Consider the following 121896-nt stretch of genomic DNA (forward strand, 5'->3'; position numbering starts at 1 on the left):
GTGTAGAAGCTTGTGATGATGTATCCCAGTCTAAGTTTTCCTTCTTAGCATCTGATCATGCCAACGTGCCCAGGAAATCTCTGCTGCTGAATTCTTTACATTTAGCAGTTCTACTGAATGCTCACCTCACCCACTGAGTTCTCAGAAGTCCATTTCTGCCAGAAATGTCAGCTGAGGACCCTCAGCTTGGAGCAAGGAGCAATACAGAGGGAAATCATTCAAATGAGGAAATTACAGAGAAGGTGGAAATTTTCTGGAATATAGCTTGATTGAGACCAAAAATGTTTTACCTTTTTACAACTCTATGCATGCAGCAAATGGCTGCCTTAGCAATTGGAAATGGAAAGCCTTAGCATCTTGAAGTATCTAGCAATCTCCATATCAGATCAAGTCGGGTTGAATGCTTATAAAAAATCAGCCCTGCACATACATGCTGATATCTACAGATCTGTCTTGCAAATAGATTTGTATATATCATTTTCTTCTTTACCTCAAGACTGTCTCACTGAGTTGGAGCCTGTGATGTTGCTACTGCACAGGAACACAGCACAGGGTTCCTTTTCTCTGTTCCATTCTTGAGGAGATAGATAAACAGATCTATCTAAAGTATGGAAAAGGAGGTGAAGTATCTCACTCATGTAGAATAGAGGCACAGCCAAAACTCTTAACTCTGTCCCATTGTCTGCTTAAGGACAACCAGGTAGAAAAAAAAAACCAAACAAACCAGGCATCAGTGTCATAGTCTGGGGCTAAACATGCACAGAAGGCTGGATCTCAGCTCTCTGCTCCATGAGTGTATGGCTTCAAGTGCCAATTCCTCCACTGCATCTCTATCAGGTCACAATTTCTCCCCATAGCCCAGCTCTGGCACTTTCACACCCCAGCAGCTCTTTCCTTATGGTCTGGGACTCAAAAATAACCTCTACTTTGTGCACTGGGACACACAGCCTTCTAGGCTGACTTTGTGGCAGCGGCACAGTGTGGCTGCAAGGGACAATTTTCCATCTCTAAAATGAGTGACCTGCAATGCACAATAGGTAAAAGGGACACAGGAGAAACCCATCCTCAGCACCTCCAGAGCGACTTGAACTTCCACCCCTGTCTTCAAACCACCAGAGGCAAGAGAGGGGAAGCCTGTCAACACAGATTAAAATTAATCCAGCCACTCTGGGGGTGCTGTAGCTTCGTGTTTACACACTCCTCCCTGTCTTTCATGTACTGCAAGCGAGCCTTTGCTTCTTCTTGATGGGAAGAAGAAGCTGCATCCCTTGGATGGAAGAAACAACACTGAGTGGAAGGGCATCATGATGTTTCACTTCTGGCTTTATGTGACTTGGAAATACCTAATTTTTGCAGGACAAATACTCAGCATCAGCCAGCTAACCTGATCCCACCAGTGGCCACTAAAAACGCCCTTTTCTTATTAGCATCTTCCAGGTTTCTGCATAGCCTAGATATCAACCTTTGAAACTGTGTTCTAGAGGGTGTTTGAGTAAGCTAACTGCTCCCTGAAAATACGTGGTTGGGGTCCTGCAGAGAAGTAGGCTGGTGGGACTTCCCTCCCAGCACAGACATAAGCATGCCATCTAGAGGAAATCCCTTTCACTGCCAGGATTGGCAGCTGAAAATTATCCAATAAAGCATAATTAACCTCTGGCTCCAGAGAAAATCCTCCATCCGTGCCCTGCTGCTCCGGGCTGCTGCACAGCGTGTCGCAGTGGGCTGGCGATGCGCCAAGGCATTGGGTGGCTCAGGAAGGTCCTGAGCACTGGAAGATCCAGCCTGTGCTTGCACATGCTGGCCTGTCCTATCCCTATAGGCAATGTTAGTTGCCAGACCTCCCTGCTATGGGCTTTTGAATGTAAAGGAGGAGAAGGTCATGTGCTTGTTTTCACAGCACATGCTCTGTAGCTCAAGGCTAAGGAGGCTGCACATATGGCAGGATAAGTGGCTATGTATAATGCCCTCCAGTGGCTGCTAGCAGCGGTCCTGGACCTATGGGTGCCAATGTCTGAGCTGCAGGTGAAGGCCCAGGTATATTAACGGGAGCAGTGGCAGGGTTACCTCCTCCAGCAGCGCTCACCCTTGTGGGACACAACCCTGCAGAGCCTTGTACTTGTATGGAGTACAAGCTAGCACTGGGGATGGGGGTCTGGCCTCCCATGGGATAGATCCACATGTCCAGTCACTTTTTCCTAAGGAAAAATTTCCTTCACTACTAACTTCCCAGGCTGGACTGTTCTCACGTACTGATTCTGCAATCCTCATCCAAACATTCAGGCCTAGGACATGAGATGCAGAAGCACATGGGACAAGCAAATACCATAGGTGTCCTGTGGGCAAAGTCAGCCCACCAAAGCCCACAGCATCCATACCCCACACATTTCACTTTTTCTCTTCCTAGCACTCCAACAGCAGATAGCACATCTGCAGTTACTGGCACAAGGCTCTTGTCCCACTAGTGAAAACAAATCCTTCCAGCCCTAAAGATAAACAAACCCCAGTGACCTAGGTCCAAGCAGAGAGACAAGTGCTACTGCCCAGCAGGTCGTTGCCTTGTAAAAATGGAAAGTCTTGCAAAAAACCACACTCAGATTGAGAGATGTGGAAAAGGTAGGAGGGATCTCACACAAGAAAACCCTTTATTCTGCAGGAAAAGCACGTGCATGTTTAGACAGAGAGCAGCTGGAGAAGAGCTGTCATTGCTTTGCTCGTATTCTGCAGGAAGGTTTTTTTTTTTTCATTTTCACTTGTTAAAAAGTGAGACTATTGACAATTTTGCCACCATCTCAGAAGCTCCCCAAAACACTGTTCTCTGCTCTTCCCAGGCAAAGCCAAACCCCAACAATGTCTGCAGCACCTTTTTGCTACTGATGGCAGTCCTGTTTCCATTCTGCACCCCGCTCACCTTCTTCTTCCTCATGCTGGTGGGCTCTCAGGCTCAGCTCCTAACCCATGTCTTGCAGACCACAAACAAGAATTCACTCATGGTGCCCTCACCGCCTGCACAGCTGTTGCTCCCCATGCACCATGGCAGGGAGAGAAGGCAGGGATGTCCCCATGGCTCATTGAAGGCACTTGTCATTCGCAAGGAGTGAAGGGCTTTGTGGCACTGCCTTAGGAGCTTGTGTGCTTTATAGCTCTCTTATTTCCTGTCATTATCGAGAAGAGCCTAGTTGTAGTAAAAATCTGGGCTGGGATCCTACAAACACTTATGCCTGAGCTTAACTCTAAGCACGTGAGCCGTCAAAGGGGACTATTCATGTGCTTAAAATTTAAGCATGTGCTTATCGTCTGTAGGCCTGGAGTTTGTCAGTGCAGAGATTTGTGCCTTAAGCCCATATTCTGGGTCATTATCCTTTTCACGTCTTCTCTGGCATCTCAGAAGATGCTTCAAAGAGGAATTTTCAAGTTCTTCAATAAACTTTGCTTTCCCGAGCAGCCTGGATTCTTGCCTATTCTATGGGGCAATTCTCCTCCATTGCCTCCCCTCCCCCTGTCAGCGATAATCCTGTGCTATTTCATGCTTGGCCAGACAATTAAGCCCTCTTGCTGCTTGGCTCTGTCTTTGTTATGTATAATTGTTCCAAATAATTAGCCACTATTGCACGCTATTCTGAAACTACTTTGTATTGCAATTACACTTAGAGGAGGGTGAGCAGCAGCTCAGAGAGAATCCAAGCAGCAGACAGCCTGGAAAGAAAGAGCTTCGAGCTGGGGGGAGATGCTTAAACCAGCACTGCAGAAAATCTAACAATAAATAACCAGCAAGGAGTAAATGTGGCTTAGAGAGGGTCTGTGCCTGGTGGGGTCCAGGCAGGAGATCTGAGGGTGGGCTGCAGGGTCTTACCCAGTGTGTCACCTGGCTGCCACCTCGTGGGTACCGGTAATGATACAGAAGGCAAAAAACTGTATTTCACTTCCATCAATTCTGTGGTGGCTCTAAGGAAGAATCTTGGCCAAGGGACCTGTCGTGCCATCATCATGCAAAGTAAGGAGAGCATAGATTGTGCTGGGATACATTTGGGGCCTGTCAGACAAAAAGTTCCCTAACTGTATCTTTGGGATGTCAAAACCTGTGATTCTGTGAGGGCAAAGACTCCAGATGATGGAACCAGCTCCAACAGACTCCTGTTTTCAGACCAGCAAATGCCTCTGTCTTGCGCGTGGGTGCCAATTGTGATGCTGTGGAGTTACAGCTCCATGTGAAGCATCTTTTTGAAAGTGATCTGATGCAGTAGAGTCTGCTTAACGTTACTCAGCCTCTTGTCTTTCAAGCAAGAAAATTCTGAAAAAAATATGACCAAGGATCTGGGCTGGTAAATTAATTCCTCCACTGAAACCTATGGCCTGGTCTAAGCCAAGAGCCAGGGTAGCCAGCATCAGTGTGCTTGGACAATTTTGTGCTTTTTGAGATCAATTTTCCTCAGCCAGGCTCAGCTACTTGAAGCCTCCTGAAAATTAATCTACAGGTTCACAGAATATCAGGGGTTGGAAGGGACCAAAGAGACCATCAAGTCCACCCCCCCTGCCACAGCAGAGCCATACAATCTAGCTTAGGTCACACAGGAACACATCCAGACAGGCCTTGAAAGTCTCCACAGAAGGAGACTCCACAACCTCTCTAGGGAGCCTGTTCCAGTGCTCTGCGACCCTTACAGTACAGAAGTTCCCCCTTGTGTTGAGGTGGAACCTCCTATGTTGCAGCTTACATCCACTGCTTCTTGTCCTATCCCAGGGAGCAAGTGAGCAGAGCCTGTCCTCCCCACCCTGACCCTCAGCCCTCAGATATTTATAAACATTTATTAAATCCCCTCTCACTCTTCTCTCTTCCAGACTAAAAAGCCCCAGGTCCCTCAGCCTCTCCTCATCAGGCAGTGCTCCAATCTCCTAATAATCCTTGTAGCTCTCTGTTGGACCTTCTCCAGCAAATCCCTATCCTTCTTAAATTGGGCTGGCTAGGTTTGGTTTCTAATATCCAGTTAGCTGAAGGAGTTCTAAAACCCAGTAGAGATATCTGTAGTGCTGATAGAAAGCTCTCAAAATACCTGAGGCAGTTTGGTCCATTCTCTGCAGACATCATAAGCTGCCTCCTTTGGCTCAGCATGGCCAGTAAATGGAAAATGAACATTTTCCACACGTGTGCAGAACTAGCCCAGGTAGTCATGCAGCACCCGAGGTGTCACGAGCCAGGGATGCTTGTTGGTGATGATTCGATACATGCATAAACCCAACCACCGCAGTGCAACCACTTCAGCAATCCCACTACAAAGGCTGTGAAATGAGTGGACTTTGGATTCTCTCCCAAGACCTTGTAGCTGTTATGCTATCCACACTAAGGCTCTACTACTTTGCTGCCTAACTGCAGCCCTGCTCCTTGGGTGCTGTAAGAGTCAGGCCATCCCCAGCTCTGCCACTTGCATACACCACGTAGCACATTTGAAACTCAGAACCAGGCTACCAGTGAGGCTGGCTGCTGCAGACAAGTGCTCCTTCATTGCTGACCCCTTACCCTCAGCCAAGGGCCCAGGTTCTCACTGGGCTTCCACTGTTTCCCTACTTTTCTCTCTAGGGAGAAGAGCTGCAGGGTGGCAGCCGATGCTATCCAGCCTGGTGTCCTGTCCCCAGCAGTGTCCTGCTGTGGATGCTTAGGAAAAGAGTGAAACAGGTTCTAGCCAGAGAAATCCTTCCTCTCTGAAACCTTCTCAGCCAGTAACTGGTATGTTAGGGATTTCCCAGCCTGAAGGTTGTATCCAGACCACTGTGTTTAATAATAACCCTCTCTGAATGAGCCTCATCTCGTTCTCATCCCGATCCTACCCCAAAACGTCCACGACGTCCTGCCCTAACCCACGCAGCCACGAATAGGACAGAACCCAGAGCCGGGATGCTGACCGTATATGCCAACCCTCCTCGGGTCCCTGGGTCCAGGGAGCGGCTTCCCAGGGCTTTCCACTGGAGGTCAGTGTTGGCCTGAGCACGGCTGCAGGCACCCCGGGCCACCTCGCCCCTGTCGCCCCCCCCACGCCGGGCCGTTACACACGTGGGGTAAAGCAGCGAAGGGAGGGCAGCGTCTCCCTGGTCTTGTTCAAACACAGCAGCTGCAGCACCTGCTTCTGCCTAAGAAGGACCAAAATACAAAGGACCCAAATATAGTGCAGAAGAGGCAGGGATGGACACCCAGTACTCGGAGACATAGCTCAGGCAGTGCTGACTCCCAGACACTAATTTGTTAAAAACTCTTAATCAGGTGGCAGAGCTGATCTCAGCTGGTCCCACTGTACCCACTGCCTATTACCCCATCACCAGCTGACTTTCTCCACTCAGCCATGACTTCAGAGAGACACTGTTGTCTTCAAGCTGCGTATTTGCAAAGGGCAAAGCATTGCACAGAATAAAAGGTAGTTATAGTTAAAACTGACAACACTGCGACTGACAGTGAACAACTCTCAGCATCCAGACAAAATCCAACCCCCCTGGAGGGACTGACAAGTTCTCAAGGAAACACTCTTTGAATAAAACTCCATCTAATCTTTGCTTCTTTGAAGCATGGCAGAAACCTCGTTAATGTAAGAGGTGAGTGCCAGGAGGGTGGCGCCAGGCTCTGCTCAGTGATGCCCAGTGACAAGACAAGGGGCAATGGGTAGAAGCTGAGGCATGGGAGAGATTCTGTGTGAACCTGAGGAAGAATTGTTTCACTGTCAGGGTGACAGAGCACTGGAACAGGCTGCCCAGGGGAGCCTGTGGAGTCTCCCTCTCTGGAGATATATAAGAACCATCTGGATGTGTTCCAGTGTGATCTGCTCTAGGTGATCCTGCTCTGGCAGGGAGGCTGGACCAGATGATCTTCTGAGGTCCCTTCTAGCCCCTGACATTCTATGATTCTGTGATTCTATGAAATCACTGTTTATAACTCATGAATACCATCTGCAAAGACTATTTCTTACTGCCTGTTTTAACCTATGGGGAAGCTGTAGGAAGAGTGTACAAGCATGGAATATGGAGAAGGCTGTTACACATTGACAGGCATGGCAGCTCAGCTGTTTCTCCCTGGCAGGCACTATTTCCCAGAGTAAAACAAGCATCTTCTTCTAAGTGGAAGCTCATTTTGCTTATTTGTTTCTTGAGAGGTTTGAATTCAGCCTCATTTGCAAGTGAGAAGCCCTGAGAAGTCAGACTGTTAGACAATAGCCCACAACTCCACACAAATCTCTTTGGCACTCATCATCAACTTCAGCTTCTCTGCATCTCAAGGGCTCAGGACAGTGCTCTTCCTGTCATGGGATGTCCAGAAGACTGCTTGTCATCGCCCTGAAAGATGACATTCATTCTGCAATCTCAGAGAGCAAAGAAAGTTCTGCCTCTGGCTTTTGCACGAGCAAGATGAAGAGAGTTAGGACTGCCATTATCTGATATTTGGTGAACTCTCTAAGGAAAGAGAGGAGGATTTCACAGAATCACAGAATCAAGCGGGTTGGAAAAGACCTCTAGGATAATCCAGTCCAACCTATCACCTAACCCTTCTAATTAACTAAACTATGGCACTAAGTGCCTCAACCAGCCTCCTCTTAAACACCTTCAGGTATGGTGACTCAATCCCCCTCCCAGGCAACCCATTCTAATGCTAATCACTCTTTCCATGAAGAACTTCTTCCTAACATCCAGCCTAAACCTGCCCTGGTGCAGTTTGAGACTGTGTCCTCTTGTTCTGCCACTGGGTGCCTGGGAGAAGAGACCAACCCCACCTGGCTACAACCTCCTTTCAGGTAGTTGTAGACAGCAATCAGGTCTCCCCTGAGACTCCTCTTCTCCAGGATGAACACCCCCAGCTCCCTCAGCTACAACTAGTAGGGCTGTGCTCCAGCCCCCTCACCAGCCTTGGTGCCCTTCTCTGGACACGTTCGGCACCTAAAAAACATCTTTCTTAAATTGAGTGGCCCAGAACTGGACACAGTACTCAAGGTGTTGCCTGACCAGTGCTGAGTATGGGGCAGAAGGTCTTCCCTGTTCCTGCTGGCTATTCTATTCCTGATACAGGCCAGGATGCCATTGGCCTTCTTGGGCCACTGGGCACACTGCTGGCTCAAGTTCAGTCATCTGTCAAACAGTACCCCCAGGTCCCTCTCTGCCTGGCTGCTCTCCAGCCATTGTGTTCCCATCCTGTAGTGCTGCATGGGGTTGTTGTGGCCAAAGTGCAGAACCAGCACTTGGCCTTGTTTAAAACTCATGGTGTTGGACTGTGCCTGTCAGCCTGTCCAGGTCCCTCTGCAGAGCCCTCCTACCCTCTAACAGATCGACACATGCTCCCAACTTGGTGTCATCTGCAAAGGAGACTTGGTTTTGTAGTTGAAATCTGATTGATAATTAATCCTGTTTCATTCAAACTCTCCTTATTCACTCAACAGGGACGTTGGGAAGGCAATAAAATAGATGAAGGGCACACATATAAACTTCACAAATCTTAAAACTACTCTGTCCTAGCAAGGCTCATGCTTTACATGACACTTTAATCCTACTCATTTGCTGGATTCACCCTAACTGTAAACAGAGCTTTGACACAAAAGCTTAAAAGCCTGGCTGGGATACATTAAGTTAATCAAGAAGACACTTTTAAGGCATTAGTTTAATGACAATCCCAATATAACTTGCCAGAGGTTTGTGCACGTAAGCATAAATATCTACATGAAAAAAGGAGTCTGTTACCTGTGCTTTCCAGAATTTTTGGCAGCATAAAGTCCATGGTGGGGCTGGTTTATTGTCACTTGCAAGGGGCTCTGGGCTGAGCCTGTCTGGCAGACAGGGAGGCACAGGGCCCTGGAAAGATGTGCAACCTAATGCTGCAGAGTGGGATTTGTACTGCCACATTGAGGTAGAGTCAGCTGCTCTCTCTAAGTTTTCAGGGATGCAGTTCATTGTAGTGACTCTCTTTCCATGCCAGAATCTCCTTGAATAAAGAGACCCCACCTTGCACAGACATGGATAAGAAAGACATTGAAGTTCTGGAGTGTGTCCAGAGAAGAGCAATGAGGCTGGTGAGGGGTTTGGATGGTCACATGAGGAATAGCTGAAGGAGTTAGGGTTGTTTATTCTGGAGATGAAAAGGCTAAGGGGAGATGTTATTGCTCTCTACATCTACCTGAAAGGAAGTTATAGTGAGGCTGGTGTTGGTCTCTTCTTTCAAGTAATTAGTGACTGGATGAGAGGAAATGGGTTTAAGTTGTGTCAGGGGAGGTTTAGGCAGGACATTAGGAAAAGCTTTGCTGAGAGAGTGGTGAGACCTTAGAACAGGCTGCCCACAGAGGTGGTGGAGTCACCATCCCTGGAGGTGTTCAAGAAGCATATACGTGATGCTTTAGGACGTGGTTTAGTGGTCATGGTAGCTGGGTTATGGTTGGACTTGATGATCTTAAAGGTCTTTCTCTGCCTTAGTGATTGTGTGACTCAGCTGACCTCTCCAGACCTGCAGCTGGATGCTGCACTCCAGAGTGCCCCATGGCAGGAGAGCACAGGCAGGTGGAGGACAGGAGCAAGCCACAGACCAGCTCTTCAGGCACCCCAAATCTCTCTGGGTCCACCACCACTTACCACTCAGAAACACCAGGAACATGGAAAGCCCTTTCAGCAGTGGGGTGCGGAGAGATTTTTGCTAACAGGACATGAAATGATAAACTTGAGCAACCCATGTTGGGAAGTGTCCTTGAAAGTGGGAAACTAGACAGTAAATAATAGCACCCCACATGCAGCTGCAGGAGGTGGAGTGCCAGCTGCAAGGGGGCAGGGTCAGACAGCCGTAGGGGGCTGATCCTGTGGGATTGTGACCTCTCTGTACCATGCCTGTAACCCTGGACCAATGTGTGCTTTCCACATGTACCAAACCATGACTAAGTTAGCTGTGCATGCCTCTTCTAAGTAAGCATATCACTCACTGTAACACGGAAATAAAGCAGAGAAAGACCATCTAACCAAACTGGTGACCCAAGAGTCATTTTATCCCAGGTGCACTGCCGGCAGTGGGGGCTCTTGCAGGTTTCAAAAGCAATGGGGGAGAGCAGGCTCAGCCTGATCTGAGATGGCCTGACTCAACTGCCTCTTCCCAGTGCGTCCCTCCATCCAAAAGAAAACACTGTACTTGGTTTTCCCCTAGAGCAGAGACTCTCCTGCTCAAGATGCAAACCCAGAAGAAACCCAGCCCAACCCACGGCAACACTGGAGGGAAACCAACAGGCCCAGTACTTCAGGCACGTGTCTGGCTCCGACTCCCTAGGTTCTTAGGCAAGACTTCGAAAGTACTTTCCATTTACAAAACAATGCAGGATCAGGCCCTGGGAAAGAATGTGAGTTGTGAGAAGTGTCCTTTCTACTGCCTGTCCTTGTAAGCAATTGCTTCAGCATCCTCTCCATTCTGTCTGTACAAACACTACACTACAGACAGGAACAGCATTTTGCAAACTTTCATTAGATAGAATATTCCTGCCCGTAGAAAACATCTGAAGAGAGATGAGGTATTTTAAGAGATACGTTTATTTTCACAACACTTTTTCCAAGCAGGACTATCACTAAGGGAAAAGCAGAGAAACTGCTGCTGGAACTTAAGAGAAAGCTGGAAAGGTGAAGCTGGAGGGACCAGGGAGGAGATCCAAAGCCCAGCAACTCAGCTGAAGGCAGCAGATCAGAACTAGCCCAGTTTTTTAGAAAGAGACAAGACCCCACTTTAAAGAGGCAAAGACAAAACAAAAGCATTTTCTTTGATCTCATACAAACCTACTCTCAGTTTCAGCAGATGGGATAAAGGAATAAAAACCCCACAAGCTCCCATACTGTGGGCAAAAGCCAGCTCCTTAGGTACCTGCCTGTACAGCCAGTTTTTGCTCACAGTTACCAGCCAGAGAATGAAGTGTTCAGTTTTGCACCAAAGCTTAACTGATATCCTGGTCCACCTTAAGGAGGAGGAAGGTACAATAGGGACTACAAGAAACTGCTCTGCTTTGGGAGATACACCTTTGAAAAACAGGAGAGAAATTCTAGCTTGTTCCATGTACCTGGAAGATGTTTAAATAAATAATAATCATTTTAAAAAGCTAAATCAGGGGTTGGGGAATTCTGCCTTCAAACCTGGTGAGACGGTCTGGCTGTCAGTCCTGAAAATAAAGAGCAGCAGCCTGGCCAGCGAGCATGTTGGAACTGGAATTGATTTTGTTGCCAGTATATAACCTGCAACAGATTCCTCAGAGAGAAAATGGGTTCCCTGTTATGCAAATAGAAACCATTGAGCCCAGTAAGAGCTGCGTGGGCAAACCTTAAAGGTGACAGAGAGCTTATTGCAGCCTCCACGTGGCTTGACAGCAGTTGGCTACCGTTTGCTTTCTAGGAAATTACAATAGACAGCTTTAGGATCACAGAATCATACAATGTCAGGGTCTGGAAGGGACTTCAGAAGATCATCTGGTCCAGCCCCCCTGCCAGAGCAGAATCACCTAGAGCAGATAACACTGGAGCACATCCAGACAGTTCTTGAATATCTCCAGAGAAGGAGACTCCACAACACCCCTGGGCAGCCTGTTCCAGTGCTCTGTCACCCTCACAGGAAAGAAAATCTTCCTCAGGTTCACACGGGAACCTATGCCTCAACTTCCACCCATTGCCCCTTGTCCTGTCACTGGGCATCACTGAGTAGAGCCTGGCACTCCCCCCTTACATATTTATAAACAACAATGAGGTTCCCCCTTAGTCTCCTCCTCTTCAAGCTAAAAAGCCTCAGCTCCCTCAGGCCCTCCTCATATGGAAGATGTTCAACTTCCTTAATCAGTTTTGTGGCTCTAGAAGGTGTCACTAAAAGTGTAAGATGTGGCAGTGTCACAATAGCAGCACAAGTCTGTCTCCCACCAGTTACAAGACTGACAATTTCCCTCACCAAAGCCCAGTTGGAGCCAGAGGAATAGCAGCACTGGGCTTGTTGGAAGAAGAAGCTTTATTATATAAAAGTCCTTTTCTAACAATAAAAGTTATTTTTAAAAACAGTAAAAAGAAGTATTCAGGGTGCTGGAGGTTTTCCTACAGAGAAAGGAAATTATAAACATCTTAAATATTCATTCAAAATCCAGTGAACTGGTTTAGTGAGGGGTTTTGGATTGCTTGCTTTCCAGTTACACAGGAGGCACTCAAGGAAGAGAGGAGAAAGCCCATTTGTGAGAGAGTTCCTGCACGTTACACCATGCACCCACCTTCTGGGTGTGCTTCTCCTCATCCCAGGGTTACCCTCGGATGCCCCAGGGTGCCCTGCTGGGTCATACTGTGCAGAAGGGGCACCTCTGAGCATGGGGAGCCCAGCCTAGCAGCTGCAGTCAGAGAGCACCTTTTCCAGGAGAGGATGGGGCAGAATGATAGGTCGCCTTGCCTCCAGACAAAAATAAGCTGAGAAAGAGAGAAGTTAGGTTCCCCTGCAGGTGTGCGTCCACACATGACCAGAGGCCACAGACTCCTGAGCCCACCCCAGATGATTCCCCCAGTGAGAAGTCCACGTGCCCAGAGATTCTTGTAGCAGCCTAGGGATGTCCACTCAAGCTTCCAGTCATCACATGTACCGTTCCAGGCCGGTGGGGAAATTGGGCTGCCTCATGTAGGTGTTGTTGGAGCCAAACTGGCTGAGGGGTGATGCAGAGAGCCCCAGGAGCTGCTCGCTGTGCTCAGTGCAGGCTGGGGGCCTCATGGCTGGCAGCGTCAGTCTGTTAGGAGCCCCGTAGAGCTGTGGGCTGCTGGGTGAGTAGCTGCCCTGTGCCACAGGCAGGTGAGGGGGCGAGGCGGTATAGGGATAAGGCAGGGTGTTGGGTCCAGCTCGGCCCAACAAGCCGGGGCTGACAGGCTGCGCCTGGAAGTACGGAGGCTCAGAGCTGCTGGCAGAGCAGGCAGGAGCCAGTTCGGCCCCAGATAAACCCAGCGATGGGTGGCTCAGCTCGGCTGGTGGTGAGGGCTGCAGGGCCTGCTGCCCGCTGATGAGGCTGTCGATGCTGAACATCCTGGAATGCTGCGCTGGTGGTGCTGCCCCAGCCGCATAGGGGTGGAAGACAGCGCTGGAGATCTGCGGGCCGTAGCCGGGTGAGCAGAGGGTGTTGGAGTAGGGTGCCGTTGGTGCCGTGGGGCGGCCAGCGGGCGGAGGTGTGAAGGCACTGGAGTTCTGCATGTAGCCAGGATAGGTGGTGATGTCGGTGCGCTTGAAGCGCTTCCTCCTGCGCAGGAAGCTCCCGTTGTCAAACATGTCCTCTGCGGCTGGGTCCAGCGTCCAGTAGTTGCCCTTGCCGGGATGGCCGGGTTCCCGGGGGATTTTGACGAAGCAGTCGTTGAGGGTGAGGTTGTGGCGGATGCTGTTCTGCCATTTCTTGGGGTTCTCCCGGTAGAAAGGGAAGCGCTCAGTGATGAACTTATAGATGCCTCCCAAGGTGAGCTTCCTTTCGGCGGCGTTGGCGATGGCCATGGCAATGAGGGCGATGTAGGAGTAAGGGGGTTTGCCCCGCTGCACTGGCCGCTTCCTCCGGCGACCCCCGGTCGGCGGCGGCGGCTCCTCGGGGGGCGGCGGGGGAGGAGGGCTGGTCCTAGAGCCCTGAGGTTCCGGCTTCACGGGAGGCGCCTGGCCGGCAGCAGGAGATCCCCGAGGCGGCCCCGGAGAGCCGGGACTGGCCGCGGCGGCAGGGCTGGGCGCCGGCAGCGTACACATACCTCGCAGGCAAGGGAATCCGGCCGCGTTCATATACGGCCCTCGCCTTCCTCCTCCTCCTCCTCTTCGGAGGATGAGGGGCGGGGAGGGGGGCGATGGGAGAAAGATCTCCCCCGAAGGGAGGGGAAGGGGGGAGTAGAAGGGGAAGGGGAGGGGGACAGGCGCCGCGGTAGCTCCCGGCGATAGGGAGACCGGTCCCGAGCAGGTTTGCAATATATAGGGCGGCAGCCCCTCCGGAGGGGCGTGTGGTGCCCGGCCCGCCCCGACCCCTTTCCCCCCGCAGGAGGAGGAGGAAGCCCCTGGGAGGGGTCCTGCCTCCCGCCGCTAAATCCCACAGTCTCTCCCCAGGGTTTTATTTCGCAGCCATGCCCCGGAGCGGTCCCTCCCCCGGGGGTCTCGGGTGCCAGCGCGGCGCCCGGCTCGGATCCCGGGCTGCTCTCTGGGGCGCTTCGATCTCTTTTTTACTCGTGATTCCTCCCAAGAGAAAAAAAATAACTAAACTAAACGAGTGCCGACTGCCAGAGCGGGGCGAAGTCGGTGGCGTACCCAGCCCCAGGCAGCAGAGCAGGTAACCTCCCGCTGGGACTTCCTCACCGCTTGGTTTTCGTTGTCTTTTTATCCGTCGGAAAAGCACTCAGGCGGCAACAGTCCGGAGTTTACCTCTCAAACGAAGCTCCTCTGTTTAGTTACTTTTCAAGCTGGTGTAGACCAACTGGGTAAGAAAATCCCGGGAAAAAAAGTTTTGTCTTTTCCCCTGGGAGGAAGGAAAACCAAGCATAGAGTTCAGGGCTCACCGCAGGTAGCTCCCGCGGGGTGGGGAAGAGATGCAGGACAGGGATGGTGTTTCAGAAGTGACCCGTTGAAGCAGATATTTCTCTATCATGACAGGTAACTTTGTCACATTTTTTATCATAGCTGGAGGAAGATGGCAGTCCTACTGGAGTTTTTTGGGAGACCTCTTCAAATCTCATCCCACACTCCAAAGATGGATGGATGGAAGCACAGGCCCTCATCCACAATATATCTGGATATGCAGGCAGAGCAAGGGGCTGCTGCCTGCTTCATCAGTGCCAAAAAAGCCATGGGCTTTCACGGTGAGCTTTTATCTATTGCTGCTGAACACCACCTCTAAGCCAGATACCCTCCCATGGAGAACCTGGTCTGGAGCAGGTAAGGAAGCCACTGCATATGGGTGGGTTGGAGAAGCTGGGGGATTTTTTATAGCCAGATCACAGCATTACATGTAGCTACATATCCATGTCCTGACCAGAAAGGTGGAAATGTCCACAACAGTAATGCAATAGCAGCTCCCTTTACGTGTCCTGCACAAAGTAAAAATTGCAGCCTTCAACTTCATAACTTGCTTCAAACTATTTACAAGGGCAGAAAAGGATGAAATGCTTTCTCCATGGAGAAAAGCAGGTGATCTTGACCTATCCTGTTCCCTTCCTTTTTAAACCAAACATCCATCTAGCCTTTTGGAAAAGATTCTTCAGCTTCCAGATTTCATTTAAGCTTTTCCTAGTGGTTTTAACTTCCCTAACTAGGCTATTTTCCACCATTGCTTGTTTCTCTGTGTGGTTTTGTTCTTGCTTTATTAGTCCTGCAGATCTCTGTGGTTGTCCTTTGCTCTCCAGGGCACAGACAGGGAATTGTGAGTCTAAAAGGGCCATTTCAGTTCCAGTCCTGGTCTGCCAGAGACCAGCATCTCTTCTGCCATACAAGAATAACAACAGGAGTGTAGGTGTTGGCTGAAGGGCAGAGAACAGGTGAGAAAGAGTGAAACACAGCCCTAGATAAAGCTGCCTTTCTTCACAGAAGACATAAATCTTTAGTGAGGAAGACAAATCAAGGACACAGCAGAGAGTATTCATTCCTTTAAAGAGAGATGAGAGAGAAAGTGTACAAGATTCCTGTTTCTTTCAGAGTGTGCATTTAAATCGAGCAAGTACCAGAATATGATCAGTTAATTTCAGTCAGAGGATCTGACTTTTCCAGTCACTGGAGTGGGCACAGCAGAACAGACACCCAAGGAGGGAGTTACTAAAGACTACTCTGAGATGCACGAAAGAAAATTACCTCCTGGTGTGAGATGGAAACCTTCAGCTCTGCAGACATGAACAAATGAGACTTTCATGTTAATACAAGAATTTCAGAGTAGTCTGAACTAGCAAGAGTTGGTTCGGAAGAGAAAAGGATTATGGGGTGTAAAGGTGGGTCAGTTTTTCTCATTCCATCACATTAAACACATCTTGATTATCACTTATTTCCTCCTTTTTTATTCGTCTAAACATCAGAAATTGGGATGGAAAGAGAAACCCAACAGCGTGGTTGGGTCTGCAGCTGCCTGCACCTGAGGCCATATCTCACCTGAGGAAGAAACATCTCACCTGGACAATGGGCTAGGAAGACCCAGCTGCATGGAGTGTTTGTAGTTCCTGATCTCATGTCATCTTACATGAGTTGGGAGAAGCTCTGGCCCTGTCTTGGGATGTGGGCTGGCTGAGACTCTAGCTGGTGAGTAGTTACTTTAGAGCTAGTGGGATCATCCGTATTGCTCTCAGCTTCACTGAGTAAGGACCCAGATGTCAAACTGGTTTTGACAGATGCATAAAACAGCAGGACAGAGGCAGACAGGAGCACACAGGCAGGAAACAAACTCTGTTTTACCATCGAATAAGGAAAGCTAAACCAGACAGACTGTGATCCCCACATGTGCTTTATTACTCAGGGTGCTTTTCCTGGCCCAGATCTTGTATCAAAAGGTGGGAAATGATAATAAAGATGGCTACCAAACAAATGTGATCTGGATCTCTCTTTAAAATGAGATGTTGAGGAGGAAATAAATCATGTTTACTAAGCAAGTGTATGTTTTGCCAGCACCTGCTGCCTTCTGCATCAGTTCATCCTGAGTACCCAGAGCGATTTCAATTGCTCTTTTGCTTCTAGACCACAAACTGTTTTTGCACTGGAGCTGCAGTTTCCTTTAGAAATGTGACCTACACAAGGTGCTTTGCAGTTTGTGTGGAGTGGCTTCGCTGCAGAGGAACAGGGATATGCACCCTCAGACAGCTGCTGTTGCAACCACTTTGTGTCTCTGGAAGGTATAGCATCAGTGGTACCCAGCCCACATTTCTGAGCTACTCCTTGCAACCACCCAGGTTAGAAAAACATGCATTTGCTTGCCTCAAGACAAAGTAATCTTCTACTAAAGAAGTATCATCCATGTTTGGAGCATCTTTGTTTACAGAGCACTCCCTTTAATCATTGAATAGAATCATAGAATAAGTTAGGATTGGAAGGGACCATAAGGGCACCTACTCCCAACCCCCCTGCCATGGACAGAGACACCTCACACTACACCAGGCTGTCTAGAGCCTCATTCAGCCTGGCCTTAAACACTTCCAGGGATGGGGCTTCCACCACTTCCCTGGGCAACCCCTTCCAGGCTCTCACCACCCTCATGCTGAAGAACTTCTTCCTAACATCCAATCTGAATCTACCCATTTCTAACTTTGTTCCATTCCCCCCAGTCCTATCACTACCTGACATCCTCAAAAGTCCCTCCTTAGCTTTCTTGTAGGCCCCCTTAAGATACTGAAAGGCCACAATAAGGTCACCTCAGAGCCTTCTCATTTCAGCTACCCCTGGGACATGCAAAGAGGGGGTGGTGGGAGCACTGTGAGGACTTCTCTGGTTCCTCTCCCAAGGACTGTTGCAGTAAGAACTCCAAAGCATCCTTCAGCCTCAGAGCCAACAGTGGTCTCTGGGATACGTTTTGATGATACTTGACCATCTGATGGTGTTGTTAGCATGGCTTTGAAATACCCAGTCACTTACTAACAATCCAACATTCAGAGGCTACCGTAGCTGGAAGCTGCTTGAACACCACTGCCTTCAAATAACAGTTGGGCCATTTCTACCCTCAGCGCATCGCTGAATCCATCCACGCTTCAAAATCCCAGTTGCAGACCTTCAGAAGAAGACTGAGAGATGCTCCCAACACAGCCATTCTGTGCAATAGGAAGGCTGCATCACCAGAACGTGACTCACATCACTTCTGTAAGCGAGTGAGATAGCTACAGCTGGGAGAGTTGGGGGGGGAAACACTTTCCTCCCGGGAGATTTCCCACATGGAATGCCACCTCTCAGAGGAGGAACATGTGATGGCAAAATAGGAGACCTAGAGCCAAAGCTTGTGAACATAATTAGCACATGTGAAGGAGTTGAGGCATGCAAGAGGCATTTCTGCTGCACATACTCTCTACACCACAGCTCCACCTAGCCCCTCAAACCTGCTGAGCTTTGCATTTTTCAATGAAATCCAGCAACTGATGTCACAGGCCCCCAGATGTTGCATATCAGGGCTCCAAGACAAGGATTTCATTACATTTTTCCCCTTTTCCTTGTTAATTTGCTACTATCTTACAACTACCAGTAGAATTAGCTGCAAGCTCAGGCACATGGTTAAGCTCCTGCCTCCTCACTCCTCCTCCTCTGTTTGATGCTCCTGCCAGCAGTGATTTCATTCACCCTGACCATAATGGCCTTTTTCCTCTCCTTAGGCCAGGAGCACACCTCTGTCATGGAAAATTTCCTTTCCATTAATACCTTCAGCCCAGTCTGCCTGCAGCCAGGCTGGCAGGTTGTGGTTCTTTTCCCACTACTTAAAATGCTTCTGAAATAAAATCTCTTTAATCCACACAGCCTAGTCAGGCACCTCTGGCAACCCTTTCCTGGTGGTGGGAGCAGGAATCTCAGCAGAAGGTGTGGGTCACCCCATGAACTGGTGGGACCAGGTGAATGGAGCTTGGGTAAAACATAGGGTCTCCTAGGGTGGTAGGGAGGGAGCAGGGCTGGTAAGAAGTGCATCCCAGCCAAGGTACAGAGATGAAGTTACAAACTGCTGACAGTGATCTGAGGAGAAGAAGAGCAGAGATCCTACCACATAGCTCACATGCTTGCTTACTAATCTGGAGAGAGATCTCCAAGGTTCAAAGAGCCAATGGGGGAGCCAGAGGTTGCCAAACAATCACAATGCCTCTGCTAGGCACCCAAAAGCCTGGAAAGAGAAGAAACAAGTCTAGATTTGAGATGGCTACCTTCATATTCCCCAGACATAGAAGGAAAGGCCTAGTCACTTCCCAGCCCTTTTTCCCCAAATGGGGGTGTCTCACCATGTCTGTGTTGCTGAAGAATCTAGTGTCTGGTGGGCTGAAAGCTCCATCTGCCTTTGAGAGCACTCCACAAATTACCAATGACTACCATTTTGTGCATTGTATGTGCTGAGGGACAAGGGTCTCCAGCCATGACAGGTCCATGGGTGGGCAGAGGCCAATGGGATGAGATTGAACAAGGCCAAGTGCAGGGTTCTACACTTTGGCCACAACAACCCCAAGCAGCACTACAGGCTGGGGAACTGAGTGGCTGGAAAGCAGCCAGGCAGAATGGGACCTGGGGGTGCTGGTAGATAGTAGCTGAAGATGAACCAGCAGTGTGCCCAGGTAGCCAAGAGAGCCAATGGCATCCTGGCCTGGATCAGGAGCAGTGTGGCCAGTAGGACAAGGGAGGTTATTCTTCCCCTGTACTCAGCACTGGTCAGGCCACACCTTGAGTGCTGTGTCCAGTTCTGGGCCCCTCAATTCAAGAGAGATGTTGAGGTACTGGAATGTGTCCAGAGAAGGGTGACGAAGCTGGTGAGGGGCCTGGAACACAAACCCTATGAGGAGAGGCTGAGGGAGCTGGGGGTGTGCAGCCTGGAGAAGAGGAGGCTCAGGGGTGACCTTATTGCTGTCTACAACTACCTGAAGGGAGGCTGTAGCCAGGTGGGGTTGGTCTCTTCTCCCAGGCAAGCAGCAACAGAACAAGGGGACACAGTCTCAAGCTGTGCCAGGGGAAGTATAGGCTGGATGTTAGGAGGAAGTTCTTCCCAGAGAGAGTGATTGGCATTGGAATGGGCTGCCCAGGGAGGTGGTGGAGTCACCGTCCCTGGAGGTGCTCAAGAAAAGCCTGGATGAGGCACTTAGTGCTGTGATTTAGTTGACTGGCTAGGGCTGGGTGATAGGTTGGACTGGATGGTCTTGGAGGTCTCTTCCAACCTGGTTGATTCTATGTTCATGACATCATTTCCTTAAGATAAGGTGAAAGAGATGATTCTGACTCAAATCAGACTATGTAAATATGAATCACAATCCCACATTCCTCCTAGCCAGTCCCATCCATGCCTGGTGCTACCTGGGGTTGGAGAATCACCCCAGACATTTCTTTATTTGGGGGATTTACAAACACCCAGTTAATTGATTTCTATCTGCCACTTCTGAAGTGGTGTGGACACTAGGGTCCTCCAACTGGGATAAGGTTGTCCAAGTTTCAGCAGTGGTACCTGGCACCAGCATCCAGGTCCCAGGCACTTTCTGTCGGAGTGCCTGAGGACAGCATTTGTCATTCATCCACAGTCATTTTGTCTAGAGTAACTGTTTTGAAGGACCACACCACATCACTTCTGTTTCTGCATCACAGTACCCCAGTAGCATCCTGGCCTTTGGTGAATTACTTCTGTTTGGATGATGAACAGTTGATGCCAGTCAGCAGCATATTTGGGCCAGCTCTATAACCTAGGGAGGCTGGCTGTCCCAAAAGCAGTACTTCTGCCTCTCCATCCCCTCCAAAGCATGTAAGCTATGACCTCTCAAATGGTGCTCCAAGCCTCTCTTGCACCCCCTTCCCTTGACTTTTTGTTTTCATGTTTGTAGTTCAGAGTGCTGTCCTGTAACTCACTTTCTCTGCTCACAGTCCTCACCCTAGCACTATCACAAAGGTCTCTGATTTGTCCATCTTGTGGCAGATAAACCCCATGCAGAGGTGGACTTGGGAGAGGTCCAAAGCACTCCTAATCCTGCCTCTGTTCATGTTGTCAGCTTGAAGCCACATTGTAGGGTAGACCAGAAAAGGTCAATTCAACCTTGAGAGGAACTGCAGCATTTGGTAACATAGCAGGCTGAAGAGGGCTCAAAGTTCATGTAAAAGATTGATGATAAGGCCAACTCCATCTGTTAGTGCAATAAACAAGGAGGGAGGGAGATGGATTTGCACATGAAACCTGGCTTGGGTCCTGGTTACCCAACAGGATTAACCTTTCTTACCTGCTAAGCATGGAAGACAGCTCAGCCTGCACTGTATCTCAGCCTCAAGGAAGGATCAAGAACATGGACTGGAGATCAGAGGATGTCAACTCTAAACACCCTTCTTTAAAAACATCCAATAGTGCTCATCCCTAGGGGAAGGTCAGAAATGATTTTGTCCATTCCTAAATGAGGATAGCAAGTAAAGCATAAAGGACTGACTCACCCAGGGTAAAGCCACAAGCCAGTGGCATAACCAGGACCACAACCCAAATACTCTCTGGTGAAACCAAGGATCTTGCTCATGCTGACATTGTGGATGCATCTAATTAGCATCCCTGGAAGCTTTTCCCACATCACTGTGATGTTTGAATTACACTGCATATATTGCATGGATTTAGCTTTCATTTGCATTTTTGGCACATCTTTGGAGGATCACAGGGTGTCAGGGGTCGTAAGAGACCCAAAATGATAATTGATTCCAACCCCCTGCCACAGCAGGACCAGACAATCTAGCTCAGGTCACGCAGGAATGCATCCAGACAGGCCTTGAAAGTCTCCAGAGAAGGAGACTCCATAACCTCCCTGGGGAGCCTGTGCCAGTGCTCTGGGACCCTTACAGTAAAGAAGTTCCCCCTTGTGTTGAGGTGAAACTCCTGTGCTGCAGCTTCCATCCATTGCTCCTTGTCCTATCTCAGGGAGCAAGCAAGTAAAGACTGTCCCCCCCCACACCTCCTGTCACCCATCCCTCAGATACTTATAAACATTTACTAAGTCCCCTCTCAGTCTTCTCTTTTCCAGACTAAACAGCCCCAGGTCCCTCAGCCTCTCCTCATCAGGCAGTGCTCCAGTTCCCTAATCATCCTTTTAGCCCTCTTCTGGACCTTCTCCAGCAGATCCCTGTCCCTCTTAAACTGGGGAGCCCAAAACTGAATGCAGTACTCAGGATGAGGTCTCACCAGGGCAGAGTAGAGAGGGAGAAGAATCTCCCTTGATCTGTTGGACACACTCTTAATACACCCCAGGATCCCAAGATGGAACTGATGGCTTAAACATACAGGTTAAGCTTCCTGAGAACCTTCATTGTTTAGCTTTTTAGTGAGACTGGCTGAGTAACAGTCTCTGTGGTAGTTTCCTAAAAATGAAAAACCCATGGTAAAAAAAGCACAAGATCCTTATTTTCCCACTGGAGACGGAATGTCAGTATCTGTATCACCTTCTCCTCCATCTGGTTGGCTTGAGAAGAGAAGGATCAGGACAGGCAGACCCTCTGCAAAGCATAGGAAGAAGTTCTTCACAGAAAGAGTGATTGGCTTTGGAATGGGCTGTCCGGGGAGGTGGTGGAGTCACCATCCCTGGAGGTGCTTAAGAGGAGGTTGGATGAGGCACTTAGTGCCATGGTTTAGTTAATTAGAAGGGTTAGGTGATAGGTTGGACTCAACGATCTCAAAGGTCTTTTCCAACCTGGTTAATTCTGTGATAGCAGGCATGCTGAGACCTGAGATGCCAGGGGAAGGGGAAGATTTCTCTCCCAGGAGCAACCAACAGGATGCTTTGCTGTTGCAGAAGAAACACTGAATGAAATGCTGGGAGGGAGGTGGCATTCTTTAGCCCTATGAGAAGAAAACCCCTTCAAAACTGAATGAGATCATCAACCAGAAAATAATAGCTGAAGGTCTCCAGGACATAATGGGACAGGCCTGATACAGATTTCTGCAAGCCCAGAAGTCAAGAAATAAAACTGGGGATTGGCTGCTTCCTTCCCCTTTCTTGATCAGTTTTCTGTACTACATACTCTTCTGTAAGAGATGCTGAGATGATTATGCATTATCCATTTTCCTCTCAAATTTGGAGTGCACAGACTTTGCACAGGCTTTCCTCTCTCACCATAGGCATGGCACACCTTCAAAGACCTAAAATAATTGTCAAAGAGGGGCAGCTGGTTTCCACAGACTTCTCAGAGTGGGAAGGATTTACTCTTATTTAATCATTTGCATTGTGCTTTGTTGTTAATTTTGGTGGTTGTTGCTGGAGGTTTTGTGTCTGTGTTGTTTGGACTTGTTGGAGCATGTTCAGAGAAGGGCCACGAGGATGCTCAGAGGGCTGGAGCACCTTTGCTATGAGGACAGACTGAAAGAGTTGGGGCTGTTCAGTTTGGAGAAGAGGAGGCTCCCAGGTGACCTTATTGTGGCCTTCCAGCATCTGAAGGGGGCCTACAAAAAAGCTAGGGAGGGACTTTTTAGGCTATCAGATAGTGACAGGGGGGAATGGAGCGAAGTTGGAGGTAGATAGGTTCAGGCTGGATGTGAGAAGGAAGTTGTTCAGCATGAGAGTGGTGAGAGCCTGGAATGGGTTGCCCAGGCAGGTGGTTGAGGCCCCATCCCTGGAAGTGTTTAAGAGCAGGCTGAATAAGGCTCTGGCCAGCCTGATCTAGGGTAGGGTGTCCCTGCCCAAGGCAAGGGGGTTGGAACTAGATGATCCTTGTGATCCCTTCCAACCCTGACTGATTCTATGTTTGTTGCTTTCATTGTAGTTGTTTTGTTTTTCTGAGGAGTCCCAATTGCAAAGGACAATGTGAAAACTCTGATCCTTCATGCACACACATCCTTAAAGGGCAAAGAAAGATCCAGTATTGCTGCTGGTGGTGAAAGCTGCCAGAAAAAGAGCATTTTCCCCCATATGTCAGTCTCAGGTGTTTGGCTGACCTAAGCACCAAGCCTGAGATGCTTTGAGTTCCCCATTATCAGCTGCCAGCAACACATCCTAGAGCTGAGGAAAAGAACCAGTTAGGATATGTTAGCACCAGTTAGGCAATGGTCTTTGGCCACTGGAAGTAAGAAGTCCCTTTTTTGTCAAAGCCAATGCTGACTGAGAGTCTCCTCAGGGAACAAATCACAGCACACACTCTCCATCAGCAGGAGCCATTGCCAGCTGCTCTCATGGGGGCCACCAGCCAAGAGCTAGGCTGGGCTAACTCTATCAAAGTGCATTAACCTAATGCTTTCTTGTGTTTTCAGATAGTTGGGGAGAGACTTTGCAAGCAGACTAAGTGTGCCACAATAGCAGGTGCTACCTCCACACAGCCAGTACCAGGACTTGCAAGGAGGTTCTGCCTCTTTCTTTGCTATTTTCTCTATGTACACTCAAATCACAAATTCAGCAATCCTGTGCTCAGCAAGTGTCTCATTCTGCAGTCAGAGAATCCTATGCCCAGAGAAACTCACAGGCCTTCTTCAGGCTAATAGTTATGAAGACATTCTCCCACTCCTACCCATTCGAGGGAAAAAACAGTGGCAATAGTGGTCCCAGGCTGCCTTGGGATGCTCTACACAGGATTGAGATCAGAGCTCTGCACACCATGTATGCTGTACAGGCAGAAGCAGAACATCCCTGTGCAATGTGATGTCCTTGGCCACCTTCAGAGCATCACTGCACAAAAGTCCCCAGAAAGGACAAGCTGATGGCAACTTCTCTCCTCTCGCATCTGCCTTTGCTGGATGTCCCCACAGTCCATGCTGTGGATGTTGCAGCCAGGGTGATTCCCATGAGCATGGTGAGATAAGACTACATCTCACTTCTCATCTGATTGAGACCAAATGTTCTCCAGATCCCACATGGAGCAACCAAGATCTCAAACAAGAAGAACAGGTTGGAAAGGCCCTAGACAGTTTACCCACCTGCAGCAAGGGTGGAACAGACTAGTGTTACCTTTCTGGTTGGGGTGATGGAGGTTTCAGGTGGATTTAACCACTCTTGGCAGGGATTTGATCTATTGACTTGGGTAGGAACAGAATTGGACTAGTACTGAGCATGTCCAACAGCCTTCTTCCCAGGGTAAGATCCAACCACAACAGCAAGTCATCATTTCTCTTACCTATCTGGGGACCTCCTGCAGAGATACTGTGGGGAGCAGGACCAAAAAAAAAAATCCTTGGAATAAAGCCAGCCAAATGGAGGGGAATTTCTCAGGTAGAACATCTTTGCTCAGCTACACAGAAGAAACACACATTACCAGCTTTGATAATGAGTTGATAGCTGCTGACCATTGGTCAGCAAAATTACTTGGAGATAAAGATTCAGAAACAGAAGGTAGTGGAATTGATGCCCAGAACTCATGGGGTTTAGTAATGTGCCTGCTCTCACCATCCTACTGTAGTCACCCCAGACTGAAAACAGAGATAGCATCCATCACCTACCTCAGAGGTGTGTCACAAAGGTTAATTCACTAACTTGCCCACCTAAAGTGGCACACGGAGCGCAAAGAATACCTGTGCCTGATGCCAGCACTATTTACTGAATCACACCCAAACTGCTGGACCAAGACTCTGGAAAGCAACAGAAAGACAGTGAGGTACTGCTGCCAACCTACAGCAGCTGCAGGAGACCAGAGAGCACCAGCCACATCACCCCTGGACTGGGCTTTACGTGTCACTGATTGACTCAAGTTTTAATTACGTCCCAGTATCTCCACGTCTCCCAAAACACAAAGCTTTCAGCCAGGCAGTTCCTGCCAGCCCAAGTTTCATAAAGACAAGCTGGTGACTAAGGCAGTCCAACCTTCAAGTCAGATGCTAACAGCTTTGGACAAGTGTGGGATTTTTACACCCCTATCTGCAGGAAAATCTGATGTTTGGTGCCCTGACTGTGAGCAGGTCACTCTTAAACCCTCTGAACATCCCAGGGGAAAGAAAAAAAAAGAGAGAGGGAGAGAAAAAATAGGGGAAAAAAAAAAACCACTAGTGCCGGAGGGGAATTGTACTGGCTCTAATCCCTTCTGCCATTCTGCATATTCATGGAACATTGTCATAACACACCAGCGGGACAAAAGGTCTGTCGGCACCTCCTCCTCATTCCTTTGATAAACCACGAGACAAATGCTGAGTAAACACTTGGAATCCATTCACTGCACTATTCTCATCGGGATGAGAAAGGGCTCCTCTTTCTTGCAGGCACAGAGCTGCTCAGCCTAATAAAGTACGGCCCACGGCCCGTGAAAAGAGAGGCTATGGATGATGAAAACATGGATTATCTCATTTCACCCCTCCTTCTATCAGACCCTGCTCACATTCTGAGTGCACTTGGTCTGACACGCAATTGCACACACACACACACAAATAATCACGGTAATACAATCCAAAAAAATGAAATTAAAAGGCAAGCCATGGGAAGGAGGTGTTCAGCAAATGGAGGGGTCTGGACTGCCCCGGAAATTTCACTTTCCCCCCAGAGGGAAAGCAATTTGGTCCTGCCGTAGCCATTGCCAGCGCTTCTTTCTTTGGTGTCAGTATCCTAGGCTGCGCTCCATGATCCTAGAGGTCTCTTCCAGCCTGGTTAATTCTGTGATTCAGTATTCCTCCCAAATATTGCCAGCTGCTGGGAGAAGAGAGAACTCCTAAGACAAAAGAGTGGTGGTGAGACCCCACCTGGAGTACTGTGTCCAGTTCTGGAGTCTCTGTTACAAGAGGGATATGGATGTGCTGGAAGGTGTCCAGAGAAGGGCCATGAGGATGATCAGAGGGATGGAGCACCTCTCTATGAGGGGAGACTGAAAAGAGTTGGGGCTGTTCAGTCTGGAGAGGAGAAGGCTCCCGGGTGACCTTATTGTGGCCTTTCAGTATCTGAAGGGGGCCTGAAGCTGGGGAGGGACTTTTGAGGATGTCAGGTAGTGATAGGTCTGGGAGGAATTGAACAGTATAAATCTACTGGATGTTAGGAAGAAGTTCTTCAGCATGAGGGTGGTGAGACCCCAAAAGGAGTTGCCCAGGGAGGTGGTGGAAGCCCCATCCCTGGAGGTGTTTAAGGCCATGCTGAATGAGGCTCTAGACAGCCTGATGTGGTGTGACATGTCCCTGCCCATGGCACTGGGGTTGGAACTAGATGATCCTTGTGGTGCCTTCCAACCCTGGCTGATTCTATGATTTTAAAGCTTTGCAATCACTTTAATAGCCTGATACAAGCTGGTGCTGAGCCCTTGAGAATTCAAGCAGATACCACTGAGCACCCTATAAACCGAGTCCCAGCCATGATGCTGTCTCACCTCTAACCTGTTTGGTGGTGGGTGTAGGCAAAGTCTCATTCTCCTTGCATCCACGTGGCCTTAAAGCAAGAGTCCTGGGGTCAGTTAAGTGCCTGCAGAAGGAGGAGTGACTTCTGCACCCGTGAAGGGATGCAAGCACCTTGGTGGTTTGGGATCTCCAAGTGAAAAGGACAGGGTGATGCCAGCAGGTCAGGTTATGAAAGCTTCTGCCCTGGAGCTCAGTGAGCTCCAGTATGGAGGTGAAACCAACCAGTCTCTTTGATCAAGCTTGAAGTTCACCAGAGCACAGAGCAGGCTGGTGCAGCTGGAAGCAACACAGCTTCTTCAGCCTTTTTTCACACCCCACAGATCAGGAGAGAGACCATAGAGCTGTCATCTGATACCTAACAACCCCCAAAAGGGCATCCTTATCATCAGGCTTTCAGTGGCCTGACCAAGGTTACACAGGACATTGACCACAAAAGTCACCTCCAAGTCCTTTCCAGAGCCCACAACATCCTCCTCCATTGTCCAGCTTTCTGAAGGCTGAGCTGAAAATGACTGCAATAAAAACCAAACCAACTTTAATAACCCAAACCAGAGCAAGGAACTGTTTTGTTGTGTTTTGTTTTTAAAAACAACCATCTGAAAGAAATATTTTCCATGTAAATATGATCCTTTATTTGGAAGAATGTGAGCCATTTTCTAAGTGAAAATTAATTTCAGCAACAGTACATGGGGAACGAGCACACTTCATGCAATTGTGCCCATAATAGAAACCAAGACAGAGTCATGAATTGCTGTCAAATAATTAAGAAACAATGAACTGCTGATTAACTAGGGTCTCTTCTAACTGAATGGCTCCATAAACCTGCCCACTCTCTGAGGGATGAGTGCAGTCAGTGTTGGGTTGGGTTGGTTTTTTTTTTTGCCTCCAGAAAGCCTAAAAGTTTTGAACAACTTGCAAAAATGGTGAGCAGTTGTTCCTTGGCCTGGCACATCACTTGCAAGCATTGCTATTCAAATATTTGCATTTTACAAGGTGTTTGTTAGAAAGCCTCCCAGAGGACCCAGCCTCACAGCAGCTCTAGTTGCTCGCTGGGCTCAAGTACAGTCTCTGCAAGCCCCCAGCCAAGCAGGCAATGCCAACTGTTTGTTTCCCTTGAGCAAAGACTCCTCTCCCTAAGCAACCAAGATGCAAAAGCAAGTGTGAAACTTGCAGGGCTTCCAAGAGGCTGTTTGTTTTGCTGCCCCAAAACAATTCTGACGGTAAACTGTATTTGCAAGTGTGACAGTCATATTCCCTTGCCTCGGGAAGGGTGAACGAGAAGCTCAATAATGAGCCAAAGGTGTGTTCTTGCAGCCCAGACAGCCAACCAGAGCCTGGGCTGCAGCAAGAGAAGTGTGGCCAGCAGGGTGTGGGAAGTCATCCTCCCCCTCTACTCCACACTGGTGAGACCCTGCCTGGAGTATTGCACCCACCTCTGCATACAAGAGGATATGGATGTGCTGGAAGCTGTCCAGAGAAGGGCCACGAGGATGATCAGAGGGCTGGAGCTGCTCTGCTATGAGGAGACACTGAGAGACTTGGGGCTGCTCAGTCTGGAGAGGAGAAGGCTCCAAGGTGACCTTCTTGTGGCCTTTCAGTATCTTAATGGGGCCTACAAGAAAGCTAAGGAGGGACTTTTGAGGATGTCAGGTAGTGACTGAGGGGAATGGAACAAAGCCAGAAATGGGTAGATTCATACTGGATGTTAGGAAGAAGTTCTTCAGCATGAGGGTGGTGAGACCCTGGAAGGGGTTGCCCAGGGAGGTGGTGGAAGCCCCATCCCTGGAGGTGTTTAAGGGCAGAGAGCCTGATGTAGCATGAGGTGTCCCTGACCACAGCAGCAGAGCTGGAACTAGATGGTCCCTTCCTACCCTGAGTGATTCTATGATTCTGAGAAGGCTGCTGCCTGCCACCTACAAACACCTACACTTGACCCACACAGCAACAGAGCACAGCACTGTTAGAGCAGGAGCCTGATGCAGTGATTTCCTTAGATGATGCAGAAACTCAGAAGTGAAGGCATTATCAAAAATGAACAAACAAAAAGTAAAATCAAAATTCAACACTGCTGTTAAATGCAGTCCCTCCGAGATTACTGAGGCACATAGCTCCCATTCATGCCCAAATTATTTCAGCTCTCTTTGGGCTGTGAGCCTCAGAGAGCTCATCACTCAATATTTCTTGCAGACAAGTCTCAGAGTGGTTTCTTTGCTTGCCCAGCAGCAGCACCAGCCTGCAGGGCTCTGGAGCTCTGAATTCAAGCCCATGGGATAAGCACTAGTTTTGAGCACGCAAAGACAGAGTAATTTCCCTTCTGTCCTGGCAGCCACCACCAGCAGCCACTGGTACCCGACACCCTCGGTTCCCCCCTCCACCAGCCAGGACTCAGCTGGGGAACAGACAGATTCTGAAGGGAAGTAGGAGCAGTCCTCAGCCTGCACTAGGGAGTTTTCCAGGGTTCTCCTATGCTTTACACCAGATTCCACAGCTGCTGCACCGTTGCCTATCTTCAGCATGAAGACAGCTACCCTGCAAATCAGGGCTACCTGGGCCTCAAACCCAACACAGGGCTGCTTTACAGGATAGGAGGCTTCTTAAATTGTATTCCAACCCATTGCTCTCCAGGGCTGACTCTGACACTCTTGAGAGCTACTGGGCCCTGGGGAAGGGTCAGAATTTGACTCTGAAGATCGATGGGGAATTTTTCCATCAACTCCTGGCAGAAGCAGCTTTGATACCTGTTGCATCCTGTCAGTAGCACTCAGGTTAGAGCATCCAGCCTTAAATCGACAACTTTCCTCTCAAAACCCGATAAGTAATTGGGGGATCTGCTAATAGGGCTTGTCAAAATCAATTGGGGTTAAACACCTTTAGCTACAATAACAGTCATCTGACCCTGGGCTCCAGAAACCGCCGGGCTCAGAGGAACCCCCGGGGGAGTTATTCCTGGCTTCCCATTGCTTTGAGACAGATAAAAGAGCAGACGATGCAGAGCTGGGTAATCCGTTCAGCCCATCCCAGCCATGCACTGAAGTGACAGCTCCCAGAGTTTCTGCAGAGCTGGCTCCTCCTGGGAATTGTGTGCAGTGGGGGCCAATTTGTTCAACAAAACCTGGGCAACCAGAGTTTTCTTAAATTCAATTGCCTGAAGGAGAAGGCAAATAGCATTTAAGTGGAGGAAAGTGCATTAAACCCACATCTTTGATACAATGGCCGATACAGCCCACGCTGCCAACGCCTGAAATCATAATATTGTGTTTCTTAAATAAATAGCTCAGCGGCAGGATCCCAACTCCCCAGGCACAGGGAGCCTTCACACTGCAGCATCTGCATTTCCAGCCCTCCAGGCCAAACTGCTTCAACACTTCCCCTCCTTGCTGGGCTCATTACAGAGGGAGGACGAGCTCGGGAGGGACCAACAGCACTGCCAACACTGTGATGAGAATCCATGTATCCAGAGGGCATTTTCAGCTTACATTTCCTACCAGCTTTTAGAAGGAAGGTGTAGGAACAGCAGTTACCATGGGCATCCTTCCTTGGTTGGTATGAAAGGATTTTGCTGCCCTTGGGAACTTATTGCCTTTAGAGACCTGCCAGTGTGTGACACAGAGAAAGACAAAGCAAAATGAATCAGGAAAAGAATGAAATACTCAGGATCTGAGGCATAACCCAATGAGCCTCTTGCTGTTTCTCCAGTTGTGGGATTCACCACCATCTCATCTTTCCTCGCAGTTTTTCATCTGTGCCTTCCTCCCTTCTCCATCTGGGCAGCATCTGTGACCATGGAGGCACTGGGGTCATAGAATAAGTCAGGGTTGGAAGGGACCACAAGGATCATCCAGTTCCAACCTCCCTGCCATGGGCAGGGACACCTCACAAACAATCCTCAGCAAACAATCCTTCAGTATCCCAGGGAAGGTTCCACAAGGACCTGAGACCCTGGGCTAGGCAGAGCCAACACAGGAGAAAGGGACATGGCTCTTGTGCTGTGCCCCAGGCAGGATGCTAAGTGTCTGGGTGCTGGTTGTCCCTTTGCAGAGGAGCAGCTAATTCAGACATCACACATTGTTTAAGGGTGAAGTTAAGTCAAGTTTGTAGTGAAGGATTTCATATTGTCCTGTCTGGGTCCTGAAAGTTCTGTGAAAGTATGAGACAGCCAAAGAAAAACATTTCTTTGCCATGCCTCCATGAACTCCAGAGAAAGCTGCTTTCAGGCTTCTCTTCCTGGGTATTTCAGTTTGTCCTCTTCTGTGAGGATCCTAACAAGGTTGCTTTTCCCAGACTAGCCAGGCATTTTAACTTCTCACCTTGGATGGAGCCCAAGAATCCAGTGCCAAGGTGAAAGCAAGCAGTACAGAGATCAAACAATTACACCAACATTGCCAAACAGGCATGTGTGAGGGGAGAGGGAGGGCAGCAGTGAAGCCTGAGCAGAAAAGGACACACAAGGGGCAACACCAAGGAAAATGGTAGGAATTAACTAAATAAAACCTTTCCTTCAACAATAGAGAAGAGCTTTTACCTGTGAGGGGTTTCACACTATGGACATCTGTGTTGTCTCCAAGAATCTGTTTCAGATTTCCTGGAAGCCATTCTCTGCCTCTTACCCATGATTCCAACAAGTGAAATATTCACTCCTGAAACATTATTATGGTCCTAGTGTAGGAAAAGAAGCTCTTGAGAGGAATGAGAAAAGGGAGTGACTAGTAGTGATGCAACACAAAAAGTGGCTAAGGAAATCCTGCAGAAGACCAGCAGCAAAGGTTCCTAACTCCCAAGAACAGAAGTATTTGGTCCTCCCTGGGGATGGAACTTGTGCAGGACCACCCATGCAGTCACACAGCCTTTGAAAACTCTTAGATATCTGCAAGCCCAAAGAAGCAATTAAAATAAAGTCCCAAAGTCTCCCCACATCCAGAATCATCTCCCCTGGAGCCCAGAGATGCTACAGAAGGGCTGTACCACCTGCCCAGAGCATGTGTATGCTGGTGTGAATCAAAGGCTGCAACCACCTGCACAGATGAAGTAATTCTGAGGTGGCTTTTAGTACCCTGGATGACATTGGAGCAGATCAGCCTTCAGGCAGCATCGCTTGGATGCTGCCAGCTGTGTAGACAAGGGCAAACAGGGCAGGTATTGCTTGCTGGGTACCCCTTTTTGCTCATCCTCAGGGTGCAGGAGGATGGCAGTTCTGGGTCTATATCCTCTTGTTCTAGATCCACACAAGGAAAAAGGAAGAGCTGCTGGTCCTCAGCCCTCCACTAAGTTGCTGCAGTGTGGAAAGTGTGTCCTGTCCCTCTGCTCAGGAAGAAAAGGCTCATTGGGTGTCAGGTAAAGGGGACATCAGGAGCACTGCTGCTTGGACAGATGTCAGCTCACATGTGTCACATTTTATGACAGCAGATCATATAATCATATAATCAACCAGGTTGGAAGAGACCTCCAAGATCAGCCAGTCCAGCCTATCACCCAGCCCTATCCAGTCAACTAGACCATGGCACTAAGTGCCTCATCCAGGCTTTTCTTGAAGACCCCCAGGGACGGTGCCTCCACCACCTCTCTGGGCAGCCCATTCCAATGCCAATCACTCTCTCTGCCAACAACTTCCTCCTAACATCCAGTCTACACCTACCCTGGCACAACTTGAGACTGTGTCCCCTTGTTCTATTGGTGGCTGCCTGGGAGAAGAGGCCACCCCCCACCTGGCTACAATGTCCCTTCAGGTAGTTGTAGACAGTAATAAGATCACCCCTGAGCCTCCTCTTCTCCAGGCTAAACAGGCCCAGCTCCCTCAGCCTCTCAATCCATCGGGTCCAACCCCTTCAGCTGACGCCTCTGCAGGAAGACTCAAGCACACCTCCACCAGGGCTCTTTTACCAAAACCACTAAAATATTAAATGTGAAGGGAAATTCTGAGGGAGTTGAAGGACTCTGCATGGCGCCACTCAAAGGAGACTCCCATTTCTAAAGAAACTCTATATCAACTGTCATCGGCCGAGGGGTGCATTGTCCCTTGGAGCAGTGACTGGTGCCACATAGGAGGTATTCAGTTTAAATTAACTCTCCCTCTAATACCTGAGCAAACATTTTCAGCTTGAGACTTAATATCCCTGGACATGTCTCCTGTCTCCCAGGTGAATCCCCAGATAAACAAGGTCAGCTCAGCTCCAATGCGGCTGTAAAAAGCTGTCAGTCAGCCCAGGAGGTCTGGTTGCAAGGTCAAACCAGTTCTGAAGGTTGCTGGGGCCAAGCCTGGCCTGCCACTCATTCTAAGTGCAGAAAGGTTTGTTTTCTCATTGCAATGTCAGGTATCCCAAATTTAGGATTAGCTGTTGGCCGCCACAACATTGTTCTTCCATAAAAAGATAAACACATGTACACACACATTCCAGCTCCCAAAAAAATCTGTGTGCTGAGCCTGCCTGCAGCTGAAAGCCAAAAAGAAACCTGTCCTTCAAGAGAAAAGAGATATTCTCACACTTTGTGTGACAGTTTCTGGCACACACACAAAATAAAGCCCAAAACAACAACAATCCCAAAACCAAAACCACACCAAATAAGCAAACAAAAGAAAACAAACCCCACCAAACAAAACAACCTCAAAACACAGAACCACAAAATTAAGCAGGCTGGAAAAGACCTTCGAGATCACTGAGTCCAACCTATCACCTAACCCTAACTAAACCATGGCACTAAGTGCCTCATCCAGTCTCCTCTTAAACACCTTCAGGGATGGTGGCTTCACCAACTCCCCAGACAGCCCATTCACAGTATCACAGTATCACCAAGTTTGGAAGAGTCCTCACAGATCATCAAGTCCAACCCTTTACCACAGAGCTCAAGTCTAGACCATGGCACCAAGTGCCACGTCCAACCTTGCCTTGAACTGCCCCAGGGACGGCGACTCCACCACCTCCCCGGGCAGCCCATTCCAGTGTCCAATGACTCTCAGTGAAGAACTTTCTCACCTCGAGCCTTAATTTCCCCTGGCGCAGCCTGAGGCTGTGTCCTCTCATTCCCAGCCCTGCCCAACCAACCACACCATGGCACTAAGTGCCCCAGCCAGCCTCGGCTTCAACACCTCCAGCCACAAAGACTCCACCACCTCCCTGGGCAGCCCATTCCAATGCCAATCACTCTTTCTGTGAAGAACTTATTCCTAGCATCCAGCCTAAACCTGCCCTGGCACAGCCTGAGATTGTGTCCTCTTGTTCTGTCACTGGGTGACTGGGAGAAGAGACCAACCCCTGACTGGCTACAACCTCCTTTCAGGTAGTTGCAGAGAGCATTAAGGTCTCCCCTGAGCCTCCTCTTCTCCAGGCTTAACACCCCCAGCTCCCTTAGCTACAGCTAGCAGGGCTGTGCTCCAGCCCCCTCATCAGCCTTGGTGCCCTTCTCTGGGCATGTTCATGCACCTCAACATTTTCCTGAGATACCTGAATTATAGCTCCACCAGAATAATCCACTACTGGTAAGTCTTTTTGGCCAATGGACAGAGAGCAAGGCAGTCCATCCTCCATCTTCAGGGACACATGTGGAAGTTGTGCCAGGCCAGCTGTTAAAAAGCTTGGCACAGGATGAATCCTTGGTGCCACATGGGAAATGACTGCATCATCTTCCCCAAGTCCCACCAGTTATTTCAGCTCAGGGACTGGTGTGCCACTCTGCATCATCTCTTCTCTCAGCTACACATCACTTGTGACTAGATTATGGTCTGGGAATAAGGACCCAATCAAAACAAATCACTGATATCCAGGCCAGCCTAGGCTTGATGCTCCTACTACCCTTGTGATATCAGCAACGCATCACAGGGACAGTAACCACACTCTGGGGCATAAAAAAAGGATGAAAAGACATGGTCCTCAATAAAAGGCCTCCATGGTGCTCCTCTAACCACAGCACTATTTTAAAGGGGAGAAGGGGAGGTTGTCTGTCTGGAATGAATACTGTGAAAATAAGCCCACAAGGAGAGAAATGAATCAGTCTCCATCATCAAACTCACTTGAGCTTTTGCTTCCCATCAGCTGTTGTGGAGGGCCTGTAGGCCTGAAAATAGGCTTATATATGCCTATGCTTGTCTGGACATGTTTTTCTGCCAGGACCCCTGGTTGTAAACAGGTTGTGTAAGCCTCACACACCCAGCTTGTGTCTCCCTGGGGTAAGCCCATGTGATCCCCACATTTGGGAAAGCCCAGGCAAGTAGCATTTGCCTATTATGGTAAGGTTTGGCTGACTGCCAACCTGATTGGTCATTCTAGTGGCTAATGGGTCCATTAATCTCAGCCCACATCCAATAAATAGGGGTGCACAGGTAAACAATGTGCTCAGCCACTCTGACCCTCACTTGCAGCTCAGCCACTCAAATGCTACCTTGATAGCTCAGCCGCTCAGACTCTATTGCATAGCTCCGATGCTCAGACCCTCATGCTCTGACCTGTTCACAGCTCACCTGCCTGCGTATCTTAGATGCAGAGCTCATTCAAGCCTGCCTATATATATATACATAAGGAGCCTATAGTCTCCAGCCAGCTGTGCACAACTGCACACCACTGTGTTATCAGGACCAGATCCTGCATTGCCTTTACCTATGGAGCACAGTCTCCCAGCAGCCACGCACATCCTGCATGCCTGCTGCCTGTTATTGCCTGGTAAGCGCCACTGCCGCTGAGATAACCAGGGAGCAGACTCTGGATTGTCTGCACACACACACACACGGCCTGCTAGCCGTGACAACCGTGCCAGAGACAGCATGATATTCTCCTACTACACCTGAGATCCTGCCTGCAAGAGCCCCTGGGCAACGCATCCAGAAGGAGCCAGCAGCACCCAGGAAGAGACTGCATCCCTCGCCAGGAGAACAAGGTTAGAGACCACTATTTCCCCAGAAGCTGGGAAGATTCATCCTTTCCCCTCAAGCTGGGAGGATTCCAGCCTCAAAGTCTACGGGCAGAGATCCCCTGAAGTCTGGACACTTACAATAGGCTGTGACGCAGCCCTGGAGGGTGATTACTGATTAATAAGAGTTGTGAGTAAAAGCTTTAATACCTCTGTAAATATCTGCTACCTCTGCCACAGAGCAGAATCAGCCTCAGCCCCCTGCTGGGCAAATAGTGTACAGACCCCAAATGGCATTAAGCCGCGAGGAAAACTCCTCTCTGTTTATAGTTTGAACCATTTGCTAGTTAATTAATAAGTTCCTGTACATAATTTATCCTAGAATGTTTTCATAACCGTGTGAAGAACAATTTGATATTAATATACAGTGGTTGGGGGTGGCAAGAGTTCAGAATATTGAGATTAATAAATAAATATTTTTATATAATATTATCTCGCCCCAATTAATTTCTCCCCTCTGGCAAATAGGTGTAGGTGCTGAGAATCCCCCTCCATGACATCAGCTCCAATGTTAACAGGCTTCAGCACTCTACAAGTTGGTCTGCAGTCAGTTTATGCCTTTTTTGGAAGAATCAACATTACTCCTAAACAGCCCTCTCTCTGCTCTCCCTTGGTGTTCAGATGCAGTGCTGCTGCTGTCAGTGCTTGGATGTGGTGTTTCTGCTGGGGCAGTTGCCTGGCTGGGCAGACACCACGCAGGCCAGCCCAGAGCACATGGAAAGAGCCCTGCTTGCAGCTAAAGATGTGTGTGTGTGTGTGTGTGTGTGTGTAAATTTCAGTCTGTCTCTTAGGAGGGGTGGAAAGGGAGCAGGGAGCTGGCCCCTCACCAACAAAAAGAGAAGACAAATAAGCTTCTCCTTGAAGGAATTATCAGACTGTGAACAAAAAGGCGAACCTGAAGAGACTTGTGCCAGGAATGCCTGGAGTGAGACAGGCTGACGACTGACAGCGGCACCCTCCCCTGGTTCCAGACGCTGCAGGGATCCCGTGGCAAAGAGCAGGAGAGAGATGTTTATCGCAGCCACTGCTGTCTCCACACACCGGTGGAAGCTCAGTGTCCCAGTCCTCAGTTTGTGTCATCATCCTCCAGCCACCTATGGAGGCTAAAGGACCAGGTGGACTTCACTGTGAGACCTCTGAGCAATACAGCAGCCTTCACCTGGACAGACTGGACAGATGGGCACAGACCAATGCCAAGAGTTTTAACAAGGCCAAGTGCCAGGTTCTGCACTTTGGCCACAACAACCCCATGCAGCACTACAGGCTGGGGACAGAGTGGCTGAAGAGCAACCAGGCAGAGAGGGACCTGGGGGTACTGTTTGACAGCCGACTGAACATGAGCCAGCAGTGTGCCCAGCTGGCCAAGAAGGCCAATGGCATCCTGGCCTGTATCAGGAATAGTGTGGCCAGCAGGAACAGGGGAGTCCTGCCCTGTACTCAGCACTGATTAGGCCACACCTTGAGTACTGTGTCCAGTTCTGGGCTCCTCAATTTAAGAAAGATGTTGAGGTGCTGAACATGTCCAGAAAAGAGCACCAAAGTGGTGAGGGGGCTGGAGCACAGCCCTGTGAGGAGAGGCTGAGGGAGCTGGGGGTGTTTAGCCTGGAGAAGGGGAGGCTCAGGGCAGAGCTTATTGCTCTCTACAAGTACCTGAAAGGAGGTTGTAGCCAGTTGGGGTTGGTCTCTTCTCCCAGGCACTCCATGGCATAACAAGAGGACAGTTTCAAACTGCACCAGGCAGGTTTAGGCTGGATGTTAGGAAAGAGTTCTTCACAGAAAGGGGCACAGAGTGTCTGCTCAGCAAGTTTGCTGATGACACCAAGCTGGGAGGCTGGGCTGATACAGCCGAAGGCTGGGCAGCCATCCAGAGAGACCTGGGCAGACTGGAGAGCTGGGCACAGAGGAACCAGATGAAGTTCAACAAGGACAAGTGCAGAGTCCTGCATCTGGGAAGGAATAATAAACTGCACCAGTACAGGCTGGGAGGTGATCTGCTGGAGAGCAGCCCTGTGGAGAGGGACCTGGGGGTCCTGGTGCATAACAAGTTAACCATGGCACAGCAATGTACCCTTGTGGCTAAGAAGGCCAATGGAATCCTGGGGTGTATTAGGAAGAGTGTGTCCAGCAGATAAAGGGAGGTTCCAGATCAAGGGAGATCTCCTCCCCCTCTACTCTGCACTGGTGAGACCCCATCTTGAACACTGTGTTCAGTTTTGGGCTCCCCAGTTTAAGAGGGACAGGGATCTGCTAGAGAAGGTCCCACAGAGGGCTACAAGGACGATCAGGGGACTGGAGGACATGGCTTATGAGGAGAGGCTGAGAGACTTGAGACTTCTTAGTCTGGAAAAGAGAAGACTTAGAGGGGATTTGATAAATGTTTATAAGTATCTGAAGGCTGCCCAGGAAGTGTGGGGGGGGCAGGCACTGCTCACTTGCTCCCTGTGATAGAACAAGGAGCAACGGGTGTAAATTACAGCAAAAGAGGTTCCACCTCAACACAAGGGCAAACTTCTTTACTGGAAGGGTCACAGAGCACTGGAATAGGCTTCCCAGAGAAGCTGTGGGGTCTCCTTCTATGGAGATTTTCAAGGCCTGTCTGAATGTGTTCCTGTGTGACCTGAGCTAGATTGTATTGTCCTGCTCTGGCAGGAGGGTTGGACTCTATGATCTCCTTGGGTCTCTTCCAACCCCTAACATCCTGTGAAGAAGTTCTTCACAGAGAGAGTGATTGGCATTGGAATGGGCTGTCCAGGGAAGCGATGGAGTCACCATCCCTGGAGGTGTTCAAGAGGAGGCTGGATGAGGCACTTAGTGCCATGGTTTAGTTAATTAGAAGTTAGGTGATAGGTTGGACTCGATGATCTTGAAGGTCTTTTCCAACCTGGTGAATTCTGTGACTCTGTGACTCATGCCCTTCACTAAGCAGACTCAGCAGAGGAGCTGCAAACGGCACCAGGAACTTTGCCAGTGTTCCCAGAGCAGCAGAGAGTGCAGGCCCCTTTGATGCAAAGGTGTGTGCATCTGTGCTCTTCAAGGTTGTCACAGTATCACCAAGGTTGGAAGAGACCTCACAGATCATCAAGTCCAACCCTTTACCACAGAGCTCAAGGCTAGACCATGGCACCAAGTGCCACGTCCAATCCTGCCTTGAACAGCTCCAGGGACGGCGACTCCACCACCTCCCCAGGCAGCCCATTCCAGTAGCCAATGCCTCTCTCAGTGAAGAACTTTCTCCTCACCTCAAGCCTAAAGGACCCTTCTCACCTGAAGTGCACCTCTAGTTTTGCTAATAAGGTGCTGTTTCAGTGCATATGTGACTGAGGAAAGCATCTCAGCCACCACAAAGATTTATGGGGACGCATCACCTGTATGGCTGAATACTTATGTATGACCATTTAAGCCTTGTCTCTCAAGGGAAAACAAAACTAAGAGATTGTCATCTTTGATGCCTGCTGCTCAAAAAAAACCCTAAGATTAGTTTTTAACTATGACCATTTGGTTACCCAGCTAACTGCTCAGCCTTGTAAAACTTCTACAACTGCACAGCATAAGGGATGCGGAACTGTGGCATAGCTGCAAGAGTGCTTGGGCCAGGAAAACCTTGTTTTCAGCCAAAGGAAGTGAATCATCTATGACTTAAATGAAATTGAGATGACACCATCTGCTGCCCATCCTGGAGCAAACTTCCAAAGTGATATCTCATAGTTAAAGAAATCACCAGAAAGCAAACAGACAAGAACAACTCTGCATAATGCCAAGGGTAACCACTCATCACTTGCAGGGCTAGAGTGTTCCCCAGGAAAGTTTCTCCTCCATGCTGTCTACCACAGGGACATCCTGCAGCCAGCTAACAACATCCCAAGTGATCATTTTATTCTTCCAATTTTCAAGGTACTTTAATAACTTCAAGATGAAGAAACAAGACACTGTCCTTAAACATATTTGGAATTCGAGTTTGTTTCAACACAACCCAGAACTGTGTTTTTTCAACAATTGAACTACTACTCTTTTTCAGATCCATTCAGGACCTTGTATCTAGTTACAACACTTATCCTCCTGATCTCAAAGTGGAGGATAAAATAGGCATTTCATCCTTCTGCTCCTACAGGACAGTACTGTCACAACATCAGCCACTGCTTCTAACCTGGGCTATCAATGTGTTCATATATTAGGCTTTTCTGACATTGCAACTCAGCCTAAAATATCTGATCCTCAAATTTCATCCCATTATGTCATGACCTCAACGTCCTAAAAACAAAATCAGCCAGCCACTTCACCAATTAGTCACTTCTTGCTGAGGGCTGTGAGAAACACTTTCTCCCAGACTGCTCCAGAAAGGTCTCAGGAGCTGTTGTCAGCAGCTGCTTGCTCTGTTGGAGATGGCTGCATCCACTGCAGAAGGGGAATGATTCACACAGCCACACCTTATGCATCACCACTTGACCCTCAGAGCCTTCATTCATTCCTACAGCAGCTTATGTGTAGGTGCCAGTCCATCATCTTCTCACCTCTCCACTCTTCATGAGTTTCAGCTGAATCAAGATCCACTCTCCAGCAAAAGCACCAGAGGGAGTCCTGAAAGCAGTGGTAGGGAAGCTTTGGTCAGCTCTCTTCCTCTCCCCAAAAGCTGTAACTCCACAAACCCTATGAGGAGAGGCTGAGGGAGCTGGGGTTGTTTAGCCTGGAGAAGAGGAGGCTCAGGGGTGATCTTATTACTGTCTACAACTACCTGAAAGGGCATTGTAGCCAGGTGGGGGGTGGCCTCTTCTCCCAGGCAGTCACCAATAGAACAAGGGGACAGAGTCTCAAGTTGTGCCGGGGAAAGTATAGGCTGGATGTTAGGAGGAAGTTGTTGGCAGAGAGAGTGATTGGCATTGGAATGGGCTGCCCAGGGAGGTGGTGGAGGCACCGTCCCTGGAGGTCTTCAAGAAAAGACTGGATGAGGCACTTAGTGCCATGGTCTAGTTGACTGGATAGGCCTGGGTGCTAGGTTGGACTGGATGATCTTGGAGGTCTCTTCCAACCTGGTTGATTCTATGATTCTGGAGCACAGCCTGATGGATGCTGTCACCAGTATCAACAAATGCAACACATGACTCCACACAAACTTTCTCAGAGTTTACAAAGCATCTTCCCCACCCCTCTCTCTCAACTGCTTGAGTTCAGAGATGGCCAACAACTATTAAACACATCAATGTAAATGTTAGGAGATTGCTTCTAATAGGAAACAAAAATGTTTTGAGCAAAGCTAATTGCCGGGAAATAAGGTTGTGCCAATATTTCAGTGGGGGGTTATAAATCTCTTGGTTCCTGCCTCCTTCCAGCATTAAAGTTTTACAGATGTTGCTGTCAGAAGGAGAAGAATGATTTCAGATGCTTGTTTCCACTTTACACTTAAAAAAAAAAGACATAAATATACACAACAAAATGCCAGGCAGATTTTCTTCTTGCAAGGAGACAGAAAAAAAACCCCCACACAAATCTTAACAAACAAAACAGAGGAAATCTGCACTGGGACTCCTAAAATCTTATAGCAGTACAAAATACTCAACACACTTGACAAATGCCAAACTTGAACACAAATTCAACTCAGTCAGTTGCACTGACTGCTGAAATGCTACTTCCAGTCCTCTGCTTCTTTTCACCAAACGCTCACTGTACATGGAGAGACTCTCTTGCTGAGAGCAAGACCTACTGTAAAAGAAGAAGGGGGGGGGGGGGGGGGGAAGCACTCAGCTGCACAAAGAATTTTCTCCCTGGGAAAACAGAAGCAGCATGGAGAGGACTGAAGGCAGACCCCTGCAGACCAGAGGTTAGCCCCCAGCAGAAGGTGCCTGTTGAGTTTCTCACTGCTGTATCATTTAGGATAAAGTAGGCATTAAACAGGATGGTTATGCTATGGCTCCTTCTTAGTACCACCACAAGACCTGTAGTGCCCGAGATCAGCATCCAAGCCAGGCACCACGAGTCAAGTGAGGACTTCGGTGGATTTTGGTGCCCCTGTCCAAAACTGGCACCACAAAAGACAGCTCAAATAGAGATGAGAGGATGCATTCAAAAGCACACTGATTTGCCCAGCTTTAACTCAATGAGTCGGTTTAAGATTCTCAGGTGCTACTGTTGCACAATGCAGTACCTTAATGTGACCTCTTTTTCCAGCGAAGCACAACCTGTTCCTCCTCCTTCATTTACCTTTAACTCCTTGAAGCCATCCAAAAGAGTGAAGAAGAGTGAAGGGCTCTGCTTTTCCCGTGCCCACTATCTCCAGCAATCTCCTTGAGGCTCAGTGGCATCCCTCCCACTAGCACTAGGCTTGCTTCAAACAGGCCTGACACAACCCAGGAGGCCAGAGTCTCTCCTGAAAGGCATTTAGGCTGCTTTATTTTTCCAGTCCAGCAGAAGCTGTTCCTCTCCTGCTGAGAAGCCTGGAGCTGGCTCTGAAGAAGACAGGTCTGTTCCAGATTTACATTATTTTTCCTTAAGCTCAGAGATCGTCACAGAGCTGTCTCTCATCCTGCTTTTGGCACCTTCTTGCATTTTAAACTGCTGTCATACACAAAAAAACAATCCCCTCCCAACGTTCAGACACAAGAGCATCCAGTTCAGCTCCTCTTACGTTCCCTGGACAGCAGTATGGCTTCTACAATCATGGCAGGGCTACATTTTGGACCTTTGTGGAACCCCTAGAAAATAAGCCAAGCTAGAAATAACCCACTGAGACAGAAGAGAAAGTCAAACATCACTCTTATTCAAAGAGAGGCACTCATGTCTCTGGCAGAAACCAGACAACCACCAGGTATGAAGCAGGGACACATCCATCTTAAATCTCCTGATGTATGGGTGGACCTCAGTAAAGATGGGACTGGACCACATCCATGTGACCCATGTGACCATGCTTCTTGTTTTCCTTTATGTGGGGTGAATGTCCAGCAACTGGGTGTTATACTTAGGCCCATTGCACCTGGACAAGGCAACAAACCTATCCTGAAGTGGGCCACCCTGGCACCTCTAAACTGCAGAAGCTAACATGGCATCCCCATGCATCCCTGTGCGGCAGCTCAGCACCTCCCAAGCCCTGGGCTCAGGAAGCCCACCAAGAAAGACAAGCCCTGTCACCGCCAAGCAGGGGGTCACGCCAGCTCCTTGCTGGAGTGCTGGCATGGCTGCCAGGTGTGCACCCCAGGGTGCCCATTTTGGGAGGGCTTCTCCACCCCAGCTATAAATACCAGGCCTGACTGCACGTTCCCCAGTGGCTTGCTGTGTTCTTCCACCAGATGTGCCAAGACAAGCTGATGCAAGGCTCTGTGATCGGCAGTTTGTTGGTCCCCCAGGGCCAGTGAAAGCCCCGATTAGACTTTATGGCCAACTTGAATGCACAAGGACCCAGGCTCTGTCAGGGCCACAAGCAACTGAGGAATGATTTAAGAGATGGGTCCTTAAAATTGCCAATTATTTATCTAGCTGATGACTCAGACAAGCAGTTTTACTGTCCAAACCAAGAGGGAAAACATGTGGAATTAATCAGACTGACCCTGCCTTCCCTAGCCCCCCCCCCCCCCCAAAAAAACCCAAACCAAACAATTCAAATTAACATAAAATAAATTGAAGGACACACATGATACCAAATCTGATTCATTTTCCCTTCCAGGTAGGCACTCTACATAAGTGAGATGCTTTTTGTTTCTTATTTATTACTCTTTTGGCTTTTAAAGGACAATGCACAGCAGCAGAAGTTATTTCTACAAGCGCAACAAAACATCATCTCTTCACAAAGAAAGGCAGTGGATTCAACAGGCCCCTTCTAGTCATGACATTGCCACCTGAAAATAGGAATGCAATTGAAAATCATAATACACTAATGCACATTTGTTATTGCCCCAGAAATACAGCAGTTTTGGTGTCAAAAATGATCAAGGTTTTATGCCAATAGGTACCTCATAGGTGTTGTGCATTAGGAGAGACTAAAGAGAGATATGAGACACTTTGGTAGCTTGACATTGGCTGGGAGACTTGGGGCCCTCTGTCTTTTGACCTCCAGAACCTTTAGGAAAGTCACTTCAGCTCAGCTCCTCAGGAGCTGGATGCCTAATTACCATAGAGATGCGCATTTGGGGATCCTGTTGGATTTGGGAACACCTCAGAGTGATGTTACCAGCCTCCACACCCCCTTGGCCAGGATCCACGTTGTGTTAATCTCTAGTTTCAGAGGTGTCCATATGGTTAAAAGGTGCAATTTTCATTCAGAATTACAGATTCTGATGATATCTCAGCAAGTTTGCTGACGATACCAAGCTGGGTGGAGTGGCTGACACACCAGGGTTGTGCTGCCACTCAGGAAGTCTTGGACAGCATGGAGACCTGGGCAGGGAGAAACTTAAGTTCAGCAGGGGCAAGTGTAGAGATGTGCACCTGGAAAAGAACAACCCCAGGGATCAGTATAGGTTGGGGACTGATCTGCTGAAGAGCAGTGAAGAGGACTTGGGAGTCCTGGTGGATGGAAGGATGGCCATGAGCCAGCAGTGTGTGCTCTTGTAGCAAGGAAGGCCAATGCCATTCTGAGGTGTATTAGAAGGGCTGTGGTTAGTAGGTCGAGAGAGGTTCTCCTCCTTCTCTACTCTGCCCTGGTGAAGCCTCATCTGGAGTCTTGTGTCCAGTTCTAGGCCCCCCAGTTCAAGAAGGACAGGGAGCTGTTTGAGAGGGTCCAGCACAGAGCCACAAAAATGGTTAAGGAAACTGAACATCTTCCTTATGAGTAGGGCCTGAGGGAGCTGGGGCTGTTTAGCTTGGAGAGGAGGAGACCAAGGGGATGATCTCATGCATGTTTATAAATACGTAAGGGCTGAGTGCCAGCAGGATGGAGCCAGGCTCTGCTCAGTAATGCCCAGTGACAGAACAAGGGGCAATGGGTGGAAGTTGAGGCATAGGAGGTTCCATATGAACCTGAGGAAGAATTTTGTCCCTGTGAGGGTGACAGAGCCCAGAGAGGTTGTGGAGTCTCCCTCTCTGGAGGTATTCAAGAACCATCTGAATGCATTCCTGTGTGATCTGCTTTAGGTGATTCTGCTCTGGCAGTGGGGCTGGACCAGATGATCTTTTGAGGTCCCTTTCAGCCCCTGACATTCTATGATTCTGATGATATTTCATTCTCAGGAAGGGAGACTCAAGTCCCAAGCACATTAAAACAATGTGCTTAGAAACGGGTCTGAATGCTATTGCACCCAGCAATCACAGGTAAAGTGAAGTCACTTTAAACCAGATGAACCAGCACCCAGCTTCACACCAGTTCTCTTCCAACTCCTTGCACCCCTCTCCAGCACTGGCAAAGCTCACCCCCTCTCCCACGACAACACCACCCCTCCTTGGGGCTCTGGGGTTTGATGCTGAGCCAGAGGCTCCTGCTTGCCTGCCTACTACACTGCCTCCTCCTCCTCCCCACAGAGTCTCACAGATAACATCAGGCCAAAGTGATTATGTCCTCCCTGGGCCAGCAAACCAGATTTTCTGAATGACCTGTCCAGATCACCTCTCATCAGTCTCACACATCAGTTGGTGCCAGGGCTTTTCCTCTACACAAGTCACCACACACTATCCTGAAGCCAGACCTTCTCCCCCTCCTCGCATTCACCATGTCATAGCTGGAGCCATTCACTTCAGGCATGCTCCAGTGATTCAAGTCCCCACCCCAGCATCAGGTCACCCTGAAACTCGTCCTTCCACTGCACCTTTGTGTTTGCCTTGCCTTCTCAACCAGCCTTTGATTGACTTGCTTAACGACATCACTGTCAAACAGGCTGTGGTCTGGGGCCAATAAAGGGAAAAGACCACAGATCAGCAGGGAAAGATACCTGCTGTGAGAACTTATTCCATCTCTGGCAAAAGGATTATTTATCACCTGAGATGTACGCCTCCCAACAGCACCAGCCCGATGTTCTCCAGCCAGGGCTCAGCAGCAGACATCCCCAACAGCTTCCTGACAGCTGTTGGTGGGTTTGTGTTACTTATGATGAATCTTTCAAGTAGTTTCATGGTTGTGGTTTCTATCAGAGAGCAGCAAGAGCCAAATTTCTGCCTGCCTTGCCCTCACCCAGGACGTAAGGGCAACCTCAGGGGCTCCTCACACACACAGCAAGAGGGACCTGCAGCCATCCTGGGAACCCATTGGTCCTCCCCTCTGCATCAAAAAGTGCACAATTTAACAGACCACAGTGGCCTCAACTATGGATCTATTCACAAACCTGCAGACCCAGTCATCTTCCCCAGTTTCACTAAACCAAACCCTTTTTATCAGGAATAAGCCCTTGCTAGGGTCACAAGTCAGAGGCCAGGCAGAGATCAAGTGAGAACACACCTTAAAGCACAGCAGTGGACTCATACAGTGTCCCAGAGATATTTTCTTATGAGTAGAGAGCAACCAGCATTCAGGCAGACTTAAAAGATTGAGCAGCACGATGACAGCTCCCATTTCAAAGGAAAAAAGCAGAGAGAGAAGGGATTTGGCTTCAGACTGAACCTTTGTGGCAGGTGCCCATCAACAGGCACTGCAAGGTCACGTAGGCGAGGCAGCTTCTTTAAAATAATGGGACACCTTGGGGCTTTACTTACCATCAGAAAGGCTTTTTCACTCTGCTGGTTTTGGCTTCACCTCCACTTGGTGGGGCTTTAGGTGCAACACTACCAGCATCCCATAAAGAAGTGGGTTTGGGGGACCACCAATGTCTGTACGCGCAGAGATGAGATGTGCAGTGCCCAGACAGGGGCTTCATAGAGACACTTATCACAAATCTATCGCCCATGTAGGCTCTAAACCTTACAATACACAACCCAGGATTGACACTTGACTGGTGTCCTGCCCCTTCCATGTATCTGTCCTATAGAGGGGGTCAGGCTGATGCAGCCACTGTCTGTGGCTGCCAGCAGCAGCACGACGACTCTCCACAGACCCATCAATGAGAGGAAGGCTTCTGAGGACGCCACTATTAAGCACACAAACAGACACTTTCTTCTGCTCACACCATCACAAACTTACAAGCACAAAGGATCAAGTCTGGGATTTCAAGTTTGCTGAGGAACTGAGGGTTTGACCCTACAGCTGGGCACAGAGGGAGCAGCATGGGGGGCCATGCCCACAGCAGCAAATAGTTCCCATTTCTGTCATGCCTCTCAGGAGTCAGAGCCACTTTTCAAGGTAGAGAAGCCATAATGGCATCACCTGCACAAGAGAGAGCAGGGATGGTGCTGCTGTGGGCAGAGCACAATTTGGAGTCATAGCCTCTCTGCTTTGCTGCCACCACCTGCAGAGTAGAGGTCAGGGTTTACTCATGCAGCTCACCTGCCCATTACTCAGAACTTTTTAGCTCAGTTTGAAGTCAGAGCAAAAGACCAAGCACCCCAATTCCTCAGCATCACCCATGCTGATCAATGGGTAGACCTGAGCTCTGGCAGGCAAATCTTGCCATCAGCCTGATCAAACAGAGCAGTTCCTCCACCAAGTGAGGTTCACTGCCTGGCAACTCCACTTAACTGTCAGCATTTCTCTTTCACCTCTCCTCCTTCACTCACTTTCTCAGTTTGTGTTCAAGTTCTGCAGTGCAAAGACCGCATGGGAAGTTCTCCCAGGTCCTACCCAGTGAGTGGAGCTAACAACACTTCCTTCAGTCTTGCAATGCTAGCATTGGAGACAGTTGGGTATGATTTTCACTTCCTCTTTTAAACAAAGCTCCAAGAGATGATACACAAATCTGATCCTGCTCTGAAAAGAAAACAAAACAAAACTTTCCTACTCCTTGTGGTTATTGGAGAGAAACAAATGAACCAAAGGGGGGAAAAAAGGAAATCAGAAAGCACAGGGGGAAAAAATGCAAGCTTCAGATGACTTCTAACTGAATTTCATGCTCTCCAAGTGCCTGGCAGGCTTTCCAGTCACGCAGGCTTCGGGGCACCAAAGTCTCTACGAGCAACTTGAAACTCAGCTACTTGGGAGGTTTGGGGAATCGACCAGCAGGGAAAGAGAGCAGCAGCACAGCAAAGACCTGTTCCTAATGGAGACCTCTGCACAAGGCATCCTGATGATTTGTGCTCAGATTCCCCACTCTGTCTTCAGCAACACTCGATGAAATTCAAGGCAACCACTTAGCCACGCATCCTTGGCGCTGCTCAAAAACACCCCCAGCACCAGTCCCTCAAACAGCCCACAGGAGCTGGCAGCTTTGCCCCCGAGCAAACCAATGCAGTCATGACTAAACCCAGAGCTCTCACCTCTGCTCCTTCGCTGGATCCCAAAGAAGAGGGTGCAGGATCAGCACTTTCTCCCTCAAGCATGAGGTCCTGGACTCCAGTAAGCGACTCTCCTCAAACTGCTGGAGACCAGCAGGAAGCCATTTCACGAGTGCCTGTCCTTACCCATGTGGGCTGGGTTCCCAGCTGGGACCAATTAGACCAATTAGTAGCACACGGGGCTACTCTGCATTTATACTAAGGACTGTCACATGTGAGTATTTGCCAAAGGTCTTCCCTGGTTTTGTGCCTTTCAGAATCTCCTTGGTCGTCTGGGGGGGCTCTCACCTCCCTACTCTTATTCTTATCCCCCAGAGCTCACATTTTTGATGGGGCTGTGCAGTTCAGAGAGGGGAGAGCAAAGCAGATAAGGCAGGAGCTAATGAATTGCTCATGAAGGACGAAAAACAACCCAGCTAATTAAGGCTTTTCATATGCCTCGTGTCTACCGTCATTAGCTGCTTTGGTGACCCCGGGGCTGCTCAGAGAGCAGGAACCTACCTGTTCTCCAAAAAGGATTCCAAATCTTCCTTCCCCAGAGCAATTCTTATCACAGTGTCCACGAATGGATGAGTCATTTGTTAACTAATTGTCAAAACGAAGGTTATCTTTTTAAGTTATTATTATTAAAGTCACTTGTGCCTTATCACTTTAATTAGCTGATGTTCTTCTTAACTTGAAGAAACACATGTTATCTGAAGCACAATAATCTAGTCTTTAATTCTGCACTACAGATGGATGTCAGCAAGTGGGACACGACTGCTGTGACATGTCACATCCTTTAAGGAAGACTGCAGCGCATGGGACAGCAATGTGCCCTTGTGGCCAAGAAGGCCAATGGGATCCTGGGGTGCATTAAGAAGGATGTGTCCAGCAGATCAAGGAAGGTTCTCCTCCACCTCTACTCTGCCCTGGTGAGACCCCATCTTGAGTACTGTGTTCAGTTTTGGGCTCCCCAGTTTAAGAGGAACAGGGATCTGCTGGAGAAGGTCCAGCAGAGGGCTACAAGGATGATTAGGGGACTGGAGCACTGCCTGATGAGGAGATGCTAAAGGATCTGGGGCTTTTCAGTCCAGAAAAGAGAAGACTGAGAGTAGATTTAATAAATGTTTATAAATATCTGAGAGCTGGGGGTCAGGAGGGGGGGGACAGGCTCTGCTCACCTGCTCCCTGTGATGGGACAAGGAGCATTAGATGTAAGCTGCAGCACAGGAGGCTCAACCTCAACACAAGGGGAAACTTATTTACTGTAAGGGTCACATAGCACTGGCACAGGCTCCCCAGAGAGGTTGTGGAGTGTCCTTCTCTGGAGATTGGGCAAAAGGCTGTGTCAGTGTAACCTTTCCAGCTCCTCCAGTCTCCTCTTCTTTATTCTCCACCAGCCAAGGGGCCAGGCCCATCCTCTTCCCATTCTCCTACCTTGAGGTCATTTTGGGAAGCCCGAGGCTGTTACTGCTGAAGGATGCCCAGCTAGTAACTGCACAGCCATGGCTGAAGGAACAAACTAATCTATGCTTTTCCATCACAACCTGCTGGAAGGAATAATAAGATGGAAGGGCATCTAAGAGATTTTGACAAAACCCATTCATCAACAGATAAACCAATTCTGGTTTTCAGTTGTGTAGCTGTAGTCATTTACCTCTAGAATCCTACTGTGAAAGGGAATTCAGTGCTTTCCACTCAGCTTTTTCCTAGCAGCTGCCCTTTTAGTGCTCCCTCTGCCCGCCCAGGACAGATTTCACTTCTGAGGCATTCTGGGCTGGAGAATACTCTGCCGTGGTACCAGGGATGTAACTCTGGCACCGATGGAAAGCTCTCACCCAAGCCAGTCTCAGAAAGTTGCCTAGTTGGTTCAAGGGTGGGATTGCCAAAACTTTGACACCTGTAGTGGCACAGAACAGGCACAATAATTAAGTTTCCCTCATCCAATTGCTCTCATTAGATGCAATGAAATAAACTGACACATAACCACGACAATCGCTGGTGTCAAGTGCCCAGCGCAACAGATCTCAGCGCAACATAAAATGGATCCAAATGTTTCTTTGGGGCTGGGGCTGATTTTTAAAGTTATACCCTTCCAAAAAAAGCCTAAGCTGCTTTGAAATTGCCTATTTTTGTGTGTGTGGTGCGTACTAATCTTATTTTAATTTTCGTTAAAAATCAGCTCTTGCTGGAGGGCCGGACCCAGAGAGTGGTGGTGAATGGTGCCACATCCAGCTGGTGGCTGTCACTAGTGGTGTCCCTCAGGGATCTGTGCTGGGCCCCATCCTCTTTAACATCTTCATAGATGATCTGGATGAGGGCATCGAGTCAGTCATCAGCAAGTTTGCAGATGACACCAAGCTGGGGGCAGATGTGGCTGGGTTGGAGGGCAGAAGGGCTCTGCAGCAGGACCTTGACCGCCTGGACAGATGGGCAGAGGCCAATGGGATGGGGTTCAATAGCTCCAAGTGCAGGGTGCTGCACTTTGGCCACAACAACCCCATGCAGAGATACAGGCTGGGGTCGGAGTGGCTGGAGAGCAGCCAGACAGAGAGGGATCTGGGGGTGCTGATTGATACCCACCTGAACATGAGCCAGCAGTGTGCCCAGGTGGCCAAGAGAGCCAGTGGCATCCTGGCCTGCATCAGGAATGGTGTGGTCAGCAGGAGCAGGGAGGTCATTCTGCCCCTGTACTCTGCACTGGTTAGACCACACCTTGAGTACTGTGTTCAGTTCTGGGCCCCCCAGTTTAGGAGGGACATTGAGATGCTTGAGCGTGTCCAGAGAAGGGCGACGAGGCTGGTGAGAGGCCTTGAGCACAGCCCTATGAGGAGAGGCTGAGGGAGCTGGGATTGTTTAGCCTGGAGAAGAGGAGGCTCAGGGGAGACCTTATTGCTGTCTACAACTACCTGAGGGGTGGTTGTGGCCAGGAGGAGGTTGCTCTCTTCTCTCAGGTGGCCAGCACCAGAACGAGAGGACACAGCCTCAGGCTGTGCCAGGGGAAATTTAGGCTTGAGGTGAGGAGAAAGTTCTTCACTGAGAGAGTCATTGGGCACTGGAATGGGCTGCCCGGGGAGGTGGTGGAGTCGCCTTCCCTGGGGCTGTTCAAGGCAGGATTGGACATGGCACTTGGTGCCATGGTCTAGCCTTGAGCTCTGTGGTAAAGGGTTGGACTTGATGATCTATGAGGTCTCTTCCAACCCTGATGACATTGTGATACTAGATGGAAATCCTGCACAGCCCAGGCATAGCACTTTGAGGCTGCCTCCTCCTCCTCTCTGCGAGCCTCGCACCCCTCCCTGTGGCAGAGCGAGGTAATTGTCCTGTGAGCAGAAAGCCTTCCTGCTGCGCTTTGGCTTCCCAAAACAGCACAGCTAAACCCCCGAGAATGCTTTCAACTCAACCCACCAAACGCTGTCTTTTCCAGGTTGCGAATTCCTCCGAACTAGAGATGTAAACGATTCCTGCCTCTCCCTAGAAGTCATCTGCGAGCCTGCGTTTGCAAAGTAATTAAACCGGAGGGGGTAGGTGCGTGTGACTCGTTGGAACGGTTACGCTCCCCAATCTTCATGTTTGTTTAAAGGTTACTTTGGGCTGAAGGCTGGTTAGGGAATAAAGAACAGCTGCTGAAGGCATCCATTATGTATTTTGGTAATTAGCAGAAAATCTGGGTACTTCTCTTAAAGAACATACATCATTCCGTGGGATGTTCATTCCTGGGAGCAAACTGCTCTCGCTGGCAAGAGCGGCATCCAAGAGCCCAGGGAAGCTCCACAAGAAGTCACACACAGTGTCACAGTATCATCAGGGTTGGAAGAGACCTCACAGATCATCAAGTCCAACCCTTTACCACAGAGCTCAAGGCTAGACCATGGCACCAAGTGCCACATCCAACCTTGCCTTGAACAGCCCCAGGGACAGCGACTCCACCACCTCCCCGGGCAGCCCATTCCAGTGTCCAATGACTCTCAGTGAAGAACTTTCTCCCCACCTCAAGCCTAAATCTCCCCTGGCGCAGCCTGAGGCTGTGTCCTCTTGTTCTGTCACACACAACAAGCCAAATGCAATGCTGCCTTCAGGAGCAGCACTTAAAAACCTGAGCTTGCTGTCACAAGGAAGTGGTCAAATGCACTTTCTCTCCACAGAACATTTTAAATTAGAAAGAATATGGGAAAATGAGCCCTCTTGCTGTTCCACAGACATTCTGATTATCCAGGGAAATGTGGTTGATTATACTTTGATTTAAATAATGCATCCAGGATGTTTCATGTAGCTGTTTTCTATGCCCAAGGACTTGCACAGCCCAGACAGCAAGGATGTCCTGGGCTGCACCAAGAGAAGTGTTGCCAGCAGGGCAAGGGAGGGGATTGTCCCCTTTTACTCTGCTCTCCTGAGATGCTACCTGGAGTACTGTGTGCAGTTCTGGAGCTCCCAACACACAAGGACTTCAAAACTGTTGGAACCAGGCCAGAGGAGGCCACCAAGATGCTCAGAGGGCTGCAGCAGTTCTGCTATGAGGACAGACTACGAGAGTTGGGGCTCTTCAGTCTGGAGAAGAGAAAGCTTCGAGGAGACCTTGTAATAATCTTCCAGTATCTGAAGTGGGCTACAGGAAGGCTGGGGAGGGACTATTGACAAGGTCTTGTAGTGACAGGATGAGGAGTAATGGGTTTAAACTTGCAGAGGGGAGATTTAAACTGGATGTTAGGAAGTTCTTTGCAGTGAGGGTGGTGAAACACTGGCACAGGCTGCTCAGGGAGGTGGTGTCTGCTCCCTCCCTGGAGGTGTTCAAAGCCAGGTTGGATGAGGCCTTGAGCAATCTGTTCTAGTGGGAAGTGTCCCTGCCTACGGCAGGGGGTTGGAACTAGATGATCTTTGAGGTCCCTTCCAACCTAAACCATTCTATGCCTGAAGCACCACAAGGTGTGGAGATGGGAGGTGAAGCTGGCTGTCAGATGTGTCTTCTCAAGGCTGTTTGCCTAAGTGAATGCTCCATGGCAGGCAGGTTTTAGTGATGGCAGCTGGGTGTGCTGGCACAGAGGTCAGTGGAGAGCCTAAACCATTCTATTCTGACTTCTCTCATGGTGTAGCTACCTTGTCCCTTCTCAGGGTAGGGAGATACTACCATGCCTTAGGAAAACTTATCCATCCAGGATGCATGGCTTGGAAAGGAACTAAGGCAGCCTCTACAGCACACAGAAAGCATCTGACAGAAGTCTGTATGTTCAGAGTATGAGGTGGGGCAGCTGGTTAACTTTGGGCTGTGGCTGAAATAAAGCCACTGATGATTTCCATTGCATTCAAATGAAACCACAGGAGGTACTCAGAGAAGGACAGAGATATTTGGATTAGAATATAACATGGACCTCAGGATACTTGGTGACCACAGCTGGAGACTTCAGCTGATTCTGGTTTAAGATGACAACAGTAGTACCACCTCAAAGAGGATTCTAAAGAGAGAGGCCTACAGAGGTCAGCCAGGAAAGACTATCACTGCCTATTACAAAGAATCAGTCAAGGTTGGAAGGGACCACAAGGATCATTTAGTTCCAGCCCCACTGTTATGGGCAGGGACACCTCACACTACATCAGGCTGTCTAGAGCCTCAGCCAGCCTGGCTTTAAATATCTCCAGGGATGGGGCTTCCACCAGCTCCCTAGGGAACCTGTTTCAGTGTCTCACCTCTCTCATGGTGAAGAAGTTCCTCCTCACCTCCAGTCTGAATCTACCCACCTCCAGCTTTGTTCCATTCCCCCCAAGTCCTAGCACTACCAGACAGTCTCAAGAGTCCCTCCCCAGCTTTCTTGTAGGCCCCCTTAAGATACTGAAAGGCCACAAGAAGGTCAGAGCCTTCTCCTCTCCACACTGAACAGCCCCAACTCTCTCAGTCTCTCCTCATAGCAGAGGTGCTCCAACCCTCCGATCATCCTCATGGCCCTTCTCTGGACACCTTCCAGCACATCCATATCCCTCTTGTAACAGAGGCTCCAGAAGTGGACCCAGTACTCCAGGCAGGGTCTCACCAGTGCAGAGCAGAGGGGGAGGATCACTTCCCTCGACCTTCACACTTCACCATGTATCTTGATAAGATCCTGATGGTCCCTAAAGACCTCCATGACAGATTAATCTTCACTCCTAAGACTTGATTTCAGCTGCCAATCTATCCTAAAATCTCTTTTCAGCTCTCACAGCGCTAAATCAAAGCAGGTGTGGAGAACAAAAGCTGTTCAAGGTACCATTTTCATGTACCATCCCCACATTCATTAGACTCTGGTAGTCTCACAGCAATCTTTGCCATTTCTTACCACAAAGAAAGTGCATTGTTCTTAAACGCTCTCCAGAATAAAGCAGATAATATCTTCTGGGATGGTGCCTTGTATTTTCCAAGAGTTGTCTCGCTGCAGCAGCTCTTACAAGAAACTAAACCAAACCCTCCTATTTGTAAATTAGAAAGAAAAAGCACGACTCAGACTGGTATTTGGTTTAGGACTGAATGGTTCACACACTGTTTAAGAGGCTTTTCAGACAAAAGCAACCTCCCTGCCAAACATTTGAGGGGGAAGAGAAAATTTCTGCATTGCTGTCTGAATGCAGTTATAAACCAGAACGACAAAAGAGCCTGGCCTTGCTACCCACAGCGAAATAAGCTGTGCATCTCATTCTTCAGGAGCACAACTTCATTTGTCTTCACTCTGCCCAGTCTAGCTTCAGTAACTTCACTTGGAATACAAATTCCTGTCTCCGCAGCCCCTGGAATTCGAGGTGGCTGAGTCGATCAGGTGACAGGCAACTTCTAGGCAGAGTACTTCTGCATGGATTTCTATGCAGCGTAATGAAACAGTCAAACTAAACACGAGCATCAGTGCTGTGCAGAACAGATAGGCATCTAAAGCTGGAGTCTGACTAGTGAGGCAGAACTGACTGAGCTTCTTTAAGCATCTTTCTTCCCCTCCTCAATCATCTCACTTGCTTCCATTGAAGCATAACAGGTCATTGGTAGCTTAACATCTAGTGATTGAGGGTTTTTTTTCATGCAATTGCTGCTAAGCGCTGTGCTGAAGCAAGACAGACACATCTGATCTCAGATAGAGCAGTAAAGAGCAGAGGCAATGCACTGATATTTTCTGTAGTAAAAAAAAAAAAGAAATGCAGAACGTGTTCTCCATCAGTTCTATGGCAGGTTATGTACCTACCAATCATGTCAGCAGAAACAGGTTTCAACTGTTCCAGCCAAAGGAATGTAAAGAATGTGATACTTTTTCAAGTAAGAGTAACCCCTCCCCTATTCCAAAGAGCATCTGAAATTCAGAAATGTAAGGAAAAGATGTTAAAAGGTAAGAAAAAGACACTAAAAAGCTGAAAGCAAAGAGGATAGAGAATGTCTCAGTCAAGCAGATTAGAAGACTCACTAAAGATTTCTATTGTCACCAACAGAAATACTCCACAGACCCCAGGCTAATAATCACTATCCTAAACTAAGCAATCTGTGAAAAATAGCAGACAGCAGCAAGAGAAAAATAATTTATGTCTATTTCCACTGGAAGAATTTATAAGTGTCTGCAGATGAAAAGAGTGTGAGAACTGCTGCAGTATGAAACCAGAACTCTTAATATCTCTGTTGCATTCTCCATTGTTACCTGATTAGCTGAATCCTCTTTGTCACGTCTTGCCGTTTTCAGTATGAGCTGCTAACGCTGGGATCTTACAGCTCCCAGGTACTGAGTCTCCAAGTCCTGTTGCAGCATGAGAAACAAGACCATGTGTTGGTCCCCACCAAAGCAGGAGGCCAGCTGAGTAGTTACTGATCACAGCTTTCAGAGAAATCTGTATCACAACAGAGACAGAACCGGTAATGCACTTCAAATTAAGCAGAAGAGTAATCCCTTAAGATGCAACTTCCCTAAATGCTGGCAGCTAGAAATCTCAAACTAGTAATGACAGTTAGCAGCTCCAGTCTGGACTAAGTTTTTTTTCCCCACTTAACTCTCCCATTCTCTCCAGTTCAGGCTATGCAGCAGCACAGAGATGTTCCCACTGTTGTGGGGACACAACATCTTTCACTGAGACCTTGGAACTCCCTTGTGAACCATCTCTTCTTAGGGACAAATGTTGCTGGTGGGGAATGTCTTACACTGAGACAATCCTCAGCTGCATGCTTAGGGTTTTCCCTTCCTGTCCCCACTTCATCAAATTGGCACATTTAGGGCAGAGATTCTGTTTCAGTTTGCCACTTGTGGGAGACAGAAGCTTCCTCTGGGGCAAGTGAACAGTCATTCAGTCCCCAAAGAGATGCTACAACCTCGCCGAGGATTCAGCAACTTTGGTCCACCTACTTTCACCCACAGGAAGATGCTTATCACTGCTGGAAAAGCCCCTGCTTTTCCCACCCTATCCAGGACAGCTCGGCAAACCTTTCCCGAGTAATGTTTCCAGATCAACATGTTGGTCACTGGAAACAAACGTGAATAAACAACCAATTTTGTGAACAAAAATTTACACAAAACATGAAGGCGTTTTAAAACAAGCCTGACAACTGCTCAGCTGCTTTTATAAAGGAGATTGACACATAATAATATCCTTTAAGCCTTGAAGGGAGCATGTAGGCACACGCTGCAAAGCAGCAGAAGGGCAGTCAGGAAATGAGCAGGTGATTGAACAAGGAAGCATGAGAAACCAAAGCCAAAAAGCATCTCCACCAGCAGCTGCACAATAGGTTTGTGTTTCCTACACCAACTTACAGAACCACAGAAACATCCAGGTTAGAAAAGCCCCTCAGGATCACCAAGTCCAACCTACAACCCTACTCTACAAGATTCACCTTAAACCATAGCCCTAAGCACCATATCCAAACCATCCTTAAACACATCCAGGGTGGGTGACTCAACTACCTCCCTGGGCAGCTCATTCCAGTGCCTGACAACTCTCCCTGTGAAAAACTTTTTCCTAATGTCCAACCTAAAACTCTCCAGGCTCAGCTTGAGGTCATTCCCCCTTGTTCTGTCTCCAATTACCTGTGAGACCAGCAGCAGCCTCTCCACAATGTCCCTTCAGGTAGTTGTAGACAGCAATAAGGCTTCCCCTCTGCCTCCTCTTCTTCAAACTCCCTCAGTTTCTCCTCATAAGATTTATTCTCCAGGCCCTTCTCCAGCTTAATTGCCCTCCTCCAGACCAGCTCCAGCACTCCACATCTCTCTTGTATTGCGGTGCCCAAAGCTGTACACAAGAGTCAAAGTATGGCCTCACCAAAGCCGGGTCCAAGGGGACAATCACCTCCCTGCTCCTGCTGGCCACAGCATTTTTAATCCAAGCCAGGATGCCATTGGCCTTCTCAGCCATCTGGGCACACTGCTGGCTCCTGTTCAGCCACCTGCCTATTACAACCCCCAGATCCCTTTCTGTCAGGCAGCCCTCCAGCCACATTGCCCCAAGCCTGTAGCATTGCTTGGGGTTGTTGTAACCCAAGTGCAGGACCTGACATTTGGGCTTGTTGAATCTCATCCCATTAAGGATGACCCAAGCCTCCTTCACAGACATGCCAAAGGAATCAGCACAACACAGCTGTACCAATAGAGTGATTTGACAAACATACATAATCAAGAAAAGATACCAATCCCACAGGCATTTGCCTGATTTTATCCTGTGCCTAACAGGGTTTTCAGGACTTCAAATTTGATGGTGAAAATTGAACTTTCATACATATTATCTGGGCACACATGGCTGTGCAAGATACCCAATAACTAAGTACATGCTCCACCTAGGGAGATACAGATTAAAACTACCCCTTGTGACAGACTGCTGTACACCAAGCACTCACATTAAGCCACAGAACAAAGTTTATTGCATCTCCTCAAATTCTTCATGTATTTTTTTGCTGCTAAACAGAGACAAGAATTGGCATATTGCCTTTAATCTTTATTTCAATCATAAACCTGACCTGAAAGTATTGATAACACATTTAATGGCATCTTCAATAAATAAAATGACCAAAAAAAAAGTCTAGTCTTTGCACAGACACAATACAATCCACTCCAAACTCAATATTGCCAAAACAATTGGGTTTTACTAAAAAACTTGCTCCAAAGGTTTGTTTTTAATCTGTTTCAGCACTTGTATAACACAGAGAAGTATATGATGAGAGAAAACAGATACTCTACTCTGAGCAGAACTTGTAAAAACCAGTAACTTAGAAACAAAAGGTAACTGAATCACTCTACTTAGGTTCAAGAATCCTGTTTGAAGTCTTTTGGCAACAAACCCAACCCTGATTCTAACCTTCATATCAAAACAGAGAGTTTAGCGGGATCCTATCCTATGTCAGCATACTTAGGCAGTTAGAATTAAATTCCATGATTTGTGTTCTATTTTTCTGTAAAGGAAATTCATACAGTGAAAACATTAACCTGCCAAACTCACAGAAGAAGCCATGGTCCATGTGTTCTGCTGTAGTAAACTGCAATTTGTGCTCAGTCTATTGTTTGAACTCCTTCTACACCAGAAAAAGAAACTGCAGTTCACACTTTTGTTCCTGTACCCCTCTCATCCCCAGTCCAGCAGACTCAAGAACTTCAGCTAGATGAGAATCCAGGCAAACACAAATCTGCCTGCACAGATCAGATTGCAGGAGGAGGACCAACATGTCTGATTCTAATTAGAAGCTGGGCTTAATTTAAACCTTTTCCAAAATAAAGTCATCAGTAAAGAAAAGCTGAAGCCCAAGGCTTTCAAACTGCAATTCCCTGTAATTTGCAACATCTATGTGTGTATCATGAATCAGTTAGTGTCAGTTAATGCAGGAAGAGCCACTCTATTACTGAAATTAGTCAAAACACTCATCTTCAAGCCTTCTGGGGCCTTCTTCAGTGAAAGCTTAGGGCATGCAAAGAATGCACAGTTGGGCCCCCACAGACCCACGCACATTGTACAGGGGAGAGAAAAAGGTTACTTTAAACAAAAAGGCAGAATTACACCACATCTGTGCAAACATTTAAACCAGTTTGTTTCAGACAGTTATCTGCTTATCCCAACCATTGCTGCTGACTGTACTTGGCTGCATGATGAAGGAGGTCCCAATTTGTTTAAAGGAATCAAACTTTTTTTTTTTCCTCTTGCAGGAATCTTTCCCCTCAACTGAACACATCATAACAAAAGTGCAGTAATTTACAATCTTTTCAAACAGACAGTTATTAAAGTCATAGACTTTTAGAGAAACAAATTCACTAGTTTAACCATAGAAGTATTTCCCTTGGTAACAAATCTTAAAGCACTCAGTAACACAGTATTTCAATAATAATAACAATACAGAAAATCCCTTCCACTTGTCACAGGAGACAGAATTACAAGAAGATTTTCCTCATTGTGCACTATTTAAGAGTTTTGCCATTTTCTGAAGGCCATGCTCTAATTAAGAATATAACTATCATTTAAAATAAATGAGTATGCAAATACTGATCTGACTTTGAAATTACATTCTTAACCTTTCTGCAAATGAAGACAAGGTAAAAATCTGGGGCCACGTCTTTCAGGTAGTCAAGAACTTGCAAGGCAGTTTAACATCCAGAGTCACAAGAAAGCACCACTTTCCATAAAGAACTTTGTGTGTCTATTGCTGAACAGCAGCTTAAATAGATTTGTGAGAGCTACTAAAATAGATTCTCATGCTAAGTGTAGCTTGACTTACAGAATTCAGATTTAGGGAAACAGGGAACTTTGTGACAAACTCATACTCTGGAAAAAAAAAAATCTGCTAAATTTGGTCCAAGAGTCCGAAAACCAAACAAGGGCACACAGGTCCCTCATTGTTTAATGCTGCTGTTTGATTGATCCTTAAAAATATATAAGTGTATGGCAATAAGGAATAAGAAGGGCTGCCCACAACAGGCACAGGACAGTGGCAGAATAGTCTCTTCAGAGATGTTTGAACGGTGTTTTTGCCATGTAACTGAATTTGTACTAACGAAGAACCCTGAAGTTCATATATATATAGCCACAAGAAATCATCTCCTAGTTAAAAAACATATCTGTTTGGTATTAACTGCTTTTCTGATCATCATCAGATATGTGAAAAACAATTAAAAAACCTTTTAAAACAATTACAAAGAGTGGACTGCAGTAGCAGCTATTCAAGCAAGATTCAAGCACAAATGTAAATGAGTTTCAAGCTGGGAATTAGCCTTCTTTGTCGAAAATTTGTACAACTTTTTCAAAAACCTAAAAAGAGAGAGAAGAATATTAATTCTGTGAAGGGTTAGTCAGTTACTTCCAAGTGAAATCAACACACACAATAACTGACAGCATTTGAACAAACGAATGCTTTTCTTAGAGCGTTCACAGCAACTAATAGAGAAACTGGCATCAGTTCTGGGAAACTGCGACAGAAGAGCAATATTGCTTCAGAAAAGCAAAGGCTCATGAAAGTGAAAAAGACAAGACACTGTTCAACACAAATACTGAAAACCTATTTAGTCCAGCTCATGTTGAAGTAGAACTTGTCAATTTCTTAAAGCCACTAACATCCTGTGACATTTCACAAGTCAAAGAGCGTTCCACAACTTCCCTCAGTAACACACATCAGGGCTTAATCAGAACACAAACCACACATACACACAGCTCAGAAGAATGCCAAAAATCTGTCCTCTGCCACTATCATCCTCAGAACTTTTTGGCTTACATACTTACTTCATCAACAGATTTAGAGGCATCCACTTTTCTGACTTTTCCCATTCTCTCATACAAATCTATTATAGGCTTAGTAGACTGCAGATATGTATGAATTCTAGGAGGAAGCACAGGGCAACAAATCATTACATAGTAAAATAGACAGAGAAGGGAACTCAGAAGTTTTGAAGATAGTACCTCTTTTCCAGACTCTCTCGATTATCATCACTCCTACCACTGCTCTTGCCTCTTTCAAGACAGCGGCCAATACATATCTACAAAAAACAACATCAAAAGGATCATCACAAACACAAACACAAGAACAAAACAAAAATCCTGAAAATCTAAGCAGGTTTGAGACACAAAACACTGTACAGATCTGGTAGATGTTACCAGAATTCATGTACAAAGTTAGATATTTCCATAGAGAAAGGATGGTAGCTTTACACTTCATTGGTTTATTAAAATGGGATTACAGTCAAAATAAAAGCAACATCTCTGTGATGTGGCTGTCTCCAATTTGAAATGTACTCTTGTGGCCAGTAGGAGCAATGCCATTCTGAGGTGTATTAGAAGGGTTGTGGCTAGTAAGTCCAAAGAGGTTCTCCTTCCCCTCTACTCTGCCCTGTTGTGGCCACATCTAGAGTACTGTGTTTAGTTCTGGGCCCCTCAGTTCAAGAGGGACATAGAACTGCTTGAGAGAGCCCAGCAGGAACTGAGAGGGAACTTGAGGAAATGGGGCTCTGCATCTTGGAGGAGACTGAGAGGTGAGCTCATCTACGCTTATAAATATGTAAAAAGTGAGTGTCAGGAGGATGGAGCCAGACTCTGCTCGGTGATGCTCGATGACAGGACAAGGGACAATGAGTGGAAACGGAGGCATAGGAAGTTTCCTTTAAACATAACGAGGATTTTTTTCCCTGTGAGGGTGACAGAGCACTGGAACAGCCTGCCCAGGGGAGGTGTGAAGTCTCCCTCTCTGGAGATATTCAAAACCTGCCTGGACATGTTCCCGTGTGATCTGCTCTAGGTGATTCTGCCCTGGCAGTGGGGTTGGACTGGATGAGATTTCAAGTTCCCTTCCAGCACCTGACATTCTGTGACTCTATGAAATATTTAAAGAAGAAAATATCTGATATTCAGGGATGTATTCAGGTGCTCTGAAAAGCAGCATGCCAATTTAGACTGCTAATATACACCTGCACTGAAAGGGAATTGCTATATATTCTCCCAGGAATTTTGTACAGCTACAAATTTACACTAAGTTAGTGTAAATTAAAATTTTCCTATTTGACACTGCTATAATGAAGACTTAAAAATAAAGCAATCAAAATCTAAGTAGAAATTAAAGAACTAACCACAGTTAAAAGTTGCTCAATGAACTAAGTTTTGAAACAAAGGTAAGTGAGGAACACTGACACATCTACATTTCATAAATACATTTGCCCTACTCATAAAACAGGACAATCATTAAATGTTATATAGTAAAAACACACATTAAGGTCATGTAGGCATTGTTTGGTTTTAGATCTAATAAAAAAACCACCACAGAACCCCAAAATTAACATCTCAAAGTGAAAAATGAAATGAAAAATATTATTTACGTTTTTAAATAGAAAACATAACCCCTCACTTGTTCTTTCAGATTGAAATATAATTGCAATTAAGTAAAAAAACCAAAAACCAGTACCCAAAATACCTCAGGAAACTGAAAAAAAGAGTTAAAGGAAGAAAGTCATCTTACGGTACTGGGATTCTGGTATCAGTTTTTATGCCTCAAGGGCATTGACACATTAAACAGACAGCATATCATGGCACTTGTTAAATGAATGCAATGCATCACTGTCAAAAATCCCTTGTAATCTAATGATTTGCTGAATAAAACGTGTATAACTGGCTATCCTACAGCACAGCTCTTAACTAAGAAAATACAGACTGCTGCTGACAGCACTTCAAAATTAAAGCAGACATTGCTATCAAACTCGTTTTGGATTAAACAGCACTAAAAAGCAAACAGAGTAATGTATGCTGAAAATTAAGCAAATAATTTTATATAAAGTATTTCAAGTTTTCCTGATTTGTTTTAAGACTGCAACTGCCTTCAGTATTTCTGAAATATTTATTTACACACAATTGTCCCAAAGGCCTATTTCAAAACCATGAAGCTCTTTATCTGAACATGAGCCAGCAGTGTGCTCAGGTGACCAAGAAGGCCAATGGCATCCTGGCCTGTATCAGGAATAGTGTGACTAGCAGGAACAGGGAAGTCCTTCTGCCCTGTACTCAGCACTGGTTAGGCCACACCTTGAGTACTGTGTCCAGTTATGGGCCCCTCAATGTAAGAAAGATGTTAAGGTGTTGAACATATCCAGAGAAGGGCACCAAGGTGGTGAGGGGGCTGGAGCACAGCCCTACAAGGAGCAGCTGAGGGAGCTGGGGGTGTTCAGCCTAGAGGAGCCTCAGGGGAGACCTTATTGCTCTCTACGACTACCTGAAAGGAGGCTGTTGGCAGGTGGGGTTGGTCTCCTTTCCCAGGCACCCAGTGACAGAACAAGAGGACACAGTCTCAAGATGTACCACAGTAGGTTTAGGCTGTACGTGAGAAAGAAATTCTTCATGGAAAGAGTGACTGACTTTGGAATGGGCTGGCCAGGAGGTGGTGGAGTCACCATCCCTGGAGGTGTTTAAGAGGAGGTTGGATGAGGCACTTAGTGCCATGGTTTAGTTAATTAGAAGAGTGAGGTGATAGGTTGAACTCAATGATCCTAGTGGTCTTTTCCAATCTGGTTAATTCTGTGATTCTGTAGAAAAAGTTGCCAGAAAAATCCCTGAAATTCACAGACCAAGTATTGCCTCTCTCCTTACACCAGTCCATTCACTACATGACAGCCTTTTGTTCTTCTTGAATGATTCTCACATTAAAGCAAAAAGGGAAGCTACAGAATGATAGACTTCATTACCTCGTTGTCACAATCAAAAAAGAGAACAAAAGAAACATCCGCCTTCCCATCCATAGTCTTCTTCCAGCCTTGAAGATTGTCTTCATTCCTGGGAAACCCATCAATCAAGAACTTGTTCTTCTGGGAATTGGCAGCCATTGTTTCATCCATGGCCTGATAAAAGACAATTCAATTCATAATCTCCTGAACATACAACCCTTTATCTACCTATTAAATTATCCTCCAAATGTTGACATGGTACACCAAGAAACATTCGTTTTAGGATTACTACACATCTGCAAAACACACTAATTAATTCATTAATGCACCAATACAGTGCATTCAGTTGGAAGGAATGATATTTCACAAAGGTTAAAAATCTCCTAACACATAACCCCAGCTGTGAAGTTAATTTTCTGTAAGATACCAAAAAGTTATTACACAAAGAGATGCCAAAACATCCCTGATCTAGAATTAATTCTAATAGAAGAACTCAACTAGAATTTAGTGACATGAGCAACAAGTTTTTTCTGTCCCAGAGGAGGTACTTTGATTCCCTTCTTGGGCATGCAAGGAAGGGGATGGGGTTCAATAGCTCCAAGTGCAGGGTGCTCCACTTTGGCCACAACAACCCCATGCAGAGATACAGGCTGGGGTCGGAGTGGCTGGAGAGCAGCCAAACAGAGAGGGATCTGGGGGTGCTGATTGATACCCACCTGAACATGAGCCAGCAGTGTGCCCAGGTGGCCAAGAAAGCCAGTGGCATCCTGGCCTGCATCAGACATGGTGTGGTCAGCAGGAGCAGGGAGGTCATTCTGCCTCTGTACTCTGCACTGGTTAGACCACACCTTGAGTACTGTGTTCAGTTCTGGGCCCCCCAGTTAAGGAGGGACATTGAGATGCTTGAGCGTGTCCAGAGAAGGGCCACGAGGCTGGGGAGAGGCCTTGAGCACAGCCCTACGAGGAGAGGCTGAGGGAGCTGGGATTGTTTAGCCTGGAGAAGAGGCGGCTCAGGGGAGACCTTATTGCTGTCTACAACTACCTGAGGGGTGGTTGTGGCCAGGAGGAGGTTGCTCTCTTCTCTCAGGTGGTCAGCACCAGAACGAGAGGACACAGCCTCAGGCTGCGCCAGGGGAAATTTAGGCTTGAGGTGAGGAGAAAGTTCTTCACTGAGAGAGTCATTGGACACTGGAATGGGCTGCCTGGGGAGGTGGTGGAGTCGCCGTCCCTGGGGCTGTTCAAGGCAGGATTAGACATGGCACTTGGTGCCATGGTCTAGCCTTGAGCTCTGTGGTAAAGGGTTGGACTTGATGATCTATGAGGTCTCTTCCAACCTTGGTGATACTGTGATACTGTGAAGGCCAGAGTGTTTTCCTTCCACAGAAACATTAGCAGGTGCTCCTCTTCTCCTGGCTATTTTAATAATACTTGCAGAAACTTAGTGCTTTAAGGCCTCCATTCAACTATGACTGAGCTGACCAACAGCTTTAAAAGCTATGTAAGGGAAATGAGAAATAGTTTTGCTGACCTCCCTGGAGCCACTGAAAAAATAACATAAAAATAATTTGTTCTCACAAATCATCAGCTATCAGAGGTCATCACCTACTGTCCTCCAACCTGCCAGAAAGAAACATGATTAATTGCTAAGACAAGCCCTGTATGTGATGTTCACCTAGGCATCTATCACATCTGTCACTGTGCCCAGTGACAGAACAAGAGGACACAGTCTCAAGATGTGCCAGGACAGGAGGAAGTTCTTCACAGAAAGAGCGATTGGAATGGGCTTCCCAGGGAGGTGGTGGAGTCACCATCCCTGGAGGTGTTTAAGAGGAGGCTGGATGAGGCACTTAGTGCCATGGTTTAGTTAATTAGAAGGGTTAGGTGATAGGTTGGACTCGATGATCTTAAAGGTCTTTTCCAACCTGGTTAATTCTGTGGCTCTGATCTGCCATTCCATACTACTCACACCAGAGGAAAGGCCACCAGGATACAGCCACGCTATTGCTTAGCTAGCAAGAGTGAACCAGCAAGGCAAAACAGCCTTTTCCTTACCCTCTTCAGCAAGCTGATTGTTATTTCAACAGGTACAATTTCCCCCTCCTTAATGTAGTTCTCGATGAGTTCTCCATACTGCGAGCCTGGCCTTTTTCGTTCATCTCGAAGGAGGTCACCAGCAGAAAGGTGTGTGTAGCCATACTTCTGAAACAGGCAGAGCAAACAGGCAGAGACTCCCTTTAATCAGGATGCATGCAAAGTTAATGTCAGTCAATACTGTCAACCACATTTATCTTTACATTACAACAGAAAATGGCATCATGCTAGTCACAGATCTATTCCATCATCAGCGTGTAGTGACAACGCAGCACACTCTGCATGCTCAGAAAGCAGAGCAGTAGAGAGATTCTTGGGTGAAACATGCAACAGGGCTTTCGTCAGGCATTTGTGTACTGTTTTCAAAGGTAATTTTGCCATGTTTGGGAAGAAGGCCATCTCAAAGTTCCCAAGGTGCTTCCTGAAGTGCTAGGCTATGCAATGAGATGTTTAACAATCACCAGATATATCTCATCCTAACAGTTCTACTACTTAAAATTTTTAAGTAGTCAGTGAGTTGAGACTTGAATTGCAAAGTGCAAAAATCGAGATACTGCCTTTCCTTGCTATGTTGCACAATAGGTTTGTAATTTATCTTCTTAGAGAAAAGCATATAAGGTAATTGCAGGTCCTTTGGAGCTAGGGGAACGTTGCAAACACAGCAGCAATTAAAAATCACTACTTTCTCATTGTGACTCTGGCACCAGCCTCCTCTTCTACCTTGGTCAGCTCACTTGTAACTCTGCATTCAATAATGCAGCTATACAAACAATCCTATGAATGTACTCCTCCAAACCCAGCCCTGTGTGCCTGCCCCTGCTACCTCCTTCCCTGAGATGACATATTCATCTTTCCTAAGATGACTATGACAAACTGGGATGGCAGCCCCTGGAGCAAACTAGTGCATTCTCCTAATGATGATATGGCAGATGAAGGCAGAGTGCTAGACTAGTGCCACCCTATGTCACACCATGTTCAGTAAACAGAAAGAGAGCAGAGATCAAGCGCAAATGTATCAATTTGATACCAGTATGTAGGAAAACAGCAAACACTATTACTCTTATCTGCCCCCAAACTACACCTAAAGCCAGTTGCTGACACAAGTCTTTATTACACTTGAATTTCTCAGGCATGTGCCATCATAAATAGCCACTCAGTGCAAGCATATAAATACACTCTTACCAAAGGAAAATTCAGAGCAGAAACCAATCATTTCCTCAACTCATTTATAACACCACAAGAAAACTAACCAAGTGGACTATACTCCTAGATCAAAGAATAGTTCATAACAACAGGCAATAAAGATATCTCTTTGATGATTACCTAAGCTAGCTATACGGCCAAAGCAGGGTACACCTATACATACTCATCCTAAAGCTGTCATACAAAAGAAAGGCAGCAGCAAAAAACTTCAGGGTTATCAGCCTGGTTGCAGCAACATCCAAAGCAAATTTCAGAAAAGGTGCCTGCCCAGCATAGTAATGTGACTATACACTTCCTAAGGCTGTGAACTTGGGATTTAAAAACTTGGCCACTGGACTAAGTACAACAGAAATATTACACAACCCACTAAGTGACTTTAAAAACATTTCAGTTTCTTTTCAATTTCACCCACAAAAGCGTGGAAAGTTAGCTCTGCCATAGTCATCATTTAAGAAGGGATATAATTACCTAAATCTCCACAACTCTACACAGCTGGCAAAAATAAAACAAAAAAACAAACAAAAAAAAAAGGCAGCAAGATTTTGCTCCAAATAACTGTGAAGAAAAAGCTCTGTGGACATCCTCTATAAGCTCACTGTACTCCTGCTTTAATGTGCATTGCATTTGGATATGCCTATTTAATTGCAAATCTAAACATTAACTATGAACTACGGAAGCCATAAACCAGAATAAATCTTTCCTTATAAGCAAGAAACTTTACTCTCCTCTACCCTAAATTAATGTGGTTCTTCTTGCTAAAGAACAATATTATTTTTAACATCAAGTTCCTACAAAGGAGAAAACAGGAGGAAAATATAATCCCTTCGGTTTTAGAGGATTACCAAACCATTTAATTTTCCTTGGCACTTTCCTTTTCATGCATGAAAACAAAATCGAGTCAGACAATTCTTGGAATTCTGTCTTTTGCAACAGCAAACTAAACTAGTTTTTAACAGCTGAACAGGAAAGTAAAAGATAGAAGTGTATTAAAGTGCTGGTGTATAAATAGACTTGTTTTAGATAATAGCACACTGTATTCTAGAGTAACCTTCAGAATGGATTAACCAGGCAATAAGAAAAACAAACCTCTCCTTCAGGGGCAAAACATCTATTTGTTAACCCTACTAAGATGACAGCCAAAGAAAACACGTCAGTTTAAACAAAGCAAACAAGCACAGAGAAAGGCTTGGCTGCTGCTCCATACACAAGGCTTCAGAGATGTGGTGCTCACACCACCCTTGCCCGTTTTAATCAAAGCATTCAGGACACAAAGTTTTCTTTCATCTCAGGTGAGATAAACCCTCAGCAAGTGTCCTGAATTGCAGCAAATTGTAACATTCCCAAGAGTTCTCAAATGGGACTGTAATGTAACTGCACAAGAACCAGGGCAAAATATCCTCACATCTTGCCAAGATGTGCATTATGCCAGCATGACTTTTCAGCAGCGCCAAGTACATCTTGATGCAATCCCCAAAATGTGACTTGTGGCAACTATTGCTTAATTCTTCTCCTTCAAAATCAGAAAGGGAGCAGCACTGTGGCTGCCAAACAATGAAAAAGCAGTTTCCCAGTTTTGAAGGATGTATAAATGATAGATTCATAATGTCAGTCTGAAAGGAAGACTTGAAATAGAAACTAGGTTATTTTTTTTTTCAAATACTTGGCTGACAAGTACTTAATATCTGGACAGAGTTTTAGATTACACAGAAGAAAAAAAGAAAATCTAAAATTAACTATTCTAAAACTTATTTCAGGGATGATGTTTTCTGCTATGCTGATGGACTGGTGTGCAGTTCTACAAGCAGAAAAAGGGGCTAAATCAGTAAGTTGCTATCAACCAAGTTCTCATTTTTAAACCTGTTTTAATATTTGTAGAACCATAATCCAAATTTCTGCAGAAACTATCTGAATGAAAAACATAAAAGTCAGCTATCCTCAGCACCACTGTAGACATTTTTCTACTTTGCTTTAAACAACATAAAAAATAATCAGTGATGTGGAAAGGAAAGCTCAGATTCCCATCAATCCCACCTCACTGGTGCTACTCAGTACTTAGCAGTACTGTAGAGAGCAGAACAAAACTTTGCAGGCTTGTCTCACGCTGGCCTGGTACATCAGTACTCATTTAGCAGGACAAACAGGGGAATGCAAGCCTTGTGTTCCACATCTCTAAATTACTATCCGAGGCTGCAGCCTTCCTGGGATGCCTTTCTCTGCCCTGGTCCTTCTAGCCTGCTTCTGTCAGCTGTGATTTGCAGCTTCCACTCTGCAGACAGAACAGGCTTTGTTTCAGTAAACACACCAAACAGATGAATACAAGTGAAAATACAGGAGTCATATCTGTGTCACACTTGAATAAGATGGAGCCTGCCCCAGCAATCCTCTCAAGGCAGTAAGAAAGAATCTGTGGTGTGCAATAGCTGCTAGGACTCCCCACACTGCCAGCTTCAAGGGGTACCAGGTTTACCTCTAATTCAGCACTGTGTGGCCTAGCAACACATCTCTCCATTACACACACAGCTTGAGACTTCCTTAAGCGAGCAGAAGCAAAGAAAAAGCCAGAGAAACACAAATTACTACTTTGACCTTGACTATCTTGCCTATCATTGTCACTCTGAAAATGAAAGTCTTAAGATCTAAACAAATATAATGCAAGCTTTTATTGCCCTAATTTTGACCTGTCATATCTTGTGCAACCTTGGTAAGGAACTAAACTTTGTACTCACACCATTTAAGAACTAGTTAAAATAAAAATAGAACTATGCAAAGCCTGAAGCCTTTGGGGTTCTATTTTAACCTACAAAGCTTGCAGCATGTTTTGTCTGTCCTATTAGCCATTAGCACATGGGGTATAAAACTTAAGGGGTATAAAACTTCTGCTCCTTCAAATTAAAAAAGGGCATTTTCTTAGTTTGAAATATGTTATTGCCTCTGGAGAAGGAAAAAAACCCAGACAAAAAAAAAACCACACAAAGGAGATCCCATTGATAGTGCTCTTGGAGAAGGGGGGACAAATAGAGCACTTCCATGCTTCAGGAACACTGAGCTCAGTAAAAGGCACCTGGTATGTGTGGGAAAGTCAAAGATTCGGTGCCCAGTGTTTTGCAAAATAGAAGTGTACAGGGATAAATCCTCAAGGAATGATCATTTAAATGATCACTTTCTATGTTTTAAAAACTCCAAAGTTCAGAAACATCAACTTATATTTGAAAAAAACAGCTATGAGAACTTAAGTCTAAGCAGAATACTAATACTTGGTATTCTTGAAAGGGATTTCAACAGTTGAGTTTTAAAGTAAACAACTTAAAAAGTGCTTTGATTTCAAGGAAGTTAGCACTGTCTCTCAGTGGACTTCCAGAAGACAATTAACAAAAGACCCCAAACCCGAAATCCACTGCTACTTTCAGAGGAGTATTTCTGATACAGTAAGTTCTCCTTTGCACTGTTTTGTTTGCTTTATCATATATCCCAAAGCAACTTAGCAGTCTTTTCCAACTTGATATGGACACTGGAAAGGGCTGCCTGGGGAGGTGGCACTTGGTGCCATGGTCTAGCCTTGACCTCTGTGGTAAAGGGTTGGACTTGATGATCTGTGAGGTCTCTTCCAATCCTGATAATACTGTGATACTGTGATATTGACTTACACTCTTAGAAAAGGAGAAGGCTCAGCATCCCATCTAGTGGAATTCTAGATTTAACTACAAACACACTGGATAGGTTGTGATGGAGGTGAATTGTATTTCAGGTACGCTGAGAGGGATGTCTTGCGTACCCCACATCCCTACAAAATCACTTTGCCAAAACAACAAACAAAATACAGCTCAAATCTTGCTTGCAATAAAGACAAACAATTTAGTTATTCTTCACACCAACCAAAGAACTTTGCATTTCAGGCAAAGCGTGTAAGGATTTAAGTACATGAAAGCAAGTTTTGTGCAGATCTGAAAGGATTTTTTCCCTTGGCTTTATCACAACAATTTTAAGCAAAATTGAAAAGTCAGGAGTAAAACACATTGATTTTGTGCTACACACATAATCTCAGTGTCACAGAAGATAGAAATGCTGTGAAAAGCATGAAGGTTATTGCAAGAACCTGCTTCCAAATTACATCCTTCAACTACCTTCCAAACATTCTGCCTCACGTGACAACCATGCCAACAGTCCAGATGATGGCAAGCTCCTCCTCACAGAGCTGTGGAAGGTTTCAGGAGTTAATCTGCAAAGCTGGAAGGAAGAGGATAAGAACTTAAGAGGAAATTCTGCTTCATGCTTTCCTAAATAGGAGGAACTGGTCCAGAGCAGTAGCTCTGCTGCATTTGCATTTCAGTGACACCTCTGTGAGTTTGTGAAACGTACATGAGTCTTCTTTCAGCCTGGTTCAGTCTCCTCCAACCTTATCAGCAAAGATAAAGAAACCTAATTGCATATGGTTCCCTTTTGTACACTGTGTCAATACCCATTTCCACTTGCTATTACACTTTCTTCTCTCAAATGATTTCTTCATTTTGATCCAAATTTGGCATAAAAATGTGGCCTTCACCAGAACGAGGACTCCAGCACACACATATCGAACAGTTATGATTTACAGGAGTACCTAACAGATACATATTTCACCTACAACATGTGACAGCCATTTCCCTTTCCTGGGAATGTAAAACATCACAGACAAAATAATGACAGCGCTTCTTTGAGAAACCACTGCCAAGTAGCATGCAGTATCTCCTTTCTTCAACAGAACACAGCTACCTTTGGCTTTTTAATAAAACCTTTTAATGCTGAAATCATACAAAATCTCACTTGAGCAAAGTGAAACTTCTTCCACATGTGATGCGCTCTGCCCCATATCTCTGGTATGAATAGCAACTGAGAAATATTTATAGCTCATACTGACTTTCTGTGCAGCACAAACTGCAGATTTACAGCAAGATACTGGGTCAGATTCATTCCAAATGTTATTCAGTCCACTCACAACATGGATGAAGGCGGCTTACTGTCACAGCATAGACCTTTTTCTCTGTGGCAAGTTGCTAACAAGGTTTAAACAAAACCACCTTCAACCTAAAGGCAGCATTGACTGCAGACAGGCTACCCAACTGCCCACACCAGGGCTCCTGTGGAGCTGCCAAGGGCCAGGCCAAGGATAATTACTTCAAAAATGTGCTGCTCTGCAGTACCTCTGCTGCTTTTCATCCACAATTCTCTGTCCACATATCCTTTTCTAAAGTGTTCCAGCAGTTTTCTGCCTCCAGCCACCTCAAAACCTCTTTTCTTCAGAGTTTAGGTAGCAGCTCTTGCAGAAGTGTCCAAGCAAGCATGAAGGCTGCCCACTGCAGCCAGTGGGATGAGTGCTTTCTACTGTCAACCCAATGACTTAAATAAACTTATTTCCATGCAGTGAACAGGATTAGCAGAATTAAAGTAAATTTGCCTTTATTAATGTCTGGATTTCCTTCTTCAGGCATAAAAAATAAATACAGCACAACCAAAGTTAATCTTCTTCTTTCATTTTTAAGATGCAAATACAATTTGAGGAACAATGACTCAACTCTCCTAATAAAGTGGTCTTTAGCCAGTTTCATTAGCCTATCATGCCAAACTTCTAAACATCATCCAGAGGCCACACAAGGTACTTCAGCCCTCAGGCTATATTAATGGTTTGGTGAAAGCCATCATTGACATCCTACAAGATTTTCATATAATTTAAGCTCATTTGTTTTCTATGTGCCTGAGGCAGAGTTTGACCTCACCAAAAAGCCTTTATGAGCACTATGAACCTTTCATTCCAGCAGTTAATTTAATGAATAAAGTGGTTTGAATGAGAGTCTATAATTTGAGGTTAAACTCCTTCAGAATGGAAGTCATAACAACCTATTTCATTCTGGACCAAATTTGACTTAACTTGGTTATACAGACTGAGATATAATGGCAGCATCCAATTGCACTGCCAGGGCACCATAAGAACAGATGACACATCAAGTATGCCTGTGCCAGGAGCTGTGGGTTTATCTCCACCAGTAGTTTCAGAAAGATAGGTATTGCCACAGTTTAATAATTTCTTCTGAATAAACTTTAACCCTACATGAGTCTCAAAAAAATAAATACAACTGCTTGAAGGGAAGGGAAACTTGTTTCAAATACAGCATACACCCATTTGGAAGAGCTGAGCCTTAACTACTACTGTATAATTGCCCACTTGAATACAGAGCAATTATGTCTGTGGGTTTTGGTTTTTAAAAGGATAGCACTACACCATCCAGCACTCATCGTTCTTTCTTAGATAGCTGTTCTATCTCAAACAGCCCAAAAAATGTATTTGGAAAATATAAATAATATAACACAAAGTCTTCTCAACCTCCAAGTTCTAGGGTCTTTGAAAAGAAAGAACAAGATTAACCATCCACGGGGGCAGGACATCCTTTCACCTCTACCCCTCTACCATAGTCTGTCATAGAAAAAACTGCAGTTCTATTTTTAACATCTTGCAGAGATGGTATGAGATCAGAAAGCCAACACCCTGCAATGCCTACCAGCTCTTATATTTACAGGGAGGGCTTCAGAAGACACAAACATTGATCTGATACGTTTGAAGTCAACGTATTCCCAACCACTGCGAACCACATCGCCTCCACTCCTAGGCCACAACACTGGCAGCCCAAGGCGCGCAGGTGGCGGCCCTGCAGTCACCTACGTGGCCACGCAGTCGTGTACAGAGCCACGCAGACATGTACCAAGTCACCTACATGGGCTGGGCTACAAGACTGGTCTGGCCACCGCCCAGGCTGCCAGGAGCTTCTCCAAAGCAGCGGACACCGGTGTCCCTGAGCAAACCGCTGCCGTTAAGGCCACGGTGGGGCAGCCTTCAAATCCCGAGCGGGTGTCCCACTGCCCACAGTGGATGCTAAGCACAGGTCGCCCAACCAGCGGAGTGGGATCCGGGGAAGTGGGCTGAAGAAATAAAAGGCAGGAGAACGAAAAGGGTCGGCCTCTGGCAGAGCCGCCTGACAGGGGCTGGAAGGGTAGTGGAGAGGCTGAAACAGAAGCTGCCTTCGTCGTTTCGCCAGCTAACAGGAGACAGACCGAGGCCAAACAGGCGCCCAGACCTTACGGGAAAAGCGGGGTCGTGCGAAGGGGGCAGGCGGATCCGCCAGAAGAGTCGCGGACCTCGGCAGGAGGGCCTGTAGCCCTCAGTGCGCCCCACGGCCGTACCCGCAAAGGCGCCCGCAGTCGCAGCCCGTACCCCTCTCTAGTGGCGGCTTTGCTGCCCTCACCTCCACAATACGAGCGCACTGTGTCCCCTTGCCCGCCCCGGGCCCGCCGAGGACGAAGACAACAACTGGCTTCATGAGGAGAAGGAGGCGGCGGCGAAGCAGCAGCAGGACAGCGGCGTCGGGGCGGCGGCCAGCGGGCGGCCGTAGAGCAGACAAGGAGCAGCAGGCACCGAAGCCAAGGCTGGGGATGCGGCTGAAGCAGAAGCGCCGTCGCGCACCCGCCGCTGGGCTGTCCCTGCCGAGGGAAAGTGCTTCCGGGTCCGCGGTGGCGCGCGCCGGCCGGGAGGGGCGGGGCGGGCACGTGCGCGCAGGGCCGGTAGCTGCGGCTCTGCCATCTGATGCGGACCGCGCAGAGCGGCTGTGCCCCAGCCCAGCGTGCGACGTCTAAGGCACCGGCTTTTCGGTGAACCTTCTGCTGGAGGAACGCACGGGGATCTGCGTGATGCAGCCGGGCCGTATCGCTGCCGCCGTCTGCCCCGTGAGGGCCTTGTCGCGTCCCTCGGTCAGTTACCGAGCCCCGGCGGTGCGCGCAACCGTGTGGCTGGTGCAGGCCCTAGCCCGGCAGCGGAAACCTCAGTGCGGCTCCCGCCTCGGGGCATGGGCTGGGAAAGGCCAAGGTGGTGTCGGTTGACTTTGCATATCCCGCCACTGCCATGGCAACGGCGCCGCACTGCGGCTGCGCGGCTCGCGCCGGCCGTTCCCCAGCCGCCGGCGGGTTTAAACTCCCTGCGCGCGCGCGGGCGGTTGGCTCCCGGGGGCGCTCGGATTGGTCGAGCTGCCCAGCTTCCCACTGCGCGCCGATTGGGTCGGAGCAGGGAGTGGAGGCGGGAGTTCGCCCGGCCCTGCGTTATGATTGGCTGGAGGCCGTTGGCGGCAGGGCGGGGGGTGTCGGTGGTGAAAGGCGCGGTAGCGGGTGGGAACGCGTCCTGCCGCCGAGGGAGGCCGAGCCGTTCCCGGTACTTCCCTGCGGGTAGCGCGGCAGTAGTCAGGCATTAGCGGGAGGGGGGTAGCGCTAGCAGCTCCCTTAGGGGACGCTGGCGAGACCTTCTGGTGCCTGGCAGAGCTTGCAGCGGGTAGCCCCTACGCGTGAGCGCTGCCCCACGCCTGTGACCCTCCGCAGGGAGGAAGGAGCAGTGCTGCGGTCGCCCTTCATGGACTCTATCTTACACGGCCTGGATCTGAGGTACCAGCTCCGGTCGGGGAAGCCACTCTAAGAGTGTTCGCCGTAGCCTTCCTTGCGACCGGGACCGCTATATCGCCTACAGCCCATGGGGTGCACGCTGGGCCCCGTGCCGCTCTGCGAGTGCCGCTCTGGTTGTAATGGGCTGTGGGAGTCTACTCCTGACCCCTGCTTGCCAAAGCATACTGAAAGCAATGGGGTTTTTAAACAGGTTCATTTATTACATGCCTAAGTTTGGGGCTTTCTTTGGGGGCATTTGACTGTCAGTGGGAATGAATTAACTCGCTGAAAACATGAGAGGTAGGTGAGTTGTTTAAAGAGCTGCCTGAAAACTAGAGAAAGTTTTTCGCTGTGATTTGAAGGAAACGCAGCCAAACGCGGCTTGGCGAAGCTTGATGCTTCTAATTACTGCAAAGGAAGTTCTTGTTTATTTGTTAAAAAGTGATTAAATGTGTGTGAACTCTCAAACGTTTTTTATTTTCCTTAACATACTTGGTTTAGGCGCCTTAAAAAAAGCTAATCCTGTTTCTGTAAATAAGTTTGTGTTCACATACTAATTTCTTAAGACCCCTTTTAAGTCCAATTGCAAATATTGCAGTGTATTACTAGACTTAAGGCTTTATTTCAGAAGCCCTGCAAGCTTAAGTAGTTTGAATAGTGATTTTAAGAGGTGACTAAATCAGGGCTTTTAAAAGTTCATCTAATGTTAAGTTTGCTAAACCAAGACATTTTATGTGCTGTGGGAGGTTTTAATGCCTGGTAGTCTTTTCCTTTCTTACATTCTACCCAGAGCAGCTTTTTTTTTTTTTGAGCTCTATCTGTAAGCTTGTGTTCTGGCCTTCACATAATCTTCCAAGTTTATGTGAAGCAAGTGGCAGGTAGAAAATGGAAGTTTTGTGTTGACTTTGTAGTTCATATCCTTGACAACTTCATAAAGACAGTTTCTGCTTTGTTGACTTGGGCTTGAAACAACAGAGGTACCAACAGCTTATTAATCCTATTTGTTGTTTTTCTTACAGTGTTGCTCATTTGTTCCTTCCTCTAAATGTACTAAGCTTAATCCATTTTCCTTTCTTTTCTCTGTGGTCTTTTTCCCAGATTTGTTTCCGAAAGGATGGTCCCTTTCAGTTTCCCCCTGTCAAAGTGTGCGCTTTGGGACCCAGTCCCTATGGGTGATGTCATTGGCTCGCATATTGCCTACTACAGGTATGAATAACGCTTTTTAAGTGACTGAAGTTTAACATAAATTGAGACTTGCCTAATTCAAAGCCTTATTTAGCCTTCCGAGTGTAATGTATGGCAAGGCACAAAGTAAACATGAAGGAACGTGAGCCAGAAGTGTGTCCAGGTGGTCAAGAGAGTCAATGGCATCCTGGCTGTATCAGGCACTATGTGGCCAGTAGAACAAGGGAGGTTATTCTTCGCCTGTACTCAACACTGGTCAGGCCACACCTTGAGTCCTGTGTCCATTTCTGGGCTCCTCAATTCAAGAGAGATGTTGAGGTACTGGAATGTGTCCAGAGAAGGGTGACAAAGCTGGTGAGAGGCCTGGAACACAAACCCTATGAGGAGAGGCTGAGGGAGCTGGGGTTGTTCAGCCTGGAGAAGAGGAGGCTCCGGGGTGATCTCATTGCTGTCTACAACTACCTGAAGGGAGGCAGTAGCCAGGTGGGGGTTGGTCTCTTCTCCCAAGCACCCAGCAACAGAACAAGGGGACAGAGTCCCAAGTTGTGCCAGGGGAGGTATAGGCTGGATGTTAGGAGGATGTTCTTCACAGACTGAGTGATTTGCCGTTGGAATGGGCTGCCCAGGGAGGTGATGGAGTCACCATCCCTGGAGGTGTTTAAAAAAAAAAAAAGACTGGATGAGACACTTAGTGCTATGGTCTAATTGATTGGCTAAGTCTAAGTGATAGGTTGGACTGGATGATCTTGGAGGTCTCTTCCAACTCGGTTGATTCTATGATTCTAAGGTTTCATAAGGTAATGTCAATGTGCTTACTGCCCAAGATTCCATATTTACTACCTTTCAGGTTTTTTTGCTGAATGGTTACATAATTTTTATACTTGCATTCCTTTGCCACTGACCTAGTCAGCAGCTACCGCTTAAAGCATCAGCACTAAATATTGTGCTAAAATGAGAGAACTCCACATCAAGATTATTTTTGCTTTTTGGCCTGTTCTGTTCTTATTAGAAGTCTTTTAGAGTTTCTGTATTTTGGTCCAATTCTTTCTAACTTTTCCCACCTTCTATTAAAATAATCTGCTTGTGTTCATCTCTAGTTTTTGTGACAATGTTACCTTTTAGATGAAAGCACTTTTCCCTCTCCTTGTTGCTTACTCTCCATAGAAAAGTTTTTCTTCCTATGTATTGTATGTAGGAAGAAATGTTTCTTTTGTGATGTTTATTTGAACTAGTTAAGCCAAAGTATTCTTGTTATGGTGACTGTTTAGAGCATTCTGTGGAGCTGCTCCAGTTGAAATGTGGCTTTCCTGAGTATGAATACTTTGGGGTGATGCACAGAACAAGAGCTAAAATTGTTTTGATGCTTTATACAGTGTTGTTAATTCTTACCTTTGCATCGTTTAGGGCTTTGAGCTCTTTCTGTATATCTTCTTTCCAAAGAACCAGGGGAAAAAAAATTAAAACCACTGCAATATAAGAAATAATGCTTTAAAAATGCTCAAAGCTTACTACTTCTTAAACTTCTTTGTCTCTTTTTAGAAACCCGAAGTTGTCCATGATGGAGAAAACCTTGCGACTTGCCTACCGCCATGCCAAGCAAAATGAAAAGAAAGTATTGTCCTGTTTTTTGCTTGGGATTCTTGCAGTTGATGAAGGTAACTTTAAACATCAGGCATACAGACAATGTCAGTTGCTTAAGACATTATCAAGGAACCTGAGTTGTTGCTCTTGTATTCTAACTTTTTTGTCTGTTTTAAAGGTGGGGAAGGCATAACACTAACAATAGATCGATTTGATCCTGGTCGAGAAGTTGCTGGTGGATCAGGCAAAATTCCAACTGCATCTCTTCCTGGAGATTTTTTGATTCCATGTACAGTTAATGCTTGGGGACCTTCTTCAGATAATATTATAGTGCACAATGCTGAAGATATCAGCTTGGCTTTCAAGGTAGGCAGTTTTAAGCAACTTTTGGGTCTCTTGGTAAACTGTCTTCTAGGCAGGAGACTGTATTTGTGCATAGGATTTGATTTCTGGCCATCAGTTTCAAACACAGCAAAGTTGTGACTGAAGCAAGACCATTAGTCATAGAATCATAGAATCATAGAATTAACCAGGTTGGAAGAGACCATTTATGAATGAACTGCTTAAGTGTCACAGAATTAACTGTGTTGGAAAAGACCTTCAAGATGAGTTCAACCAATCACCTAACACCTTCTAATTAACTAAACCATGGCACTAAGTGCCTCATCCAACCTCCTCTTAAACACCTCCAGGGATGGTGACTCCTCCACTTCCTCAAGCAGCCCATTCCAATGCCAATCATTCTTTCCATGAAGAATTCCTTCTTAATGCCAAGCCTAAACCTGCCCTGACCCAGTTTGAGACTGTGTCCTCTTATTCTGTCACTGGGTGCCTGGCAGAAGAGACCAACCCCACCTGCCTACGACCTCCTTTCATGTAGTTGTTGAGAGCAATAAGGTCTCCCCTGAGTGTCCTCTTCTCCAGGATGAACACCCCCAGTTCCCTCAGCCTCTCTTCACAGGGCTGTGCTTTGTCCCCCTCGCCAGCCTTGGTGCCTTTCTTTGGACATGTTCAAGCACCTCAACCTCTTTCTTAAATTTTGAGGGACCCAGAACTGGACACAGTAGTCAAGTGTCATTGACAGGTCTATCAAACTATTAAATTTGGTTAGCCTTTGCGGGTGTTTTAAGGTTCACACGCTCATCTTGGTCTAAAATCTTGCTGTCTAACCACAGCTTTTCACCTGATCTGACCGCCAAAACCAGCCAGAAAACCAATTGCAGCAAACCTATTTAAACAAGAAACTACATCTTTTTCTTTCCAATGTATTGTGAATGAGTTGCAGCAGTTGTGCAATTGTTGGTCAAGTATTGCTAGGCAACTAACTGACTTGCAAGGAAGTATGTAAAGTCTGTACAGGTTTGTAGTCATAGCTGAAATGTGCTTGTTGCTTGTGTGCTCTGCTGTAGATGTATAACATATTAAACACACTTCTGTTCCTGTAAGCATTTTCCTGCAGTTGTTGTGGGTATCTTCTAATACAAGTAATGCTTGCTTCACATCCAAACTATTTCATGACAATACACAGAATATCAGGGGCTGGAAGGCACATTGAAAGATCATCTAGTCCAACCCCCCTACCAGAACAGGATCACCTACACCAGATCACACAGGAACACATCTGGATGTTAAAATACAGATTTCTTGAATACAAGTAAGAAAACTTTTGACAGATCACCTTGATCCTTCCAGTTATACAACTTAAGTAACTCCAGGGTTTTTTTAATACATCATGTTCTAGTGGGAGGTGTCCTTGCCTATGGTGGGGGGTTGGAACTAGATGATCTTTGAGGTCTCTTCCAACCTAAAGCGTTCTTTGATTCTATGAAACAATACTAAGGTATAAAAAGCTTGGTTTCAAGTGTATTTCACATTATTCATTATCTAGCCATGACCTTTGGACACCTGGATTAACTGCTTTTAATAGTGTGCCTACTGCAATAGTTGCTATGATGAATGATTTGAGTTCTCAGTGCAATACACGAAGAAAACTTGAGTACTTAACTTTTTTCTCTTTTCCCTGCTTCTAGGGTCTGCAACACAGTCTCTGCAGTAAAGAATCGCTGGACCTTTCTAAACTGCTCACTGTTAGAGCTCACATCACTTTCACAGAAAACCTGGATGTCGCTGTTAGGCGCTGTTAGCATGCTGACTGTTCCCAAAGTTGAGGAAATGGACTTACAGAATCCAATATGGATTGTAAATGTAAGACATTTAATACACAAATCAGAAGGCTTTTTATACTATTACAGGATTACATGTCGATTTCTAATTGGTCCATGCAATACATTTTTGTGGTTTAAAGCATAATCATTAGTAGATACAAAAAGGTATTTTTATAAGCAGTACGTGTGCTCATATATCAAACCCTACATTTCCAGATGTGCAGATCCTTTGTTCTATGGTATATTCATGACTGATTCATTACTTGTTTTACTTTGCACAGCTGTATCACAAGGACGCAACATCCTCAGGCCAACTCTGCTTTTTTTTTCATAGAAAGCACGAAGCGGACACAGTGTCCTTGGGCTGACCGGTGTCTTACCCGCTGTGTTCCAATCGCCTACATATCGATTGCAAAGCAACAGCCCCTACAAAATTCCCCACATCTCCCCCTTTCTTTTCAAACACTGTAGCAGCGATCCGATGCATCTGCCAGGATAGACATCGGAAGATGCAGGGTCCTAAAAATAACACAACAATAACAATAAGCAATACTATTCCTACAGTTTTGATTAACTCTTTTGCCCAAGCTGAAATTCCCCATGACATTAGCCAATCATCAAAGGGGTTATGATTCGCTGTAATTCTCTCTGTATGATGCTGAAGCCAGTCTACCTTTTTATGGATTGAATCACTATGATCAGACAAGTTAAAACAACACATTCCTTCTACATCTTCACAGCCTTTTCCTTGTACTAAAAGCAAGTAATCTATAGCTGCTCTATTTTGCAGGGTAGCCTTTCGCAAACTATTTTGATCTACTGCAAGCTGAGAAATAACACTAGTAGTAACATTAGCTTGTTTTGCTGTCCAACATGCTAATCTCTGAATGGCTGACAAGGCATGTGCTGTTCCTATAGGAGGAAACAATGCTCCAAAAACTCTTGCTGTATGAGACCAAAGTTCCACTTCATCATTACAATCAGAGGTTAACATTTCTACATTTCTACGATTTCTTAATAGAGTTGCACTACTTGCAATATGATTTCGGATAAATTCTGAAGTAGGAGTTAGCAAAGAAAGGTGACCAATGTAACATGGCCCTCCGTTACTTTCTTTTGGGATTCCAGGCCACGCTCTTCTACCACAGATCAGGAACACATTTCTAGGCAATCTTAAGGCTTTGGTAATGTTAAGGCACATACCATTTGTGTTCCAACCATAAACCGTGTCTTTAGCACAAAAATCAGAGGTACTCCAATAAGGAAAGTGATAGGATGTTAGATCTGTTATTTGACGATTCGTCAGATTGTACGAGCCAAATATCAGACATCCTGACTGATTTGGCATTCTACTTCCTAACAGGTTGAACTCTTGAGGATCCCATGGTAAAGGGTCATTGAGGCTTGCAACTATTAATGCCATACAATGACTTATACTTTTTGCTGTAGAACAATCTTGATGTGTGAGAGATGAAAAGGAGGCTACCAAAGTGCGTTGATCATCAAATGGCAACCCTATCAGGCATGTTTTAAATGGGTCTGTGGCTGCTGATAAGTGTAAGCAAAAGGATGGGTTATTTGTCTCCTTTGCCCAATTCACCCAAAAGTTGTCTTCACTACCCCACCCAAAATTCTCCTGCACCACAAAAATAATTACAATAGCAGATAACCAATACATATTGTTCAACATTTAGCTCAGATCAGTTGTCTCTGGTGACGTTGTGTGCAGCTTCTAAGTCAGCAATTTCTTCTATTGCCGTTTGATCATCCTCCTTGTTTTCCTTGGTTTCAGCATGTAGCCAGGGTCGCACCCACTTGGCTGGCAACCACCGCTCTCCGTCCTCTGTAATGACACAAGCATACCCACGACCCCAAGTTATTAATCTCCATGGTCCATTCCAGGTGGCTGATGAGGGGTCCCAAGCTTGCACAGAAACGTGTGTTTCTTTTAAAGGATTGTTTTGAGTAAAATGTCTAAAGATAGGGGTTGACCCAACTTCTTGATTCGACTTTTGTGACCAGAGTTTCCAATTTAAAACATAAATGGCCTTTGAAAGAATATCGTGGGGGGAGTGGGAATGGGAAAACTCCCCCTGTCTTTGAAAAATGGCAATATATCGTTTGAGATCAGAATGCTTTCTTTCAACAATTGCCTGTCCTGTGCTATTGTAAGGAATTCCAAATAAATGTTTGATATTCCAGGCTGAAAGAAACGCTTCAACAATTTGGCTTTTATAATTTGGACCATTGTCTGTCTTAATTGTTTGGGGGTTTCCTAATACAGCAAATGCCATTCTCCAATGTCGACACGTTGCTGACGCCCCCGATGATGTCATGGCAGATGCCCACAAGGCTGAACTATAGGTATCTACTGTGACATGAACATATTTTAGACGTCCAAATGACGGAACAATTGTAATGTCTGTTTGAAATAACTCTCTTGCCTCAGTCCCCCTAGGATTAGTGCCTTCTGATTGTAGGGGTGAGACCTTGGCACAATCAGGACACGAGGCAATAATGCCACGAGCAGTTTGCAGAGATATAGAGAATTCCTTAGACAAACTTTTTGCAGATTGGTGAAAGAATGCATGACTTACTTGTGCTTGCTTAATTGCCTGAGTGGCTGATTTGATAGAAACAGAAGGTTCATCAGTATCATTTTGCTGGGCTCCAGCACTCACCACCTCATCGGCTTTCGCGTTTCCTTCTGACAAGAATCCAGGCAAGTTAGTATGACTACGGATATGAGTACAAAAATATAAACATTTTCTGTTTAGAATCAAATTCAACAATTGAATAATCACAGCTTCAATAACCTTGTTAGAAATGTGTCCAATAATTGACTCCTCTACTCGATTCACAACAGAAGCTACATACATAGAATCAGTAATAATATTTACAGGGATATTTACAAAGTCTTCAAACACCATTGTTACTGCTTTGAGTTCAAGGCATTGAACAGAAACTCCTTCTAGTTCTTTCACTACAGTCTTCCATTGTTTGGAAGTGTCACACCATTTAGCATAGCCATATTTGTGTGTTTTCCCAGAAGCATCAGTAAAAACTGTAACACCATTTTCAATAGGTTGTTCACATTTCAGTGCTTTCTGGTTTAACATCAATTGAGTACCAAATAAAGGAAATGCAGGATAATGATTATCAATAGATGTAGCAATCACTGCAGTAGCAAAAGAATATGACATGTTACACCATTCTTCTACCACTGATTTCATTGCAAATGGTAACACAATCTTAGTTACTTCTACCCCAAAAACATGACGTACTCTACGTTTTGCCTTTAACAGCAAGGAACCAACAAGGTCAAGTTTGTGTAACAGTGATGCATGAGGCTGACTTTTTGGAAATAACCACTCCAATAGTAGGAATGTCTTCTGATCCTGTTCCTGTCCTATTGCCAAATAGTAATCATTGTCTTGTTGGCATAAATAAACATTGATTGGCAAGGCAGTATTGTAACGATATGCTTGTAATTCAGCTATTTTGTTATTAATTTTTTCAAGTGCCTCATAGTGCTGGTTTTGCAAAACTCTAGGTTCTGCTGGATGTTTTGATCCTTTTAGCAACTCTCTAAGGGGTTCAAGATCTTTATTAGTAATCCCTATCCATTGTCTGATCCATTGCAATTCTCCTAATAATTTTTGGACATCGTTCACTGTTTCTATTTTCACATGTAGTGTAATTTTTTGAGGTCTGATTCTGCTTTCTGTCACTATCAGTCCTAGATAATTCCATGGTTCTTGGGCCTGAATCTTATCTTTTGCAATTGTCAATCCCCAGTGCTTAAGAGTCTGTGATAATGTAGTCTTTTCAGTTTCTGTTAAGGGAATGGGAGAAGCAATCAAGATATCATCCATATAATGTAATACCACGTATGTAGGGTGTGAACTCTTCCAATTTTGTAATGCTTGGTTAACATACCATTGACATATGGTTGGGCTATTACGCATTCCCTGTGGCAGAACTATCCATTCAAATCTTCTCATGGGGGCACTGTTATTCTTTGATGGTATACTAAAGGCAAATCGTTGAGTATCAGCAGGATCGAGTGGAATACTAAAGAAACAATCCTTAAGATCAATAATGTAGACAGCCCAATTAACAGGTATTGCAGCTGGAGAAGGTAGGCCTGGTTGTAACGCTCCCATTGGCGTCATTTGCTCATTAACAGCACGAAGATCGTGCAAAAATCGCCATTTTCCTGATTTTTTCTGTATAACAAAAACTGGAGTGTTCCAAGGACTAAAAGATTCTTTTATATGGCCTTTCTCTAATTGTTCATCCACAAGCTGGTTCAGGTGCTCCAATTTTTCATCAGTGAGCGGCCACTGATCAACCCACACAGGCTTATCAGTTTTCCAAGTCAGCTTAATAGTGGGAAGAGCACCTTTGTCAGTGGCCGCTATGGAAAAGGAGTAGACAAAACAAGTTGCCATTGGGAGAGTACATCTCGACCTAGCAACCATAAGGGTGTGTCCATGATTACAGGTGTTACTTTTGCAATGTTCCCCTCATTGTCTTTGATGTCCAATAACACAGCACTTTTTCTCATTTCTGCTAGTCCTGCTATTCCCAAAACCTTCTCAGATGAATTTACAATTGGCCACGCTTTTGGCCAATATGCAGCTGGCACTATAGTGACATCTGCACCCGTGTCAATCATCATCTCAGCTGTAATGGTTTTAGGGGTGATCTGAGTATCGGGATGGATAATGGTAACAGAACGTGTAGGTTTGTTGTTAGTTATCACCTCAGAGAAAGCTATTAGTGGCTCTGTAGACCCAAACCCTCCTGTTCCTCTGATTTTAGGTGTTGAATGTGGTACACAGGCTTTGAAAGGAATCAATTGTGCTATCTTACTGCCTTTTGGAATGGTAATTGGTGGTGTAAAAACATTAACCATAATGTGAATAACTCCTGTGAAGTCACTATCGATTAATCCTGGTTGTACAAAAATTCCAGTTCTTGTAGCTGAAGATCTTCCTATTAGCAAGGCAGAAAGTCCATACCCTAATGGTCCTTTACTGGTAGTAGGGATTAGTGTAACCTCCTGTGTTGTGATTGTTATTGTTTCACTTACGACCAAATCGAGGCCAGCGCTTCCTCTGGTGGCGGCGAGTAGATCGTCGAGGCAGCCTCCGTTGTGGGGGGTCCGGTCGCTTAAGATGAGGTCTGAGCCGCGCCCCCCACGCGGCCTCCCCCGTTTCCCTGCTGGGGCACAAGAGGTGTTCCATCCTTCTTAAATCGGGATTTGCAGTCTGATGCTCTGTGTCCGAACTTGTCACACTTGTTGCAGGTACCTGCGAATGGAGAACTCATCGACGATACTTGGTTAGTAACAGCCTTAATTGTAGGACAATGCTTTTTAAAATGTCCCGTCTGTCCACATTTAAAACATACAGGATTTGAGCCCTTGTCCCCCTTTCCTTGTGGCGAGCATTTGGACAATGCAGCTGCTAATGCAGAGGCATGAATTCGAGCCTTTTCCTTCTCTTCTTCCATCGGGGCTCGAGAACATTGTTCTACCATTTGCAGTAAAGAAGCAGCAGGGGGTAAAGTGGCAATTAACCTCCGACAGGCAGCATTGGCATTTTGCATAGCAATCTCTTTTACCAATGTCTCTTTCATGTTGGCTGGAATGTCAGGTGCCATTTCAACACCTTCTGTAATTCTGTCAACAAATGCCATAAATGACTCAGAGTCTCTCTGTTTAATTTGCAAGTATGGTTGTTTTGGAGTGCCGACCTGTGGCAAACTGGCGAAAGCTTCAAGGGCAGCCACTTTGCTTTGAGCCAGAATTCGCAAGTCTAGCGCAGCTTGCCGCTGTGGGTCAACGTACTGACCGTTCCCCATCAATTGCTCTAGGGAGGCCACCCGTAAGGGATCTCCGTGCGGCAGTGTCAAGTTATCAAGCTGTTTCTGCTCTAATCTTTCCTGCCACTTGTTAACAAACATCATATAACTCGTAGGTCCCAGCATCAGTTCAAACAGATGTTTAATGTCTGTGGGTATTAGTGTCTGATGTTTTATAAATGTTTCCATCTGTCTTCTGACCAGTCGATTGTCTATTCCATAATCTAAAATTGCTTTCTGTATTTTGGCAACTGTGGTCCAGTCTATAGGCTGCCAGTTTCTCTGTCCATTATTATCAATAGTTACTGGTGCAGCTGTAAACTGAAAATCCCCAGTAATTTCAGCATTGGTTACAACTCCCTTCCACCGGTTTGACATGTCAAAGTTGGGATCTTTTGGAATGTAATCAGAATTTCTCTGTTTAGGAGTCTCCTTTGACTTTTCCTCATTCGCTTTCCCTCTCCACCACTTCCAGACATCATCCACCATTCCACTTGCTGAATCCTCTTTCCTTTTATACTGAGGATACAATGCAAACCAATCTGCAAGCTTTCTCTTATCCTCCGCAGACAGTCTCGCTTCTGAACCATACTTAGACCGCAAATACCAATCGCCCTCCTCTATGTTCATTTCACCATCTCTGATACTTTGTAACACCCGTTGACGAACCCCTTCCACTGACATTTTACCATCTGTATTTTTCTCTTCAGTAACAGCAGCAGGGTGAACACAATTACCAGACTCAATCTTTGTTAATTGTTTCTCAACATTTTTCAGACCTTCAACAATAGACTTATGTGCCTTGCGATAACTCTCTTTAACCACCCTTGATTTGGAACCTTTATCCAACCGTTGCATCTCATTCAATAGTTTAGTCATTGCATCTGCCTGCTCATGTAAAAGAGTCTTTAACTCCTCTTCCTCAGGAGGCAGAGGGACAGTTGCAGGATCTATTTGCGGAGCTGATGGTACCGCTTGTCCCACTTCCATAGGCTCGGGGACTTGTGAACCTCCCGCTCCCTTATCGGGGTCCCAATCAGGAATGAGATAATCGTAAGGACCTTGGGTAGCAGGGCAAACAGTTTTCGTCTCAGTTTTTATCTCAGTTTTTGTCTCCGCGGCAGTTTTTGTCTCCGCCCCCGATCCCGATGTTACTTTATTTTTAGCGTCTTTCAAGATGGTCTGAATTATTGCTTCAACTTCTGCCTCCGCTCCTATTTTTTGTACTAAGAGACTGATCTGTCGATAGGTTGAAGCAAGTCTTTTTGCTTCTTTATTATCAGTCTGGACAGATTCCCATATTTCCTCCCCTATACGCTTCCACGTCTCGTCTTTAAAAACTTGTGCAGTTTCCTTGAGTAAGCCTCTACGGCGTGCCCAAGACAACAAATCTGTCACTAGAGCCCGATCCAGCGGGTCTCCAGCTTTCTGTCCAAATTTCAACAAGGCTTCAACAGAAGCTTTTTCTATTCCCGGGGCCGTATTCCCCATTCCGCGCCTTTTCCCTGCTCAAGGCAGCCGACTCACCCGCTGAGTCGAAAATCCGTGGTACCACTCACGCCTCTCTCGGACGTCCGGCCGCAGCCGCCGCGGAATTTCTTTTCTTTTTCCCCGCTTTGCAGTCAGCTCAGCTCTCTTCCCGGGTATCAGGTCTCTTGCTGATCACGTCGGGGTCACCAGATGTCGCTGTTAGGCGCTGTTAGCATGCTGACTGTTCCCAAAGTTGAGGAAATGGACTTACAGAATCCAATATGGATTGTAAATGTAAGACATTTAATACACAAATCAGAAGGCTTTTTATACTATTACAGGATTACATGTCGATTTCTAATTGGTCCATGCAATACATTTTTGTGGTTTAAAGCATAATCATTAGTAGATACAAAAAGGTATTTTTATAAGCAGTACGTGTGCTCATATATCAAACCCTACATTTCCAGATGTGCAGATCCTTTGTTCTATGGTATATTCATGACTGATTCATTACTTGTTTTACTTTGCACAGCTGTATCACAAGGACGCAACATCCTCAGGCCAACTCTGCTTTTTTTTTCATAGAAAGCACGAAGCGGACACAGTGTCCTTGGGCTGACCGGTGTCTTACCCGCTGTGTTCCAATCGCCTACATATCGATTGCAAAGCAACAGCCCCTACAAAATTCCCCACACCTGGATAATCTGCATTTTAATTTTTACTGGGCTTCTATTACTGCAGCAAACATATTGGAATACACACCTGTGAAGTCTGTCCCAATTATTCCCACAGCCCTAGCAAGAAATTTGAACAGTCCTATGAATATTGCCCAAGTTCAAGGAACGTACAAATGTGGGTGAGTAAAGGATGATGCTGAAGCTATCCAAGTTGCCTGGCAGTTTGTTGCGTTGTCTAAACCTGTGTGTAGCTTTGCAGTAGAATAACTGGCATAAAAACAACTTCTTGGATTTGAAAGGATTGAAAAAGTTGCAAGCAAGAAGCAGGAAATGAAGTGGGACAAAAATCTGAACTGGTTCGGTAGGAGTTCTTGCTTTGGACTTAAGCAAAACCATCTTTCTACTGGGGACACACAGCTCTAGTCAACATAATAAACATAAACAGCATCCAGCTTTATCAGCAATGTCAGTGCTTGCCCCAGAATGAAAGTCAGGTGAATGTGAACCAAAGCCTTTTCTGTTAATAGTGCTTGTAAGATGGTATTGAGGAATTGTCAATCTGACTGATAATGAATTTAGTAGGGTCAACTAAGGATAAGTCAAGGGAATATTTTGAGGCAACTAAATGTTATTTTATTTGGAGAGAAACGTTGTGAATGCCTCACTGAAAGTTACTCTTGAATTTTAGCATGGCTTGCACTTCTGGATTTGTTATGACCAGCATAATAGGTAGGACACTTTGTCCTTGGTCATTCTTGTGCAAAGCTGAGGAATTTCATTTCTGTAAGTGGGGAGGAAGAATGGTTAGGGTTTTGCCAAGGGTTTTTTCCCTCCTGAATCTTTTTACAGTATTTTCTAAAACTGCCTTTGTCTCTTCAGGATAGGTGGGTTTTGTTTGTTTGTTTTTCCTGAAAGACTGCCTTCCAAACCACTAAAAATTCCCAACATCTGCTTTCTTGCAGCTACCTTACTATGGACCAGACCCGAAAATTGCTTTTGCTGCTTGAGTCTGATCCCAAGGCATATGCTCTCCCATTAGTTGGAGTGTAAGTGTTTGGCTCTGTTTGTACAGATTAGTGCACAGTGATTTGAGATGCATTTGAAGGATTACATAGTGAAAACTTGGTAATAGAACTGTGTCTAATTGGATATTTCTTCTCACTTCTAGTTGGCTGAGTGGAGTTACTCATATCTGTAGTCCTCAAGTCTGGGCCTGTTGCTTGCGATATTTATTCAGCTCTTCAATTCAGGAAAGGCAAGTCACTTTTATCTATAAAACATAGAAGCTGTTGGCTGCCTACAAACGTATTCCACAGAAATGCATGGCATGGGCTCTGTTCAAAGAATTCTATGATTTGTATGTTACATAGGAGGTAAGGCAGTTGTAATTGTTCCTTCTGGTTTTGACCTCTGCCTCAGAAATATTTCCTTGAGTGAGGTGTTAGAAACTTTGGCTTATACCTCAAAGACAGAAAAGGGTAAATGTTAATTTCATTAAGGTCACTGCATTTAAGTTTAAATAAGAAGCAGGAAGCAGTAGTTTAAACAGTGGTAGTTTTGGTTTAGAAGTTTTCTTATGACTGTTTTCTTTGACCTAAGCTTTATCCCTGGTTATATCTGACCAACATCCTGAGCATACTGATTTGGAGCTAATACCTTCTTGGGTTTTTTAAGTGCTTTTTTGTGGTTATTAGTAGATAGTCATTCTTCATTCTCTACATCTTTTGACTTGTAACATTTGCCGGCTTCTGTTTGTGTGGAAGCTCAAATGTTTATACTTTAAAACTGCTTTTTAAGTAAGTGAGACTTGGAGATGTGTTGTATGCATAAGAATTTCTTCTGCTCAACCACACTTGCTTTTAAATTATGAAATAAAACCACATTTGGTGAACAGATGTCTGTAATTACAGAACAGGTTTTTTCCCTTAACAATTTAAATATGCCCAAATATAGATAAGAGCCCAATTAGACTATTAAATAGACAAGTTAGATGCTTGACTCTCATTAACTTTCACTGATTCCATCTTTGAAGTGGATTAGGCAGATTCAATGAACCATGCAAGGAGAATTAACCTCCGCAGACTAGCTGCTTAATCTGTGCATCGTACATTTTTAACTCTTAAGTTGTAAGCAGAGTTTTAAAACTTGTTTATGAATGCATCTTGCTCCTACTGCTTTCTCTGTCACACATAATATTCAAAGGACAAAATAGCATCCTCCCCAAACAAGCATATTTCAAGTGCTATAAAAAGAAATATTTCTCTGAAAGCAGTACTACGTTTTCCTAGAAATGCATATTATTTCTATTGCCTTTCATCTTTTGTGTTAAATGTTGACTGTTGTTAGTTGCTGTTCTCAACCTGTAGGAAAAAAAATCAATATAATTTTAGTGGCAGAATAGATACCTGTTTGCTAGTGAGCATTTTTTAAATGTTTGGGTATAGCTGAAACACTTAAGTGTCTTTTATCATACAACTTCAATTATGGAAAAAAAAATACAAATCACAACATAATTTTTACAGATGTTTTCTTCCATGCTATGAGTGAAGTCTTCCAGGAATTTGTTTAAAGTACTAAGTGATCCTAAAGGCTTGAGAGTAAATGAATTATTCCAATTTTTTTACTTGGATTCTTACATGTAACAACAGTCATAAGACCATCTGCTCTGCCTCAAGCTTAGCACCACTCAATGAAGCGATTCACCAACTTCTAAACTGTATAATAGTTTGCTCAGCATATAGAAGTTCTTATTTCTCCTTAAATTGTTTTTTAATATGTGTTTTGGTTTTCTATTTTAGAGTTTTTTCAGAATCTGGGAGTTTTCTTATTGTGCTTTATTCGTTAACACACAAGGAGCCAGAGTTCTATGAGTGCATTCCATGCAGTGGACAGACTGAGCTAGGCTTTCAGATCCTGACATGTAGTGAGGCTGTGCACCTCTTCAAAGTAAGTGGCTTGATTTCCTAATGCATTGTGTACTTCAAAATTTGACTTTTAATGTAAATTCTTAAGGGAGGAGTCACTATAAATAATGTGACCCAAATGGAACTGCAGTGTTTGAAAATTATGTAGCTCTATAAAGCTTCCTTTTCATAGTGATTACTGTAAATTCAGCTTCTCAAATTGAGAGGTGGCCTCCAAAGTCAGCAAACACTTGCTTTTCTGATAGCATTAAGAATATCTTTTTTTCAAAGTGTACTGTTCTGTGTTGTGCTTGTCCTTACCAGTGACATTTTGGCTTTATGAGCAGAGCTTCTGATTTCCTGTAGCATTTGCTAAGCTTCAGTGTTATGTGCATGCAGGACACATCTGACAGCTGCAGTGGGCGATGTACATTGGTGCTTTCTGGGGAGCAAAGCTGTAGATCTCAGCTTGGTGGTCTGAGGTCAACCAAATGAGGTTTAATACCAAGTCCTAGGTCCTGCACTCTGATCAGAACAACCCCAAGCAATGCTACAGGCTTGGAGAAGAGTGCAAAGCAGCCCAGTGGAAGAGGAGCTGGGGATGCTGGTGGACAGCTAGCTGAATGTGAGCCATCAGTGTGCCTGGGTGGCCAAGAAGGCCAATGGCATCTTGAAGTGATTGTGCCCTTGTATTCGGCCCTGGTGAGGCCACAGTTTGAGTACTATGTTCATTTTTGGTCACCACAGGGTAGGAAAGATGTTGAGAAACTGAAAAGTTTCCAGAGAAGAGTAATGAGGTTGGTGAAGGATTTGAAGTGCTGGTCATACTAAGAGCAGCTGGAATTGTTCAGTCTGAAGGGAAGGCTAAGTGGAGGTCTTGCTGCTCTCTACAACTACCTGAAAGGAGGTTGTAGTGAGGCTGGTGTTGGTCTCTTCTCTTAAGTAACTAGTGATGGGATGAGAGGAAATGGGTTTAAGTAGTGCCAGGAGAGGTCTAGATTGGACACTAGGAATGACCTAGCATGGTGAGGTGTTGGAACAGGGAGATGGCAGAGTTGCTATTCTTAGAGGTGTTCAAGAAGCATGTAGATGTGGTGCTTCAGGATTGGTTTAGTGGTCATGGTAGTTGGGATACAGTTAGACTTGATCTTAAAGGTCTTTTCCAGCCTTACTAATCTGCAGGTTTCTTGCTATGGTAAAGCAACAAAGCAGGAATAATTTTGTCTTAATGCAAAGTAACTCACTGAAAGAGTTTGGTGATACAATGTCTGGGAGATAACTAAAAGAGTTTGAGGAACCCACAGAAAATCTCAGTTCCTTAACTGTTTTTTCTAGGCTTGTTCAAAACCTGAACTTCTTAAATCTGTTTGAAAAATGCTGTGTTCTGCACAGCAACAGCTAAGGTAGTGCCTTCCTTGTTCTGCTTACTCTTTCCAGTTAAATTTCCCTGTTCTCACATTTAGCCTAGGGACAGCATAGCTTTATGAAGATGCCCAACCTCATAATAGAGGCTGATTACTATTGTCTTCAGGACTTGCTCAGCAGTGGTGTGTGGAACAGTATCAGAACAGTTGCTGTTTTCTATAGTGATGAAGGCTTGTGGAAGAGTATTTAAGCAGTTACAGCAAGGAAGCATCTGCTCTTGGCTATAATTAGCTACTTTGCAGAGAAGCAGGGGGAACAGTTTTAAACAGGAAGGGAAGTTGCCTGCCTTCTTGTACTGGTGAAAGAACTGACAATTGAAAGTAGAGGACAAGCAGCAAATAATCAGATACAAATGTCCTTAAAACTGCTTCTTTGGGAGTAGTAGCACTCTGGTGATTAAAAGTTGAAAGTTTCATGCTTCACAAATACAGAAAATTTCATTCCAGAATGTTGAACCTTCAGACAAGAGCCCTCTGCAGTTTGAGTTGAGTGCAGAAAACCAAAATGCAGAAACTGAGTTCTTCAGCAGAGTTTGCCAGAAACTTCCTATCAGAAGGTAAATCTTTCAGTTGTCATTTGTATATAAATATTGTGTTCATTGGATGAAGACTTTTCTGACCTTTGCTTTGCTGCCTCTCAGTTTAGCTATGCATACAGTGACTTCTCACATTAAAATCTGTGTATATGCTTTTGCTTATTCATAGAGTTAATATTCTTCAAGCAAGGTGGTCAAGCTGACCATACTCCCAGAGAAGCTGCTCATAGTCTACTCTTGATACCGGTGGTTGTAATTTATACAGTGGATGCTTCTAAAAAAGCTTCCTTATTGATGGAGCTTAATTCACTGTTTGAAGCTTTCTGGGAGATCTGTCCTTTTGAAGCAAATCTTTAATTGAAATCTACTTAAGTTGGTAAAAATTACTTTTCCCTTCTGACTTCTTTTCAGAGCTGAAAGATGTGGATAGGTTGAAACAGGGATTTTTTTTTTAAGAACCTGACTTACCCATCAAATTTTTGTCTATGACTATAAGATAGCATTTCTTTTCCTTTAAACAATGTTAGAATCTTTACTGTAGCACTCCCTATCTTTAATATAAATCAATGCTTTGCTGTTAGAATGTCACTTTAAAAGTGTGTACATCTGAGGGATGTGGGGAGGGAGCGTTTGTATCTTGTTGCCCAAAACCAGCCTTGGTATTTTCACTGTTTGATCTTAGTACTGTGTGAACTCCCCAGCTAACCAAGGAGATGTATAGCAACTGCTGCTTGTAGAAATGATGCTGATACTGCACTGTAGATGGCATAGTGAAAAATGTGAAGGTTTTGTTACTGCTGCTTGATCTGACAAGCAAACATTTTTAGTTTGATTTGTTGGTTCTAGTCCTTCCCAAGGCTGTTCACCCAGCAAGTTGTCAGCAAGTGATCATGACTCTGGTGTAGAAGATGAGGATTTATCTCCCAGACCAATTCCAAGTCCTCACCCAGTGAGTCAGCAGGTAATTAAGTAAATAATTTTTATAGGCGTCTCAAATGTGACACTTAAGAGTGGCAAAACTCATTGTAAAGGAACTGGAGGGTATAAAGTTTCTGTCTCAAAGTGCTACCAAGAGAAAACAGAACTGAGGAAACAAACCAAGAGTCCCAACTGCTCTTCTAGTTAACCTGCCTTTTTTTCTAGGATCATAGACACTATAATTCCTGCTAAGATTTAGGAACACAGATAGTAGGTTCTGCTTTGGGAATCTTGCAGTACATTAAGTGGAAGAGCTGTGGTATCTGAGGCAATGACAGAGACAAAAAAAAAAACACACTTTCTTGGTAATTTCCTGGTAAATGGAATCAAGGTCACAGAATTGATCAGTCCAGCCCATCACCTAACACCTTCTAATTAACTAAACCATGGCATTTAGTGCTTCATCCAGCCTCTTTTTAAACATGACTCTACCATCTCTGAGGGCAGCCTATTCCAGTGGCCAATCACTCTTTTTGTGAAGAACAAGATCTGCCAGTCTGTCATTTTTTACTGAATATGACAAATAATAAAATAGCAGCCCTCACACAGCATAGGTCTAGAAGAATGTAGCAGTTGTCAGTTATAAAATGTTCTGTTGCACCTCTCTGTTGGGTCAAAGAATAGGAGTATACTAGATGTTCCCCCTTTTTGAGAGGGAAAGATCCACAGTCTAAAATGTGCTCCAGCATCACATGAAATACTCAGTTGGTAGACACAACTATTATGCTGTATGAAAGCAATTTTGTCTTCTAAGAAAGGTCCTAGAAATGTTGCTGCTTTTTCTGTATCAGGATGCTCCAGTCTTTAGAGAAATATTCAGTGTGTAGTTGTTTTGGAGCTGGTAATGATCATATATTGATTTTAAATGAAAACCTTTTATTTGAAGTTCTGTGTGTGAATTGTTGCAAACCAGTATTTTTCAGTTGTCTTAGTTCTTGTGTAATTGTCTCTTCAGATTACTAGGATCGTTCCATCAGTTCCTGAACTATCACTTGTTTTGGATGGGAGTTTCACAGAATCAGGACAATCATCTAAGTTTGTGGAGGCTTCAAATGCTAAAAGTCTACCCTCGGCACTACATCAGCCTATTAAAAAGAAAGGATGTTTGGGATCTTCATATTATCCTACCCAACACTCTGAAGACATGCAAAAAAATTCTGCTAATATGGGAGATCTCTCTTTGAGGCCATTGCCAAGCCAATTAAATCAGAAAATTGTGACTTCAGGACCTTCCAGAGGAAAGCAAGCTCTGCCACAGCAACAAGTGCACTGTAAGAAAGCTTGCCCTCAAACAAGAAAAAGTTCTGGGTCATCTTCTCCTTCAACCCCTTGTAGTGGGGCTTCTCCAGATACGTCTGTGCATCACCCCAGAAAGTCATCAGAAAGATTTGTGTTAAATCCTGCTGGAGTCACGCAGCAGGGAGAGCCTCCAATTAGAAGAACATCGATATCCAGTTCCAAGCAGCTTGCTGCCGTGACACAGCCTGTCCTCTACAACTCTGCTTTTTCACCACAGAGCTGCAGAAGACCACCAGAACTGCTGGTACCAGTTCAAGTGCCACCTTGCTGTTCAGCCAGTTCATGCAACTGTCACTTCCCTGCTTCCATCCAATACAATCTGATAAATTCGTGGCAAGGAGTCAGTAAAATGAGCCCCAAACACGGAGCAGAAATCCTATCGGAGATGGCTCAGCAAAATCCATGTGCATTATTCCATCAAAACGTCGTTTGCCCAAACATTTGCTGCAATCCAGGATATGCCACAAGCAGCCCTATAAGCATGGGACGTCATGGGAAAATGGGGCACTGTTCCCTCGACGACAGCGTATCGCCTGGAGGAAGGCTGCTTTCAAGTGCAAGCCCCTCTAGTCCACAGTTGTGTGCAGCCCACTCGCCGTGCCTGCAGCACGTGCCTGCTCCTAAAGCAGGATCAGATAACGGAATGATGGGATTATCTCCAGATGCATACCGGGTTCTTACGGAACAAGATAGACAACTCAAATTACTTCAAGCTCAGGTCTGTGGAAATGGCAGCTTTCTCCTCTGCCCTCTTAGTGATTATGCTTTGATAGTTCCCTTGCTGCAGGAATTAAATGAACTGTTGTTTGTCCTCACTGGAACAAGAAACGCTGTTGTACTAGGTCCACTTCAGGAGTGCAGAAGGGTCCTGATTAACTCTCTTAATTGGTGTCCCTTAAAACAAATTAAAACTGTTTGACACCCAATAAGATTTTTAAACTTATTTTATCAGGTTTCTAAGATATGAAGGTTTCCCTTTTAGCAGACACTTTGATAACGTAAATCAGTGTGCCTTCCAGATTTTTTTCATATATGTATGTCTGTCTACATGGAGAAAAAAAAAGACAGCCAAACCAAAAATAAAAACAAACAAAGCAAAACCCAACAAACAATTGCATGGGCTGCAGATTTTGGAATTATAAGCATACAGGTGACACACAGAAGCTTCTCCTGTCTCTTTGCCTGCTTTCAAGCCTGCAGCTTCCTGAGCTGTTAAGTCTGTTGCTTAGAAAACTTTGGTTGTTTGCATCAGACTGGCAGGTTTCATCACATGTTTGTTGCTGTGCTGGAAAGTTGGACTCTGGCCATCTCACTGAGTTCTGTTTTGACACCTGGTTAAGTTTTTTTTCAAAACAGCAATCTCTTGAGTTACTCTGCTGGCCCTGTCTTTTGCAGGGTGTGATTTTGCAGCCTAAAGAGATGAGTATAAATGTTGCTGCTGGTGATGGATTATAAAAATAGGAAAGCTGCTCGCAATAAATGTTTTTCCCCACTTAAAACCAGAAAATTGCAGCTGGAATGTGGTTTAGATGTAGTTGCTGTATGCAAAATCAAGGTCTCCAAGCAGGGGAAACTCCTTGTTGCCTAAATGCAGCCTTCATTATTGTGATATTTCTCCATGGAGCTGTGAAATAATCGTTAAACAGAGTGGATGCAAATAATGGAGTGAAGATTTCCTGGGCAGCCTTGATTTTTAACATTGAAGTGCTTAGTTTTCTAATTAACACAAAGTTGATTTAGCCTGGCATAAGCACTGCTGGCAGAGGAACGCTTGGCTGGTAAGTCAGTAATAGGCTTTGTATGTGAATGAAAGGGACAGAGAATACTTCCAACAAGTGTAGTGCAAATAGGCTTTACTCAAGTCATCTTGGTCTAGTTCTGCCAGCGTGCTAAAACCTCTTCTTTGCTAGCTCTGCCAGCATCAGAGCTGATGTTTTGATTTATGCTGCACGCCCTGCTGAGAGCTGGATGGTTTTCAGACTTCTGTGGCAGAGCAGCCTGGTTTTGAATCCACATCTTAGTGGAGCCCAATTTAGCAATTCACTTCTGCCTATACTTTATATTTTATTGTACAAATTAGAACATTTTGGTTACTGTTACAGATCCAACGCTTACTGGAAGCACAGGCTCGTCAGGCTTGTTCCTCCGAACCAGCTGCAGCCAGCCATGCTCTGCAGCCTGAGAAGCAAGGGGACCTTGTTTCTATGGAAACACAGTCCTCACCAGGTCCTCACACGAGGAAAAGTGTGAGTGTTGCTGTGAGCACAGGTAATGTTTTAGTCTTTAAAAACTGACTGACATTGCTTTTTCCAGATATTTCTGTGATTTACTTGGGCATGGAGGAATTGGTTTGCAGAAATGCTGAACATACGCTAACATGCCCCAAGGTACAAAACCCAGCTAAATTTTTTAGGTGCTGTTTGGAACTTTAGGTTGGAGCTACTTTTGGCTTTGGGCTGCAATGGCAGTGTTTGTCACCGCTAGAAGAATTATTTTTCCAGTAGCTTTAGCAAGGTTTTCTGTTTTAAACTGTGCCTTATTGAAAAGGAAAATCCACAATTTTTTCAGTTAATGCACTGTTTTAAAAAATAATAGCTTCTGTTCCATCTGCTGGTGTTGTAAATGTATTATTGATGGGTTTTGTAAGCCATTCGTTTACATGCATGAAGAGGACAGATTGTATTTGCTTTAATTCTAGCAAGTTAGGCAGCTGTGTCTGTAAAGTTCCACGTTATTGTATTGTTCTGTTAAATCCATGGAAATATTGTGGTTAGTCTGGAGGAAAATATCAAAGTGGCTCAAGGTTAATGCATTAAATTGCTTTGATACAACCGTTTATTTTTATCAAGTATACTTTGGGAGAAACTAGGACTTGAATGGTGCTTTAGCAACTCCTAGCTGTTCTAAACCCTAAATTCACTTTTGAAGTGGTGAAATAAAAAAGCTGACTATGAGGAAGTTATTCCTCTCAAAGCCAAAGGGCCTCAGAAAGTATTAATGTCTTTCCTTAAATGGGTAAATCTCTACTTCTCTTCCAGGTGCTAGCTTGTTTTGGAACACGGCCTCAGAAAAACAAGATGACTCCACACCACAAGGGAAAAAAGAGGATGAAGAGACTTCTAAGGAAGACATAAGCATTTCAATCAATGCCGAACAAGATACAAGTAATACGAGTATTGCTTCTTCCTTAAAGGTGGTTGACATGCCCAGCTTTGTGGATAGTATCCATCTGGTGGAAGAAGGAACTAATCAGATGGCTCTCCAGTAAGTAACCAGAAACACCATAATAAGATGGACTGCCTTTCATACATTATTACTTGCAGAATTATTTCTAGTGGGAGGTGTCCCTGCCTATCGCAGGGAGTTGGAACTAGATGATCGTTGAGGTCCCTTCCAACCTAAACCATTCTATGACATTCACCTGACTTCAGTTGCTGTGTTCTTGCCTTTCTTTGTGCCTGTATTATAGTCGTGTAGCTCAACAGAACAGTTTCCTTCTTTGGGGTTGGCATTTATCAGTTGTGCAAGTTTAGCTAGCCTACCTGTAGCAGCAGCTGATGACAAAAGCCATGCACTCAGAAAAGCATGGACCAATGCTGGTAGCATTCCCTTTCTTGCCTTAAATCCTGAGGGGTAGTGGGGATGCTGCTATAGTCAGCTGTTTGCCTACAGTGGCTATTCCCTATCAGCATTCAGAACCCTTTCAGTTCTGAGGGGTTTAGGATGTGGGGTTTAAGATTAAGACTGTTCTCAACTTTCTCTATCTTTTTACATTTGACTACTTTGTGTGTACTTCACTGCTGTTGATTTTCTTGTTTTTAAGGTCAGATTCTTTGTAGTGTTAATGACCAATCTCACCCTAATTTGGGAAGCAAATTTAAAAAGACTTATCTATATGGCTTTTGTTTTTATAAGGAGAATAGCTCAACAGTTTAGTGCCTTTAATGATCTAAGGTTTTCCAAGTATAAAAAACACAAAGGAGAGAGGATACCCTTCTAGTTAATTTAGATCATCTTGGGAAATATGATGATAATTAAGCTGCAACTTTAAATATTTGTGATCTTTGGTTAAAGCATCATCTGCAAACATACACTGCTACCATAAATGTTACTGATTCAAATCAGTCTTTTGAGCATTGCATTTTAGAGAGATTCCATCTTAAGGTTGTCTTCAGCTTAGATTCATAAACCTGTCAAATAGCTGTGTAAGTGTCTTACAGTAAGAATGTAAAGCATCACCTGGATTTTTTTAGAGGAGGAGGGGAACGTTTTTGGGAATGATGAATAATTGCTGCTGTAACAGTAACTGATAACCTACATTGACTATCTAGTATGTCACGTGATTTAAATCTTATCGCTTTCAACACAGGCAATTGATCAGTGGAGTTCTGCAATTCCCTTATCTTACACTTGTCTCCTGAGGAGGAAGGGGAAGGGGGAGGAGGGTCACATAAGAATCTCCTCAGGGTGATAGTACTATTGATATGTCTGGTCTGAGAAGGTTTATGCGATGCATATGCCGGCTGGCTGAGGGGGATGCTGAGCATCGCATCGTAGCTCAGTCTAGGATATTTACCTTTTTTATCTGGAAATGTGGGGATAGATGATGGTTCTTCTTTCACATCTGTAATGGTCAACCCCTGACAATATCTGATATCGAGAAATATTTCAGCTAGGTTTTTATTCTGAGTTTGTGATCGTCGGTGTGTGTTGTGTGTGAGCTTTTAACGGTGGTTTTGAGAAGTTTATAAAGTGTTTTAATGGAATCTTATCAATTACTTGCCTTAGTAAACATGGCTTCCCGAATAAGTCATGTTTCAGAACACATGAAAGACACTCCTAAAGGCTTCTAAGTGTCTGTAAAGATGCTGAAAATGCAAGACAAAGTGTGATTTGTTAATAGCCTTAATTTCATCTGCTTTAGGGTTAAGTTGTAGAGTGTCATTGAGTTTTGACTAGTCCAGAGAAGCCGTTGCCATTTTTCAAGTCATCTTTCAAAAACTAGACAGGCTGTTGTAGTTTCACACTGTGGGGGTTAATTCCTCAGTCTTCAAAGTACTTCTGAAAGAAAATGACTGCAGAAGAGAGCAAAGGCTCAAGCAGCAAATGAATGAATAAACAATAGGATGGGTTTCTGGCACTTAACTTTTCTCCTCTTCTAATGTTCATGAAAAGATAAGGTACACGTGATGATACTTGTGCTTTTTCTGTTTCAAGGGAGTGTATAGCTAACTGGATGTTCTCTTTCAGAAATGGAAACGTTTCCCAAGCGCTCGTTCGCAGGTCATCCTTGGAGGAAAGCGCTAGCGTCTCTTTGCAGAAAGAGCCAACAGAGGGAGCCGGCAGCCATGTGGCGGTGACGAGTGAGCGCAGCTCGGAGCCACCCGCCTCGCTGCTGCCTCGGCGTCCATCGGAGGATCAGAAGCTTTATCAGGACTTACTGGTAACTCATTTAAACTTTATATCCTGTGCTGAACGCAACAGCTACAAGAGCACACTGCTGAGGCTATGATGTGGCATTGACATGAATGAAAATTACATGCAGTTTTCAAGTTCACATTATGCCCTGCAGAAAAGCTCTAAGCTTGTGGTGGGTTTTATGTTGGTGTGGGTCTTTTTTCTCTTTGGTTTTTTTTTGTTTGTTTGTTTTGTTTTGCCTTTTTTTGGGGGGGAGGGCTGGTGTTTTTTTCAGGCTTTTGGTTTGTTTGGTGGGGGGGAGGTGTTATGAGTTTGGTAGAGTTTAGGTAGTTATTCTTTATTTCATTTTTCTGTGCATACATGGAGTACTGTTAATAATAATTCTTTAGTTCAAAGATAATGTCAGTTGATACCTTCCAAAATTAGTGCCCTTTTTAGAATAGCAGAGTATTACACCTTCAAGTCCCTTAAAGGGCAGGCTCTTCAATCTTGAAGAGTCTCAGTATGTGATGTGTTTAAATTCAGACCAGACTTACCGAAAGCCTGAAATGGAAGGTATTCCACTGCTGTGCATTTGGAGTTGCATCTGAGCTGAACCTGAATTTGGCTTCTCTGCCAGAACATGTTTAACTCATCTAGTTGTATTTTAACTTGCATAAGAATAAGGAAGAATTTTGGGGTTTGATAGCTCCTGCATCTCATGATGGTTTTGTCCGTGTGGTCTCTCCCCTGCTTCTTTTTTCTGCAGGGCCAAGTAAACCAACTCTTAAAGTCTTCAGAAGAACAAGACTGCTTGCCTGTAAAATCAGGATTTGTTAATGATGATGGTCCTAAACATCAGGAGACTAATGATACAACAGAAATGTCTTCGGAGTGTGACGTGGCAGTGGTGGATAAAGAGAGTGTGATAAGTGCTACGCTCAAACAGCTGAAAAGTCTTGGAGTGACAATTGACTCACCTAGCAAAGTGAAGAATAATACAAACACAGTGGAGAATGCCAGGTAAAATACTGCTTCTTTTGAGTGGCAATTTGTAGGTCAGATCAAAAATGAAGGATGGCTCAGTGAGCAGAGAGAAAGGACCATGTTCATTGCCACTGGCGATTTGTTTGGCAGCTTGATCCACGTTTCTTGCAAAGATGAAGCACTGGCTCGTGCTAAGCCTATTTCAGATAGATCTAACAGCTCTGCTAGAAAAACTGGGGCTGTTTAAATATGACACAAGTAGCTCAAGCTATTGGAGCATCTGGTGATTCTTAAAGTATTGTGCATGCAGTAGCACACAATTTTCTAGAATAACAAAACTTCTTGAGTAATTTCAATCCTTTGGACTATGTCAGGGTATCCCAGAGAAGCACTGGACTTGGGAGGCTGAATGTTAAGCAGTTATGTGTTTTGTCACTGCTTCTTAACCAACCCTTGTCTTGCTCTTCACCAGTGTACATGAAATTGTTATCATGGCTTTGACATTTAATCAAGAATGATTTTGTCTTAATCACATGAGTAATTTGACTTGAAACAGAGAGATTGCAGTGGCTGGGGAGAGAAACAGCCTCAATGAGACAGAAGGAGCAGAAGTAATTTCTATAAGAAGGTCTTTAAGGCATAGGAATTTACTGATGTAGGCTGACTATCTGGGACAGATTGGCTTTCATCCACATTGTCTTCTTGACTCTAGTATATAACTGTTAGGAGAACAAATAAAACCTAACCATCTCCTAATGAATCTGTGCTTCAGGTATGTATCAGAAGCTGTTTCCAGACATTCACTTTCTAAGCTCTCTTCTCTGGTTTTCACTTGAATTTCATCAGGTATTTTTTTGGAATCTGTAGGCAGCCTTCCTGGGTGGAGAGTGTTCATTTAATGTCAGTAACAGTCTAATAAATTAAGCCCTAAGAAAAAACTGCAATTCTTGGTGGTTTTTTTTTTCTTCAAGCTTGGTGAACAGAGTGGGATTCTTCCTTCTGCCACTTCCATTACTGATAAAAATTCTGAAAGAAAGACTACAGCTCAGCAAAGAAGGACCCAACAGTGCAGCTCTGTAGTAGTAGTGATTGTTCATCTGAGCCAGGAGTTTTCACTCTTCCTAATCAAGCTTCAGAATGTGTGCTCAGGGAAATAGGAAGACTTTAAGTTGTCAACGTGAGGAATTTGGGTTTATGAACTAGTATGACACACACTGGTTTATAACTACTACCAGTGTACCATGATTTGTTCTTTCAGTCTTTAAACAATTAATGCATACAAGAAAGTGATGTACCAAGCAACAGCACAAAGGAGCATTTCTCTTACCAAAGGATGCCTTTGAAAGCTAGAACCTTGCAGGCCTCTAGGAACAGATACTATGTCAGTCTCTGTAAAAATCCTGGAGTTGGCATGCAGTGGGAAAGAGATCTTCAATGTTACTGTCATTAGACTAGTACCTTCTGTCTCTATAGAAGTTTTGGGTTGGATGGCAGCATCTAGAGTCTTAGGATCAGAGACATATAATGCCACTGATGACAGTAGACTAAGAGCTCAAAGCATCTTCAAGACCAAAAGCAGCTCCTGAAACCTGCTGGAGGCAGGTTCCTCTTCACATGAGGGTTGTGGTTTTCATTGAATCAGAAGGGGATGTCTTTGCTGTGATCTTTGGATGCTGTGTTGGTGTGAGTAGCAGTAGCTGGAGGGCTGCTTTTTAGTACCTGCAGAACATCTGATCTGGGAGCTGGGCAGCCTGATGGAGAGGTGGTAGTTGGAAGGAAGGAGAAATCTGTACAGCAAGCAAACTGAAATTAGCTGATTATATTGTGAAGTGCATACTGTCATGCTAAACTAACTTTTTTATGCTTTATTTCAGCGTCTTAGCATGCATAAGTCCTGAAGCAGTGATTCCTGGACTAAATTACATGTCATTTGCCAATGTCAGCATGTGTGGCTTAACTCCTAACGTCGCTGATCTGAGCATGGAAGCAAACGCTATAGCGCTCAAGTATCTCAGCGAAAATCAGTTGTCCCGACTTTCTCTCAGTCACTCAGGCCAAAATCTTCCTGCAGATTTCTCTTTCCAAGACATTTTGCATACAAATATGGAGAAGAGCATGGTGGGTCTTAGCTTAATTTCACCAAGCAATATGTCTTTTGCAACCAAGAAGTACCTGAAGCGATATGGGCTGATACAGGGCGATGATAGTAGTGACGATGAAGAGGAGCTGCAGGTTCAAGATGGCAGTTCTGGCACTGTCAAAAGCAAAGGCATGCTGGACAAAAACTGCACTCCTGTGCTGGATGGATTCAACCCCTGGGATGAATTATCCAAAAGAACTGATGGAAGACTTCCTATTCATCTAAAAAGTAACAATAGAGAGGTGACCACTAATGCTTCTCCACCTGAATTAAACAGCCCTGTACTAAGAAATATTACAAATGACATTTTTCCTCCTAGACCAAGTCAAGCAGATGAAAACTTGGTTCAAATTTTGAAGGATTTAAAAGTAAGACCTAAATTATTACCTGGGAAGGTTGAATTCACTGAGCAACCTGGCAGGAAAGACAGTGGAGATATCCAGGCCTTCCATGGAAATCTGCATACTCCAACCCTTGAAACATTAAACCAGTCAAATAGCATAAATTCTGTTGGCACTATCCTTGATGTGAAACAACTCAGGCAGTTGCCAAAGTTGTTCTGAACATCTCCTGAGATGGCTAGCAACCACTGTTTCAAATCTGAGAGGGACCTGTAAGACCTCAGGAAACCAAGGATTAAGGGATTTTTTTGAAGAGGTCACCCTGTCATAGCAGTGTAAAACTGGCAGACCTGAGTGTTCAGCTCCAAGCTGGGGACAAGCTCCCCTAAATGCACGGCTGGGTCAGTGCTGATCAGCACTGGGGTATGTGTGCACTTTTGTTTACAGTTAGGTCTGTTTTTTGAACTCTCTGAAAGGTGAATCCACTTGAGCCCAAGATGTACTCCTAATGTACTTTTATCAATGACTCTTAAGTGTTCTTGTGGACTCGTAATGTACTTTTAACAACACTTAAAGTGTTCTTCTGGACTTTTTAAAAACACTGACTTTTTATGTGCCTGTGCCAACTGTGAGCCATCTATACTATGTGTGGCAGAGCAGGGATAACAGATCTTAAAAGCACTAATTTCTAGAAATCTGCTGAAATAATTGGATTAATGGGAGGATGGCAGATGTGTCTGATGGGAAGGGAGGTATAACTGTGGCTTGAATTTGCATCAAATTACTCTGAATGCAGCCAGAAGGGTATGTATAACCCTGTGGGTGTGAAATCTTGGAAGGAAATGGTCAAAACTAGCACTTTTAAAACTTGTGTGATTTTTGTCTTTGGTGATGTTTGTTTTGGTTGGTTTGGGGTTTTGGGTGCTGTTTTGTTTGTTGTTTTTTTCCCCTGAATGAATGTTTTCTATTTATTTAAGAAGTGCATATTGCTCATAAAGGTCAACAGTTCCATTAAAAACAAAACAAAAAAAATCTGTTTGGTTGTCTGATGTAGCCTTTACTTAAGACACATGCCACTTCCCAGGCATTGTTTGGAATGGCTAACTGGAAGTGTGAGGATGGCACTTGCTACTCAGCTCTTCACAGATTCTGGTGTTGAGGTAAGCAGCAGCAATCCCTTTGCTTTGTTTTGTTTCAGCACACAAATCCTGTTGTCAAGCCCTGCAGTCTATCAACGAAACAGCCCTTTGCCAGAACCCTGTGATGATAATACTCCAGACCCTATACTGAGCATGGGTGAGGCCACACTGACCACTATGTTCAGTTTTGGGGACCTCATTACAAGAAAATTATTGAGATCTTGGAGTGTGTCCAGAAAAGGGCAAGTAAGCTAGTGAAGAATCTGGAGAACATGTGAGAAGTGGCAGAGGGATTTAGGAATTGTTTAGCCTGCAGAAAAGGAAGCTGGGGGGAGACTTATGTCTATACAGCTACCTGAAAAGAGTTGTAGTGAGGTGAGGGTTGGTCACTTCTCCCAGGGAACATGTGTTAAGATGAGGAAACTTCCTCAAGTTAGATTGGATATTAGAAGAAAAATATCACCATAAGGGTTATTAAACTCTGGAAAGGGCTTCCCAAGGAGGTAATTGAATCTCCACCCCTGTAGGTGTTGAAAAGAGGCACAGATGTGGTACTGAGGGACATGGTTTACCACCAGACTGGATAAAGTTAGATGCTAGCTGGACTATATGATCTTAAAGATCTTTTCTAAGCAAAGGTATTCTGTGATTCCAAGTTAGGGAATTGAGCAGTTTAATGATCCTATTTCTGTTAAGACTTTGAATTTTTTTGTTTGCCTGGTTTGGATTTTGAGTGTAGTGGGTGTGTTTGTGGTTTGTCTGCTGGTGCTGCAAAACCCAGGTGCTTGCTCTGGCAGCTCTGCCCTCCTTTGAGGACATGTTTTGGCAAGCTTGGCTGTGGTGTGACATACCTCTGTCCTGACCTCTTGGTCTTATGGAAATGAGACATCATCACTGGAAGCAGCAATTCGGTCCAGTTCCCACCATTCCTGAGGGGAGGACAGTGCAGAACGACAGTCAAGCCATCTGTTTTCTCACTGGTTGTAGTACATCAACATGTTTTAATGGGAGTTTGACCAAACTTTGTTTTAATGATGGCATTGACTCAACAGAAGTTCAGCTTGCAGTGCTGACCTCATCTTTCTGGCTCAGAGAGTGCTAAAGCAGAGATTAAAACACCCCACACTGAAGCTCTAGGCCTTTCCCCTTCAAATCCCAAGGCCTGCACTGTTAGTTCATGGTGTGTTTGAATGGGCACTAATTGCTAATTAATTTATTAGAGTGACACCATTGTTTTTTCCAGCATCTACTACCCTTAGTGGGCCTTTGTGGATTAAGAATGGAGGTGAGGTAAGCTGTTTGCCATTTCAGAGCCAGCACAGAGAGAGGATGGCAGCAGCTCCCCTCAAGCTGTGTCAGAGTTTCTCCTCTTGCAAAGCCCCTTCCATCAACAAGAGTATTTGCTTCCTATCAGGAAAGGTGCTGAGAAGTAAAACCTTTGAGTCCCTGAATCTCCCCTGGATCAGCTTTAGCTTATTCTCTGGCAGCACATTTTCTGCTGAATCAGGCAAAAAATAGTTAATGTTTTTGAACATTCCAGTGAGATGAATGAGGCAATTCATACCTCTGAGCTATTGTTGCAGGGTTTTGTTCTTTGTTTCCTATTGTAAAATGTCTGGAAACACAGGAAGATGACAGTTGCATTGGTTAATATTTTAAAGACTTTCTTCAAATGCTGGAGGGCTTGAAACAACTTGAAAACAAAAGCCAAGCTACTTGCACACAGCTCAGGACAAGGGTGTGGTGTTATATTAAGTTACACAAATCACATAATCCTGGACAGCCTCCTCTGAGCCAGCAAAACGCTAATTTACTTGACCAAAACAACAACAACAAAAAAAACACAACACCCTTCCCTAAAGTAGGCTTTTCCTTTCATAGTGTAGTGCTGAGTAACTTCAAGATGCCTGGGTTTTTTCTCCTGAAGTGCCTACTGCATCTTGAAGTTAAAAACACAGGGAAAGCCAGATCTGGCTTTGTTAAGTCTGAATAAGAGGGACCCTTCTTAGGGGCTGACAACATGTGTGGAAGAGCAGCACAATTAAAGGCTGTATTGTTTAGTTTTCTTTTTTGGTTTTGCCTTTTTGTTTTGTTTGCTTGTTTCTTCACTTTTCTGTCTACCAAATATAATATAATAAAATATTTATACCATCTGCTCAGAAGTTCTTGGGCCTGCTTGGAGCATCACTGACCTCTGTATTCTGTATAATTTTGGTGGTCACCGATGCGGTGCTTGTTGCCTCTTCCTCTAGAGCAAGTGTGGGGATGGGGGCAAGCTCTGGGCTGTTCGGTGTCACCGGGAAGCCCACACGTGTTAGGGCAGCGGCGGAAAGGAGGCATGGTACCTGCCACACTAGTCCTGCGATGGGATTAGCCAGTGTCGGGTAGCCGTGCGGGACGAGGTGGGCTGACCGCAGCCACGGCTCCCACCACAGCGAGGGCAGGCGTGGGTGGGAATGGTCCCGCACTGGCCCTGGGTGTACAGAAGATGCTCGGCTTCCTAATCTCCACCGCCCAGCCCCGGCTGTTCTATCTTTAACGCTTCCTGTTGGTGAGAGGAGCCGGCTTGAAAATGGTCGTGTTTCCTGGCGGGAGGCACGGCGGGCTCTCCGCCGCGTCGTGACCGGCCCTGCCCCGCCGCCCTACCCACGCTGCCGGCATTGTGCGGGCTCCTGCCTGCCGGGGCCCGACCCCAGGGCTGGAGGGGGAAGCCAGGAGGGTTTGTGGAAACCTCTCCCACGGCCGCGTACAGAGCAGGAGGTTGAGGGGAAGGAGTGAAAGGAAGAATAACAGCTCCGGCATTTCCCCCCGCAGGAGGGTGTGCAGGTGGTGGGGAGACAATAGCGACCCCCGCACCTCCAGCTTTGCCGTGTTCCCCCCGCCCCAAGTGCCGCCCAGCAGGTGCGCCCGGTTCGCATCGCCCCGGCGACAGAGGGGGCAGCCGCTTCGCACACTGCCCCCAGGTTTCGCGCAAGGCCGGGCAATAAAACCTTGCCCAGCCTCGCAGCAAGGACTGCGAGATATCCCGGGAGGTGCTCAGGCCCGGCCCTGTCCTCTCTGTCCCGCTCTGGAAAAGATTTCGTTGCTTTTCGGCTGCCCGAGCAGGCCGATTGCCGGAGCCACCGAAAACCTCTCTCCACCACTGTCTTCAGGACCGCTTTGCCTGTGAATGTGCAGAGGAATAGGCCTGGACACTTCTGCCATCCTCGCTTCTGCCCCTTTCCACTGCTGGGACCCTCTGGCAATGTGGAGAGGGTTCCAGACGCCCCCCGACGCCCGGCCAGCCCTCGCGACCCCAGCACCCGTCTCCCTGTCGCCGGCAGCCGCTGGGTTTGCACGGCGGCTTTGGCGAAGGCCAGGTGTCTGCCCGCTCCCCCGAGCCCCGCAACCCGCCGTGGCCGGGCTGAACCCCAGCCTCGACGGGACGCGCAGGCTGTTCCGGCCTCCAGATCCGCTGGTTGCCCCTCACTGCTCCGGGCGCGGCCAAAGGCCCTTTCTTCCATTCCATAGGGCCTTTTCCTCCAAACTCGTCCCTGCGCCCCACACCGACCTCTAACTTCGGCTTACACCCCAAATTTCTCGAGGGCGAGGGTTGGCGGCTTGGCACCCGCTACGCTCCCCGCCCTCCAGCATCCCCCAGCCCTGTAAGTATGTTCGGCCTCCCCCTGCGCCAGCATGGGAGATGAGACAGGGAGCTGCCCCAAATGTAGCCCTTCAATGAAAGCACGGGGTGTAAGGGGAGGAAGGCTGGGGACAGGGTCACTTCTCTCCAAAACATCTCCTTTTAGCGTGCTTTTATTTACCTCTTCTTGTCCCAGAGCAGCCCACACCCCTTCCCCCTCTCTCAGCATCTCCAACAATTTATTTTGGCTCATTAAATTTAATTAAGAACGGAGTAGGTGTTCCATATTTAATAAATTTAAAAAAAAAAAAAAGAAAAAGAAAAAGAAAAAAGAAAAAAAAAAACCCCAAACAAAAAACCAACCCAAACACAAAAACAAACCAGGGGCATAATAACCTCCAAGAGGACTAAAATAAAGAATCGCTATTCAGATGCGGGCAGCCACAGCGCAATTTTTTATTACTCTTTTTTTTTTTTCCTTCTTCTTCTTCTTCTTTTTTTTTTTTTTTCCCAGTGTCTTTTTAAGAGCATCTAAGCACACACACATAAAAAGCTAGAAGGCATGCATTCCGGAGTTATTCCTATGCATATCCCTGCAATAATTTTCCGCTTTCCTTCGATAAAATTGCCAAATAATAATGAATCATTTCATAAATAATGGGTTTAGAAGCTTATCAGGGCAGGCGGGCCACTGCTGGGGCTTTATCTCTCTCGGCCACATTGCAGTAGTGTTCCGCTCTCCATACTAAATAGGAAACTGGACGTGATGTGGAATTAGAGCCTACCCAGCCGAAGCCACCCAACACTTACTACAAATATAGCCGCGATGCGTAGGCCACAAAATGGCTCCACTCACTTTTCCCAATGAAAAGCAAATGGTGAGTAGGGAGGAATCCGGCCCTGCAGCGGGGATCGGGGGGTTTCGGGGGGCAGCCAGAGGTACTTGAGGGGCTTCTGTCCCATACAGGAGGCAGGTGAAAGGGTAAAAAAAACCTCAAGGCTTTTTCGCGGTTCGGTTTTAATATTCATTATTATTATTATTATTATTATTATTATTATTATTATTATTTCTTCTTTAATGCGGGGTGGATAATGACGAGAAAGTGCTTTCTCCTTTGAAAATACGTAGTGCGCTTCTCACCTCACCCCGGGACCCCCCGACCTGGGGGCGTGGGTGGCACCCACCATGGGGGAGCCGGGGGTGAAGCGCCTGCAAGGCCCGGCCGCCCCCAGCCTTTCCGGGGGGGGGACAGCAGGACCTGGCCGGGCCGCGATGAGCCAGGGCCTGATCGCTTGTTCCAGGGGGGATCTCTCCTATATATCGCTCCCTGCCGCCCTCCTGCTTTGGGGTGATTTTCCTACAAAGAGCCCAAGGGGAGAGGTGCGTTTCGGGGCTGAAAATTTCCTGCCGATCTGCTGCTGGAAAACAAAAGGATTTTGCGGAAAAGAAACCACCAGGCGGGGAATTAATACCCTCCCCCCTCCATTTTTCTGAACTATTTCACCCCAAAACGAAGGCAAAACGTTGCGGGGATTTTTGCGGGTTTGTGTATTTTATTTTTTAACGAAAGCAAGAGAAATCACCGTCGGGATTATTTCGGTTTGAAAGAAGGACAACACATTTTTTTTTCCCTTAATTTCGTAGCGGCGGGGCGGGGGGGGGACACGTCCTCGCCTTCCTGTTGATCCGCGGCCGGGAGCGGGCTCACCCCTCCGGCCACCCGGCTCCGGCCATCGCGGCACCTCGGCCGGGAGAGTTGCCAGTAACTGGCCCCGTTAGGAATTAAATTTGCCCGTTTAGGAATTAAATTTTCCAGACGGGCGTGGAAGGAGCCGCCGCTGCCGCTCTTTACGAGCACAACGGGAGAAAAACAACTCCGTCTGGGATTTCCTCCCGGGGAGACCGGGCTTGGAACGTGTCAAAATCCCGCATTGAATTCGCTCCAAATAGAGGGATTATTTTTCGGTTGTGTGGGTTTTTTTTTTTTAACTTATTTTTTTTCCACGCCGGGCCGTGGCCGCCGCGCCTGGTGGCCCCGTGTGCGAGGCGGTGGCTCACGGCTGCGCAGCGCAGGAGGGACACTGGGGGTGGCCGCTGTCCCCTCTAAACGGGGGCCGCCCAGGGGTGCCGTATCCTCCTTCCCTCTCCGCTGCACCCCTCTGATCTCTGGCAATCCGGGCCCGCAAGATCCACCCTCTCTTCTTCTTGTCCCCCCCTTCTCTTCCTCCCAGGATTTAGCAGTTTTATCCCGATGCGGGTGTCCTTCCTCTCTGTAAAGTCGTAAGTACCTTGAGGTGGGAGGAGTAAATTCAGCCTGACACTGAGAGCGCTTTTGTTGAAACAGGAGAGACTTGCGGTGTCCCTACTTAAATATGACACATGTGAGTAATCTCTTCCTATACAATATCGGAATAGGCAATTAGATTTTTCTTTCTAGAGGAATGTCGGGGAAGAGGCTGGTGGAGAGACGAGAGCTTGTGCTTTAGGTTGGGTGGTTGCTTTGGTTTGGTGTGGGTTTTTTATAAGAGAGATTGGTGAGATATGGCCAAAAAAATGGGTGTTCTCTCACAATTTAGCCCAACAGAAACGAAAAAAATACTATGTATTATATATATAAATCGGTAATATATATATATATATTACCCAAGGCAAAGCAGCGAGCAGGCTAGGGAGGAGAGCTGGTATGTGGCAGCTCCTTGCTCCGCGGAGCCTCTTATTTATAAGAGAAAAAAAACACGCAAATCTGAACGAGAAGAGGTGTGGGAGAAACAGCATGACAGTAGTCGCGATATCGCTGCCTGCCCTCGGCTCGAGGTGGCCTGTCGAGGCAGTATTCGTTCTACGGCAGAAGCGGGACAATGACGGCCGCGGGCTCCTGGCCGGGCCCCTTCCTTCTTCCTGCGGCGCCGAGTGCGCGGGGGTATTGACTTCACTCCGGGCTGCTTTAACCCCCTCCCTCCGAAAAAAAGCGGCTCTGGGTATAGTTCACTGGTTTAGAAATAACAATCACGAATGAAAACGGTAGGAGGGGTGGTCGCCCCTCAGACTGAGGCCGCTACTGGCCGGCAGGGCCTTGATGGGATGGCTGCACGGTGCAGCATAAATTCCCCCACAACGGAGTGGAGGGTTGTGCTGAGCCTTCCCGGACATTATTTGGCCGCATGGTTTCACACCCAGGCACCGCGTCACTCCGGGTGCTGGCCGAGCCATTCTCGCTGCACTTGTCGCTGTCAACCCCTCCGCGTGTAGAGGCGCAAATCAGCGCGGCTGCGGAAGGGAGCATGGTGGGGTCCGGCCCTGCCACCCCCTGGACGGTGCGTCGTGCAGGGCCTGGGCTCTGTGCTACGTCACAGCGCCACTGCTCCGAGGGGTTCCTTGACGTCACGGAGTACCTCGGCTCTGTCATGACGTCACAGCACCGCACGGCTCGGCTGTGTGACCCCGAGAACCCCTGGACCCTCTCTCAGTGGTGCCGAGGTTCGTCCCTCCGGCAGACTACGGTGGATTTGGGGTGATCAGTGCCTTCCCTGCCCTCGCCCGGGAAGTCTACTGTATTTGGTGTGATCAGCGCTTCCTCTCCCTCCCCCGGGCAAACTCCAGTGGATCTGGGGGGATTAGTGTCTCCCCCCTCTTCCTCCGGTTTCTCGCCTTCGAAGCCGACTCTTGAAGCTCCCACATCCCGTCGGGGCGGCGCCCCGGGTGGGGTGTCCCCCCAAAGCCGGGGCCGCCCCTCACCGCTGTCTCTTTCCGCAGGACGATGGACAGGCCTCCCGCCCCGCCGCCCCCCAGTGACCCCCGCGATGCCCGCCCTCTCCGGCGGCACGACTCGGAAGCGGAGACCACGAGCGAGCCGGAGAGCAGCCGTGGAGGCATGGAGGCGCCGGCCGACCCCCAGCTGCTGCTCAACGGGGCGTCCAAGGAGGCGGGTCGGCCCTCCCCCGCGCCCCCCGCCGCCCCCGTGCCCGTGCCCGTCATCGAGCTGGTGCGCCGGGGGGGCTCTCTGGACATAAAAACCCGGGAAGCAGCAGGGGAGGCGATGCAGAGAGCTCCGGGCGCCGAGCCGTGCCGCGCAGCCGAGGCCGCCTGTGAGACCCGCATGGTACAGCTGAGCCCCCCCGCTCTCCCATTGCAGCCCCCCGGCAGGGCCATGCTCTACAACCTGGGGCAGCCGCTTGCCACCATCAACAGGTTTGTGTGCCTCCCACTCTCGCCCCGGCGGGATGCCCCGTTCGGTTGAGGGACTCGGTGCTGAGGAGGGAGGGTGGGGGGCGGTAACAGCATCATCCCTTCCACGGCACGCTTAGTCATCGCGGGTTTGCATGCAACTTTTCAAAGGAGGAAAGGGGGGAGGAATTAACTCGAAACGAAAAACTGGCGTTCCTAGGAAAAACAAAACAAAAGACGGTAGAAATGCCCCGGGCATAGCAAAGGGTCCGTCGAGAAAGGTGGTACCGGCCGGGAGCTGGATTAGATTCCTGGAACGACCCTGGCGGTCCCTGCACTCGGATGAGTCCTGCAGTGAGGGCCAGAGAGCGGGGACAGGGACCGCGCCGCCAGCTCCTGCCCCAGGGTAGGCTGTGGCGTGGGCGAGGTCTGAACCGGAGGGACAGAAAGCCGCTGGGAAGGGTGTAAGCTTTGCCCGGAACCCGCTACCCCTGGTGCGCCGAGCCACCACGTCCCCCGGCCCACACAGGACTGGCGTCGTTCTGTGCGTGTCCCTGGGCGGCTGCGTGCGGTGTGTTCGCACGACGTCAGGCTCGGATTCGTGAGCCGTCAGCTCTTTCCGTGGTCACGGAGCAGCTCGACTTCCCGCCGACTACGGGCGCTTCCCTTCCTCGGGGGCCGGGCCATGCCGGGGGGATACCGACGCGTCCTCATGGCCTCTCTTGCCTTTCATTTGCAGCGGCTTCTTCGGTGAACCGGACTCTTTCTCTATGTACGGCAGCAATCGGGTGAAGAGGAGACCGTCTCCCTACGAGATGGAGATCACCGACGGTGAGAGCAATTTGCCTCTGCGCTGGCACTTGGGAGGGAGGTTCCGATTTACTGAAAGGGGCAAGATGCTGCACGGTGCCACATGCTGGGTGTATAAAGCCCCAAATCCTAAAAGGCGAATAGGATGTATGTAGGGGCAGAGAGGCTTCCTCCGGTGAGGCTGTGCCAGCGGAACCCCGATCTAAGAACCATCAGTGCGGTGGTGGATTTGCTGTCACGCAGCAAAGCGGTTCAGTGTATGGTTAATTGCATCCCTGTTCTGCAAATTGCTTAAAGACTAAATCCGAAGGAAACCACTAAATTGAAGTCTTTGTTGAAGTGCAGAGGCTGGACCAGGGCCATTGGGACCATGTTCAGTGTTTGCAAACCTTTTCAGACAGGAGACTGTCCTAATGCAGATCACAACCTTGGGCAGAAAGATTCCACCTGCCTTTAAACTGCCTTGTAGCAAAAAGCTAACCCCCCCGCTAAGGTTTGTAAGGTCACAGCAGGATGGTGTACAGTCTCTTTGCCAGCTTGTCTGCACCTTTGATTCCGTATTTACTCGCAGCCTGCTGCAGCCCGCTGTGGAGAAATACACCATGTTTTGTCTTGTGACAGATCCCGGCAGCAGACTGAAGTGTGATAGCCTAGTGTCGGACTGGAGATCCCAGATGCCGGGATCCCTGCTGGATTGGCAGAATGATTTCGAGGGACGAAGACAGGGAGCGCAGAGCAGGATCCTGCTTCCAGGCGTGGGCTGTGGGAGGCTATGGGGCTGCCCAGGCAGAGGGGTGTCTGCAGCCTGGAAGGCTGACCCGTTTATCTGCGGAGTTAACAGCACCTACAAATGAGTTCTATTGAAGTGTATATTTTCTCTGTAGTGACTGTAAACGCTTCATTTCAATCGCCAGACAATTAATCTTCCTTCTTCCTAGCTAGCTGTTCCTTTCCTACTCCCCGGATAAGCCTAAATCTGATCAAATCATAATCCACATCACTCCCAAATAACACGGTATGGAATGATGGGCTCTAGGCGTTATCTGCATTTATCAGCCCCTTTCTTCCCAGTCCCTGCCCTCTTCTGTCTGCCCGGTCCTTTCAGCCTACAGCCCCGTGGGGCACAGGCTGTCTCAGGCCCCCACACAAGATCTTTTTGTCTGGGCTTCGATTCAGAGGCTTAGCTGTGCAAAGTCCATCAAGTCATGATGACTGGCTAGAGCTTTTGACTTGCTGGTAAATTAGATAGTAAGGATTATGGAAATACTTGGTTGTAATCAAGTTTTTGGAGATACTTGGTTGTAACCAAGTTTTTGGATATGTGCTTTAATGCAGGTATATAGATTTGGTCCATCCTGCAGGTTCCAGCTTAGCCTCTTTCTTAGACTGACCTCAGATTATTTTTTTTTTCTGGTGGGGAAAAATAGGTACCAGATGATGCTCTTTGAGCAGGAGCAATTAGTATCAATGTGCAGCTCATGCCTAGTCTGCTGGGCTTTGCTCAGGGCTCTGATGATCACCTGCCAGGTGACACTGCATCTCAAAGAAGCATCGCTCCTGAGGGACCCCAGCAAAAGGACAGGAGAGTCTTGCTGGGCACTTCGTGTTTGGTTTCCCCTGTAAGGAAACGAGTGGAAGGCCTTGAAAAAATATTGCTTTGTTTGTTTTGTTTTTTTTTTTTAACTATATTTCCATTTTGGGGAAAGTTTGGTGCCTTGAATAATTTATTTTAAAATAGATAGAAATGGAGATAAAAATGTTTTTAAAAAAGTATCCACAAGGATATTGTGGAACTTTGGATGCTCATCTTTGTACCAGCTTTTCTCATGTCTTTAATTGCAAATTTTAAAAGCATCAGACAATCAATCAGAACAAAAATCCAGGCAAAAATTCTCAACCGACTGCTTGAATTAATTGCAAGGCAAGTTTCTTTATGAGAAATAAATCTCTTCTCCTACAACATAGCCATGGGGCATTTTAAATTTTAATGCTTGACACATTTTGGCCAAACCCTGATCTTTTTTTTTCTAGAAGATATATTTAATTCTGTTGATGCAGGAATGGAAAACGCAAATGGTATCAGATTTTGGGCTATATAGTAGGGCTTGGTTTGGGTGCCTCAGATGGAAATGAAGAGCTCGTTTTTTTCTGGTTTCTGATGTATTTATAAACAGGTGCCTTTTAGTTGGTAGTAAACTCTTGCAGTGAATAGAGTTGCATGTTTGAAGCCTGTGAAGATTGGAAGTCTTCTAACATTTTTCTACTTTTTAAATAAACACTATCCAAGGTGGGTTTTTTTCCCTCATACCCTTAAAGGGAGTAAAAAGGTTTTAGGCTGCATCTCCTTCTGGATTCAAGGCTGTTTGCTTTGCCTTGTCTGAAAAGAACAGTTAAGTGTTTAAACCACTGTATTATTCTAGTAGGCTATAGTACATTCTCCACTGCCTTACTGGTAGTGCTGCACCCCTTTGTGGTGTTGAGGTCCTCTTGGTCCCCATCACTTTCCTTACGACCTCAAGGCACAGTAAGTTGTGCACATCAGGGACAAGATATGTTCCCTTCCCATGAGCACATGAATTCATACAAAGGGCATTTATGTGCTGTTTGGGAGTGAAAATTTGCCTTTATTGTTAAAATATTGGGCCGGGATCTTGAAAGTTGTAGATGAGTTTCTCATTTCGGCATCCTTTGGCTTTTCCCAGGGACTCTGCAGTTTTGGCAGACTCCCTGTTCCTGAGCATGTTGTAAAGAAAAGTGAGTGGTACAGTTGCTCACACATTGGAGAGGCTTGGAGCTTTAATCTGGCTGCTTGGGAGTGTGTCCCAAATGAATCCTGCAGTAGGGAGGTATTTTGTGTAATGTGCTGGACTAAAGAGACCCTGAAGGGAGGGAAGTGTGATGGTGGTCAATCAACTGGAACATATCAGGCCAGGTAGGGTCTGTCAAGGTGCAACCTGATTTGGATGCCTCCAAAATCACATCTGTTTGGCTTCTCTGCAGCAATCAAAGCATCCAAGAGTTTTGCTCTGTAAGAATAATGATGTTTAATGTCTCCTCCATCAACTGGTTTCACTGGGTGAAGCCAGAGCTATGATTTAAGCTGTTTGCTACAGCCCAGGATTGCTCCTGCCAGGAGGAAGTAGTTAGGCAAGTGTCTCAGAGTTGGGGTTACAGGGGAGAGAATCACCAGTGTCATGTCTTCAAGCCTGTTTCATACTTTGTGATGATTTTCACTCTAAGTGATGATTCTCATCCTATGGGGTTTCTGCCATGGTCTTTCTCCTATAGTTTAATAAGATCACTGTGTCCTTCCATTGTTGGTGTCTCCTGGAGGTGTGCATGAAGAGGGTGTTAAAAGCATCGTATTGTAGTGTCTCCTTACATAAACTGGTTTCCCAAGGACTTGCAGATTTACAGCATTGTTACTCCTGCAGCACAGTTCTTTCAGGTAGACATTCTTTTGAGTCTCTCCTAGCACAGAGACCATGTCTTGCCCATGCCAGCAGGAGTTACCCTGCTGATCCGAAAGGAGAATTGGTGTGTTTTGTGTGTCCACTCTGTGTACCACATCCCATCAGGAATATGACTGTAAAATTACAGTGATTTAATTGAAGTTCACATGCAATGGAGTCATACAGACAACTGTAGCAATTTAGAGCTCCTTCTCCAAGTAGTGCCAGATAGGGAGCCTTTCCCCTGCAGAACTGATGTGCAGAGAGAGCAGCTGGTCCTCAAGTCAGATATGAAATTGCTACATCCTCCACCCATGATCACCATTCCAGCAGGGACTTTGGTTTTAGTCCCTGGGTCGCACTGTTACCTGTCCTCATTGCTACAGGGATCTTGCCACCCTGCTTCATGCAAATCACCCAGAGGTTGGTGGTAATCCTATGATCTCTATAATCTCTGGATCCTGCCTACATCAAGGAAGATATCTGGATCTTAGTTTTGTCAAAGACTCTGTTCAAGCTAACTTCCCAATGTTAGATCCTTAAGACACTTTCAGGATAGAAATAAAATCACCTAGTGAGAGAGGCTTTTAATAAGGCTTTTGTTGCTGAGATACCCTTGTTGATGAGCTGAAATACCTTCAAAATACGGCAAGCTTCTGCACATGTGTCATGGTGGAAGACTTCCTCTGAATTTACACATCTCAGGAGACATCTAAAAAGTTGTAACTCCACGTATCCCTTCCACTGGATTGGACAGTAATTGTGGCTACTTCAGGTCATCAGGTTAGCTTCCATTTAGCTGGAAACTATTTCTCTGCCTTGCTAATGTTACTTAAAATAACTTGATCAATTTGGAGAATGGTGACATACTCAGCAAAGTACTGAATGACCTGTTATGCTGTGCTCTTACTTCTGCACGGTTGCAATTGCAGGTCCTCATACGAAAGTGGTCCGTCGCATTTTTACCAACAGCCGGGAAAGGTGGAGACAGCAGAACGTCAACGGAGCCTTTGCAGAGCTTCGCAAGCTCATCCCCACTCACCCCCCTGACAAAAAACTGAGCAAGAACGAGATTTTGCGCCTGGCTATGAAATACATCAACTTCCTTGCCAAGCTGCTCAATGACCAGGAAGAAGAAGGAAACCAAAGGGGCAAAGCAAACAAAGACTCTGGGATAGTCCAGGAAGACCTCCTGCAGGACATGTTGTCACCTAACTCTAGCTGTGGAAGTTCTTTAGATGGAGCAGCAAGTCCTGACAGCTTCACAGAAGAGCACGAAACGCTAGATTCGAAGCACACGCGGAGCCTCCACCATGCCATTCTCCCCGTAGAAGGCAATGCGCAGCGGTGATGACCTTCCACGTCGCTCCCAAAGTGTTAAGTGGGGAGGCGAGACCTAGCGTGCAGATGCTGGAACTTGTGCCTGTGGGATTTGTGATTCTGCCTTTCCTCAGGAGCTCGAGCTCCCTGTCCTCCCCAGTCTGGGATGGAGCGGCTGGAGTGTTGGCCAAGGACAAGACCAAACCAGATGGACATTTGGTGTTTAGGTACGTGATCGTACAAAGAAGAACAGCGTTGAAGTCATCTTCATTGTACATACTGCTCATGATGTGATTCTGGAGAGGGGAAGGACACGTGGCCAGCATCTCTCCAGCATTTAGAGGATTTTCAAATCGTTTGACAGCTGTCGCTTTTCAGTCGCCCAGTTGAGGCATTGAACTCCTCTTTCACTGCCGACAGAGGCCGCCGACGCTTTCCAGCTCCGTGTGGCGCTGGAGACTGCTGAAACATGCAGTGCTGCAGCATTTCTCCAGCCTGTGGCAGGAGCTGAGGCCATGTGTTCCTGTTGTCCCAGAGTTTTTGACTGTATCTTTTTAAAGAGGTGAAAAAATAACTTCAGCAAAAGAACTATTAAAAGGATTAAGACTCTTCCTTCTTCTCTCTTTTTCTTTTCTTCCTCTTCATTTTTTTCTTCCCCTCTTTCTTTCTTTCTTTCCTTTCTACCTAACTTTGCATCATTTGGGGTTGTTGTATTTATGACATTGGATTACTTCTGTTCAACACTGTCATGCAGTATCCACTGAACAAAAAGGTACATAGGTGTTTTCTGCTGCCCTCCCAGTCCCTGATTCTTCTGCTGGTAACACTTCCTGGGTGAGCTCCAAGCCTGTTATGGTCTCTTAGATTTTTCCCAGCAGTGTCTGTATGGCTGGAGCTTCTCTCAAGGAAGATGAATTTCAGAATTGACAAGGGAAAAAAAATACTTGCTAGTGAAGCATCCCCTTGGACTGGAGGATTTTTCAATTCCAAAAGCAACAAAAAAGCAAAAGGAGTTGATGATGCATCAACAGTGTGTGTGTGTGTGTGTACATAGGGTTATAAAAAAGTTTTAATGATATGCTTTGAATTTTTTTTGTTCTATTGTGTGAAAATGGTGGTGGTCCAGATGTGTCAATGCCCATAGGCTGGACTACAGAGCTGGGTTTAATCCAGAGTTAGGAAAGTCCTTGTCTGCCTGAGGCTGGTAGGAGCCCACAGCCTCTCCAAATCTTCTGGGGAAGTACTAAAAGCAGTGGTGGGATTACCCTCATTCCTGAGTGCTCACATTGGTGCAAAGTTTGATATCTACCACTGAGTCAATCCTCTGATCCCTGCTGCCCCCAGGGAGGGCATTTGGGAAACAGGACTGGGGAGCAGAAGGCTTCTGCTGCAGTGGCTGGGAGCTGATGACCACATCACAACATCATCGCTACATCAAGCCCATCTTCACCCCATCACCTGATGCCTGATGGAGCAGTTACCCCAACATAGTTTCCCTCTGCAGAGATGTCAAGGCACAGAAATTTTTAGCATTCTACAGTGAAAAAAAATTAATACCCACAAACATCCTTTGGAAGGGAAAAAGTCCTTTGAACAGGGACATTTCCACTGCTCTTGTTCATTTTTGAGGGTGCTGAGGTACAAGGAAACAGCATTTTGGCATGTGGTCTGCAAGCCCCTCCTGGCTTAATTCGGAGCCCTGTTATTTTCATTCCCACTTGCTTTTAGTGCCTCTTTGTAAATAATAATTGGAAGGCTGGCACAGGGATTGGCACATTACATGGAGTCAGTTACCTGGGAAGGGTTCCTGGCCCAAGTGAGGGTTTCCATCATAGATCCCAAATACTTCTAAAGCACCAGCTGTACCCATCTTCAATTGGAGGAAAGGAGAAAAAGTCCTTCCTGGGTCTGGATCACCTCTTCTTGAGAGTTTTTGCTAAAAGGGGTTATCCCCGGGGCTGGCCAGGGGAGAGGTGCCACCAGGTGACGGTGTGACACTGAGGAAGAGGTTTGGGCTGCTCCAAGTGCCAGGGGTAGGAGAGGTAGCGGTGAGGGCCGACAGATAGGAGCCCTTTGGGAAATGAGGATGATGCTGTCACACAGGTCAAGCTGTTTGTGGTTCTCAGCATTTGAAATAACCCCAGGCTGGGGTGGGTGAGGGTTCTGCAGCCTTTTTATTAAACTCTTACAAGAAACTTACTGATGCTCAGAAATTCCTTACTGCCCACATTATCATTACCCTAAAAAATCCTTTTGGTAGCTGAACAGTTGGCAAAATGGTACAACCTCGGCGGCACCCCCCTAGGACCCTCATGCACAGGCATGCCTACTCGTAGCCCTCAGCAGAGTGTGCTGTAGGTCTCCAGGGGTATGTACAGGTGTACTTTAATTGTGATTCGAATGGTACATGTCCTCTGCCCACCTCTCCTCCTGCCCGCTTCATCTCTCGCCGTGGGGACCGTTGCCTCCTGTTTCTGTTGGGAACAGCACTTTGGGGCAATGTCATACTGTGTGAGTGAACCCCTGCCTTACCATTTTGGGGTTTTTCAGCCCCAGCCCTTTCTCTGCCACCCTTCTCTTGGATTTCTGCATTTTTTCTGCAGAAATGAAGTAACCAGACCTGGTACCCTCAGTCTTGACCCGCTGTGGACGTGCTATTTAGAAAACACATTTGTTGTAATGTGTGTGTATATATAAATATATATATATAATGAATATATCAAGAATATTTCTAAATAAAGTTTTACAAAGCAGCCTCCACTTGCTGTCTCCCACCTTGTTGCTTGGATCCAGCACTACTCCAGTATCTCACTCATAGGCACCATGGGGTGAAGATGCCAGCACGTCCCGACCCCAGCTGCCAAGAGTCATAAACAGGCAGCAAAAACCTCGCAAAAGGATCTGCTGATTTTTTTTGGTCTTGCTTTGCTCACACCGTCCAGCCTGGGCAGGGCTTTTTTCAGAGAGAGCAAGCAGGAGGAAGAACGTGTGAGGCTGGCAGGAAGGAAGACGGGCGGTGAAGCAATCCCCCTGCCACAGGCGAGCGTTACCA

The 121896-nt window shown here is 46.2% G+C and overlaps 5 protein-coding genes and 1 long non-coding RNA gene across 18 annotated transcripts; 2 read left to right on the forward strand and 4 right to left on the reverse strand.

Annotated features, from left to right (window-relative positions):
* Window positions 1-11934: 11934 nt before the first annotated feature.
* FOXE3 (forkhead box E3) lies at window positions 11935-15455 on the reverse strand. Its single transcript, XM_064148303.1, has one exon. The coding sequence runs from the start codon at window positions 13739-13741 to the stop codon at window positions 12572-12574; it is 1170 nt and encodes a 389-aa protein (XP_064004373.1). The 5' UTR covers window positions 13742-15455; the 3' UTR covers window positions 11935-12571.
* Window positions 15456-39658: 24203 nt separating this feature from the next.
* On the reverse strand, window positions 39659-48226 carry LOC135177878 (uncharacterized). The gene is made up of 2 exons (XR_010303216.1): window positions 48045-48226; window positions 39659-40364 (listed from the first exon to the last, which is right to left on the reverse strand). It is a non-coding gene; the product is annotated as an uncharacterized LOC135177878 (long non-coding RNA).
* A 9633-nt stretch (window positions 48227-57859) lies between these two features.
* Window positions 57860-74470, reverse strand: CMPK1 (cytidine/uridine monophosphate kinase 1). Its single transcript, XM_064147583.1, has 6 exons — window positions 74200-74470; window positions 65690-65836; window positions 63659-63811; window positions 60897-60973; window positions 60720-60816; window positions 57860-60251 (listed from the first exon to the last, which is right to left on the reverse strand). Exons 1-6 carry the CDS (start codon window positions 74272-74274, stop codon window positions 60210-60212), a joined length of 591 nt encoding a protein of 196 aa, XP_064003653.1. The 5' UTR covers window positions 74275-74470; the 3' UTR covers window positions 57860-60209.
* A 617-nt stretch (window positions 74471-75087) lies between these two features.
* STIL (STIL centriolar assembly protein) lies at window positions 75088-105372 on the forward strand. Its single transcript, XM_064147593.1, has 17 exons — window positions 75088-75382; window positions 76478-76585; window positions 78104-78219; window positions 78324-78511; window positions 80176-80262; window positions 88350-88510; window positions 89294-89377; window positions 89500-89586; window positions 91130-91277; window positions 93106-93215; window positions 94041-94155; window positions 95128-96189; window positions 97574-97739; window positions 98510-98735; window positions 100722-100914; window positions 101638-101891; window positions 103730-105372. Exons 1-17 carry the CDS (start codon window positions 75351-75353, stop codon window positions 104556-104558), a joined length of 3966 nt encoding a protein of 1321 aa, XP_064003663.1. The 5' UTR covers window positions 75088-75350; the 3' UTR covers window positions 104559-105372.
* On the reverse strand, window positions 80339-87702 carry LOC135177506 (uncharacterized). 8 transcript variants are annotated; one of them, XM_064147591.1, is made up of 3 exons: window positions 85409-87702; window positions 82992-83046; window positions 80339-82153 (listed from the first exon to the last, which is right to left on the reverse strand). In XM_064147591.1, the coding sequence occupies exon 1, from the start codon at window positions 87670-87672 to the stop codon at window positions 85489-85491; it is 2184 nt and encodes a 727-aa protein (XP_064003661.1). In that variant the 5' UTR covers window positions 87673-87702; the 3' UTR covers window positions 80339-82153; window positions 82992-83046; window positions 85409-85488. The 8 variants fall into 8 exon arrangements, with proteins under 8 accessions (XP_064003661.1, XP_064003660.1, XP_064003658.1 ...); XM_064147590.1 differs by having other exon boundaries at window positions 84250-87702; XM_064147588.1 differs by having other exon boundaries at window positions 82908-83046; window positions 84250-87702.
* Window positions 105373-109769: 4397 nt separating the features above from the next.
* On the forward strand, window positions 109770-121604 carry TAL1 (TAL bHLH transcription factor 1, erythroid differentiation factor). 6 transcript variants are annotated; one of them, XM_064147599.1, is made up of 5 exons: window positions 109770-109975; window positions 111330-111378; window positions 112852-113286; window positions 114002-114093; window positions 114694-114955. In XM_064147599.1, the coding sequence occupies exons 2-5, from the start codon at window positions 111350-111352 to the stop codon at window positions 114924-114926; spliced, it is 789 nt and encodes a 262-aa protein (XP_064003669.1). In that variant the 5' UTR covers window positions 109770-109975; window positions 111330-111349; the 3' UTR covers window positions 114927-114955. The 6 variants fall into 6 exon arrangements, with proteins under 6 accessions (XP_064003669.1, XP_064003664.1, XP_064003667.1 ...); XM_064147594.1 differs by lacking the exon at window positions 114694-114955 and adding an exon at window positions 118457-121604 and having other exon boundaries at window positions 109808-109975; XM_064147597.1 differs by lacking the exons at window positions 111330-111378; window positions 114694-114955 and adding exons at window positions 111443-111479; window positions 118457-121604 and having other exon boundaries at window positions 109810-109975.
* The last annotated feature ends 292 nt before the right edge of the window (window positions 121605-121896 follow it).

This window comes from Pogoniulus pusillus, chromosome 8, assembly GCF_015220805.1.
Source record: "Pogoniulus pusillus isolate bPogPus1 chromosome 8, bPogPus1.pri, whole genome shotgun sequence".
Classification (NCBI taxonomy): domain Eukaryota; kingdom Metazoa; phylum Chordata; class Aves; order Piciformes; family Lybiidae; genus Pogoniulus; species Pogoniulus pusillus.

What these genes read in the sequence shown, in the direction of transcription:
- FOXE3 (XM_064148303.1), bottom strand. Translation starts at nt 13,741, where the DNA reads ATGAACGCGGCCGGATTCCCTTGCCTGCGAGGTATGTGTACGCTGCCG.
- CMPK1 (XM_064147583.1), bottom strand. Translation starts at nt 74,274, where the DNA reads ATGAAGCCAGTTGTTGTCTTCGTCCTCGGCGGGCCCGGGGCGGGCAAG. An exon ending in CAATCAGCTTGCTGAAGAGG is followed by an intron (nt 63,812 to 65,689) that starts GTAAGGAAAAGG and finishes GTCTTTTATCAG; the next exon opens with GCCATGGATGAAACAATGGC. An exon ending in TTTTTGATTGTGACAACGAG is followed by an intron (nt 60,974 to 63,658) that starts GTAATGAAGTCT and finishes TGTTTTTTGTAG; the next exon opens with ATATGTATTGGCCGCTGTCT.
- STIL (XM_064147593.1), top strand. Translation starts at nt 75,351, where the DNA reads ATGGACTCTATCTTACACGGCCTGGATCTGAG. An exon ending in CAAGGAACGTACAAATGTGG is followed by an intron (nt 88,511 to 89,293) that starts GTGAGTAAAGGA and finishes GCTTTCTTGCAG; the next exon opens with CTACCTTACTATGGACCAGA. An exon ending in CAGAAACTTCCTATCAGAAG is followed by an intron (nt 93,216 to 94,040) that starts GTAAATCTTTCA and finishes TGTTGGTTCTAG; the next exon opens with TCCTTCCCAAGGCTGTTCAC.
- LOC135177506 (XM_064147592.1), bottom strand. Translation starts at nt 87,672, where the DNA reads ATGGGGAATACGGCCCCGGGAATAGAAAAAGCTTCTGTTGAAGCCTTG.
- TAL1 (XM_064147594.1), top strand. Translation starts at nt 111,350, where the DNA reads ATGCGGGTGTCCTTCCTCTCTGTAAAGTC. An exon ending in TCCTTCCTCTCTGTAAAGTC is followed by an intron (nt 111,379 to 112,851) that starts GTAAGTACCTTG and finishes CTCTTTCCGCAG; the next exon opens with GACGATGGACAGGCCTCCCG. An exon ending in CGAGATGGAGATCACCGACG is followed by an intron (nt 114,094 to 118,456) that starts GTGAGAGCAATT and finishes TTGCAATTGCAG; the next exon opens with GTCCTCATACGAAAGTGGTC.